The 144,179-nt window shown below is 40.3% G+C and overlaps 3 protein-coding genes and 1 long non-coding RNA gene across 8 annotated transcripts in view; 2 read left to right on the plus strand and 2 right to left on the minus strand.

Moving 5' to 3' along the window:
• The window catches only part of LAMB4 (laminin subunit beta 4), a 43,924-nt gene extending 34,600 nt beyond the window's left edge, over positions 1–9,324 (minus strand). The window contains exons 1-7 of the mRNA XM_042872432.1: positions 9,282–9,324; positions 7,863–8,020; positions 4,498–4,633; positions 3,500–3,573; positions 2,293–2,481; positions 1,743–1,806; positions 1,021–1,235 (exon numbers count right to left, since the gene is read on the minus strand). Of these exons, the coding sequence (XP_042728366.1) occupies positions 1,021–1,235; positions 1,743–1,806; positions 2,293–2,481; positions 3,500–3,573; positions 4,498–4,633; positions 7,863–8,020; positions 9,282–9,324 (879 nt within the window). The remainder of the gene's footprint in view (positions 1–1,020; positions 1,236–1,742; positions 1,807–2,292; positions 2,482–3,499; positions 3,574–4,497; positions 4,634–7,862; positions 8,021–9,281) is intronic.
• A 9,608-nt stretch (positions 9,325–18,932) lies between these two features.
• On the plus strand, positions 18,933–41,919 carry ERGIC2 (ERGIC and golgi 2). 4 transcript variants are annotated; one of them, XM_042872435.1, is made up of 14 exons: positions 18,933–19,038; positions 22,787–22,932; positions 25,654–25,762; positions 27,529–27,575; positions 28,837–28,907; positions 30,427–30,467; positions 31,568–31,669; positions 32,612–32,707; positions 34,123–34,178; positions 35,142–35,240; positions 36,445–36,542; positions 38,733–38,895; positions 39,784–39,863; positions 40,465–41,919. In XM_042872435.1, exons 2-14 carry the CDS (start codon positions 22,827–22,829, stop codon positions 40,528–40,530), a joined length of 1,134 nt encoding a protein of 377 aa, XP_042728369.1. In that variant the 5' UTR covers positions 18,933–19,038; positions 22,787–22,826; the 3' UTR covers positions 40,531–41,919. The 4 variants fall into 4 exon arrangements, with proteins under 4 accessions (XP_042728369.1, XP_042728367.1, XP_042728368.1 ...); XM_042872433.1 differs by lacking the exon at positions 18,933–19,038 and adding an exon at positions 21,151–21,207; XM_042872434.1 differs by lacking the exon at positions 18,933–19,038 and adding an exon at positions 21,214–21,320.
• A 7,261-nt stretch (positions 41,920–49,180) lies between these two features.
• LRRK2 (leucine rich repeat kinase 2) lies at positions 49,181–112,912 on the minus strand. 2 transcript variants are annotated; one of them, XM_042872429.1, is made up of 50 exons: positions 112,589–112,912; positions 107,426–107,532; positions 103,964–104,052; positions 102,460–102,594; positions 101,840–101,974; positions 98,784–98,915; positions 96,403–96,522; positions 95,119–95,243; positions 94,447–94,526; positions 93,749–93,855; positions 91,713–91,842; positions 90,608–90,732; positions 88,866–88,996; positions 87,498–87,642; positions 87,053–87,192; positions 85,613–85,741; positions 85,357–85,527; positions 83,529–83,784; positions 83,125–83,313; positions 81,406–81,527; positions 80,950–81,019; positions 80,293–80,513; positions 79,546–79,796; positions 78,183–78,331; positions 77,110–77,203; positions 75,883–76,069; positions 75,300–75,481; positions 74,565–74,794; positions 73,656–73,783; positions 72,329–72,547; positions 70,155–70,356; positions 69,449–69,537; positions 68,268–68,455; positions 67,400–67,554; positions 66,328–66,474; positions 65,982–66,173; positions 65,711–65,857; positions 65,285–65,385; positions 64,943–65,133; positions 64,104–64,264; positions 63,161–63,331; positions 61,439–61,539; positions 60,575–60,769; positions 59,269–59,462; positions 58,901–58,973; positions 57,892–58,076; positions 56,378–56,530; positions 55,405–55,613; positions 52,520–52,594; positions 49,181–50,903 (listed from the first exon to the last, which is right to left on the minus strand). In XM_042872429.1, exons 1-50 carry the CDS (start codon positions 112,910–112,912, stop codon positions 50,782–50,784), a joined length of 7,674 nt encoding a protein of 2,557 aa, XP_042728363.1. In that variant the 3' UTR covers positions 49,181–50,781. The 2 variants fall into 2 exon arrangements, with proteins under 2 accessions (XP_042728363.1, XP_042728364.1); XM_042872430.1 differs by lacking the exons at positions 102,460–102,594; positions 103,964–104,052; positions 107,426–107,532; positions 112,589–112,912 and having other exon boundaries at positions 101,886–101,945.
• A 3,133-nt stretch (positions 112,913–116,045) lies between these two features.
• Positions 116,046–121,405, plus strand: LOC122180794. The gene is made up of 3 exons (XR_006179228.1): positions 116,046–116,121; positions 117,353–117,968; positions 121,189–121,405. It is a non-coding gene; the product is annotated as an uncharacterized LOC122180794 (long non-coding RNA).
• Positions 121,406–144,179: the final 22,774 nt, after the last annotated feature.

Here is a 144,179-nt window from a genome sequence, read left to right on the forward strand (position 1 = left end):
GTTTTCTGTATGTCTGCTGGTGTAATCTGTTCCTGATGGCTCCGTTGCCTCCATTAAGATTTAAAGTGATTTTTTCTTCCACTACTACTATAAGTCTCAATGCTACAGAACAGCCACTAGATTTCATTAGGACTCCTAAATCAAGTTATATCCTTTCAGGTACTACATCTGTATTCATAAGAAGAGCTATAACCCCTACGGAGTTGCTTATGCTATTATAAAATGTCTCATCTGCAAATATAGTCAATAGTAATCTGCTTGAGGTACACCAGCAAGATTGGCGAAATTCAAAGCTCTTTGGCTCCCTCAGCTGACAAAATGCTCATTTATTTGAAAAAAGTTTGGAGAATGCCTACAAACTTTAACCCAATAGTTTTAAAGCTGCTGGGCAACATTTAGGAAAAAAAAGTACTTCTAGAGACACCAGTGGAGACTTCAACATTTTTTATTTCTAGCTCTCTCTCCCTACATGTGTCAATTCTGAGAAACATATTTCCCAAAGAAAAAAATCTGATCTCTTTATCCTACAAGTAAAGAATTTGAAATAATCTCTCTGAATTTTTTTAGTAATCAATTTTTCATGGGTTAGCCTTGCATTATTGGCCATTCTTTTTGCCAATGTCTTTGTCCCTGCTGCAGAGCCCCTGAGCCCAGCTGGAGCATGGAATTCACCCAACAAGCAGCCAGTCAAGTCTGCACACAGCACAGGCTGCTTACTGCATTATATTTGCACCATTACAGCTCTGGTATTTTGCTGCTGCTATCAACATGTCACGTCCCAGTTGCTTGTGAAATACCACACTGATGCCAACAAAGACAAAGCTTCTGAGAAATCTGGCCCAGAGTTTGAAGGAAGAAGTTGTATCAAAACACTTGGGTTGCAAATGGTTAATCCAAATGTCATCAGAGACCTTCCTTCCCCTCCCTCCCTCTATCTTTCCATCCCTTCCTCTCTCCTTTCCTCCATTCCTTCCTTCCAACAAAACACCAGGCAAGGACTTAATAGCATTAATGACGCACCATGCCAGGCTGATGAAAGACGTCACCCCGCAGATTCTGTATGGGGTCACAGTGGCTGGCATGGCCATTGCAAAAGCAGTTGCCCCGCACAACCATCTCGTAGACAGCATAGTAGTACTTCTCAAGGGGATCACCGTGCCTTCTTCCAAGGAGAGCATCCCCGAGGGTATGGAGTTTGGTAAAATTGATCCTTAGGTTTGTCATTGTAATGAGCTCTGGAAAGAAAGAAAAGAAATCAGGAGCCCAAGATGACGTGAAAATGAAGAGGGTCAAATTTACAGATTGCATGAAACATTCAGTAAATCCCCCACACTGAAGAAATCGTTAAAATAGTCTGATATGGGCCTGGACAAATGACTTGCTCCTGGCAGACAGCTTCCTGGTACAGCCCTGATCTGGCTAAGCAATGCTTCCTCAGCCAGTGCCTCATGAGCCCATGAGAGACACCCAAGTAAGTGGCAGGGAGGATTAAGCCATCTGGTCCTAGAAGGAAAAATAGTTTAGCTACATGGATGGGCTGTACAGAGCTGGGTCATTTGTTTGTAGGATTCGGGGACAGGATTGGCCCTTTTAAAATTTATTAGTACAGATGTCTTCCTATGATCCTTTGGTACATATTTTTGAACATCATTATTAACACCAGTCGAGCTTTTGCTCCTCTCAGTGTGCAAAGTAAGCAACATCCGCAAAGTATCACTGGTGAAAACTTGCATTGTTCTTACCTTGGATATATGGCACATATGGGTTTTCTATTTCAAAGCTAGGATCCAAAGCTTTTAAGACAACCTGCAAGTTAGATTAAAACAGCTCTGTAAGTCATGGAAGATATTCTTTTTGCATATAAATTCTACTACCTGAGATCTATTAGTTATTGATGTCACTTTACTGATCCCATCAAATTAAAACCAAAGTCTTGGCCCCAGTTCAGCAAGTTCTCTCCCATTTTCAGCCTGGCTTTGGCTGGCAAAAAGCCCTTCAGTGGCAGAGGTTGACAGGGAATCAAGAGCTGTTATAAGGAATGGCTTTCATGTGAACATGTTTTCATGGGAAAACAGGAAAGAGCACTAGAAGGCTTTTTGCCTGTTGTTTTATGAGTTCATTTGGATATGGAACTGAGGGTAAAATGCTGTGATTTTCCCTCTTACGCCTGAAAAGTCAACAGCACTTCATAACTCAGGATCTCTGTAAGTAAATATGACGGACGTAAAAGCAAGACCCTCAGCTCCTGAATGCTAGCCATGCATGATCTCAGTCACTGACTCTTGGCAGTACCTCGCCTTCAGTGGAGGGCTCAATGTCTGAATATCTTGAATCACAAATGACGTCTCCCACACTCTTTGATGGACCAGAAGAGATGTTGGGAAAAGAAGCTGCACAGTCCTGTGCAAAATATCTAAACGCTTTCCAGGTCTGACCAAAGTCGATGGAGCGCTCAACCAGCATTGCTGCGGGCCGAAATGTCTGCAAGAAACATTATTTCAAGAATTCATTAATGAGGGAGGGGAGATTTAGGTTGGATGTCAGGGGGAAATTCTTTACAGAGAGGGTGGTGAGGGGCTGGAACGGACTGCCCAGAGAGGTTGTGGATGCTCCGTCCCTGGAGATGTTCAAGGCCAGGTTGGATGGGGCCCTGGGCAGCCTGGTCTAGTATTGAATGTGGAGGTTGGTGGCCCTGCATGTGGCAGGGGGGTTGGAGATTCATGATCCTTGAGATCCCTTCCAACCCTAGCCATTCTGTGATTCTGTGAGGCACTGATTAGATATCTTGGGGATAGTTGTGTTGACAGTCCTGTTTGGGGATGCCAACAGCTGCCAACTATATTTCTATGTTTGAGAGCCTGCAGACACACTGTACTATTTGCATGAGACTGAAGAAGCCATTTGCCTCATCTCAGCCCCCTCAGGAGAAGAGAAGGGCAATCTTCCATATGGAATCATAGCATCATAGAATGGCTTAGCTTGGAGGGGACCTGATCTAGTTCCAACCCCTTGCTGTAGGCAGAATTACCACCTACCAGATCAGGCTGCGCAGGAGATTATTTTATAAGTAGATTATTTTTAAGTAAGGAAATCCACTATAACAATACAGGAATTTTGTTAAAAAAAAATAAAAATAAAAAAATTGTAGTCATCTTAGTGGATCACAATGGGTATGCTCAAGAAGACAGAATTAAACTTGAAAGAACCATCTCACATAGAAATGTCAAAAGTATTTGGACTTAATTTCATAGTTTATTTTTCAGATTTAATTATCAGATTTATAGAAAATAGGACAGGAATGCACATGAATGAGAAGCTACTCAGCCTACTACTTTCCCTAAGGCAGGATCATCTACAACTTAACCATACTTGACAGGTGTTTATCTAACCAGTTCTTACAATCCTCTGAGGATGGTGCTTTCACTGCTTCCCTAAGCAATTTATTCCTGTGGTTAAAGAATTAGTGTATAAAATTACAAAAAAGATGTGCATATAATACCTTAAAGGTCAGGATGAGATGGCTGAACTGGAATAAAGTTTCTAGGTCCAGTCTAATACTGACATGGTCAACGCCTGAAAAAGAATGAAAATGAAGTGAAGAGCACAAATCACACACTGTAGGGGCTGCTAAGGCAGTCTTCCTTGGGGAATTCACAGATGCCTTTTCCAGCCAAAGCAACCAGGCTCCCTAAGGCATCCTGGGAGATCAAGTCAGCTCTCTCTGGGACTGTGCGTGCAGTGAGACTTGGAGTGCTGGAAGTTGGAGCTGTGTGAAATAGCTGAAGGTCATTCAGCATTCAGATGGCAAGAGATGGTGATGGCAAGGTTCTGGGTGTATGTCTTCCTGTAACCACGTGAATTTTTTAAAAGTCATCCAATGAGTTTCTTTGTTTCTGACAGAAACACAAACTTATAAAAATATGGGGTATTCACACAAAATAGATCTGTTAAATCCTTATATACCGACAGAGTTGAAATTCATCATGAGCAGAATTATCAGATCAGGAGACCTCATCTCAAAGGAAAGGTGGGGAGAGCTAGAAGGGATCCTCTCACAACTGGCCCACTGCTCTACTGACAGTGGGGCCCCAAACTGGTGACAGTACCTTGCTATATGCCAGGAAACAATAGGGCTTAGGAATTTCTAGTTGGGTACTACTCTGTCCTTACACATCTGGAGGCAAACATACCTTGTGCAACAAACTACATCTCCGTGAAAAGCAGGTACCCTTGAATAATGTACACCCACTGCATATCACAAAACAGTGCTGCAGGTCTTCCACTCAGCTCTTGGAAGACACTGTGCTTAAAATTTGTCTGCAGAAAAACAGAATTTCTAAAGTCCAATATTTTTACAGAGGAATAGGTTAAAGTCCTGTAGTATTGCTAACTCAAGGAGTATGTGAGGCTTTGTTCATTCGTTATGAAGGCCAAGTAGTGAATAATTACAGAAGTAAATCTAACCACAAGCAGCAACATTCTGTCAAGGAAACTTACCGTTTTCTGACTGCCACCACTTTTTTTTCCTATCTGGCTCAAAAGTTGTGATAACGTTTTCAATCATGTGGCTGTTGCGTTGTGTATAGGGATTATATGGATACCTAGAATCACAGACAAAGCACTTCTGGTCAGCCTAGAAAACAAAAAGAGCAGAATAAAAGATGAGTTTGGTCTCTTTTCAAAAGATTTGGTAGATGTGTATTTGTGTGTGTGCAGGCTCTGGCCTGGAGTCAGGCAGCAGAGGCATTGCAGGGGAAGACTGGCTCCTTAAGGCCTAAGGGGGCCTTCAAGGGGAACATTCCCTACATCATTTGTCTGTATTTTTCTCTCTCTTTTGCACATTGGCCAGGAGCAGCAGACAGATGCTGTTGTACAGGTGGAAGGGAAGGGTGGGTCCAGACAAAATGTGAAAGATCTGGGTTGATACCACCAACACAACCAGTGCCTTCTGTGGGCGGAGTGGAGAACTGGGATGTCAGCAGCACCCAAAGTGGGGAATCAGGAGGTACCAGTCCAGCACTTTGTCCAAAGCTGATGGGTTGGCTGAAAACAGAAGGCAGTTCTGTCAGCAGAACTGGAGCAGGGGAGAGGATTGTTTGTGATTTGGCCACAACAACCCCATACAGTGTTATAGGCTTGGGGATGAGTGGCTGGATGATTGTGAAGAGGAAAGGGACCTGGGGGTGTTGGTTGATGCTCGGCTGAACATGAGCCGACAGTGTGCCCAGGTGGCCAAGAGGGCCAACGGCATCCCGGCCTGCATTAGAAATAGTGTGGCCAGCAGGAGCAGGGAGGTGATCGTCCCCCTGTACTCAGCACTGTACTCAGTACCTTGAGTACTGTGTTCAGTATTGGGCCCCTCACTACAGGAAAGACATTGAGGCCCTGGAACGTGTCCAGAGAAGGGCAATGAAACTGGTGAGGGGTCTGGAGCACAAGTCTTATGAGGAGCGGCTGAGGGAGCTGGGATTGTTCAGTCTGGAGAAGAGGAGGCTCAGGGGAGACCTCATTGCACTCTACAACTTCCTGAAGGGAGGCTGTGGTGAGGAGGGGTTTGGCCTCTTCTCCCAGGCAACAGACAGGACCCGAGGAAATGGCCGCAAGTTGTACCAGAGGAGTTTAGGTTGGACATGAGGAAAAACTTTTTTTCTCAGAGAGTGGTCAGGCACTGGAATGGCTGCCCAGGGAGGTGGTGGAGTCGCCGTCCCTGGCAGTGTTCAAGAGGCACCTGGATGAGGAGCTGCGAGATGTGGTTTAGTGCTTGTGGTAGCAGTGGTGATGAGAAGACGGTTGGACTAGATGGTCTTACAGGTCGTTTCCAACCTTGTGGTTCTATGATTCTATAAATGATGAAGTTACAACTTGTAAGACAAGGCAGAAGCACAAAAACCACTCATCTCACTTCACCAAGCTTCAATAAGGAGCGCTCCGGTTATCTCAGCATTTGGTACTGTGTACACTCATGCTCTGGTGTATACAGACACACTATGTGACACTCGTTCCATTTATGTTTAAGGTTGCACCATGAAAATCTCTTTGTGCCCCAAATGACAAGCACATGCATGTCCTTATAGGCACATCTGCCAAATCCCATCTGCCCTTGAAGCACACTCTGCGGCATGAAGTACTTTTCCTTTCCAAACACATGTAAGTAGTAAGCCCAATTACAGGGCTAAAACCCATTTAACCTTTGCTTAGAAACAAGTAGAGGCATTATTCTAAATAAGGCACAGTTCTCAAAAGTGCTTCTTTTCAAATGCACAGAAGTTGAACTCTGATTTTTTCAATCTGAATTTTCATTAAAGCATTCCAACCAAGTCTTTGCTTCTGGCAGTTTGCCACATTGACTGGCAAACCTTCATACACCAGGTTTGTTCCTGCCACGGTTCCCTTGTCATGACACAGGTCATCAGAAGGGGAATGTGGGGAGGAAGAATGCAAAGCTTCCTGGCTTGCCTCCAGGAGTACTGGTGGGAAGTACTGATTTCAGTGGAATTTTGTAACATACTTCAGGTAGCAGATACATAGAAGGAGAGCTGGTACAACAAGTCACACTGCCAGAGCATAATTCAGCTTTGGGAAGCAGCAGGGCGCGTAACTTGCATCACCTTCAGAAGGCAGTCACCGGGGGTCAAGATATGTTGAGGCAGCAGTAAATCACAGGGATTATTGCAGGAACAGCTGTTCTTTTTCTTGAGTCTGTATTTACATAATTCAAAGGATAAGTACAGGCAAGTGAAAAGATCAATTTTTTATCACTCTTTGATCTCATCTTAAAAAGAAAAAGAAAGAAGTCCTCCAGCCAAGAGCCAGAAGTGAGATGACTCTTTGTGCTGGGCTACCAAGCTGAGCCAAGGCTCAGAGCACAGCCACAGAGTGCCCAGAATTCCTTTGTTCAAACAACCTGGGGAAAAGCTGCAAAAGGTGAAGAGAAGCTCAAAAGAGCTTTCAGAAGTGGAAAGAACTGTTTACATTTTGCAGAAAAATGCAGTTGCAGTAACTGGGAGCAGTGTTCAGTGTCATCTCAGTATGGCAGAGCTTTACTTTGTAAATATTTCACAGCATTTTGCCAGAAGGTAATAAAATAAATATTTTTGATTGCTTATAAACGAAATGATACTTTATTAACTTCCTCTTCACCTTGCAGATGGTAGTTAGTAAAAATATTCCTGCTTGAGAGGATATGTTAGTTCAGCAGGGCCAAGTCTTGGATGTGTAGCAGAGGAAGTCCATTTCTGCTGGCCACTGGTTCCAACCACCTGATGGACACATAGGTTCCCCACAGGTGCTTCCCCAGGAGGGATCTGTTTGATTGCCCATATTTCGTGTCTGCCTATCCACCTAGATGGCCAAAGACTGTGTTTTCTCCTTCAGATGTGGCTTTTCTGCTTTCATCAGCACTGGTTTTATTTCACATCAAGTGACATGTGAGGACATGGCACGAATCTCTTAACAGGCTGCTTTAAGTCTCAGCACTGTATGGCACATGTCCCCCAGCAAAGGCATGTCAAAGACTGTGCCCATCCTGCTAAGCGCACACAACGCGCCAGCTGTGGTCTTCATCTCTGAGCGGGGAAAGACTGGCAAAGTAAAGCTCCCTTAGATATCATTGTGCTCATTTGCATCTCATGGATGTTTCTCACTCTGGAGAAGCTGTGCATCACTGAAGGCTGTTTGCTGTTTTTGCCAAATCCTCCTTATGTGCTGCAACGAGGTGCAGCCTTCCACCAGCCTTCTTTCATGCTATCTGATAATTATTCAGACAAGACCAGAAGTTTCCCAGTCTGGGCAGCTTCCTTTTACAGAAAAGAACATTGCTAGTCTGGAGAGTTCCGTTTATTACGAATAAAAAGCAAACCAACCTCAAGGTAGCCTATAATGCAGTACTTCTGGGGGCTGTTCATTCCACAGGTTGAAGAGGCCACTAGTTGCTTGCTGCGACCCAGGAGGAGGTCCCCAACGGCCGGGTGGCAGGACCCAGCCCTGCAGTCATCCTGTGCCTGCTGGAGTCCCACCAGCACTGCGTGCAGAAGATCAGCGAAAGATTAAACTGGTTCACATATTCAGCAATGCTCTCCACAGAAAATCAGCGATGTTCTAACATCAGCAGAAAAGTAAATTGTCCTCTGTCTGTTCTCCTGTCCTTAATCATATCACCTGATAGAATCTGGAAGAGCTTGGCTCATGAACACACCTGCTGCTAAATCATTAAAAAAACAGAGCTAGCATATTGCAAATGTACTCTAAATCATATTCTCAGCATTTTGCTATCCATCAAAGATGCCAATCTGCTAGCAGCAATAATGTACTAAGCATCCCATCCCATACCCAGAGTCAGCGCTGCTGCAGCAGAATCACAGGCATTACAACTGACTGTGAGCAGAGCCAGATTCTAATTCATTCTGCTGGTTTGTGCTGAGTTCTCAAAGTTGTACTGATGAAACCAAGGCCAGGAATAAAGTCAGAGGTGCCTATGATTTTCTGATGATTTGCAATGAACATCCTGCTCTGGTCCCAGCACCTTCAATTCAAAACATGGAATGGTCATTAATAATTGAACAGAATAATTTGAACTTCTGTACATAATTGTGTGATTTTTTTGGTTTATTTTGCCTGAAACTACTTTAACTATTTCTTTCCAATATGTCAAGAGTTCCCTTACAGGGTTTGTCCTTTTAAACAAGTTCTATCCTGAAACCCTTAACAGGAATGGGTACCTCGGAGGCTTCATCTAACTCAGTTTTACTTGGCTCAACTTGTTATAAAAAGTACAGTTAAAAAAAAAAAAACGATCAATAATGAAGAACCCATAGGAGCACAAAAAGCAGTAATGCAAATACAGCACTAAATAAATTTACTTTTTTTTCTTTTTTTTTTTACTGTGAATATTTCTACAAAGTACTGCAATGGACAGTTTGAGTTCATAGCTCAGGCTATACTTCAAGCACTGAATGAAACTTGACTTCTAAATATAAAGCAACACATACGTTTGGTTAATCTGCCCTTATTTATTTATCCAGGTTCACCACGTATTAGCAATCAGCAGATACTGGATGCCCCTTTCAGGAGCTGATTCAGGCTTAATCACAACACACACTTTTTGTTTGTATTTAAAGATTGCACATCACTCAGAACTCCTAAGCAGGAGCGTAAGGAACAAGGACTCAAAGTCTCATGCATTTTAATTGTGTAGACAAATGAAGCACCCTGGAAGTCTTGGAGAAACATATAAATGACATGATAGTATTTCAAAATTGGCCCAAATAACTGTATATACTTACTGAGGTGCAACAGAAGGGCCAGCCAAGCCTCATGTCTCTGCATGGAGTCAGGCTGATCTGGCTGGAAGAGAAGAGCCAATGTGTCACACAAGGCTCATTTGCCCCAGGGCACACCTTGTGCGTGGGTTTTCATGGAGTTGTCTTTCAGCAAAGGGATGGAACCACAGTAAAAACACCAAGATTAAAAACAAATACTGGTCTTGACTTTGTTCTGGTGGAAAATTCTCGTGACGGTTTTTTTTCAGAATGGGATCAAAGCAGAGGGATACCTCACATGTACTTTTGCAAAAGACCATAAAACATATATATACAGTTTAAAATGGAAATTAAATGTTATCATCAAAACTTCTGTGGTATTCAAATATAAACTATTTAATCCTAAGTAGATTCAACAGAGCTATTTGCAGAGATCTAACTCCTTCTCTTGTTTCTTTGCATTGACTTCAAACAAAGCCAGAAATCCTAACATAGATGCTACTGAATAATGCCTAAAGTCTCATTAGAGATACAAGTATAACCAAATATTTAAATGCAGTGACGAAGAACAGATAAAGTTATTATCAGCACAAAAGACTTGTTTGGAGGAGACCTCAGAACCCATGGTAGGATTGCTGTGGCTTTTACTTCGCATCCTTCCTACTAACATTCTTGCAGAGGAAGGTGTGATTTGCTAACACAAGAACTCTATTGGAAAAAAAAAGGCAGAAATGGATGGAAAATATGGCCCAGCATCCTTCCACCATATAGAGCTTCCAAACCACAGCCTGACTTCACTTTTGTGTCTCCCACCTCTTTCTCCATCTGTAGGCACTGATGGAATCAACATGTTCTGATGCCACTCTGGCTGCTGGCATCCCCATGTGTCACCCCAAATTGTCTTAGACAAAATACCCCACTGTGTCAGAACAGAGCAACTGTTCACATAAGCAAAGGCATTCCAAGTATTTCAGATTTTACAGGCTCCACATAGGCTTGGTTCACACAACTTCAATCGGTACATGAGAGAATAGACATGCCTATGTGGCTGTTTCAGCAATCAGGAGTGATCTACATATCTTTGTAATTATATGTCCCATTCACACTCCATACCAATGATATTCTTTAAACGTGACTCACTTTAGCAGACAAAGACCAGCAAAACTCCAACACACTTCAGTTTTACACTTAGCAGGAAAATTAAATACTGGAGATGTCTTACCTGTATTTCAAGCAGCCGAGTGCTTCAGCTGGAAGTGAACTGCACAGAATGCAAGAAGCAAGTAAAGGCATACCTGTGCACTTCAGCTGAACAAGATCGCGTGTCCCCTGAGGCACCAAGGTGTAGGTGAGAATGAGACTTGGCCTGCAACCTGCCAAGGGGGTGATTTGTGAAGTCACTCTGATGGGGCTTCTGGCATTAGCAAGTATGTGCAGTGAAAGAATATTGTGACAGGCAGAAAAGGTTCTTACAACTTCAGTGAGAAGATAAGGATTCTTAAAAAACAACTCTAATGGTTGTTAGCCACATCTTGGAGCCTTCACCACTACTTAGCATCAGAAGTCCAGTGGTACTGGTTGAACTGAGTGCAGAATGAAAACAAGTCCTCCTCACAGCAGGGGTGCAAAGTGACAAAAGTGCAGGGTTTGGGCTTTGGGGTGGCTGCAAATACGCCTGTTCAAAAGCTGTGACTAAAGCCCATGTGGATGTAACAAGTCAGCTTCAAGTTAACTCAAACTCTGGGTCAATGCATGAACATTACTTCCCTTTTTTTTCCTGACCAAAAGCTAAAGACACCACGACAACTTGAGTACAGCCTCAGTGCTGCCTTTCAGCAGATGTTTTTGCCTGTACCCTCACCTGCAAGCACCTGCAGCATGGTGCAGGGCCTACACCGCCATCTTGAGAAGCACTGCGAGGGAGCAGCTCCAAGATGGCGCACACCCACCCGTGCTCAAGCAGCGGCCATTTGTGGATGGCTCTGTCAAACCCGTAGCACTTTGATTTCAATTTTCAGAACAGTATATCACCTTGGAGACATATTTTTGATTTTGATCTACTTGTTATTAGTCCTTCTCTGTCTGCCTGCAAAGCCTAGTTCATGGCTGTCTGTAAAGCATCACAACCTCAAACAGAAAGTTTTCTACATGTGCAAAATACGTCATAAACTAAATGCTGCTTTTCTTTTGATAGCTCCTATCCTTTTAGAAAAACAAACAAGCAAACAATAAACAGATGGATGATCATAATGTAGTGTTCAGTGCTGTGTCCTCTGCTATTACTTTGAGAACTCACTCTAGCAGAAATAATGCATACACTTACATTTTTGGAAATTATCTTCTACAAGTGCACGTGGAAATTAGTTGTGGGAGACTTTTTTCAGGCCAATTTAATCTGAATTTTGTTTGTATTCATACCTGACCAACTATTTATTTAAATTTGTCCGTATTATAATGATTATTATTTATTTTTTGAAAATTAAAAAAAAAAAGACTAAGTGATAAATTAAGATATTAATTCTACTTTTTATCTGTAAGCAGTATCTCAAATGCATTCTGAAAGAATGACACATAACTGAAAAAAGCATTATTATTGTGATGCTACTAAATTATAGAATGGTTGACATTTTATCAGCACATTTGGTAGGGAATTCAGATTTTGTTGCAGAGAAGTTATGTGAGAAGTAAATACGAAGGAAGATTTATTTCCAGAATATTGCTGGTCCTGTGTTTTGATTTATGTCGGACCCTGAACAAGAAAGAGGTTTTAAAATGCTTGAGGCAGGGATTAAGGAACTTCTATCTCACTTCTTTAATCTCTCCCATGGTAAAGGATCTGGATTTATAATGCTCACTTGTCCCATGCTGGCTGGAGGGTAGACAGCGTTGGTGCATGATTTTTCAAGTCATCACAAGTCTTAAAGTTATAATTTCTAAGGTCTTAGGAATATCCTTAACACACAAAGGAAAAGAACTGCAAGCACTTGGACATATTTTCATTTCACAGACACCAACCACCAGTGAGGAAATGGAATGGGCAGAGGCTGCAGCCTTGGTGCCCCAGTCACACTTCAGCATGTGGCACCAGTCCGTGTAGGTGTACACTGCCCTCCCATTAATATGTTGAATAAACACCTCTATGGGTATATGATTTTTTTCTCTTCAATGAAAATGACAAAATTATCAGAAAATGTATATAAATAATTATGCTTTTCTTTGAAGTTAGGATATGAAATAAAATAATTCGAGCCTGGGATTTTTCTTGCCAATAGAAAAATAAACCTCCTCTAAACAAGTTACCTGGGCTTCCTGGAGCCAGGGAAGAAAGACAGGGACTCCTACAGGGTCCATCCTACCACATCTTTTAGATACTTACCTAGAAGCATATGTCACCCTCTGGAGGTATCTCCTGCTTTCCTCTAGGCAAGTGCAGCCCCATTCACAGGCAGTGTTCCTGTGTTTTAAATTGATTCACTGAGATGAATCCAATCCATAAAGAACTAAGCCAGAATCACAAATGAAATGGTCTGAAAAACAAAAGCATTTTGCTACATTTCTATCTTTCCCCTGCTTTGATTTCTTTCAGCATTCCTTTTGTTTAAAGTGTCATTTCTCAAGGCAAGGAGCGCGTATTTTTTGGTATTCCACATACTGACAGAATGTAGCATTGGATAATAAAACCAGAATAAAGCATAAGCTCACGAGAAGGTAAGAGATGTATTTTATTTGACATATTTGATCAAGAGAGCGTTACGGAAAGCATAAGAACATGCTTTTTTGTTTGCTCTGAAAAGGAAAGAAGTGATGTTTGTGAAAGAGCCCGAGGCACAGGCAGAAATAACGTTATGACCAAGCGTATGGCACAGCAAACGATCAAACAATTTACCAAGAGGCAAAATTCAGCCATTTATGCTCTGCCCCACTATGAGGCAAGCTTTGCATCCTGGAGCAAATTCCTACAGTTAAAATTTTCTTTAATCATCATCTAGAACAGCTTTTCCACCTTTCAAAAGGATGTAAAGCATACTTGTAAGTCATGAGACACTTCTTCACTTTCTAAAAGGCACAACATGCATGGTGCCCTGCACTTTTTGCGTGCAAGTCTGGTATTTGAAGTTTGCTTTTTTTCTCCACTACAAACAAGAAATCCAGTTTCAACTTGAATGTTATCTCCCTGGCAGGCACAGTGTTGCTGATGGCAGTAATCAACACTGAAGAGAAAAAAGACAGAGAGGGTGATGAACTGTTCTGCTTTAAAGTACCACTGTAATTTTTAAAGTGCAGTTCAAGATATATAAATTCAATATAGAATGTTTCATGATATCTCCTGAGGTCTTGACATTTCCAAGCTGGCAGCAGGACTGGCAGGATGAGAAGTGCAGCACAAACCTTGATTGCTATTTGTTTATTCATAACTGGAGGGGTCACGCAGTACAACTGGACAATTCTATTTCTAAGGAACTTGGACCATCGATAAACAAATGTACTTGGCCTATTAACCTGAAACAATGATTCCCCCTAAATCCAATAGGAACATGGATAATTTTATTCATATTTATAACTGTAGCAATGTTCTGTTTTAAATACCTATGATTAGATCTTCTGAACCTGTCAGCCTAAATTATTTTCCCTTGGTAAAACAAACTCTTCTGCAAACGTTAAATGACTATGCTGTTTAGAAATGACCCTGATCTTAGAGAATCTCACTGGCCCCTGAGTAATATCTGTGACCTAGAGGCTTAGAAAATAACAGAAATTTACCATACTGTCATCTGCTTGCAAGTGAAGGCATATGGGAGGGAGCAGAGGGAATTAAATTCAAAACCTAGCGGAGCACAATCAGGAGAAGGAGTACAGGGAAAACAGTCAGTTCCCTAAGCTTCCAACAAAAATAACCCACGAGATGTACAGTACTGGGAGGAGAACCTGACAGATAGGAAGGATGATGACATGAACTTGAGGAGAGAAAATAATGGAGAGAAAAATGTGTCCACAGCAGCAGCAGCAAGATCACCCAGTGCAGAACCATCATGAGCCAGAGGCTGGAGAGCATCCCTGGTTGTGCTGGAACCAACCATGCAGCCACAAGCAACAAGGGAAGCTGGCTCTTCCAAAGTCCTGGGAGCATCTAAAGTAAGGGCTTCTGAAATGAAAAAAGGCAGCCCTCATAGCCTGTCTTTATTTATTTTTTTTTTTTACAAGAACTTAAACATGAAGTATTTTGGATTAGACTACCCTAGAATAAATTGTCCATTTTGCTTAGTAAAAATGAGAAGGAATGAAAATGAAAGTGACTTCTTTCTCAGACAACAAACAACAGAACAAAACAGAACAAAAATACACCGTTTAGATCTGTTTAGGTCTGTGTAGATTGAAATAAATAAAGCTGGATAACAGGTGTCCATCAGGAAGCTGTGGAAGTAGGATGGTCTGCCTTGTAAAATAATTGTGAAATCTGATGTTTTCCACCCATACTCACCAGCATCCGTGACAAGTACGGTACCTGGCATGTTCTATAACCATGCTCTCACAAAAGCCTCAACTGGTATATATACCTTCTTTTGCCTAACTTAGCAATACTTACGGATAAACTGACATTTTGGGGATTTTCCATTCCTCAGTTCCAAGTTAAACTTAATACAAAGGCTTCCAGGGAGTATTTAAATCTATCAATACACACATGCTAATTACCCAAAAGTATGATAGAATGATGGCTGGTTGACTCTCAGGTGTTCAGTTGTATCTGTGTCTGTTCTGCAGCATCTGGAATCTGTACAAATACAGGAAGTATCACACATAAGTCATGCACAAAATAAATAAGTAAAATGATAAGATTTTGTCATGGACTCCAGGGATATAAATGATGCAACAGTAGCACAGCAATAACACAGCGTGCTCAAAAGCTGGGAACAGGTGCATGTAATTATATGATTTGTCCACAATCAAGAATATATAACCTCTGCTTTATCCTTCTGTTGAGGACTTAATTATACCAGATGGAGAAAGAGAAAAATTTGCATCTCCCCTCACCTTCCTGTTCTCTCCTTGTCACACAGAAGTGAAGTGTTGTCACTGCCAGGCAGTCAGAAAACCAGCCAAGTTCAGCAAGTGTCAGCAGCAAATCTGGAGAGTAGGAAAGACCTCTTGCTTTCAAACACTGTCATCGAGTCAGCTTCTTTCTAGCAGAAGGCGGCAGAAGCAAACCCTGCCTTGCTGGCCATCTGTGAGGAGCACATTTCAACAGCAATTGCTCAGCTTCTGTGTTGTCAGTCCTTTCCCACCAGGCTGCCTGTGAATGCTGTCACAAGCCCCTTGCTGCAAAGTCAAGGGAATGGGTGTTTACAACTGGTGGCACTTCGGTTTACTCTATCATGAAAGACAAGCAGCCTGCAACAGAAAACTAGGTAGAAAAGGCCCAGAGGTGTGGGGAATATTGTTGTCCAGGAATGGAGGCTGAAAGAACACAGGGCTACCCGGAAGCATGGCTACAGGCTCCCTACTCTCTGCCTGCACAGGTCCGGGCAGAAATGCTACGTCTTTTCAGAGCTGGGCTCTTTAGACATCCTGGGTACGTTGCAGTGCTCCCATAAGGGTACTGTGACCCCTTCAGACTGCCTTGCAGAAGTGCTCTGCAAATTAACTAAAACAGTGATTTTGCTGATTGCCAGACAACACGTAGGGTAGATAAAGCTTAACTAAAAGTTGTTATCTCTGCTAGGTTCATATCTCATCAACCATACTGTTAGAGAAAACAAAGAAACAACAACAAAAAACATGGAGTTAATGTTCTTTATTATTAAAATCAAAGCAATTTTTTCTTCTTATAAAGTAAAACCTTTACAGTGATTTGTCTAGATTTTCTTACAACCTGTTTGACTTGGCAGAACAACAAAGGAATAATTTTCAAGAAACTTCTATAGATGTATTTCTTGCAGAGCCCAAGCAATTAAATGTGCATACTTAACTACACGCAATACATCTGGAGAAACTCATTCTACCGACTAAGCGTCAATTTTACCAACATTTATGCTACCTGTATACTGGTAACACCACATGGATACAAAAACTTGAGCTGTTTTGATGAGTATTCAGAAGATTATAGCAAAACTACTAGTATTTATTAGTAGTCCTTGTCAACATAAACTCACATTTGCTTATCCTGACCTTCTCCTGATCCTTGAAACAGATTTAGTGCTTTTTATGCAATTAACAAACAGAAATGCCCTCTTCTCCATCAATGGCTAATAATTCTATCCCTCACCTCACCAGAGAACATTTTTTGAGACTATGGTTTTGTGCTGGGACACAGCAAAGTAAAAAAAGCCACTGCTTATGATGATTTGTGAATAAAACTTCAGAGAAACTTTGGGAAACCTGTTTGTTAATGGCAATATGGTTTTGTTTGTTTGTTTTCAGGAAAACTGTATTACAGAGAAGGGAAAACAGAACATTAAAACCAAAGAAATACTGAAGGTCATAATTTACTGTGGTGTGTCTCTGTGTCCTGATACTTGCAGGCCCTGTGCTGAGTAAACACAGACAATTCAAGAAGCTTTATGCCAAAGGATTCATGTCTTTATGTAACTTTATCAATTATCAAAATATTTCTGTTTTGTAATCATGATCTAATTACTAAAAATAGCCAGGTGATGATAGATCAGGATTTATTACTAACCAGATGATCATCTTCTCACAAACTGACATTTGTAATCTAGGCAGGAATTCAGCTCAGTGACTTATGTTCCCTTCCTCCCTGCCTCTCTCCAATCTATCAACAACGTATAGCAAATCTCTGCTGAATGAAAGACACAACTTCACGTTAGTTATCTGTCTACACCAAACAATTTAAATTCTTGGGAAAGGAGAAAAACAACATCACGCTGTAACGTCTTTAACTGCAGCTTTCAAAGTACTCAACTGCAATACTTACCCTAGATTTTGTGGAATGGTATGAGCTTCATTAGCAGCTGAATTAAATTACATTTAAAATGTCACCAAAATATTCAAAGAAGAATTAGGATTATTTTCCTCTAAATAGGTTTGTAGTGATAAGTAATTTTAGATTCCATAAAACAGACTTACTCTATTTCACTGATTAATTCACTTTAACTGGGACTTTTTCAGATTGAATATCTATAGCACATTTTTTCTTTTCCTTGGACTCATGTATTTGCATCTCTGTAAAAAGCCATATTCATAATGATCAAGTAAAAAAGGATCTCTCAAAAAAAAAAACCAAAAAAACCCACAACCAGAAGTGGGACGGAACAGGAAAAAGGATTTAAAAGAGAAGACATTGAGGTCTTCTTTAATTGCCACTTTGTTTTTATTTACTTTTAAATTAGCTGCATATGCACCAAAAATGGAAGACATAGAAGACTATACGTAAACAAGACCACATCACTGATGACTATTTATGTTGTGTATTGCAGCATTTGCGATTCCTCTTTATGGAGGGATGGGGATTTCCATTCACCTTTTAGGCCTAAAACAGAGCTTTTTGCCACATAACATCTGAATGCACACTCTATGAACTCGCTCCAGTGATTTAAATGATGATATTATAGAATTGTAGATTCCTGCACCCAAAAGGAAGAACACCCAGAAATCTCTCCTGATCCTCATGTTTTTAGGAAAAGGCGGGCCCAACCCTTGGCGCTGGGCTGGCAGTTAGGGCCTAGCAGGAACACATGCCAGCCTTTAACACATACATGCTCAAGTGTCATTCTGAGGTGACCCTTCACTGAGGGTGGCTTCAATTCAAATTACTGACAGACTTCTGAGCAGGAGACTATCAAAATACCATCAGGTGTAACTGCTAGCTTGTTACTACAGAACCATGGGAGTTTTTAGGTCTGAATTCATACAAGCTCACGCTCTGGTGAGTGTGGTGAGTGTGGTTATAGAGTTATAATATATGGTGTATATAGAGTTATATATATGTGGTTATAGAGACACCACGCTTTGGGAATGATTTCAACTTGTCTCCTCAACCACTTACAAATTTCTGGTGTGGGGTTGTATTACAGGAACGTACTTTGGAAGGCTGCTGTTGACAACCTGGAGTACACTGACTTACGCTGGCACCCGCATGCCTCAGAGAAAGGTTTGCTCACTGCCCAAACACAACAGTAAACTGCTGGGTGGTGTAAGCTACACCAACACTCTGACTTGAGAAAAACCTACTTGTGAGTGGAGTAATAGGATTGCTGTTCCATCCCAGGGTAAGAGAACAAGCACTGCCGTAAATAGCAGGGATGAACCAATCGCTACGTATGCTTATTAAAAAACGGACGGAACGCTACTAAAAACAAGTCACCAGAAAAAGAAAGGCGGACCCCGGACACAAGGAAGCACACTTCTGACTCCTCGTGCTGCAGAGGCGTCCGGAAGGAAAGCACGAAGGCCCACCTCAGCCCAGCGGGAGGAAGTGCCGAGCACGGCACTAAGGCAGCCCTCCTAGCCGCCTCCTCTCGCTGGTTCCTGCGACTCTGACTCCTTCTGATTGGCTGAGATGAGGCTCCGCCCACGCGCCAGCGCCGCTCTATGCCACCCGGCGGCCGCACCTCGCTGTTCTCAGAACAGCTCCTTATCGCTGGCCTTTGCGCTCTGTTTCCCCGCCCTTCCCGGCGCAACCCTACGACCTCCTTTGTTCCCCGTCCACCCTTTCTAGCCACTCCCACCCCCTTATCTCCATATTCGCCCTCTTGCACCTGCGTTTTCTCCTTCTCCAATGCCACCTCGGGGTTACCACGTTGCAGTACATTGGCTGCCGGAGGAGGTAAATCCTCCACCTTGCTCCTCTCTTGTGTTATCCTGCCGGCTTCTCTGCTCCTGCCTTTGCTATTAAATGTGTTTCAGAGCGTGACATCCCAGGGAGTGGTGCTTTTTTGTTTGTTTGTTTGTCCTGCTTCATTTGTGGTGTGCTAAATTGTATGGATGTGAGACTTATCCCTTCTTTGTCATTTTCCCCTCTTCCCACACATCAAGATTGTTTGTAAATCCACAGCATTAAGTGTATTAGATGGCACTGGTACAATGCTATCTTTATTTTTCTTAAATTCTGAAAAATGCTTAAAACTGCTTTTTCCCCCATAAAATCCCATATAAATATCTGTAGGTACAAATGTGACTGTAATATGCAAAGCTGTGAGCAGTTTTTTACCTGTACTGCTCTGTAAAAGACATCTCAGTTAGGCAGTAATGCCAAACCCATGAGCAGATTGGATTGCTTTATCTCATAGCCGCTGGGAACATCTGTTGAGCATCTCTGAGGCACGGCTAATAACAGATCCATCCGATGCTCTTTCCAGTCCTCAATGTTGAGGGCATTTCAAGGGAAAGCGGAGCTTAGTAAGTAAAATCCCTGGCTGCTGAATTATACTCTGGCACATCAGTATGAGAGCTGAAAGCGCTGCAGCTAAAGCTGCCTGCTGATTTGTCTGAGATGGGAGAACACGCGTACGGATAAGCTTGGCTTTGGCCCTGTCGTCTGCCTCTTGAACTGTATTCTTCCAGCTTTTCTCTCTGGCTCTCTGATCCAGTTGTACAGTTTGTATTTACAGCTTCCAAAGTTATCGTAACAGATCAGAATTCAGTGAGAACAGAGGCACGTTGCTGTACCTTTTTTCCTTCTTCAAAGCTCAGAGTCCTCCTACCCCTGAAAAGCAAAGAAATACTCTTTGGATTTGTTCATGCTCCCTTGTCATTTTTAAGTTCTTTTCCTTCTTGAACATTGTTGTTGTCAAGAGAAACTCAGTTGCCTTCAGATTGCATGCACTTTGGCAGGCTAGGTGAGATTATTTTGTCATGGATCTGATCTCCTTCTAAACAGTGAAGAAGAGCAAACCTGCACTCATGCTCTCTACTACTGCCTGTAAGGAGGCTGTGCTGAGGTGGGGGTCTGCCTCTTCACTGGGTATCAGCAATAGGACTGGATGTGAAGCTGCCTTAAGAGGCTTAAGTTGCACCAGGAGAGGTTCAGGTTGGATATTAGGAATAATTTCTTTGAAAGAGTGGTGAGGCAGTGGCACAGCCTGCCCAGGGAGGTGTTGAAGAACCATTTGGCTGTGGCACTGAGGGGTGTGGGTGAGCAGGCAGTATTGGTGAGAATAGCCTGAAGGCAGGACTAGATGATCCTAGAGGTCTTTCCAACCTTAATGATTCTATGTTGTGAAGCTTGTTGCTTTCTGTGTGCTTCTGGGTTCATTTGCTTACCTCATCAAAAAATATTTTATCCTTCAGTCTTATTTCTGATCTGTCAATACAAATATTTAACATAAAGGTTTTTAATTTGTTAAAAAGAGCAACGAAACTGGAGAGGGGTCTGGAGCACAAGTCTTATGAGGAGCGGCTGAGGGAGCTGGGATTGTTCAGTCTGGAGAAGAGGAGGCTCAGGGGAGACCTCATTGCACTCTACAACGTCCTGAAGGGAGGCTGTGGTGAGGAGGGGTTTGGCCTCTTCTCCCAGGCAACAAACAGGACCCAAGCAAATGGCTGCAAGTTGTACCAGAGGAGTTTAGGTTGGACATGAGGAAAAACTTTTTCTCTCAGAGAGTGGTCAGGCACTGGAATGGCTGCCCAGGGAGGTGGTGGAGTCACCGTCCCTGGCAGTGTTCAAGAGGCACCTGGATGAGGAGCTGCGAGATGTGGTTTAGTGCTTGTGGTAGCTGTGGTATGGGAGGACGGTTGGACTAGATGGTCTTGCAGGTCAACCTTGTGATTCTATGTTCTAAATATTATAAACCACGCTCTTCCTTTAAGCACTGTTGTTACTGAGCGAGATCATAGAATATCCCAGCTTGGAAAGGACCCCCAAGGCGCACGGCGCCACTCAACTCCACACGCTGGCGCTGCCCAGGCGGCGCCGCTCCACGCATGCCCGTGAGGGCGCTGAGCATGCGCGCGGGGCGGGCGCCTCCCGCCGGCAGCGGAGCGGAGCGGGGCCATGGTGAGCGCGGCGGGCGGTGGGCAGCGCTTCGCGGCTCCCTTCTCTTCCTCCTCCCTCCTCCTCCTCCTCGCGGCCTCGCCCGCCGCGCCGGGCAGCGCCGAGAGACGCCTGAGGTAGCGCGGGGCTGCGCAGGGCGGGCCGGAGGGCTGGCGGGGCGTGAGGGCTTCGTTTGCGGTGCTAGGGCCTGCGTGGGGCGGGACGGAGCCGCTCTTGGGCTGGCTGTGGGACGCGGTGCCCGCAGCTTCCTGCAGCCCGCCCGAGCTGCCCGAGTTTTCAGTAAACCACGTGGGAGTTGCGGCGATCTTTTCAGCCACAGCCACGAGGGAGTGGTGAGGACAGGGCATCGTTTCCCAAATGTTTGTATTTCTTTTTTCCATGCCGGATAACAGAAATTCCGTTCCAGCACCGATCTTTGCCCGCGTTCCCTCTGAGCCCCTTCCAGCACAGCGCTGCGTTGCTGGTCCCGGCAGGCTGCCCGGTCCATGTGTCCGCACTGAGATCTGAAGCGGATCTGTGTAGTAAGGAGAGGGCAGACACCAGTGGCGATTCCTGGTGTTTGCATTTCCATCTCCAGGAAAGCGTCTTCCTTCGTTATTTCTCAATAGCGAAGCTAGAGTAGCAGCAGGGAGGGGCAGAGCAGGGAATAGCCCTGCAGAAATGTCAGCAGGCCTCGCTGGGGCTTGGCACGCTCTTGGGATGGGGGCAAGTAACACGTTTTTCCATAAGGCAGTGATGAGGAATGGCTCCCATACGGGTTCGCTTGGCTGCCTTGAATAGAGTATGATGATGTGATGATGGTTTTCTTAGCTTCAGAATTCTGGTCAAAGGGCAGCGTTTCCTTTGGAGGAAAGCAGTGGTGCCAGCTTGTTAAAACACATCGTGTGTTGGCAGGACGGGGCTGTGAGGGTGTTTGCACAGTTGGGAAATGGTTTAAGACTGTTTCCTGGGCAGGCTGTTGCTCTCAGCATCGTACTGCTTTACATTTCATTGGCTGCAAGCAGAACAGAGCTTGTGGCAAGGACAAAAAGGATTCTGAAGGCTAAATCTATGCTTTGGTATTTCATTTGCTTTGGGGGGTCTTTTTATAGAAAAATCTTATTAGGATCGTAAAATTCTAAAGCTGTGAAAGTAAAAATGCAAAATGAACGTTTCTTTTCTTTCAGCATATAATGTGCCCATGTTGCCTCAAAGCAGGGGCCGAGAGCAGTTTGAAATCTTCCTGATTTAGGCAACCAGTTAGATACTCTTTGCTAAGTCAGTGACTTCCATGCATTGTCAGGTCAGTTTACTACAGGTCCTACTTCAGAATGGGGTTTGTTTTTTTAATTGAAATCCTATGTATCCGAGATGAAGAAGGGTTACATTGGGAAAGAAATGAGTCAGTAATTGAATGCTGTAGATGTGGCTGGAATGTATGCAGTGATGTATGTACTGGTTTCAGTGGTTTTCTTGAAGCAAAAGTGAGTATCCAGTTGTCTACATGTGTTTCTTAGGTTTTAATTGCCTTATTAATGTCAGCTAGTTTTGAGGATGAACAGTATTGGTTGTGTCTTCTAATCACAACTTACTGTCAAATCAGAGGGATTATATGAAGGAGGAAGTGGAGGAGTGTGCTGAAGATGAGGCGACTGAATCGGAAGAAGACCTTGAATTTGATGAAAGAGTTGGATGCCTTCCCGAAGGTTCCTGAAAGCTATGTGGAGACCTCAGCAAGCGGGGGAACAGGTAGGCCTTACTGATATGTTCACATGATGGAGACTGCCTGTCAGCTCAGTCTGGTGAACCCTTAGGCTCCTATTGAAGCTTCTAGCTTCAGTAGAAGGAAAGCAGTCATCTGTGTTCATTTAAAACTAGCCAAAAGTGGTATCTTAATCTCTTAATTTACTTCATTTAAACACATACTATATTCTCCTGATAGATGTGGTCTTTGCTCATCTTGAGCAAGATTTTTTTGTGCAAAACTGATGAGAGAATTGAATGTATGTGTTCACTGTAAGCTCTTTGAAATGACTACAACTGGAAATGCGCTGTGTCAAGGATATAGTAAAACTTCTTAATTTATGGAGTCTCTCTAAGCTGTTTCCTTCAATTCTGTATAAAGTTTTGGGGTAAGACAGTGTCAGTATGGTGTGAAATGCAAGTTGGATTCAGTGCTATGATTTCATAAATAAGAAAAATTGTCCAGGGATGTCTGAACCAGCTGAGTTGAACAGCAGAGTGAAGACCACCTTCTAACGCTTCTTGTCTTGGAGATACAGTTGATTTTAAAAGTAAGGGAAGCCTTTTGAGGAATAAAACACTTTGTTTCAGGGCGTGTGCTTGTACTATCACTGGAGCTTCTCTCTGAGGACTGTAGCTGTAAGAACTGTCTTTCCTGTTTGTATCTGACCAGAAAATGTTGCCTCTCGTTTGGTTTGAGGTAGCCTGATAAAGAAATGACTTCACCTGTTGGACTATAGGAAGGCAACTGCTATCATTTTGAAATAGAAAGCAAAAATCTTGTGTGTAATATCTGAAGCTCAGTTGAACAAAGAGTAAAAGAAGCAATTGCAATCTACAGATAAGCCCTTAAAGTCATTACACAGTTTGTGCTGTAGAAATAAATATCACAAAGATCTGTTTTACCTTGCTGCTTCCTGAATTGTTCTGTTAATAATTGAAGCGTTATTTTATGTAAAATAACCTCTAAGAGGTCATGAAATAACTCATTATTTTAAAAAGCCCATTTCCTGATGAAGCAAGTGAAGTGTTTTTTTGTTGCTGTTGTTTCTTTGTTTTTCTTCTGCAAATTACAACTGACAGTTAAAAATTCCTCTGTTCTGGTGCAGCACCATGCTATGTGAGAAATTCACTTTGGTCAGAGGTGCCTTAAAGATTTCTCAGCACCAGAAGTTACTTCAGCATTGTTCATATGATTTATTCCAAAAGCCTTATCAAAGACAGTGTGATTGTCTTACTGAATTTTATAGCGGCATAGAAAATAGTGTCTCTGTTTCATTCAGAATTGGAGATCAGGCTCACATTCACAGAATCACAGAATGGCCAGGGTTGGAAGGGACCTCAAGGATCATGAATCTCCAACCACCCTGCCACATGTGGGGCCACCAACCTGTACGTTTAATACAAGACTAGGCTGCCCAGCCTGGTCACTTTCTGATATTATGAGGATACAGAACCTATCAGAACTCTCTTCACAGCCTTTAAGTATCTTAAAACCCATTATGGGAAAAAGGACCAATCTCTCAGGTTGATTTTTGATTCCAGCTCTGGCTGGGAGAGCCTTCAGAAAAGAGGATCTATTCTCAAAGACTTCCTTCTCCTGCTCAATTCTGCCAATTCCTTTGCTCAGAATTGCACAAAAAAAAAGCAGATGTTTTGGCTCCAGCCTTTGTGACGTGTGCTGATGTCAAGGTTTTCATATATATGATAAATGAACAGCTTCTTGTGAAGACTCGATCCTGAAATGTTTGTGAAATGACAAATGATTTCTTTTCTGATTCTATAGCACTGTGACTTTATTTCCCTGCTCTCATCTCTGGGCCATAGGCCACAATATAGTGAACTGAAGCTTATGAAAAGCAGTCTTGTTTTTCTCCAGTTGCCACAGAAATACTCTACAGAATGCAGATAGAAAACGTACCCTATAAAGGAGCTGTGCAAAACACTACCATGCCACTTAACTGAGGGTTTTCCAACTTAACAAAAGCCTTAATTTAATAGAAGGGTGCATAGCAAGTGCTTCTGTACACACTGGCAGTGTTTCTATATGCAGAAGGGCTATGTTCCCCCAGTGTTGCACAACTGCTGGTGTGATAAGTGGAGATAAGCAGGGCACATACGCTATTAAATGTACGCTGTAGTTTTCTTTCATAAAAATATCAGTTCTGCACTTAATTAGCTGTTGGGAGAATGAGTTGCTTATCATCAGTCGGAACTGTTCAAAGTAATGGGGTTGGCAGACCTGACTGTGGCTGTCCACAGGCAGTACAAGGGGACCTTCTGTTTGCTGGACAGCATATACAATGTGTATTGTTTCAACATAGTGTTTTCTTGGCTCTAAAATGAAATATAAAAGTTACATAAGCTGTAGACAAGTGAAGGTTTGAAGGGACTTGGAAGTTTACCTTCTCCTTCCTTCATGCCTGAAGTTAGGATTGTTTGCCCAGATCGACTCTGATACGCTCATGAATATTTAACCTGTTAGTGAATCCTCCAGGGAGTTCATAACCATCCCCATTCATCTTTCTTGATGCAAAGATAGGGCTTCTCTTCCTCTCCTATGCAAAAGGAAGTACTGGAGGGCATAAGGGCAGCTTATGGATGTATGAATCAGTCAAAGATATTAGGATTGTACTGGTAATACTCAGATTCTAGAATGTTAGAATTTTGTCCTGTTTGTTCCTGAATATTTCTCATGATGGTAATTTTTTTTTCATTATCTTTCAGTTTCTCTGATAGCATTTACAACAATAGCTTTCCTGACTATAATGGAATTTACGGTGTATCGGGACACGTGGATGAAGTATGAATATGAAGTAGACAAGGATTTTACAAGGTAATTTTTATTCCTTCTAATTTCTTTTCAAATTTAAGTTGTCTGCCTTTCAGGAAAGAATAGATGTGAGATATGCTTGTGACTTGAAAGCAATTTGTGGTTGAAATATAAGTAAAATACTAAGGGGACTCAACAGATCAGCAGGTTTTTTTTTTTCTCCTGGAATATGTGGAGAAGAAAAACTATGATTAGTTCAGTGAAGGAGTCAAAATAATGTAGGTGTGCTGGTGCTATAGGCCTACGAGGATCTAACAGTTCAGAAGGTGTTGTGATGCGTAACTCTTCCTGAGCTGTGCCAACCCTCCGTGTTTGCATGATGCTGATTTACAGTTAATATATTAATTGTCAATATATTTCATTGCGTTGGAGATGAAGCTTAAGGGTTATCAAGAGGTTACTTCTGCTCTTGGCTCCTGGTGTGGTCCCCGAGATCACTGAAGATTCATTTGCCATCAGCTTCATGCCTTTCCTCCTTAGGTGATGCCACACACACTTGATTGTGTGTGAAGTTAAAGGAGATTTCATATACTGAGCACCTGTAAATATCACAGGTTTAGAATTTAAATAACTTTAAAAGCTGTTTGACTTAGTTGCTGTGGTAACAAGCTAAATATACGTATATTAATTTGGTGTCTTGTGCTTCAGAAATATGAAAGGGTTCTGTAAGGAAAAAAATAGCGAATGCGAGAAATGTAAGGGAGAGTTTCATTTTCGTTCAAACAGATGTGAGGGGTTTCTAAAAGAGGTTCTTTCCCCACTGAAACTGTCATAGAAGACAAGTATAGCCTGGTGCTTAAGAGGCTGTCACAGGACTTCCTGCTGCAGGCTGCCCCCTTAGGCTGGGCTAATCACTGGGCCTGCGGTCCTGCAACAATTTAAACTGCTCTGAACTTGTATCTGTGTAATTGCTGTTTCTCCTATCTGCTGCCCTTCTCAGAAGGAGATCCCCGGAGGTGACAGAACCATGTGACTGTAATGAGGGCACTTAATCATCACAAATTAAAACTTTTTTTAAGCTGTTGTGAAAACCAATAGAGAATGCCCTCATTACTGGTTAATGCCAGTGAATCAAACTTGGTGCCTCTTGGTGTCTATTTTGTGTTCTGCTTGCCTGCTTTCATTCTAACAAAATTCAAGATAAAGACATAAATGTGCAAGGCATTTTGCTGTTAAAACATGGGAGTCCTGTTGTGAAAAGAGCTATTTTACCCTGAAGTAGTGCTAGCAAAACCAGCATTCCTTTTTAGACGACAGTTTTTTCTGGGAACTGACTTTAGCAATTCCTCAGCCTGATCCTCAGCGTCCTGAGGAAAATCAGTGGCCTGTCTTGAGGACAAAACAGCAGGAAGATGGCCAAGTATTTGCTCAGTGTTGGATTTGCAGCTCTTACATGATTGGATCTGCTAAATTGTGTAACTCATTGCACTGGTTATGAATTAAAAATGTGTCACGTACTGAAAATGGTGTGTTCTTCTTAGAAGCCTGGCAGTCTTTTAGACTGATGATATTTCAGGAAAATCTCATAGTCGCAGTATTGAAGCTCCTAACAGAGAGATCTGATGCTTTTATATCTTAAATAATGAGTGGTCATCAGTGCTTTAATAGTCAAAACTGTCTTGGTTCATTCATATTTCAAACAGCTTGTATTTATTGGTGTGAATTCTGTCAGCTGACTATTTTTGCAAGGAACCCAAGAATTCCATTAATATTTCTCTTGGTATTTTTATTCACTGTAAATTTCCTTTTTGTCTTTTCTTTCTCTGCAGTAAACTTAGAATCAATATTGACATTACAGTTGCCATGAGGTGTCAGTGTAAGTATCCAGTGGTGAAAACTCAGCACTTTAAGGACCCCTCGTTGTGTGTGTTTGCTCTCAGTATGACAGAATGTTATTCAAAGTATTTAGCTGACTACTTTTGATCTTGATGACGTGTAGTGTACTGGTGTAACTCACTGAAAGAATTGGTATAAGATAAAGCATCATAGGACAAGGGGGAATGGTTTTAAACTGTGAGAAGAGAGGCTTAGGTTGGATGTTAGGAGGAAATTTTTCACATGGAAGGTGGTGATGCACTGGAACAGGTTGCCCAAGGAGGCTGTGGATGCCCCATCCCTGGAGGCATTCAAGGCCAGGCTGGATGTGGCTCTGGGCAGCCTGGTCTGCTGGTTGGTGACCTGCACACAGCAGGGGGTTGAAACTGGATGATCATTGTGGTTCTTTTCAACCCAGGCCATTCTATGATCCTGTGATCTATGCCAAGTCATTCACATCTTGCAGAACATTGGCATGGTTGGAAGGAAGATGACTGGCTGCACCAGTCTTTGGCTAGCTAGAATAAAAACTCACTGTGAGCCACAATTCAGCAGCAGGAACTTGGTAGTGACCTTTGCAGATATTGACCTGGTCTGTCTATTGTTCAACAATATTGGGATCTTGTACTGCCTCACAAGTATTAATTCATTAATTCCTTACTCTAAAAATTTATTTTAATCTCTTAAAAATTATTTTCCAGTTAGCGCCAAAAGTTTGAAAGTTCTGATTTTTTTAAAGTTTAGTTTTATTTTTGAAATGTGGGAAATGAACAAAACTTTGTCTTCAACTTGCATCGGTATGAATTCAGTGCCTGTTAAACAAACTAATACTGACTTATATATAAGCAGTCCTAGAAAGCCTGTGTGTGTGTGTGTGTGTGTGATCCAGCATTTCTGAAAGTGTTACATCAGTGAGAAAATAGCACAGTGTGCCTTTGGTCACTGAACATCATTGCTTCATGATACATAGAGGTTTGATAGGTTGAAAAGTAGGATTCTGTGGTGTCCCACCCCCACCACTTCCCTGGTATTAAGCTACTTGACAGCTTTGGTTCTCTTTTTGTTTGCACTTTCTTAGCAAGAAATACAGTGTTGGGTTGTTGGTTTATGTTGTTTGTTTGTTCTTACCCCAATTTCTCCCGTTACTTATGCTGAAGGTGACCACTGTCCTGTGAAAACTCAGTCTCAACTTGAACACCTCTAAGTTTTTTTTGTTTCTGATCACCTGTGTGCCTCAATATTTGTCTCCCTGTTCAAAACAGATGTGGGGGCTGATGTTCTGGATTTAGCAGAAACAATGGTTGCCTCTGCAGATGGCCTCATCTACGAACCAGTAAGTTTAGTCAAACCTTTTTACTTAGAAACGAAATAGTTCTTTACTCAGTGTGAAGCACTGCTGGGTTGGTTTGCTGGCTTGGATTTTATTTGCCATAGTTGGGCTGCACAGAATGTCTCCAAGTATTGTGTGATCTTTGAGGGTGATCTGCAGTGCTCACTGCAGGAATCTGCTATGGTAATAGGCTGTGCACTGTGATTTCTGCATACTCATTCTCTGCAAATACAGCGGGTTTGATCATAGCAGATTCTCAGGTCAGTGCTTTTTAACCAGCTGATTGCTACAGCTAGTTATTTTTATATTCCTCAGTTCCTCAGGTGAATGCTGAAAGTATTTGATGTGGAAGGGAAACAAACATAAAAAAGAGTTGATGTGACTGCTTTTTCACTGGAAGAATCCTGTGACTGATAAAAATGGAAAACCACCACCTCATAGTATGAGATGACAAGTTTAAATTAAATTTGTCCATTTAATTTCTATATTGCAAACTGAAAGCACTGAAAATTCACGAATCTGTGCTCTTAAAGTGCTTTTGCTTGCATAATACAATAAGCTTTGAAATAATTCTACTATATGAAAGTAATTTATCATTTAATGAAAATATATCAGAGGACGTAACTTCCTGCTGCAGTTATGACATGGTGTATTCTGCATGTAAGTTTTGTCCTGTAAGGAAGAAAATTCTTTCTCAAATTGCTACTTGGTGTGTGTGTGTGTGTGTGTGTGTGTGTGTGTGTGTGTGTGAATGACTGGGGCTAGCTGAGGGGAGGTGGTATTTGGAAAGGAGCTTGGTTTGTTTTTTCTCATACCATATATCCTCTTTATCTGGACATTTATCTCTACACTGCTGTTGCTGCTGCATGCTAGCAGTGGCCCCAGTGATTATGTTTAAGAGAAGCAGTTCCCTGTAGCTGATCTCTTGGCCATAGCTCTGGTAGGGTTGAACATTTACTACAATTGAATTAAATGTGTTGAGCACATCAGTGTTAACTGATACATAGAATTGATTTCAGCACACGGATATTAATCTTGTGCTGACTGAAGTTGAGCAAGTTTGGTGGCTCGTCTTAAAGGCATCCCCAGTGGGGGATCACCCTAGAAACAGATATTGTCTTCCAAAGACTGCTGCTTTGCCCAATTTGTTGCTGTTTGCATCAAAACACGTGTCAATTCTATCACTTTGAAATAAACTGCTGCATATTGCTTCTGGCCTCTATTAGTCAAAGGCTAGAAGGGCAGGGTCAGCTAACTTAGGTTACCAGAGGAGGAAGAGATATTGAAGTTATACGTTAAAACAAAAGAGTATTTTTTTCAGGGAAAGGAACAGAAATTTCTGTGCTTGAACAGTAAATATATTATTTAAAGAGAAAATCCTTTTCTAGACTCCAGTGGTACCACATGTGGCCTTCTAGTCTCCCACAACTTCACATCCCTCCAGTTCTCTTCTGGGTTTCAGGGATGGAACTTCAGTGCTTCCTGTGTGTTTTATTGGATGTGGGTTTTTTTTTTGTTTCAGGTAGTATTTGATCTCAGCCCACAACAAAAGGAATGGCAAAGGTAACTGAAGTACTGAGATGCTTGTTTATGTTATATGTATCGGAAGTGACCTCAAGGTATATCTGAGTGGGTAACAGAGCTGTATTTTGGGTCTCACAGCTCCTGCTTGTAATTTCGGAGTGATAAGCCTGTAAAAAGAAGTGAATTTATTTCATTTCTGTCATCAATTGGGATGTCTGCCTATAACAAGAATTGGCATGCTGTTTCTCAATGAGGTGCTGTTGTTTCATGTGTTTGTAATAAACTTGTAGAAGCATTCTTGGGGTTTGGTTTATTTTTGTGTGTAGTAATCTGAGATTATTTTTCTTTGTATGGAACTATTTTCTTGCTTTCTTGAGAAGAACTAAGAATTATTTGCCATAGTGGCTCAGCTTCTACTGATTGAAGTACAGCTAATTGAGCTGTACTGCTCCAAAAGATCATTGAGATACCTGGAAAAGGAATGGAGGAAGTGTTGAATTTTACTGTTTTACACAAGACTTAGCATACAGTGCACATGTGCTTTTTGTGAGGCCTGAAGGCTGCTCCAATAGCTGACTGATAGAATTCCTACACTGCGTTTGGACTGATCTGTGGGATTGGGCTGTGCCATTGCAAGCCAAGAAACATAAATGTTTCACTCACATTACCTTAGAAAACAAATACTTGATAGCACAAGTTTTAATTATGAGTTGAGAGATAGCTTGACATCCAAATGTCAGCGCTGAGCTACAATAACGAATGGCCACATTCAGGCAAAAGCAAATGAGTTTGGATCTTTCATATGCCTTAGTTGATACACTGTTTTTATTTAAACTGGAATAGCTTGATTATGTGTGATGATTATGCTGATATCCCTGTAACAGAAACTCAAGCTTATTAGGGAGTCTGAGCTTTGGTATTGTGAAAACATACTACTGTTAACACCAGGACCTTTAAGCTATATTTACTTTTTTTTTGTGTGTATAAACTATTATTCTCAAATTTTAATGCAACATTTTGATATTTACATGAGATCTTGCTGACTCTCCTATTTATAAACTGCACCGGAAGCTGATGGTTAATTGTGAACTTATTTTCTGATTTAATGTTGGATACTTTCACATTTGTGTAATCTTCAGGATGCTGCAGCTCATTCAGAGCAGGCTGCAGGAAGAACACTCTCTTCAAGATGTGATATTCAAAAGTGCTTTTAAAAGTGCTTCTACAGCACTGCCACCACGGTAAGAAAGAGTTGGGTTATTCCTTCCTCTTCTCACTCCCCTCTCAATTTAAGTGGACTTCATATTTTTTTTGTTTCACTTACACAGAAAGCTTGGCCTGCCTGAGTCTAAAGGCTGCAGAATTTTTAAGGGAAAAAATGCATTCTGCACATAAGCTGAAATTTCTTTCTCTGTAAAATATAAACAGACCTTAAATAAAACAAAGCAAACACCAAAAACGCTCTATGTACATGATGTATTTTAATCTGATTGAGGACTAAATGCATCTTATCTTTCTGAGGCAAGGCTGAGAAATGCTCAGAAATCCTATTTTCCATTTAGTTGATATCTTCAGTTTCATTAAGTCCTTCTGTCTCCACAACATTTGCTAGTGCAGTGTTTGAGACCCTATTTGTATATAAAGTGTGTTTAAGAAGCTTCTTCCTCTCCCTCTGAGAAGCAGGTTTGGAGATATGTTCTGAGTTGTGGACATCTCAGCAAGTATGGGAAGAGAAAAGCTTTATAAAAAATAAATGGGGAAAGCTATTTTTGCTGCAGTGTTACGTGTCATGCATTTTGTTCTGTACAATGCAACAACAAAAATCTCTGAACAAACATTCTCGTTTAGTAATGGAATTCGGAACAATGGAATCCAAAGGGCAGTGAGGTATTTGTAAGGTCTCACTGTGTTTTCTGTTCAGTTGTTCAGGAGTTGCAAGTTAGTTTTGTAGACCAGATCTCTGAATACAAGTATAAACAAAAGCTTACTGGTTTCTGCAGGCTGATGTGTGTTCATTTCCCTCCTTCCTACCATCCCTCTTGTGATTCCAGAAAAATATGATGAAGTGGTAGGCGATAATGCTATGCCTTTGTTCCAGGGAAAAGAAATCTAAGTATACTATGTTGGTTTTACTAAACAGTGAATATCCTCAAGTACCTCTTTTGTTGTTTTTGTTTAAACAGGGAAGATAATTCATTAGAGTCTCCAGATGCATGCAGAATTCATGGTCATCTGTATGTCAATAAAGTGGCAGGGAATTTTCACATAACTGTGGGCAAGTATGTTCTGTTCAATTCCTGAAAATAAAAGATCTTTAAAAAATGACTTCTACATTGTATATAGTATGTGCACGTATATATGTCTGTATGCTTTTAACTTTTAATTTAATGACCTTGTTTTACATTTGTCCCGTACACATGCTTTTTCCATTTGGTGTCTTGTCTGAGCTGTTACAGTAAGCTCTTTCCTCTTGCATGCGGTGTAGGGTTTAATGCCAGTGTCACAGAATCACAGAATTGTAGGGGTTGGAAGGGACCTCCTGAGATCATCGAGTCCAACCCCCCTGCCAAAGCAGGTTCCCTACAGCAGGTCGCACAGGTAGGCATCCAGGCAGGTCTTGAACATCTCCAGAGAAGGAGACTCCACCACCTCCCTGGGCAGCCTGTTCCAGTGCTCCGTCACCTCACTGTAAAGAAGTTCTTGCGCACATTTGTGCAGAACTTCCTATGCTGCAGTTTCCAGCTGTTTCCCCTTGTCCTGTCTCCACTCACCACTGAAAAGAGTCCGGCCTCGCCATTCTGTCCCCCACACCTTAGATACTTATAGACCTGGATCAGGTCCCCTCTCAGTCTTCTTTTCTCAAAGCTGAACAGACCCAGTGTCCTAAAGGATGTCTGTAGACATACGATATGGAATGGACTGATTGTAGCTGCCTCCATCCTTTGGGCCTGTCCCAACCTCCTTCTGTTACTGCACAGTTAACAAACATGACTAGCATGTAGATGTGTGTCTTTTCAGTCCCAAGAGAGTGTAGGTACAGAAGCGTAGTGAGGAAGCAAAATTCCCATTCCTCTTGATTTGAGGAGAGACTTTCTGATATGTTTCTGTAATGGTAATAGCTTAGGTACATCTCAGGAAAATTTATGATAAGTTTTTCTCTGCTCTCTGGTTTGGCTGTCCTCTCTTTCTGCTGCCTCTCTCAGCAGAGGTCTTAGCATTCAGTCTGTATTCTAATTTATCTGCATGGAATTCCAGCTGATGTCTTTGTGTGGATATTTCTCCAAGTGTCTCTTCTGACTGGTCTTGAACCACCTCTGTCATAGATGTCAAAGTTCTTAGGCCCTTTACAGAACCAATTGTTTTGGTATTTCATATGGTCTGTCGTATCTATCCTTCCTGCCTGAAGTTTGCTTTCCCTTGCTTCCTTTTGCTCACTGCTGCATCTGTATCTCTGTTTTTTTTTTTTTTCTTCCCTTGGGAGCTTTGTTAACTGGTCTTCATTCCTCATTATTAGGGTGGTTACCTGGTTATTGGTTGTAGTTCTAACATATAAATAAATGAGCGCTCTCTCTCTGGTGTTACTGAACTGGAGCGGGAGAGATAATTTGCCTACATAGTCCAGTTTGGGAAACCGTGTCTTTCTGCATGGGTTCATTAAACAAGTTTTCCATAAAATGTATTTTGCTTTCTTTAGGGCTATACCACACCCTCGAGGCCATGCTCACTTGGCAGCCCTTGTAAGCCATGAGTGTAAGTGCTTTCTGTTATCTCCATATGAATGAGCATCATTTCTTTCAGAACAAACTCTTCCGACTGTTGATGTATGCTGTTGTAGTGGTGTCCAGCTGGGCAGTGGCACTGCAGAAGGACATGAATAAGATTCTTTGAAATATTATTACTCAGTAGTAATATAGCCTTCCCCCGTCCCCCCAGTTGGTTCAACATTATTAGTGTTATCTTAGGCTCCTTCTATAGTATGATAACATAACAGAAATGTCAGATATGTTGTAACACAGATAGCATATGAAGTTGCTGTATTTCAGTCCAAAGTACCAATTGCTTGTAAAATCTGCTTTTCAAGAGGTTAAGAATTTTTAACATCTTTCTCTAGAAGGTTTGCTTTTGGTTTATGAATCTACATACTAAATGTCTGTTGCTGTGGTACTTAATGAGAGGCAAGGGTGACTTGCTGTGAAAAATGGACTCAGTGTTTAAATAGCTGAACCCCCAAATGTCTGGCCGTGAGCACAGACGAATACTGTAAAAGTTACATATCTTAGCAAAATCAAGCAGTTAGTCACTTGATAGTTGTCTGGTGCTTCCTCTGTATGATTAATTCATGAAATTTTAGTCTTTTTAATACTACTACAGTACTATTGTAGAATTTCAGTATTTGGCTAACAAGTAATTTCCCATCACTAAACTTTAACTCTTCAGCTCCTAGGTTGATTACAAATATAATTTGTGTTAGAATTTCTTTTCTGCAGCAATTAAACTTCTTTTTAAATATTTTGAATTTGAGTTGTTTGAAATACGCATGTGGATTTATTGATGCAGTCACCTGCACAAATCCACTGGCATGCACTCTGGTGTGGTAAGTATTGTAATTAAAGTGTTCTGTACTGTGAGAAATAGGGGAGTCTTTTTCTCTGAGAAAGGCACAGAAATTTCATAGTTTTAAAATGTTGTTTCATTCCTCTTATTGTTTTTCAGCTTATAACTTCTCACATAGAATAGATCATCTGTCATTTGGAGAGCTTATTCCAGGAATTATCAATCCCTTGGATGGAACAGAAAAAATAGCATCAGATCGTAAGTCTTTTTTTTTAAAGAAAAAAAAAAGCCTCTTGCTTTAATATTTATATTGATTCAATAATTGCATATAAATTACATATAAAACATTATCATGTTTCATGAGTGCTCTGACTTAGAACCAGTATGCCTTATTAACTTTGGCAGTGAACACGGCACTGTTGAGTTGTTGACATGGCATTTTAAATGGTCGGTTTCTTTTCAATGTCAGTATTGATGGACTTCACTGTTCTGCTGAAGCTCATTTAGAGTTTTGTCCAGAAGTTGTGTTGAAGTTAGTGTATGCCTGAACAAGCTGTGAAGAATTTTGCAGCTGTGCTGTAGGCAGGAAGGTCATAGAACCCTCCTCTGAAGAGGAAGTAAAGAACAAACCAGAAGACCCAAACCTACCAGCAGCAAAACAAACATGAGTATTAAATTCTCTTCCTGTGTTTGATTTGTCACTTCTGTGATACATGTTGCAAGGCAGCTACAAGAAGGGTTTGTATCTCACTGTTTTCCCAGGTATAAATAAAGGAAGATAGGAACCTGCTTTACAGTGATGCCTAATTTGTATCCTCTGACTTCCATTCCCACATGCAGGTGATTGCTACAACCTTCTAAAGCTGGTGTTGTCTCTCAGTGTGCTCCCTTGGCTCTTTCAGCCAGTTTTGTGCAATTCAAGTAGATTGCTTCAGCTTTGCAATGTTTGTTTTCTTAGGGATTTGAATGAAGACAGAAGTCATAAATGTTGAAGTCTACTGATTGCTTTAGAAGAATTCTCTAGAAGACTGTGTAATCGAGAGAGAAACCATAACCACTTTAGAAAGGCTCTTGTTTTTACATAGACAACTAAGTACCTAAAACCTACTTGAACCACTGTCAAGATAGATGATGCCTATTGCAGTATGTGTTGTGTAAGAAGTGACTGTAAAACTTGCTCATTCTGCTGCCCTGGAAAACGCAAGTGGCCCTTTTTTAATGAGTGTTTTCATGAATTGGAGTACAAATTTGCTGTTGGCCTTCCCCATGGAAACTAACTTTGTTCACACAGGTGGTGCTGAAGTAGGCTTGGCAGTGCTGGGACACCTTGAAGGATATCTTGAGTGTAAACGGCTTAGTTGGTTAACTGTTTTAATAATTGCAGTTTGAGTTCTTTGTGACTGTGTCTCAAATGGTCTTTTAGTCTGTACTTAATTCAACACTGACATTTGTTTTCTTTTAGACAACCAGATGTTCCAGTATTTTATCACAGTTGTGCCAACCAAACTCCATACATACAAAATTTCAGCAGAAACTCATCAATTTTCAGTGACAGAAAGGGTAAGTGGAAATAAGAGAACCATGTGGGGGAAAATCTAGCAGCAGTTGGCCTTAAATGTGAGAACTGAGGCTTAATTGTACTCCGTTTTTTTTGAAAACTCCTCTACTAAGAGCTAGTTTAATGCTGAATCTACAAAGAACATCAGTATTGCAGTGTGGTACCAGGGGCAAATCATGAGACAGCAATTTAAAAGGCTGCTGCCGGTAAGAAAAAAGGCCTTACGTGTGCCAGCTGTGCGCCTCGTTTTCACACTGAACTCAGTTCTGATCCTTTATTCTCAAGTCAAGAAGAAAATACTCTTTGAAAAGCTTAATTAAAAATGGAAGCTGAGGACAAAGCCTTGGGTTGATAGGAAGTTCAGAAATTACTTTTATTTTAGTAGTTCTGTTTTGTAGGGATGGTGCAGTGCTGTCTGAGTAGGGGAAGAGCTTGTGAATAGAGGTGAAGTGGCTTTACATACCTTGCTCCCTCTCAATAGGTAGCTCTGTTGTGTTTGCCTTTGGAAACCAAGCACCCCTAGCAGATGAGCTGGGAAAGGCTCCTGGCAGTTATTCATTGAGCAAATTAATGTCTTTGTTGTATAAGAACACGAAGACCCAGAGAAAGACAGTTGGCCAGCTGTGGCTAAAACAGGGGTGCAGTAAGGTTCAGTCGCCAGTGGTGAGTAAATACGCTTTGCAAGGCATAGGCAAAGTCCTCTGTGCTGTTGTTGAATTGTGAGATACTATGTTTATGTGTTAGAAAGGTTTAATCCTAGAACTTCACTGATAGCCAAGGTATCTGATACAAGCTTAGTTATTTACAGCAGCTTTTAGCAAGCAGCAATTAAATCTGCAGCAGTAGAAGCTAGAAGCAGACCAAAATGGTCTGAAGAAAAGAAATACTGTTTTTTTTGATGGTAGAATTCTGAGTGTTCTGTTTAACTTGATTTTTTTTTTTTCACCTCTTGACCTCAGAAGACCATTAAGGCTTAGGGAAACAATTAGAGGATGGGGAGCAAGCAAACAAAAATTTGAGCCTTAGTGTGTGGCAAGGTTTAGTCGAAATACCTTCAGTTGTCTTCTCCTTGTTGTTGTGCCTGGTCAACCGTCTTCTAACACTGAATGTTGTCATGCTCTTGATATACAGAAAACATTTTATGCCCTGTTTTTAACTGCTGTAAAATTTCTGTGAACTTGTATCAATAATCAGTAAATTATTTTGTCATCCTTTAACCTGGTTTTGGTAGCAAAAGCAGCGGTACAACGTACATCAACATCGAGTACAAAAAAGGCAGCTTGTCAAGCAGCAGTGTGCTTGGATTTTGTACTGTGGCTTTGCGTATTTTTTGAGCACAGACTATGCTAAATGTAGGTGAAAAGGAGCTGTGATGTATTGCTGTTCTGTTCAGTTTTGCTTGTCTGTCATCTTTTTCTGGCCGAGACATGGCTGAGCTTGTCTGCCATCAGTTAGGTTCTTTTCTGCTGCTCTTGTTTATTTTCAGCCAGACTTGCTGGCAGTGCATTTATCAGCACTTCCTTAACAGCAGATTGATGGTAAATGCTCTCTCCTCTTTCGTTTGTTGTTGGTTTTTCTTTTTTGCTTAAGAATCTGAGCAAATAAGAAAAAATTGTAAAAATGGGGATGGAAGGGTTTCAGTGAACACATTAGAACTAAGGTGTGTGATCCACTTAGAGTAGTCATGGTGAGTTGGTTACTATTTTTATTTATTTTTGTCTGTGATTATTTTCAGTCAGGTCACTTCAAACAAACATTATGAAGAGGCCTAGATTTGGGTTTTCAGATCCCAGAAACTTGACTTAAGAACCTGATCTTTAATTTTTTTTGTGCGTGGAAGTAATGGATTTTGGCATATAAATTCACAATGGGCAAAAAAAGAAATCAAATGGCATTGGCCTAATTTGACTTAAGCTCCCGAATTTCTGTGATGGTGTGTTCTAGTTTGGGATCTTCTCTGGTGCTTTTTAAGAACCAGGGATTAAATCCTCTGGGATGTGTAAATGTAGCTCCAAGGAAGCAGTGCAGAACATAGGGGTTGGGGCACTGTGTTGGAGCACACCAATACTCTACTGGAATTCACCACCACAGTGACTCTTAGACTCTTAGATGGAGGAGTTTTGTCGTCACCTGTGTTATTTTCCTCCTGACTGATAAGATGCAGCTAATTTGCCTTTCTCTTTATCTCTCAGGAAAGAGTAATTAACCATGCAGCTGGCAGTCATGGAGTGTCAGGAATATTCATGAAATATGATATCAGTTCCCTGATGGTAACAGTGACAGAGGAACACATGCCTTTTTGGCAGTTCTTAGTACGGCTCTGTGGCATTATTGGGGGAATTTTTTCAACTACAGGTAACTATCAGTGCTTTCCCTCTTATGTCCTATTACTTTGTGGGGTGTGTTTTGTTTGGTTGGTTTTTTAGGTCACTGTGTGGCTAAATTACAGTGAGACCTGATCTTCCAGCAGGCTTAGGGTTAAAAGTGCATTTCTTTGTGCTGAAATTTGCAGTACAGTACACTCATTTTTAGTGTCCCAGTGCTGTGTCTGGAGAGTACCTGCTGTTTCCTTCCGTTATTCTTTGTATTTTCTGTAGTTGGGATCCAGTGATAAATCAGTGCTGAAAGCTGAGATAACATTTCCATCTGAAGTCATTGGCAAGATATTCCTCATGTAACTTGTCAATGTACTGCAGGGTTTGGTCTTCAAGGAATCATAGAATCATAGGATGGCCTGGGTTGAAAAGGAACTCAAAGACCATCTCCTTGCAACCCCCTGCTGTGTAAGGGTTGCCAACTACTGCAGCAGGCTGCCCAGAGCCACATCCAGCCTGGCCTTGAGTAATAATGAAGTCAAAAAGATACAATTAACTTTGTTAGTCGAGGCATAATAGGGTATCTTGCTTGAAAGTTACTTGTTCTCTTGACTGATTTGAAGGGGCCTTAAGCTAAGAGCTGTCTTTCAGAGTAGATGGTTCTATTTCAAAGAATAGAACCCTTAAAGCAGAGGGAATTACATTTGTTTGGGTAGCCTTGCTCTTGTTTTTGTTGATGCATTTCAGAAAATTACAATTCTGTTTCCCTCCTTGATGCTTTCTTTTTCCTGTTGATTTCTTAGCATTTTACATACTGCTTTATTGCAACGTGTCGTGTTTAATCATTGTGTAGAATTTTGTTGTAGTATTTCCATAAATACTTTGGTTTTACTACTGCTGACAATTTAAATCATATTTGTCATGGCAGGAATTTTACATGGCTTTGGAAGATTTGTAGCAGAAGTTATTTTTTGCCGTTTCAGACTGGGCTCCTACAGATCTACAATGGTAAGAAAAACTGCTTGCTTTGATAGGTGTTACAGCTACGTGAAGGTGGGCGATAAGAATTCGGAGTTGTGACAAAGTAAGACAGCTTTGGGCCTTGGAACCAGGGGAGCTTAAGGTGCTCCCAGTAAGCCTCCCATTGATGCACATCTTAGGAAAGGTTCTGTAACTTTTAGAATTGGAAAACTGAACAGATAAGGAAGCAGGGTGTTTTCTAAGGAGCTGATTTAGTTAAACCAGGTCTCTTGATCTTTCCAAGAGCTGAGCAGTCTTTACATTTCCCTTCTCAAGGCATCAATAGTAATGTTCCTCTAGCAACTACTTGATTTTACTTCACTCTTATTTTTTCAGCTTGGTCTCTAGGTAGCCTTTATGACTTCTGTCTTTCTCTTGACATTTTGTTGAAGTTTGCTAGCTGGTAAAGTTACCTGAGTGGAAGAAGAGGAGGGAAGGTGAATAGATTTGAATGATGAAGTTTATTCAATTTTTGGAGGCCAGGTGAAAGTCATACTGAAATTACTTGAGAATGAAGAAATGTGTGTTTGGGGCAAGGGGGAGGTAATGTTCCTGGACAAGCCATTAATAGCTGTTTTTGTTTGACCAGGACCCACTTCCCGATGGCCACACAAGCAACCACTTACCTCTAACTACGGACAACAGCACGCATTAGCGCCTCCTGGCAGAGTTCTCTTTCTTCCTGCCTGATACAGAAGACATTTTTTATAATAACGAGAACATTGTGCAATATGCAGAGACCGTGCTGATGGGCAGTGGAAAGTGAAGCTTCTACAAAAACAAATGGCAATTTATGTAACTCTTTGTCTTTTTAAGTGCATATGGAGTCATGGGAGGTTGTGAGACCGGTGCCGTGGACCATCTTCTGCAGTTTAAAGGAGCGTTCCTGCCAGAACAGTATTTGTGGTCAAGCTGAATGGTTTTGACTGTCGTCAGCCACTGGAGGGTGTGCTTAGTGATCTCAGTTCTGTGCCTGGGAGGCTGGCGGCTCCAGTGAGAGAACAACTGGGATGTGTGGAGGGCTGGGCAGCAAGCAAAGAGGGACAGTAGTAAAGCTGGAGTTTTCTCTTAGGTTTGCAGACTGAGTTTGTGTTTTCTTGTTCTTTTTTAATGGCTGAGGGTGGGAGGGGCTGAGATACAAGTGGGGAGCAAATATAGAAAATCCTGAAGGCAGCTCTGGAGTAAGATGGAGCCCAAGCCATACTGTTGGTCATAGCCTCTGCCTGTCTGTAGTCTCACATTCCTTAGAGGAAGAAACACAATGCAGAGCAGGACAGTTCCTCTGTCTTCATACAGCTGCTTAGCGAGCACTTCTGGTGTTTGTTGTGAAAGTGGCCAAGGCCTCTGAAAATGGGTTCCAGTGTGCCTGGCACTGTTTTTGAGTTGGAATGAGAAGCCTTTTAAATGAGGCATCTGAGCGTAGTTTTGACTCCTTTAGAAAAGATGAGGTAACTCTCTATATGCTCCTTTCTTAGTTAAGAAGTTGCTTTAATGCAACTTTCCTTGTACCGTTGCTGCTAGCATGCAAGCCATGGTATGTAAATCCAGAGTATGGAGGGCAAAAGAGCCAGGGACTGCCTTGCTTTGGTTCAGTTACACATCACAGGAACATGGAACTGGTGGGGAAGCCTGCTAGTCCAGATGGAGTGGGGTTGGTTTGGTCTCCAGGCAGGAGGTGGCTTCAGGGAATTGGAATCATTTTGCTGCAAACAAATGGGGAGAAGGGATATGCAGAGTCCATCCTTACTGTTCATGAAGGTTTTTGTAAAATAAACAAAAAGCAATATCAGTTTATATTGTTAATATGCTATTGAGAGTGAGTGTTATTAATGCAGCTGGTGGTGCTTTGAGAAACTGAAGACCCTCCTCTTACAGCTGAACTATGGGCATACACCTGTGCTTAAACAGTTATTTTCCCCAGGATAAAAAATAACATTAGTGTGATTCCTTCTCAGCAAAACTGATCTAATAGCATATTATGAGATTATGCTGACCTTGGCATTGCCAGGGACAAAGGAAAATAAAAGGCTTTGTGACATTGTCAGGTTTTGCTGACTTCTGTTAATGTGATTTACCAGAAGCTTGGATCCTGGTGATGAACGCAGTGCAAATAATTTAGCTGATCTTCTATGCAGAGCCAAGAGCTTCCTAAACTGAGAAACTGCATGAAGTACCAAATAAAGTGTGGGAAACAAGGAAGGGCCTTTGCTCAGTTTGACTGTTGAGAAAGACAGAAGTTCAGGGAAGCCAGGTCTGTGAGGTAACGGCTGCTATTTTGGTGCTTTTCTGTTTTTGGGAGTTTATGGGTTTTGTTTGTTTTTAACACTGATTAAAGCTCAGCAGCTTGAAAAGCAAACTCTTGCCCTCAGTGAGAATGGAGATCAGAAGCTGTAAGTTCTGGGTTCCCGTTTCCCTTTGGCATTTCCCTCTGAGGTTTCTTCCCTCCCTCTCAGACTGGTTCTTTGGGCTCTGCCCCAACACCTGTTTCTGAGCTGTACAAACTGTACTGGTGGGGGATCTTCTCCTCAGTTGGCTTTCTGTACCAGAACTTAATGTTATTTTCTACTGTTACATAAAAGAGCCAAATGGCTTGTTATATCTTAAATCCTTGTATGATATACCTGTATTTCTGTCTAGAACAAAGCTTGTGTGACAGTGGAGGAGAATTTAGGGTTGAACTCCATATCTGAGGCTCTGCTTTGCAGACTGAATCATCTGAACTTCTGTGTTTGTGGTGCTGTTTGCCTCCTCCCTACAGAGGTTTGGTTGTTACAGCTGGTGCTGCTTAGCTGTGTGCCATGTGCTGTAATTTGGGTAAGCCAGAATGCACAAGGCTGTTCCAGAGAAAACAGTAGTTTATTGAAATGGTTGGTTTGGTTTATCTGCAGTGTGGGCAAAAAGTGAAGAGCATAGTACGAAAAAAAATGAAAAGAATGGGCTCCCCAGGGGAAATAAATCCCAATGTTGTTGTGATGTGTATGCCCAGAAAGAGGCAATGGATGGAAAATGGTCATTTTCTGGGTCAGGAAAGATGGTCAAAATTGTGTTTTTATCTTTGGTTCTAGTATGGTGACAAGAAAATGCAGGAAGAAGCTTTTAACCTTTGTAAGGTGTGTTCACAGCATGTCAATTATAGATTACTTAGCTGCCTAGTCCCTCTCTGCTGTGTTTCTGGCCCTGCTTCCAGTTGGAATGGTTTGGGATTTGTCCTGCTGCTGTAGTTGTGTCCTGGGGTTGTGGGCTGTGCCAGTGGGAGCGCTCATCTGAGCTCTGAGTGGCTGAGTGTTGTGTTTGGATGTGGGGTGCCCCCCAGGTGCACCAAGCTGCCCCCAGGAATTGGTTGTCCCAGCATCCCTTTGAGCTGAGAGGGGGGAAGACAGCAGGGAGCTGCCAGCCTGGTGCAGGTGGTAAACCCTGTCCCTTCATGCAGGATGCATTACTTACTACAGGCCTGGGAGAAGTGGGTGCTGCCAAAAAGTCGTAAGTGAAATTAAGGCCTTATTTTTCCACACATAGTTACACAAGAGGGGGTGAGGAGGCATTGTAAGCAGACAGGTCTCATGTAACCCTGTTGTTTGAGGGCACAAAGTGACACAGTAAGCTGCTGCTGTGTGTGTTTTAGCAGGATGGAGTACCCTCCAGACTCATCACCTGAGAGCCAGAATTGCAGTGCACTGAAAAATCACTCTAAAATCTCTGAATCGGGATGTCACACCTCTGTGCTACTTGATACATTTTGCAAAAGATCTCTAAGCAGAGAAGGAAAAAGGTGAGGATGCAGCCAGACCTGTTGCCCACAGGAGCTCAATGGGGGCTTGCCTTCGTTGTGGTTCAGCAGGAGGTGCAGTGGCAAGGTGCATCAGTGGGCAGGAGAAAGCCAGGTGTGACAGAGGTACTGTTGTGCTGAGTGCTGCAGAAGGAAGCTAGCAAGGTGCTGGGCTCTGTGTAGGGCCCCACGCACCCTGGCTGCTGTGCCAGCCCTTGCACTGCCCGGGAGGCAGCTTGCAGTCGTGTTGGTTGGAGCTGTTGTGTTGGGTTTGGCTGTGCCCAGGGCTGGGAACATCACCCCACTCACCGCTGCCCTGTGGAGATCCTTGCCAGCCCTTCAGGAGCTGCTGTGTGGAGCCGAGCTCCATGTAGCCAGCACAGTTGCTTAGGAACTGTCAGAGGTGGGTGTGTGTTCAGCTGTGATTAACTGTACAGACAGAGGCGAGGTCGGGGAGTCAGCTTTTGCCTTGTTTGTGTAGTTCTGTGTGAGGATATGGCACCGTGTCCTGTACAACATAGTGCCAGCACTCTTTGAAGCAGCAATAATGTAATTGCAGTGGTCACACTGATGCACAGGTGATGCTGGCTTCCTACTTTGCTCGGTATTTTTGAGCTTGCAATTTGCAGTTGTTTTACACCAAGCAGCTGATGTTAGAATTCATTTGTTACTGGTTGTTAAGCTCCCCAGAGGGTTATGTTTTAATCTTGTGCCTCCTCCTTGGAGCTCTTTGCATTCCGATTCCACCACACAGTCCCTGTACACAAAGTAACTTTCCCCCCCAGCTGTCCTTTTGACCCTTGCTTGTGGATCCTATCACCACACATGGACGAAACCCAGGTGGTGGTCGGCTCACTAACAGGGTGCATCAGGAGCCATGAAGACTTCTCCTGTTGCCTGTGTGCACACCCAGTAGGTAACAGGTGATGCTTCAAGTAATGGTGCTGTGCACAGTCTGTTGCTGTCTGATGCCTGCAGTCAAACCTTGGAGCTGCGTGAGCATTGGTTACTTGCAAAACTGGGACTCAGTTGGGTTTCCTTTTTGTGCAGAGATCTGGAACGGAGTATCGCCTCTCAACCTTTCCTGATGTCTCTGTTGGGACTGATGGCACAGAGGCTGCCCAAGCTCCACAGGGTTGGAGCTGAGGCACGTGGCAGGACTTCCAGCCTCTTGTCAGTATTTCCACTACAATTCCTGCTCCTGCCTTAAACCCTCAGGGAAATTTCTATTTTTGTAATCCTCAATAGCACTGTACTGGAGTTTTTGGTGTCACTTCAGGGAAGTAAAGCTAGCGCATCACCCTCCATAGAAGCGCTTAAAAGCAGAGATTAAATAGCATTGCTCCTGGTCCCACCTCAGGTTTCCTTGCTGGTATGGAAGTCAAAATTATGTGAAAGTAGGAAGCAGATGAAAGGCAGGGCCAGCAGAGTGTGTGGCTGCGCTCTGCCAGAGCCCTTCCAGCAGCGATGAGAGCAGTTGAGCTGTGTTCAGGGATGATGCTGACTTAGCCCAGGTGTGTGGAACGTGGTACTTCTGTGTTTCCAAGGCTCGAGCCACGGCTGCTCTTGTGCCTACGGCTGCTGCAGTCTGCTTTGGTGGTTCAGTCTGGGGTCACTGGGGTCATTAAATTAGAAATCTACCTTGGGTGGTAGTTTGCCTTCTGTGGGACAGAGCTGCAGGCAAATGCCTTCCCTTAGCAGGATTTCAGCAAAATCTGGTATTTTTTAGAAGCATAGAATGGCTTGGGTTAGAGAGGACCTTTAAGTTCATTCTGTTCCAAGCCCCTGCTGCGTGCAGGACTGCCTGACTACAGCTCAGGGCCTCATCCAACCTCATCCTAAGTGCCTCCAGGGCTGGGGTACCGATAGCTTCTCTGGGCAGCTGTGCCAGGGCCTCACTGATCCTTGAGTAAATAATTTCTTCCTAACATTGACCTAAATCTCTCGTGTTCTATTTTAAAACCATTCCCCCTTGTTCTATCACTATCGGACCATGTAAAAGGTTTGCTTGTAAGTTCCCCACAAGTACTGGAAGGCTGCAGTGAGGTCTTCCCCACAGTTTTTGTCAAGCTGAACAAGCCCAATTCCTTCAGTCTGTCTTTATTCTGCTGCTCCAGTCCTTTATCATCTTCATGGCCCTTGACCTGCTCCAAGAGCTCCGTATCTTATGCTGGGGAACCCAGGCCTGGATGCAGTGCTCCAGATGGAGCCTCACGAGTGCAGAGCAGAAGGGGACAATCACCTCTCTCTCGCTGCTGGCCACCCCAGCATTTACAGATGTTCCCACATCTGTATTCCCAGGACCCGTGCCCCTCTTGGTGTGAGTACCACCAAGGAGTGATGAGGCTTGCAAAGCCCCCCACCCTGGGCAAGCTGCCCCTGGGAGCTGGCAGAAGCTGGATGTCAGCTGCAGCCATGGGGATTTCAGGCTTTTCCAGCAGGACTCAGCTCTGTGCAGTCGCAATGCCGGGCTGGGGATAGCTGCGGGGTTGGGTGGGGGTAATAGATGGAATTGAGAACTACTGTTTACTGCAGCTTAATTACCTGGCTAGCAGTTGTTAATAAGAGTGATGAGATGTATATGGTAAGCTGTTAATGAGAGTGAACAACTGGCTTTTCAACAGGCCTGCTGCCCGCTCCCAGGTGGGGATGCTGTTGCTCTCTGAGCTGCAGCCAGAGAAGGGATTTTAAGTTTGGAAATTCACCTTTCAAAGCTGAACTTTTTTTTTTTGAAGCGATGTGGAACTCACTGAGCCTTTACTCGTGCAATGCAACGTGACAGCATCCTTTGAGCTGCCACCAGCTGCTGACAGAGCTGCAGTCACAGTATTCAGGTGGGGAAGGAACAGTGCTGTTTGCCAGTCCAACAGTACTGCAGGGAGTGGGTGGATTTCTGGTCCTCCTCCAAAGGCCCTTCCTATGAGGTCTGGTCAGGATGGGATGGAAAAACGTCTGCCCTGCTCTGAGTTTTGAGGCAGTGGGCTTAGGAAGGCAGTCTGTGTGGGCTTTGTGGGTGTTCAGCGAAATGCTCAGAGAGCTGGGCTGCTGTGTCAAATGGGCTTCCCCATGACTTCATGTCAAGTCTCAGTGAACCTCAGGGAGCATTTTCCTAATTCTGGACCCAGGTTTTGCCACTGCTGCCTGCAGAGTGGTCCCATCCCAGGGAGCTGCAGGTCAGAGTGGGGTGGCTGGAAGAGCTGAGGAGGCCGAGGCTTTAGGGTGGCCGTGGGGAAACCTCTGTATGTCTGCCAGGAGCTGAGCCATCTCCCGTGTGCTGTCACCTGTGAGGAATACGGCACCCAGCCCACACTGCTCTGAGCGCTGCCCTTAGCTCCTCTGCTGTATTGTTATGGCTGGGAGTGCTGCGGAAGCCGGGGGTGTTGGGGAGGAATGGATGCCTACCACGTGACTGCTGAGATGCCAAGGTAAAGGAAAGCAGCAGGGCCGGCATTCACGTAACAAGGTTCGCTGTGTGCAGCTCGGTGGCTCTGTGCCATGGCTGTGTGGGCAGGGCTGGAGCTGTGAGCGCAGTCACTGCGCCCCGTCACTGGGCAGGGTGACCCAGGGCCCGTCTGTGGCCACGGGGAAACATGGGCTGTACCAGTTTTATAGGTACATTGATAGGATCATTTTTAAGAACTTTTATGAAACGCTTCCAGTTCAGTGCTCAGTTCAGATCAGTGAAGCAGCCTGCAGGCACTGTCCTGGCACTGAGGTGTGTGTTGTAGGCACACGCTGTTCTTGCAGTTGCTTGATCAATGGGACCCAGGGCAGGAGTTGAACTCATTAGACAGGCATTGAGTGTTGGTTTTAAAATTAATTTTTATGTTTATTCTAAGGCCCAGAAATGAGTTGTTGTTGAAACTGTGCATTGTAGTAGGCGTGGGATGGGTTCCCAGTGGGGCTGAGAACCTATTCTGACAGAAGAACAAGCACCTGCCAGTTCTGATCAGAAAAACTGGTCCTCTGAAGACAAGTCATGGGAATTGGTGTCAGATTTTTGATGACTGACAGACAAGCCAGAAAAAGCGATGAGCAATTGTTTGTGCAGTTCTCTGCATGGCAGACTGAGAGCAAAATGCCATCTTTTGCTAATTTGCTGAACCCTTTTGTGTTTATTTGGCCACAAAGTTTGTTTGGCTGTTACAAAGCATTCCCACTGCCCAGCCCTCCCCAGCGCTCTGCTGCCTCTCCTGTCCATCAGACAGGTTTCCATAACATTGATTATCAGCCTTCCTTCTCCAGGTAGGTTGGCATGGTTATTAAGTGGCAGCAATGACAAACGACCTTTGTCCATAAGGAAGTACTGGATTCACAGAGTCACAGGCCTCCACCTGTATGGCCGTTGACCACAACTCTGGCTGTGACCATCCAACCAGTTCCTTATTCACTGAGCAGTCCAGCCTTCAAATCCATCTCTCTCCAATTTAGAGAGAAGGATGTGGTGTTGGGAGCACGTCAGCGGCCTTGCACAAGTCCATGTAGTTGACACCAGTTGCCCTTTGTCCACTGCTGCCATTGCTTCATCACAGAAGGCCACCAGATGGGTCAGGCACCAGCTGCCCTTGATGAAGCCGTGCTGGCTGTCTCAGATCACCTCTGCTTCTCCCATGTGTGGCTTCTGGGAGGATCTCAGTGATCAGGATCCTGACAGGACAGGGTATGAGGGACACGAGCAAGCATGACAGTTCAGACTAAAAGGAATGATGGGATATTAACCGGAGGGGGCATCAAACCAGCCTATCAAACCTGTTACAGTATCATCAACCTGGGCTGCTTGTAAATAAGGTAAAATTATCGTGTGGCTGAATCTGCTCTGTGTAATTTGCCAGAGCAAGCAACCAGTAAGAAGAATGAGATGAATTTAACAATCCTGAGGCAGAAAATACCAAAATCAATATTGAAGTATTTGGCTCCCTCTGCACAGTTTGCTGCCGTAGCAGATGTAGAGCTGAACATCCTTCAGCTGCATGGTTCTGAGCAGCTGAGCAACATGGGGTAAATTAAATGTTGAGTTCAGGTGTTAACTTCCAGCCCAGCCGCGCAGCTTGTTTCCCATGGGCAAAGAGGCTTTTCTTGAAGTAAAGATTATCTTCAGTTTTCAGATGCTGGATGTTATCCTGATGCAGGCAGCATCACATCTGATAGAGCTTGTGCTGTGCTGAGCACATTGCAGCTGGGAGGGGAGGCCAGTCCCCAGCAGTGGCCAGCTTAGCTGTGTTTGTAATGGCCTCCTGCCTTTTGGTTGGCTGCTGTTGGCTCTGTGGCTCTGTTACCCCTGTAATGCTCACCCCCTAGGCCAGGTTCAGTCTGTGGGTTGTTCTTGCTCAGTGATCTTCTGATGGGTGAGTAGTGACTGCAGAGGAGCAGCACTGCCTGGGGTCACCTCCTCATGTGGACCAGTCTAACAGGTCCTCTCAGGACAGTGCTTCTCCTCCCCAGGGACACAAATACAAGTGTAGACATAAGGGATCAAGTGCAACAAAAGCTGTCTAGAAGCTTCTCCTTGGAAATGGAGCAATGAGCAAGGAGGCTGTCATTAACAAAGCACAACTTTAATAAAAAGGTAGAAAGCTTACATCTCAAAATATCTCATAAATAAACATAATTGCATCACATACAATCTTTTTTTAAAATGTATTCATTATAATATATATTTTCTGAGTTATAAAATCCCATATAAATAGCACATTATCTTCTGTGTGCAGAATACAAGAATGCATAAAAAACTGGGGTACAGATCTGAAAGGCATCCTGAGTCTGCACACCACAAGTGGCAGCAAATAGGACAGTGCTACAGCTGGACGTGGCAACTGCTGCTGTCCAGGTATAGAAGTTCTTCAAAACTGGGAAATGGAACTGAGAGCCTGCAGGGTGCTGACCCTTCTGCTCCAGAGAATAAACTCAGGAGTAGCTCAGAGTTCTCTGCTCTGTGGGATTTCAGGAGCACCCTATGGATTCTTTTGATATCACAACAAGAAAATGAGCTCTGTCGTCTGATGGATGGAATGGAGGGACTTAATGAGGTGAAGGCTGTAAGAAGCAGCTTGGACCGATGGGCAGAAAGCAATGGAGGTGTGTGGCAACAAGTTCTGGTGGGAGTTACGCGTGGGAGATGGCCAACTCCTGCACTCCTTGAGGTTTCACTGCCTACCCCCAAATAACTGCATCAATTAGAACAAGCCTAAGTGAAAACTCCGCCCTATATATTGAAGTGCCTTCCCCCTGCCCCCCCAGTCTGAGGCAAGCAAGCAAGCTGCACTAAGAACCTGAGCGTGCTTCCTTCTTTGTGGTATGAGCCATAGCAGCATTTCCATCAGGAGTTCTCTCTCTCTTTCTTCCCGTGGCCTCCAAAAGTGAGCTGTGCAATAGATGTGCATGGATGCAAACTACCTAACTCTGTGACTCTGTTGCTCAGAACAGGGCAGACCACACTACTGCAAGAGGGCACCAAGGTGCAGAGCTGGTCAGTGCATTTCAATTCTGAATTCAGAGGAACTGTATTATTTTAGCACAGTTTGGTTTTCTGATCGCAATGGAAAATGTCAATTACTGATGAAAGAAGCAAAGACTGTAATCTGCTCATTGCACGGCTCCTCGTGAAAACAGTCATTACATGCTCCTTAAATTCAGTTATTTATATGAAATACAATGTTTTCCTTTGTTTGGCCAAGGTCAAGAGCTCTGACACGAATAAAATGTGAATCATCAGTGACAACTTACACATACAAGACTGCAATAAGCAAACAGAGCCTTCAGTTTTGCTTCTTACTATGGTGTCAACTCAGTAGAGATAATGAAGACACTCAGAGCCATTTTCAGTCTTCTGGCTTATTCCCAATTGAAGAGGGATTAAAAACTGGATGAACAAACTTATCCCAAAGCTGAGCCACGGTTGCTTGGCACAGAACTTCACGAGTAAACAGACACGTGATAATCTTTACATTATGAAATTCTTAATGATTTTCTGTCCTTTTGAACATTATAAATAACTCCCTTCTTTCTTCTTAGTCACACAATGACTTGGGAAGATTTCTTTCCTGGTTTGGGTTAAGGAGCCCAGCAGCAGGAGGCTGTGAATATTGCACAGTGAGTTAGGATAGAGGTCTAGGAAAGAGAATGGCACTTGCAGGGCTTTTTTCAGTCTAAAGTGAAGCTCTTCATTTTTTCAGCTAGTTCCTGTCTCACTTCTATATGCTTCTTCAGGTTTTGCACTTCATGGGGGAGGTTAATGTCCCACACTGACACACAGGATTGTAATTCTGGGGAAAAAAAAAAAAGAAAATAGCAATAGAACAAATGTGTAGATAGAAGTGATTTTGCTTGTCTGCTCATCTTTTAATTGCTCATTAATTGCCAGTCTGAGGTATAATATTTAGGACCTGGAAGCTAAGCTGTATAACACCTTCAGTGTGTAGTAATTAAGTTACAGGCCACAGCCATTTGTACTTGCACAATGGTTTGGATTCCAGCTCTTAAACCACTTTAAAGTGCTTCAGAAACCATTTCTGGTGCCTGTGGGACAGAAGGTGTTGACCTGAGCTATGGTCAATGCTAATATTGAGGTGGCAGCATAACATTTCATCTTTGTTTCTGAGCAGATACACCCAGAATGCATAAAAAGTTCAAAATCCATTCACTGACAACTGATTTCAGAAGGTAGTGAAAATACTGAAACAGGGCCGCTTCTTCAGTCTTTAGTTTGACTGTTATTCTGCTGCAGTCAGCTCATCTACGCTTGCCATCTTTAACTGTACACTGTCTTGTTATCAAGAGTGTCAGAAACAGCGATGGGAGAAAGCTGAAGAAGGGCATCAGAGAGAGCATCAATTGTAACTGTTCTTAATTTTATCTTCCTATTCTAGTACTCGCTATCCTAATTGTCAGGAAGCTCTTCCTGATGCATGACCTAAATCTCCCTTGCTGTAATAGAAACTGCTTAGCCTTTATCCTACCCACAGGGAATAGTATGTTGAAGTTATTCCCCTCCTCTTTATTTACACACTTGAAGCCTATTATCGTATCTTTTGAATGCTTTCTTTATGTTAAGAATCTATCTTCAATATTTCCCGGAGGTTGCATTTCTCTCCTCTGGACAATTCCTAACAGTTCAGATCGTTCAGCACTGTCCCAGATGGATGCACTCCTCCAGCCGAGGCCTTATCAGAGCTCAGCAGAGCACAGGAATTAGTTCCCACGTCTTGGAGAAGCCATTTTTCTATTGGCACAAGAACGGTTTTGGCCCCTTCTGCAGGAACATGACACTGTTGACTCATGTTTCATTTGTGATCAAAATAAGCCTTTTTTCAGCATCTCTGCTTAAGCTGACCATTTCCTCATGTTGGTACAGCAGATCTGCAGATCTCCCCTCATTACATTTGAGGGCTCGCATCTGTCCTTACTGAACTGTATCCAATTCCTTCCAGACCATTTGTTCAATCTGTCAAGGTTGCTGTGAATTCCAATCCTGTCCTCCCCTGTGCTCATGGCTTCTCTGAGCTAAGTGTTGTCTGCCAAAATGAAAAGCAGATACATTATTCCTTCATCCGCACTGTTCACAAGAACACTGAATATTCCTGGAGGCCCCTCTGGAAATCCATTTGACACACTCTCCAATTAGACATGGGCAATTACTCTCCAGAAAATAGTTTTCCAGAAAATTATATGCCCTTCAAAGAGTAGCTTCATCTGATCAGTTCAGGTAGCTACTGTTTGTAAGGAGCCAAGAAATGCAGCAGATGGCAAAAACTAATAATGATTTTAATAAGAGTGTATCAAATGTTGATCATCGGCTCTCCAAATATATCTCAGAGGGTGGCCAAGCATCAAAGTTTCTGCGCCACCAATAATATAAACTAATAAAACACAGTTCAGATACCTTTGTGGTATTTGTCATCTTCGGTGTCACCCTTGTAGCAGTATCCCAAAACCAACACCACGTTCTTCAGACTCCCTTTTTCAAAGAAATGAAAGTTCAGATTTTAATTTTAATGGGAACTTTGTAATTTAAGGACAGAAAGAGTAGCTTACAAATGCTGCTAAGATGACAGAAATCAGAATTTTTCTTTGGGCCCTTTATTCATAGTCATCCACCATGAGAAAATGCAACATGAAAACAAACAATACAGTTAATGTCTCTATTTAACGTAGGGGTTGACCAGAGTTCAAAGCCTAGATCAGCTGTTCAGCCTGTTGAACTAGCCTGAGAACAAAGTACTCTGCTATTCACCATGTGCAGACGTAGCAGTCGCAGAAAACAGATGTCACAGTGAAGGCACAGGCTGCAAAGCTCCAATGCCCAGCAGAAAGTGCCAGCAATCAGTTTGGTTGTAAACAAGTGAAACAGTCAAATACGATACAAACTCATTGAAAGAGTTCAGAACTAAGTAGAAATAGGGGATGGATCACAATGAAGTACCTCTGGAATAATGTGGGAAACAACTGGGGAGGCCAGAGTGGTTGGATTGCAGAGGGCTGAAGGGAGATTTGTGCATCTCCCACGACAAGAGGTTTCACAACAGGCCTTATTTGCACCTAGCTCTGTCCATACTTCGTACTAAACAGATGGGAACATAAGTGCAAGATTTCTTACTCAGACTAGAGGCCTGGCTTACTGTAGAGAAGTCTACACTGTCACTTGCAAAATGAACTAAAACACAGATTTACACATAAACCATCCCCTAAAGACGATGGCTTGTGTATTATTTGTGAATTGTCAAGTGACAGAATTAGAAAAAGACATGTTCACTTATTCATACGTAAACGAAAGATAAAATTGATGTATCAGCATCTGACAATCCTTTTTTTCTGAAAATAGTTACATTGCCATTATGTATTTTAATGTTAAAATGAAGAACAGTTCAGCAGCCATGGTGCCATTTCCAGGGCTTCTGTGAATACACCAGTGGAACCAAAGTCTTTGAATGTAGGAGAAAAGCCCAGCTTCTATAAATAATTGCTGGGAGAAAATGATCAAAAGGAAAAAGTACACATCAAATGGCATGAATCAGTCTCTTGCCATTCTCGAGTTGTGTGCAAATGCAACCAATCCATTTCTCATGAAGTATTAACTTCTCTCTCTATAAAATTTTGATTAAAAATACTGTATAGTCTGGAAACCAAGTGTATGAGACTCAAGGCTTGTGAAGTCTCACAGCATTACTTCATACAATATAATTTTCCTGCCAATGGCAATAACGTGAGGCAGAAACCTTACTTTTATGGTAACTATTCTATTTGTACAAAACACTAAAAATAGAAGGGTCCCTTAACAGCACTAATATTGTAGCTATCAAGACCAGAAGGACTCATAATGCTGTGTTAGTGGGTCTGGACTCAGAAGCTGGCACACTTAGAGCTGAGGAACAGAATATGAACTTGCTGTCCCAGGCAAAAGCAAGCCAGAGGAAGATGGAGGTTTTTTTGACTCATACAACACTGAGAGCACTATGAGATCACTGCATCACAGCAGCCTGATGAGGTGGTGGGAACAGCACATACGTATTCATCTGAGTCCAAGCCTGGGACACTCTTCCAGCTTTGCTGCTATCTGCCTGTGACCCAAGCCTGAAAAAAGCATCTGAATGATATTCAACAAGGCTAAGTGCTGGGTGCTGCTCTGAGCTTTAAACTACCCCATGAGGCAGTACAGGCTCAGCAAAGAGTGGCTGGAAAGCTGTCCAGCAGAACAGGATCCAGAGGCAGCTGGCTGAAGGAAAGTCACCAGTGTGTACTGGTGGTCAAGAAGATCAATGTGCCCTGGCCTGCATCAGAAGCAGCGTGGCAGCAGGACTGGGTGTATCCTTGTATGTGGCACCAGTGAAACCACACCTCGAGTGCTGGGCTGGGCTCTGTGCCCCTCACTACAGGAGGACACTGAGTTGCTCGAGCGCGAGTGAAGAGCATTGAAGCTGGTGAAGAAACAGGTGTCCTGAGGAGCAACTGAAGGAATTGGGGATGTTTAGTCTGGAGAAAAGGGGGCTGAGGAGACCTCATTGCACTCTACAACCACCTGGAAGGAAGATGCAGCGAGAAAAATGTCAGTCCTTGTTCTTGAGTGACAAGTGATAGGATGTGAGGAAATGGGCACAAGCTGCAGCAGAGGAGGTTCAGATGGGGCAGTGGGAAGAACTTCCTCATGGGGGAAGTTGGATCAAGCTTTGGAATGGGCTGCTCAGGGAGGTGATGGAGTCCCCATCCCTGGCAGTATTTAAGAGAGATGGATATGGCAATAAGGGACACAGTTTAATGATGGGATTTGGTAGGTCAGGTTGATGGCTGGATTTGATGATCTTAAAGGTCTTTTCCAACCTAAGTGACTTTGTAATTCTTGAATAAGTATGGTAGAAGAAAAGCAGGAAATTAGCAATTAAGGAAAATAATAAAACACAACGAGCTCCACAGGGAGAGAAACCAGAAGCATAAAACTTAAGATGAAGAATCAACACAGGCAGACAGAGATTAAGACAATGCCTTTAGGACAGAGGACAGTGAGAGCTGTGCTGAAGCACAGCACAAAGGATACAGTGAAGGTGGGGGTGTTCACATGATAAGCCAGGGGAAAGCTGCTGTTTTCTGTGAGCACAGCTATGGCAGCCTGTAGGTCTGTCTGACACTGAGTGAAGATGACAGCAGCAGAATAGCATGAATGAACAGAACATGGAAAATGCTGATCTGTACCTGGAACACCGCATCAGACAGAAGCCAGTGAGCCTAATCTTGGCACTGATTTCAAAGTGCTTGTCATTTGATGGCTTTACTTACCTAGCTGAGCTGTTAGCATGACTCGAATAGAGTCACAAAAGTTATCTATTACTCGTACAGGACGACGTGTTGATAAATCAAGTAGCAGGATATGTCCTCCTCCTGTCCCTACCCACAATGCAGTATTTTTCTGCAAGCAAATTGTCTTCACTCTTCCAGAATAAGCAACTTTATGTTTTGATTCTTGGTTTAGTTTTTCCACTTCATCCCTAAAAGTGTGGAGAGAATTTGTATTAAATTTTGGTGGCATGCCATCCCATAGCTGCTAGAACATCTCCCTCAGTACCAGCCTTTCAAATGATCATTCATCAAGACAAACTGCAAATACCTCATGCTAATCAGTTCATTTAATTTAAACAGTCTGAGATGAAAACTACTGGACTTCTAAGAACCAGCCAGTGTCCTGGAAAAGATCTTTAAATAGGAGGCAGGTACACTTCTGTTTTTCCTCAGTTTGCAGGAGAATAGGGTTTCTGCAGAGGGGGAGGAGCACATCTAAAGCTGCTCCTAGCCTTCATAAAAAATGAAATGGATGTGGAACGCTAAGGAAGAGGCAGGAACAATTTAAATGCAAATGTAAATTGCTGTCACTGCTATTAAAACTCTGATGTAGAGAGAAGACATTTTTTATTAGGGGATGCAGGCAGTAAAACTGAACACAAATCATGATTATCTTACCCAATCAGTTGAGGACAGCAAAAGACTTTCTTCTTCAATAGAGTTAAATTAATCTTCTTGAAATCACAGGTTGTGAAATATAATAAAGGTCTTAGAGATCTGAGATTCCATATGGAATATTTTGATTTTCTGGGCCAGAAGAGAGGAAAGAAATCCCCCTAAGGAACTGGGCAAGCCCCTTATCAGCAGAAATGTGAGGTATGTATATCTAGCACATCGTACAGATACGCTGGAGAAGGCAACCTTCAGTCAGCTTTCTATGCAACAGGCCATCAGTTTAAAATAAAGTACTTACTTAAGAAAATGCGCACAGTCAATTAGTTCAGAAAGCTTTTCTGTCTTCTTGTCCCAGATTTCCACAAAATGGCTATTTTTCTTTGCCAAGTAGATGGATTTGTCTACTGCTATTGAAATAATGTTTGCATCGCTGTAAGCGTTGTGGCAGAACCTAGAAGAGAGAAAAACTCCAGTCAGAATCACAGAAAACATCCAGCAGAAAAAAAAAAAATCTGAATATAATCAAGTTGTCTGTAACTCTGAAGAGATTTATTCAGCCTTACAACCCCAGTGGGCTAAGATACAATTGCAAGGGCTTGCTGTAACCCTCCTACACTTTAGTGTGAATTCTCACAGTGGTGAGGTTGCACTGGTGATATCCCTGGAGATATATTCCAAATCTTTCCTGCCTGTCTGCTCAAATCACAAATGCTCACATCACAGCAGGGCAAACTCCACCTTTTTTTTTTAACCACTCTTTCAATATTTGGAGCTACCCGACAGCTGCTGCAAGGCCCACAAGACCATAAGGGTCACTTACCAAGGATGACTAAGCCTAAAAAGCAGCAGTGAGATTGAGTTCACTTTGCTCTGCTCATCTCAATGCAGCCAACCGCCTTTTGTCTGCTTTTCTCTACAAATGACTTTGGCTGTCATCCAGATCTACACATTGAATTATTACTGGCCCTGCAGTTAATCAGAGTTATCTTATTCCACTGCCTCTTCAATGTATCTTGAAGAGCAGCTCCAAATCACAGACACTGACAACAGACTCAGCAACACTGCTGCTTTCCCTACTGCTACTTGTTTCTGACAATTTCATTTGCTAAACTGCACAGTTAGTTCCTTCAAAGCTTGAAGCACTCCTGTGACACACTTTCCATCTTGCCATTGAACTGAATTCTACCAAAGCTTTAGTTTCTTCCTTTATGTTAACATTATTTTCCAAAGCAAATTCATTTCCTAGAATAATTCTCTCTATTAGTATCAAATCAAACCCTGTATTACAAGCTCAGGAAAAATGCCCATAACTTCAGAGCAGGATTTAGCCAGATCAGAATCGCAGCTCCAAAAACTACCTAAATAGTGAGAGGTCAGCAGTCACACACGATTCCCCTATGCAGGACAAAAAGATAGATGCACGTGCAATACCAACACATAAGGAGAAATGCTGCTCAAAATATGGAGTGTAGCCTCTGACTAAAGCAATCAAAGCTTACACAAATGCCATCAGGGGAGGAAAGTGTTCATTAGCATTTATAGAGTTTTCAAGTACATATTGACATCATAAACCCTTCATGTAGTAACAATGCATTTCCCTTGCTTAAAAGCAGCAATGAATACTTTACACATCACTCGGTGATCTTGATTTAATGCACACTGTATTTCATTGATATTATGGAAGGAAAATAATGGAAAGATGAACTTAAAAAACCCAAACAGATCCAGAACAAGACATCATACCAAAGTACCATCAGAAATCTTTGACACAAACAAGAAAAGAGCCAAGTGACATTACATTAAAAAACTTACAGTTGGCTTGACTTTGTTTCAATCAGCTTTTGGACAGAGAAATCACTAGATAAAGCTATGAGCTTTGTTCCACAGCTTCCCCAGATTGTATTTTTTTCAGATAAATACGTGGATTCATTTAAGCACATCAGTGGTGTGCTAACATTTCCTATGGTTAATATCTTCAAAGGTGTTGCACCCTTACACTGCGGGAAGAAATATGCTCTCCATTAGAAACAAGGAGCACACAGACACACAAAGTAGGAGCTGTTAAAGCAACACCACACAACCCACAGGATATTCACAGCTGGATCTTTTGAAACATTCTCCCTACAGGATGGCAGGGATTGCAAGTCCCTTATGAATGCCCAAAGAATACAGTCTGTGTGGACAGAAATAGGACAGAGCTGCGACTCGTAACTTCTACAACTGCTGGCCCAGTCCAAGAAAGCCACACTCATATCCTAGTGGAAATCCAGACCAGGCCATATTCTAGCTCTGAAGTGCACTGCAACTCCACAACTGCCCTAAGTTGCCTAAGGGCAGAAGCTAACCCTCAGGAACCAGCCAACAGGAATGGCTACTGGCATCTCTTTATATGTTCTGTGAACAGAGCTCTGACCTCTAGGGAGTCTAAACAATACTGTCTTCTTGAAGTATCTGTTTTACAGAGGGAAAATGTGGTGTAGATTGAAAAGAAAAAAAGGAACTGTAGGAGCAATAGCTAAAGGAGATGGTCTCAGAATATTCTGAATAGTAACTATTAATGCCCCTCTCTAGTCAGGCCTTCAGAGTCACAGAATCATAGAACTGCTAAGTCCTAGAACACCAAATAATTTTCCCCTCTTAACTACTGGTTAAAACATTTATTGTAAAATATGTGCAGCTCCCCTCAGACTGTACAGAAAAATGATTTTTAATTTTAGAAAAGCAATTTAAAGATAAGCTGCAAGAAATAAAGCCACTATCAGTAAGTGCTTTACATATTACTGGCAGCGTTTTTAGAACAGACTAGAAAGAATAAATCTACCTTTACTGCTCTGTCTTCAAACACTGCCAGTGTACCATCAGCTGTGCCTACCAGAAAGAAATTCTTCTGCTTGCTGAAATAAAACAAAACAAAATAAAACAATGATTTCAAAAAAATGCACGAATCAGGTAAGACAAAATTAAATTAGTAACCACTGGTGCTTCAAGAGTTTCACTGAACCCTATCAGCAAATACAACCACCTGTGATCAGGAATATAGTTTCCAGTTACACTGGATACAAAAGGAAGTGAAAACATGGACAAAATAGAACAAAAGCATCTCATGAATGTAGAACTGTCACTTTCTGAACATCTCTGTTCTGTGGCACTTTTGAAGCGTAACACAAAATATTTAAAAGCCATACACACCTTTGCTTGGAAAGTGAATTACAGTATAAGCAGGTGATAGAATCAGACATCTTCTGCAGACGGTGCCGTCTTGTTTCATCTTCTGTGTTCACTGCCCACAGAGAACCAGAATGGGTTCCTGCCACAATCCAGTTTTCTTTCTCAGTAGGAAGGGTCACCAACGCCAAACTTAAAATTTTACTATCTGCAATATCCTGAGTCAGAAAAAAAACAATAAAACACTCAGCAAACCGGTTGTGTTCTTAATGCAGGTAAACAGTAGTAAATTGCTGGTAGCAAAAATAAGGTACAAACTTCCTGGGCATTGAGTCTTCCCATGAAGGTGTTCTCCATGACATCTAATTCCTGATAAGCAGAACAATCTTCACCTGTACATCTATCTTCATAGCGCTGGGAAGGCCGCCTCAAGCGGCACATAGGAAAATCTCTAAGATGAACACTGGGAAAAATACTTTCTCTCCCTATTCTAATGAAGGTTTCAAAAGCCATCAGAGCATTAAGCAAACGGAGCTACACAATATTGGTTCAGTTTAGTTGCTAACAGTAAAGCTAGAGGTCTAACTTTTTTTTTTTCCCATTTCAGTTTTAGAAAAATAAGGCATACAATTTATACCAAGTCTACTAATTCAAATGTATCACACTCAACAGATGGCAGTCACTTTATGGAAATTCAATTTAAAAAGCTTTGATGATGAGTCATACTCAGTTCTGGAAGATGAAGAGAAACACATGGATATCACAGCTCATCAAGCCTGGGTAAAACTTTCCTATTGGCACACGACAGGCACGAACAAAAAGCAAATCAAGAGAGCTGAAGGTTATCACCCAAAGTGTCAGAAGGAGGTGACACGCCTGGGAAGAGAGGAATTGTTAAGAGACTAGCTGGACTATTAGGGGACGTGGAGGCACAAAGGGTATGTAATAGCTGTACTGTTATTACTTCTCGTCCTGGCCTCCATGCTAGAAATAAATAGCTTCCATAGAATCATAGAATGGCTTGGGTTGGAAGGGATCCCACGGATCATCATGTTCCAATCCCCATCTCAGTGTAAGAAAGAAACATGGTGTTGAAAAGAGAATTAGTCAAAAGTTCAAGCAGGATGGCAGGAAGAGAGGATAAGAGAGTGTTTCTGTTACGTTTCATGGATGCAAGGATGATTCATTTACAAGAAATCTTTTTTCTTGCCAAGATCTCTCAAAGCTGAACTGTCCAGAAGCAATATCCTACTGTTCAAATGCAGTTAACTCTTCTGAAACACATCTGGGTGCCAATGAAGTTATAATAAATGACAACTTTCACACATACCTCACAAGTATGTCCATCTGTATTTAGGTTAACAAATGAAAGCTGTGCTTTTTCTGTGTTCCCATTGCCTATCCAGACTCCTGCCTTCTTGCAGCTTTGATTGGCAGCTACCATGCACTCTGCTGTGGAAGTGCTGGGTATTGAAACATACCTCATCAAACAGATAAGCTCTGCAGAATTCAAAATCTCATACACCTACAAAGAAAGCCACAGCATGCACATGGTAATAACAAGGGCTTGTACAGGGCTAAATAAATAACAAGGGATGGATAACAATGTTTTATGGAATACAGACATGCTATCTCAGCAAGTCTGCTAATTTGTATATTGTTAGCTAATTTGTATATTGTTACTAATGAGCAATGTTCAACGAGCAACTTTACCTTCATTTTCTTATTTTTCAGGACATCAGTGGGATTAAGGCATGCTTCAAAATTTCACATCAAAGAGCACTGTGATGTGTGATAACAGACAGTAGATTTCAGATCCACGTCACTGTTCCTCCTCTCACATGCATGGAACAGTGTGAGGAATCTGTGCTGATATTATACAACAAAGTCCTTTTTGCATAATTCTAGTAAAAACTATGAAGTAATCTGCACTCTGTTGCACTATCATCATTACAGAGCAAAACAAGGAAAAACAGAAGGCTGCAATAAATGGTTGGTAGATCTGAATGGAACAGTTTATCCTGGGTAATAAGGGCAGGCAGTATTCCATGGTTGTTTTCTTTCCAGAGAAGGAGAACAACACTGAAAACACTGTGCCTCTTACTAATGAAAACCTGCTATTTCTTTTTAGATAGCACAATTACCTCACGGTGTCATCTATCACAGAAATACTAATAAACACACTAAGTAATACCTGGGAAGATGTTGGCCGTTCCTGAGGATTTTCCTTCAAACATTTTTTAATTAAATGTTCCACTTTAGGCCAGGGGGCGCACCCATATTCTTTGACAGGATCTTAAATGAAAAATAAGATAACTTCTTAGGCAGCCTCTCACAGCAGAACTACAAGTTCTGAATAACTTTCTCCTTAATTTAAGAATCCATCTAACTTCTTACAAAACTGCTCTAAGTAATACCACGCTCTGAGGCAAAATGTCAGAACAAACAGCTTGGAATTGCTCATCTGCTATCACAGAAAAATGAGAGTCATGGAGTTAGAGTCCTTCTCATTAAAAGCAGTTAAAGTAAATGGATTCAGTCCCTTTTCATGAGGACTGAATCAGATATGTGTGAGTTATGTTAAGATTCACGCTGACCACTCCAGGGCATGTAATTTCTGTCTGTAGTCTTCAATTCCTATCGACAATTTTTTCTTTTCCCCAGATTTATTCTCCTGTGTTCAATAAATGCTATAGCAGTTCAGATAAGCAACTCCAAATAGTATTTATGAGATATGGAAGTTTAAATCCCCACTCAGTGCTTTGAATGTGCATCTTATCACTAAAGGTGCTGACCACTGGAGGAACAAATCACTCATGAGTACCAGTGCTTGTACTGCTTTTCCTCTTGACTCATCAACATGTACAGCAGATACTCCAGTCCTCCATTAGGCAGAGGTAACATGAATTAGTAAGTTAATGAGTAAAACCTACAAATGAACATATTCTGTTTAGCAAACAATGGGCTCTGTTTACTTGTGAACTCAGCCAGTCCTTTTTGTGGTGGAAATATATGAAAGATGACCATGTATACAGATGGAGCTGTATTATCCCCAGTAATTAATGCTTCTGATCATTATTATGAACTGGACTATTCTCTTTACAGAGTTGAAAATGTGTGAACTCTATCTCTCAAATAGAGAAGTCATATAACCGCCCTTTCTTAGATGGAGTGACTTTTCAGCCTTAAAGAACATTTCTTATCCTCTATTGCAGGGCAATAAATGAGAACACCGAGTTACACTGTCCAGCTGACTACATCATGTTCACCCTGCTTAGCCTTTCTTCAGCTACCAGCAGCCACATATTGCACTGCATCTGGTATTTGAAGAATGCTACATAGCTAGGCAGGGACTCCCAGTGCCTGACACATTCAAGGGGATTACTATTTAAAACCTTCACGGGCAGTGGCTGCTCTTAAAGGCAGTGCATTTATAAGATTTTTCAAAAGATTGTGAGATAAGCAGCTCCTCAATAATGTATCAGCTCCTCAATAATGTATCATGTAAAATCAGTAATGTATCATGATCAAAGAAGAGAAGTAGATTTATTTTAATGATACATTGCATGATATACATTAAAAAGTAGTAGGCAAGGGTCAAGTCCAGACATGACTTTAGAAGATACCTCAAGCAATGCTCATCTAAGTTAGGTCTGGGCAAAATTGTAAGTATGGAAAATCTCTATCTCTTTCTAAAATGAACTTGATGCCTTGAAATTACAACCAACGTACGTTGAATAGATGCTTATTTCTCACTATTTAAGACTGTGTGGAAATAGAAGTTTCTAAAAAGTGTTATTGTTTGGACTCTACTTCGATCAACATCAGATACAACGTAAAACAAGAGCTGTTATTTTTAGAGGAAATGAAGCAAATGGCCTGGTTTCATGTTAGATCTGGAAGAAACAAGGCATACCTGGTAACTTTCCTTGTATTGCTAACTCATCAAATTCATTTGGAAACTTCACACCTTCCATTATTCTACCTCCTCCTGTTAAAATGTCATAGAGAAGCAAGCCAAATGAATACACATCAGCTTGCTGATTGTAAATAACATTTCCTCTGGCAACCTCTGGTGCTCGAAATCCTGCAAATAAATCATTAATATTTATGATTCATACCAAGTTGAAGCCATCTTTGTTCTTGTAAGAGTAAACACTTACTGATGAAAATATCAGAGGCAGTAAACAAAAAATGTCACACTGTTTCTGGGCTGGAATAGTTTGCATGTGGCAGACTAACCAAAACATCAGTAATCAATGTAAAGGAAGGAGATGGTACATAAATTACAGACCTCCTGCACCAGTAGGTATAAAATAATTTATTTATCATAAAAATTAAAATGAAAAACAAGTCTGCAGTCTTTTTGAAGAGCTAACACTTGAGGCCATATGTCATAAACAATTTCAAAGACCTAAAGGAACCATTCAGAGTTCTTCAAGTGCTCAGTGCTTTAGGACTGATGCTAAATAGTTCTCTTGCAAGTGAGAGAACAGTGCAGGTATTCATTGCCTTAAAAAACAAACAAACAAAAGACCTATCCATGCATTACTGAAAATTCAAACAACAAACACTTTTAGAAGTATAATTTCAGTACCTCAAAATCTATACTAAAAGAAGACTTCTGCCTTTCAACTCTAAGGATTCTATGATTCTATGATTTGTAATTCTCTAAGAGGGGTTACAGCACAAAAGGAATAAATGCTGAGGGGTACAAATCCGATACCACAATGTAGAATATGAGCATGACCACAGTCGGAGATTTCAACTACAGTGTAGACAGGAGGCTTCTTACAAACTTAAACAAAAAAGTATTACTATTTTTTTGAATTGATGTAAGCCAAAGCATTTTTCCAGACCTGGTGTGCCTTCGGAGGTTTTAATTCCCATTCGGCAGCAATACTGGGCAATGCCATAGTCAGCTATCTTTGCAATGACAGCAGCATTGGGATACAGGGTAAAGAGCAACACGTTGTGAGGCTTTAGATCACGGTAAATGATCATTGCTGAATGCAGGTACCTGTTAACCAAAGAAGTATTTATTAGAAGCATTCATAATTCAGGGATACGTGTACACAAACACTACATGCATCGTTCCCACAACAGTAAATTGTGGTTTCAGATGTGAAATATTGTGTAACACAAAAGTGAAGAATCACCAACACGGCCCTGCCTTACTAAATAATAGCTTCAGAATTGTTCTGATACAGTATTTACTGCCACACAAACACTGTAGAACTTTAGTGCCGAGTCTTATCTGCAGTGTCAGTGGCTGTTTGACAACAATCTCACAAGCTGAACTTTCTGTGCAAATTTTGCAGATTTTGTGGTTTCATGGTCACACTTCCAGAGCTTCTGAAGACATTTGTGGACTTTCAGAAACGTAAAAATGTAACTGAATTCATTTCTGTGATACTTTAATATAGAATCCATGGCCACATAGCAAATTCCAATCAATGCTTTTGCCATATCTCTGCTTCTGTGAGCACCATTTATTACCACAAAAAAGAAAAAAAACCCACAACATAAAAACAGATAAAAAAAATTTGTGCTCTGTATCAGATAATCATCAGAAAAATACAGGTATTTGTCTGCCCAATAAGTGTTCTGCTGAAGATGTAAGAAAAGATTAGCTTTTCATTTTCAGTATGTCCAAACTGCAGTTGTATTTTTACAGCAGCACAGAAGTCACCTTTACCTTAAGCCGTCAGCTACATGTAGAGCTATCCTGTGCTGAAGTGTTCTAGTTAAGTTTGCTTTGTCTTGTTGAAGCAAACGATCAAGAGATCCTTTAAGGGCTAATTCCATCACCAGCATCCGGGGACGGACAGCAGCAGCCAGCAAAGACACTAAGCTGGGATGATGGAGGTGACAAAGCACTGCAAGCTCCTGAAAATTGTAAAATCAGATGAAATACTGTGGGCAGCATAGCTCTGAAATGTTTTGAAATAGTCTTGCACAGTACTTGAGTGTTTTAAGCTCTTTACCAGGGTTGGTATTCCACAAGCAGCACTACAGAAAACAGAGCATCACTTCTTACTTGTCTTAGGAGCCTGAGGGAAGTATGTTTATTGAAAATCTTTACAGCAACTTCTTCTCCAGCATAGGAGGCACGGTACACTGATCCAAACCCACCATCACCTTTTCAAAAACAACATTGAAAAGAATATTAAAAACAAAGGTATATCAGTCATACATCAAAAATAGCCAAAAGGATCCTATTTTAAAATGTGTGGATCATCCACTGGTAAACATCATGATCAATAATCAAAACATATTAAAAACAGAGTCCCTGTATAAGTTATTGGAAAATTCAGAACTGAATAGCCTGAAATTCTGTGCATCTTAAAAAAAAGCATTTCTGCTGAGGAGAAATCTCTCAATTGTCTTTCATACATTGCAGAACTGATTTCAACAGATTTGCCAATGTAAGCTCTCCTAAAAAGAGCTTCAAAATAATGCTTACCCAAGAGAAATTCAGGAGCTTTGTCAAATTCCAGCTCATCAGTGTTCAACATAATGTTTCTAGGCAAATCAGCCAGGATCAGATCGGGAGCAATCTGAGCGATGGGAATGGTATGTCTTGGCTGCTCTGGGTTTACTAAAAGATCTCCTGAGAAAAATACATTAGAATTTAAAGAAAGCACAGTCAGCAATCAAAAGGCACTGGAAGATGCACGGACTCTAAAAGTGCACATGACAAACATAGCTATAATGAAATTCAGATATATGCGTACCTTCTTCAGCTTTTTTAAGTAAGTCATCAAGTAGTATTTTTTGGTGTTCTTCACCGTCCTCAAAACTGTACAGAGCCCATTTCTTCAACAGTGTTTCCCCTTCACCACATACATCTATATCCAGCAAACCTGGAAACCATTCTTCCATAAGAGAATCAATGTGATCCACAACTTGTCCCAAAAGGATGCAACCTTCAACAAACCAAAACAGGGAAATTACAGCCTCTATCTGGTAAACATACAATTATAAAGCTGAATTTTGCATTCCAAAAGGCAAAAGCACAAGAAAGCAAAATGCCAAGCTGCAATCAAACTCGAGCACAAATCAATCTCAGGAATAATTAACCTTTTCTGCAAGAAGGTGCTGTAATTTTCAAAAAACTGTCTGGGTTGTTGTCAAATACAGCTGATTCCACCAGACAATAGGCTTCAGGAGACCAATTCAAGTAGATGCCTTGTCTCCAATACATTCTGTTAGGACGAAGAGCTCGTGCTAGAAAATATAAAAATTGATTAAAAATCTGATCTCTAATATGAAAGTCATTTTTTTAAATATTCAGAATAAGTAATGATATTTGTTTAATTATCATTGTACACTTAGGCCAAAGAAACAAAATGGAGGATACAACTTTGCAGTCAGAACAGCCCCACAAATGCTGAATATGTGTCAACAGCTCTATAAGGCAAAGCTACAAGCTAAATATTTAATGAGATGGTAAAAAATGCAGGGATTAAACAAATGCCTAAGTACATTCAGCTTTAAATGTACGTTATCTTAGGCCATGTGTGAAAAAAATCAGTGATTTAAATTGTTCCTCCATCACACATACATGGTATATCAAGATGCAACTGGAATTCTATGCTCAGGTGATGGTTATAAGTAGCATTTGTACACTTTTCTTATCCCTAGTTTTAATAAATCACATATAAAAAACCAAAGATGAATGAAATTACAAAGCTCAGGAGCTAAATCTCAAGTCAAAACACTGAAAAAGTAGAGAAAAATTCCAAGAAAATCAACAGTTCTGACCAAAGCAGAGCTTTTGGACATTCATATAGGGAGAACAGATTAACTCATCCTTCTGTGAAGGAAACCTCTTCTTTCCTATATTCCTTGTGGAATCAAACAACAGTATTGCACACGTATGAAGAGTCACTCTATTTCTAGCACTTGAAGGAGAGAAATAGGCCTCTAACACCTTCACTTTCTTTTGCACAGCACTGTGAAGATCTCATGCAGTAATTGCTCCTGGATACTTCTAAATTACAAAAATTAACACTGCCATTTTGCTTACATTTCTGAATGGCCCAGAAAATAACTAGATCAAAATAGAACTGGGGATTAGAGCTTTGGAATGTACATGCTCATGTTTAGAGGAAATATGCTCACTATTGCATATGAAACAAAAGATTTGTACCTCTTCCTGACAGCATATAAGGTGATATTTCAAGCAATCTGTTGATCAGCCTGGACCAAAATCCCATAGGAAAGTATGGCATCTCATAAAGTCTGATGATAATTTCTGAATTTTCACAGTGAGGAAGCTCTATAACAGGTCTGTGATCAGACAAACTGAAAGAACAAAAATATTATACTGTGTTTAATGATGTACTTTATCCAAACTGATGGCATACATTACTTACAATGCAAAATGTATTCATTAATGAATGAATAATACAAACAATCCAGCAACAGACAGTGCATTTGCCTACTCTGTTTGTGATAAAGTAAATTTCTGCTATAATTCAAACTCATCACAACCTCACAAAAAATTTCTTCATTAAGAAAAATAAGCACTGTTTAACACACAATCTGTACCTAAGGCAGAGAAACCATTACTTGCTTCAGACAGAGAAAAAAGCCCACATTCACAACATCTTTTTGGTTGCATTTAATCACTGCTCTGTTTTGAAGAGATTCTGCCTCTGAGTAACTTGATTGGTTCTGACTTCAAGCAAATAAGTCACAAGAATTCACGGTAAAAATTTACTTTGCAATAAATATCTGTAACGTCAGCAGACCATGATGTAAGGCTAAATTATAATCTTCTTGTTGTGGAGCATGAAAACTATTAAAGAAGTACTTTACTCATAAAGCATTTTATTTTTCAAAGATGGAAGCTTATCTGCCAGAGGATGAGTTTAACATGTCTCCGAAAGCATTTACTAATAAGTATGTAATATGCTTTCAAATGCCAAATTGCTCTGCTGATGAGTTAAGCTAGCAAGCCCTTTGGGAGGTTTTTATTATGATAACTTTCTATGGGTTTATGGGTCTTTGCTTACCTGCTTGGGATTAGTAGTTGGTCCTCTCCTAAAGGCAAAGCAATCTGAAACTTTTCCAGAAGTTTGAAGTATTGTGACATGTAGATCTTAGGAAACTTGCTCTTCTTTAAAAGGAATTTTTCCACATCTGAGCGTTTCACAATTCCCTTAGGATATTTAGAAAAGCCTTCCACTTTCACAGTCAAAATCTTTCCAAAAAAGTAAAACAATTTGAGGTGTACAGTCATCATTAGATTGTACTTTCCTTACTAATGTTGTTCCCTGAAATATTTGGTAGTCTATTATTTAGGGGAAAAACTGGACTCTATGTCACAGTGAAACCAATGACTTCCATAATGTTAACCAGCAAGGAGACAGCAGTGATGAAATTTAACCTGTCCAAGCCATTAATATGCTACCATTCTTCAGTAGCTCTCACTATTTATAAGAATATTATAAGAAAGATATTCTATAATCTAATTTATGGAAGTGTAGCCTAAAAGGAACATACACATAGTGATCCTTCATACCAGCACTTCACACAAGCAGAGCAGTGCAGACTACACCATGTCCCCAGTCTTCTCTCACTCTTACTCCCACTTTGAGCTTTTACTTTTACTTGAGCTCTGTAGGCTCAAACTTACATTTATGTTCTCCTGTTTCCTCCGCTGAATGAAAGGTAAAGTTTCAGAGGTTAGGTTATATGAATATTTATCAAAAAGCTTGAGAGTGGTGTTTCTAAATCAAAATATCATTATGGATTCACTTAAGCAGACAGCCTGTTACTCTTCTGTCCTATTACATGATTCTGCATCATCCACTTTCCTACATCACCAGTACAAGCATACAGTGGCCCTTCCTCACCCATTATTACTACTTTAATCCAGAGTTTCTGCTTTCTCCTCCACCTATTGCAATATCCTGTGGGATTACTGTGCACCTCTGAGGTTTTTTTACTCCATGGGTCTTCCTGCATCCAGTGCAGCTGAAATTATGTTGGGCATTATGTAAGAAATGGAACAACTGAGATGGGCAGTTGTTTAGAATGCAAACAAGACAGAAAGAGACAGGTAATTTGGGCCATGAAGAAATACTAAATAATGTACAGAAATAGTGAAAAAGAAACATTTATAAGTTACAGTGGTTTGGTACAGGGGAAAAAGTTTCATGAATGTAGACATAGAAAGTAATCAGAGACTGACCTGTGCCATGATTTTACACAGCCACTTAGGATCTACGAAGTACAGGTCTCTTAGCTGCAGTGCTGGGTCCTGAAAATGAAGCAGTACGCCTGCACAAAACACACTGTAATTAGCAACACATTCCTCATGCTCCATATTAAGCAGCATAACTGCCCCACTCTGGGCTGTCTTCCTTATGCAACTTGATACAATCAATTTGAACATTAAATTCAGTTATTGCATCTATGTCAGTATCTTGGAAGAGTAGAATGAAATCATGGTTTGTTCAGCTTTACCTTTATTTTCAGATGTTTTGTTAGGTTTCTATCTGACTTGGGCATTTTTGGTGAAGCTATGCTCTATGTTGTTAATTATTTAATGTTACGAATTCTGTATGGTGCTGATACAAGCTGTTACCTGCCATTCTGTTCAAGCTGTTACAACAATTGTACCTTTCTTCAGGCACTGTGCAGCCTAACAGGCAATTAGATATTTGCAGGGAGTGACAAAACACATAAGTTGTTACAAGAGTGACGCTTTTTATCATGGGATTCCTTTACGACATAATGATGTGGATTTTCAAACTGCAGTATTTTACCCATGGGCAGCATTTCAGTTTAACACACTGAGCCGACCTTGAGTGAAATCTAAAAATCCATACAAGTCTCATCTGCTGCAGATTTACAACAAATTGCTAACAAAACATACACTGAAGATCATGTTTTACCTGACTCGTTCAGAAAGTGAATTGCATGAGGGAGTTCATTTTCATCCAGCTGTAACTTGTTTTCTTGTACCATTTCTAGTAATCGTTTCTGATCAATCACAGGAAATTCAACCGGGACATTTTTTCTTTCCAGCAAAATTCTCTTCTCCAGCTCCAGATAGCTGTCAGGAATCAGCTGACCAACCACTGGCTGATCTCTTATCTGTACAATTAGGAATAATAATATCAAATGTATTTATTTATTCACATAAAGTGTAAACAATATTGCAACTCAGATGCAAGCTATGGATATTAGCCTAACCGTAACAGCAGCAAGGAATAAGAACATCTACTGACTAATGTGGCTTCTGAAAAATAGATGGGACTAATTCTTTGAGAAGTAATGTATGCATGTCTTTCTAGAAAAGAAAAAGCATAGAAGAAAATACTGCTCTATTACATGTACTTAGGAAAATAAAAAAATCTAGCATGACATCTAAGAGATACTAAGAGAAGCTTTGATTTGAAGTAAAAGGACAACATTCGCTGTATGAACAGATAATGCCATGCATCTCATGTTAACAGAGGACAACAGATAAACAGAATAATTTTGAAAATCACAATCTTTGTAATCTGCAGTGTCTCCATAAAAGTGAGGGGGAAAAGGGTAGTCGCTTAAGTAAGAGTGTCCACAGTCAACTAATGGTGATGGTCAGCGGAAAACAGAAGAGAATAAATCTAGCAAGATGAGCAACACAGCCAAGGATTTTGTTCCTGTTTCCTGTAGTCTGAGTTCCTTCCTGGACACATGCTTTGACCTTTGGTATTAGCTAGCCATTAGTCAGGTTTTTTATTCTCCAGAGGTGCTGAATAAGTTGTTTTCTGGGGGGAAATGGGAAACAATTGTCTTAACATTTCCCAATTGGCTTCTTAGTCTGCCAAAGAAACTAAATATCAATGCACTGTGGCATTTCTGTGTCAGAAATGTAATTACTTTCTTGTGGAAGTTCAAAGACTCAAAGCATTCGAGGGCCATGTTTAGTGCTTAATTCAGTGCTTAATTCATAGGCAGGTACCTTGTAACTCCTTTCACAAAGTGTCTACATTATTTATGGGAAACATCTCCTTTCTTTTAGACTACTTTACTTTCATATGGAAGTTTAAACATCAGTTTAAACCACAGTCAGAATGCACATGTGTGTTACAGAAATGATTTTTACTGCACTGGTTAATTACCCCTTGAACAGTGGAATGAAGATGGGCAGTTTAAGGATGTGGCTCAGCTGATGGTTCCTCAGAGAGGAAAATGAGGAGTGTCCACGCTTCCCCTCCTTTGTAACACAACAGTGTGAGGCTAGCCATAAAAAGAGAATTTGCTCATTAAAATCATCAGAGCAATAATTTAGAAGTAATCTGGGTTATGCTGTGATTTACGAAGTTCTGCCTGTGACTTTCGAAGCACAAGACATCAGTTTCTCTCTTGAACATTTTATGAAACTGTATATATGATCAATATTGCATAAGCAGAAAAATAAAAACACCCACATTCTTTAAGTTATAGACTGGATCCTGTCTTTCTACCAACTCTGTGCCTGGACTGCAACAAGTGCCTGGACTAGGCAACAAGTGGGTGGGTGGCAGGGATGACTTTAGGGACAACAGAACTACGAGCAGACTTGCCAGTTTAGGAGGATCACTCAAACCAGGAGGCCTTTTCCTGCTTTCATTTACTTTTCTCCTCCTAAGAACTCCATCACATAGTGTAATATCAAATCAGTAAATAAAGAATTAGTTGGCTTTCAGAAATCACAGAATCTTCTGTCCTGATCCCCTGAAACCTTGCAATATTTATTATTGCAATAAGATATTGCTAACCAACAAAAATGGGTAGTTTTTGATCAGATTTATTCACAAGAAGAAGATGGACAATTTTAAATTAAATATTCTATTTTCTGTCTTAGTGTTTGAGAAAGAAACTTAGCTGAGATCTTTGTTAAATAGATTTGTTGGTAGAAAAATAAATAAAGTAAAAACTGGGAATTTTCCATCATTATTTTGCTGTGTCTGCATTTTATACAAGGCAAGGTTACCACACCAAAAAATGTATTTAATTATGTGTTTAATGAATGCCTTAAAATATATGTACTTAACTAGAACTAGGATGTTTTCAATGTTACAAACAGTATGCAGCTTACTTTGAAATGAAGACTCTCCTTTATTATGATTTTCCGAAGTCTCATAATGGAATCTGATTCTTCTCTAGCATTCACAAAGTGAGAATCCTGGATTGCTGGGAAGCCTCGCTTATTCAACAGCTCTCTAGTAATTTTACTCATGCAGTCCTTATGTTGCTTTTCATCAGAAACATCTAAGTGGGTGCCAACAAGAATGACGGGGGATGTTGAAGCTCGTGCCTGTAGCAATACCCATGCAGTCCATTAACTCCATGTATATGCATGTAAACAGTGAACAATTTGGTCAAAATAATCAATACAGTGATAAAAGAAACGGTTTCTTCCTTTTTCTTTTTAAATATATCTCTTCTAAGTTTGAGCAATGGGTAAATCTAAATCTGAAATACTACTTTATGCCTTTATTCAAAATACATGTAAACTTCAAAACCAGAAATCTACAGAATAAACTTTTTAAAGGAAGTGGTTTAGATCTGGATTTCATTCTTGGTAGATTAATAGTATTGGCAGTAACACAGGCAATTGTATTTTTCATTGGAAGAGACTAATACAGTGGAAAAGCACAGGGTACTATGCCAGCTGTCAGAGGAACAGTGCAACAACAAAACACCATCAAGCACTGCACAGCAAGGAACAACACATCAGAAGTGCTCTTCATCAGTGCTTATTTGACTGTACCACTGCTCAAGGTGAAAAGAACAAAAAAGCTTAACAAACAGGACCCAGGTACAAAATCCTGACGTAATTGCATTGCCCAGCTATGGCTAACTATCAGACTGAAAGCAAAAGACAAGTAATGTTCACTATGGGATGATTCCACCAAAAGCAAAAGAAAAACCTCGTACAGCAAAAGAAAAATACATAGGCAGATTCTAAGATCAATTTCCCTATTATAGTCCTGGGATCATTCCTTTTAACAACAGGATGCTAAGCATAAACTTAACAACATGATTTCAAATAACCATCTAGACAGTTTTACACGAATGAAATTCCATTTTTCCCAGAAGTTACAACAGTGTAGAAGAAAAAGCATGCTGAACTCGTTATCCTTTTAATACAATCCCTTTTTTATATTTATCACTCAATCCAAAATACTGCCAGAACACACAAACTGTTCTGCACATCACTCTGCCATCTCAAGTACAAAATGGTGTCAGTCTTTCACATCCAATTCATAATACATTTCAGCACTTGCTTCATCTTACTAGTTTTATTTACTGAAGAGCTTCTTTGCTATTCTCCTCTCCAAATGTATTTGTGGTTAATCTGCACTCATTAGCAGCTCCCTAGAATGTGGCACTCCATTCTGTACATATATATGGCTTAATACCTTGATGTTAAAAAGCCATGGCTTCATAGCATCCACCTCTGCTTGTCCTTTGCTGAGATCATAAACAGCAAGATACAAAGCTCTTTGGGTCATGAAGTGAGGGTGGGTACTGTAGAACTCCTCTTGTCCTAATGATAAAAAAATCCCACTGTTTAGAACCTCATTCACTGAGCATCTGCAGATCATAAAAAGTAGTATAACACTTGCTCTCAGATCACGACTTCATAAATGAAATAAATGCTTGCATAAAATAATCAAAACTGATAGGAAACCTGCAATAACTACGAATTTTAGGTAGGTATTCTGTGGTATCTCGTTGGCTGAAATGCAGTGTTGAAATATGTAAGCTGGTTTTCAATCAAGAAGCATAAGGTTCAACAGCTGGATAGACATTCTTGCTGCATTCCATGCTTCTTTCAAAAACCCAGTACTAAATTTCTAATCACCAAAATATAAACTGCTTTCTTCCTTGCTCCTTCCCTTCTTTTTCCCTTTCCTTTCTTTTACTTGTTATTTAACCAACTTCAAAATAAGAGTCTTATTCACAGGCTCAGCAACTGAAATCACAAGGTGTCACAACTGAAGCTAGCCATTTAACATGCATGCATATACATTGTGATATAGGCTGTATTAAGCTGCTCACAGACCAATGTTTAAGAAAAACTTTTCTAAAGGTTGAAACACCCCTACATCTTAGAAGTGCTTCTAGAATCCCCCAGACTTAGAAAGGTTTACCAAAACCCCTATTAGGGAATCAGCAGAATTCCCTAATGAATATGTGGTCACCTGATTCTTGATGCAAATTTGCATAATTTTACTGTCTACAATTTGAAATTTCACTTTAAGAATAAGCAATGCATTCATGTGTTAAAGAAGTCAATAATAAAGGATAATAAGCTCTCAACATACCTCCAAAATCCCAGACATTTAATATAAGCTCTTTTTTCATTTTGCCTTTCCCTTGAATGATCCAGTCTTTTACATCAATGCCTACTGTAGCTTTTGGACAGCCCAGCTCAGTTCGTTTGCATTTCATTAGCTGTTGTAACAGTGTAGTTTTTCCACTACCAGTGTTTCCAACAATCATTAGCTTCATTCTGTTATAAGGTACAGCCTTCTTCAGTCGTTGTTGAAGAAATCTAGCATGAAAGAAGTTGGCAGAACTCACAGAAATGTGTAATAAAGAAAAACAACAGACCTTGAGACCAAGCAAAAATCAAAAAACGTACAATTTCCTTCAAATTTTCAGCATCGATTTGGTGCTACTGGATTCTAATCTTTATTCTAATTTCAAAGTTAAAGCTTAATTCATTAAGTGAAGTCTTTTTTGCTTTTGTTATTAACTAAAAATGTACTCTATGCAATGCACTTGGGAAACCAAGGAATGCAAGAAATAACCTGTAAACACCATCTATTACTTGGTTTATAGAATTATGAAATTAAAAAAGCAATGAAGCCATGTTTTCAAAATGACTATAATCAGTTTTGTGTGTGTGTGTGTGTGTGCGTGCAGAGTAGCAGCTGTACTGGAAATCATATGATGAACCAGCACTTCTCTTCAAATGAATATGTTGCTCTCTTACTGCTCACCACATACCCCAAGAAAACAAAACAAGAATATTAGAGAGCTATAGGGAAACAAACCTGATGATATCTCTGGCTTTGCATCCCACATGTTTGAAGTCCAAATTAAGATGGAGTCCTTCCAAAGGAAGATCCCAGATTTTGGACAGCCTTCCCATTTCATCCGGAAAGAATCTCAAATCGGGATTATGACTTACATCCAGAGAAGTCAAGTTTTCTAGGAAGCCAATCTGAGGAGGTATCTAAATAAAAGAACATTTAATAGACACCTAAATGTTAAAAAACAATATATTTTTGTATGAGCATGACTACTATAAACATTTAACAAAACTGGGTATTTTTACAGCTGTAGTTTAGTTCTTGTGGTTTTATTTTTAAAATAAACAGACCAAATGCTCCTCACTAATATACAAAGAACTTCATAATTAATCCATTATGAAAACTGATTATATCACACATTCCAGAAAGAAAGCTTAATAGAATATAGGGACTTTCCTGCACAGGAAAAATTATTCCCAGTAACACACCATTTCACTACTAGAACATTCAGTGATGTGAGGTGGTGACAGGAAAACTGTATGAACATTGACAATCGAAACTGAAAAGTGAGTTGATTTTCTCTAGGTAGAATTTTACGCTTTACCTCCTTTAACTTGTTGTTGGACAGGTGTAGCTTTTCTAGCCTAGACCATGCACATGCCTTTTCACTCAAGTCCAAGACTCCTATTTGATTATGATTAAATAACAGCTCCCTTAAGTTCAGTGATTTCCAGTGCACCGGCCCAGGCAGGCTTATGATCTTGTTTTGGCTTAAATCTACTGATCGCAAACTGAAAACATGAAAATACAGAAGAGAAAAGTTAGTGAACAAAATAAATCCAACTGAGATCAATTGGAACTGTACTGGTTTTCAATAAACGAATGGATTAGATATCAGAACAGACAGTTTTCTGTCAGGAATGTAGATGGGAAGATGGGAATTACTACTGTGAGCAGAAGTAATTAAGATGATATTATAAGCAGGTCTTCACTACCTTGGAAAAAAATAACAAGAAAATACATGTTAAAAATACAGTGTAATATGTTCTCATTGTGTTTGCTACTGATGTCATGAAAAAAATATTCACTTATATTTTGTACATATTTCAGATAGCAAATTACAGTCAATGTAAGGAAGTACACATTGAGATAACAGCAGGGCTCTTTCCTCTTCCTGTGATTACTGACTGCTCCCCCACCAGCACTCACATCCACACAATCTACCAGGCACCTGACTTGACATCTCCTCCAGTGCTACTCCCACCATCTCGTTCTGGTGACCATAGAAAAAGCTTAAGTCCTGATTTTCACATGAGTAATGTTCTGAAGGTACAGCAAAACAAATGTCACATGCATCATTATCACAGTTCCATACAGAGGAAGTGTCATTCTTTGAGAAAAAATATCTTGTGATATTTGGGAAGTGAAAAAAATAATTTCAGTGGACACGTGCAAAAATCTGAAGCTGCAGAACTTCTTGAAAGGGAAAAATTGCCAGTATTTTTTAATTAATTTCTTAATTAAATCAATTCTGGTTTTCTTAGAACAATGGTCTGCTTCAACAATCAAGTAACATATAAAACATAAACATAACTATTTGAATCTATTTGAGTCTAAACATAACTATTTGAGTCTAAACATAACTATTTGAATCTGAGGAATTATACTTCCCAAAATAATGAAGAAATTGGATTCATTTGGCTTCAGTTAAAAGATACTACTCAGCAATTAAACTACTTGGACAGAGAATTTTCTAAAAATCAGGGAAATATGCTGAATTTTCTTCACCAAGAACTGGATATTAACCTCAATAAGTAAAAGAACAACTTACTGTGGTAGAAGAAGAATTGTTTCTGGAACATTAATAAAGCAATTTTGGGATAATTTTAAGGTTGTTATGCTAGATGACAAGTCAGGTATTATCTCTAGAACAGAAAAAGAAGTTAATACCATTATTTTTCAGAACTATTTAAAGTATTTTTCATACTGTAGTTTTCTAAAATCACAGACAGATTAAAAGGTCAGGCAATCATATTCTGTACATAAGTCCTTATATAAACTGCCTAAGACAGAAACTGAAATGTATTTTAAAGCTCATTTACTGAATTTCCCAAAAATCAGAAAAACATATAATGGAGTTTATATATTTGCTTTTATCACATTACATCCTTTTATATTCCATCTCATATTGGCCTTAAATACTAAAATGATCTTTATTTACACATTCCTATAATTCACAAAATAACTTTGAAACCTTTGCAGAAAGTATTCTAAGCCATGAAATACATTTGAGACTGAATTAAGTTGCTTAAACAGAAGAGTCTAATGAAGGCGAGCTTCTCTGTGGTACCTGAGCTATCTGCACATGCCTTGATGACACAACACACCTGCTATGGAAGACCTGCTTTTTCTGAATCAGAAGCTGTAGACCAAGTGCCATACTTCAGTGCATGTCAAATGACACCTATGTTTAGGCAAGTGAATCAATCATCCTACATTATTCAGAAAGCTATGCTGAATATAGTGTAGTTATACTTGATGTATATCTCAGTACATTATTAGACCTGTATTAGTAATAGATTTTCAAGCTAACCTTGAGCAATTTCCTCTGCTTGGAACCTTCCCCAGCAGTATGCAACATCTCAGCTACACTCAACCGTTTTTACAGCTTACACTACAAATATAAGAACAAGATCAGTTCCATCCATCAAGCTTCAAGCATATTGCTTCCAGCAGCGAACAAAAGCTGAAGCAGTATAGACAAGGACAAGCATATGTGCTATTCTCCTTCAAGTGTACATTTTGCATACATGCTGTTCTCCTTCACTCTTCTCCCAAGACTCCAAATTCTGGTGAGTAGGAATTAAGTGAATGGTTTCCAGAAGGTGGGTCATAGATACTTACCAAGAGCATTCATCCTGGCATTGAACAGCTCCAGCTTTGCACAGCCCTTTAACACATTCTCAGCAAGGGATGAAATATTGTTCTTACTGATATTTAAAATTTTCAGCTCTTTCAAGGACATGGGTGAAGATAGGCATGAAATTTTGTTTCTGGTATAAGAAGAAAAGTGCATGTTTTATTCAGAAACTATTAGCTAAAAAAAGTGAAAGTATATTAATGCGACATTCTTACACAGGTAAACCAAAAAACACATTTACCTAAATAAAGACTGACTAGTCAGTGAAAACACTGGTGCTTGTGGTAGCACAGAAAAACAAGATTGATATTAAGATTGTTTAATTACTGTGGAGAACATATGTCTGAGTGTACTATAAGGTGTCATTTCCTGATTATGTACTGTAGTTCAATCCCACACAAAGAGAACTATTGCATTTGTGTGCAGTTCTGTTTACTAAAGAAGTACATTTTCAGGATTATAACCACAGAATGACTGTCAATCTAAAAAAATATATATATTCCAAATAGGGGACACAATTTAGGATTGGCATATGATGTTAGAAGCAAAACACCAGAGACAAAGATACTGAAAATACATTGATGAAAGAATCATGCAGCAATGTGCTGCAAGCAATGCTGCTAATACAGATAATAATAATGCTTATGAAGAAATGCAACTGGATTTTAAATTTCAAACAGTACTTTTGTGAATTTGATTCACATATTAAATACCACTTGGTTTAGTTAAGTATCTTGCTATTTTTACTCCATGAATTTCTGTGCAAGACATATGACATCCTTACAGTGAAATTATAGTTGCATTTGAGACAACCTCTACATTGTACAGAACTAACAACTTCATCAGTTGTATGAATTCCCAAGAGGTATGAATTAATTCACTCACTAACAAATATGATAAAAACTGCTGGTAATAAAAAAACCCACAACATATTTTCTTTGCTTCTGTCATTTAAAACATATTCATAACACGAATCAGACTTCCAAAAGCCTTTGGTTAATACGAAATACAGTGGACGCTGTATTCTGCATAAAGCAAATCTAGCTAAATGTAGATGACATGGACAATCTTGGGGATGAGCAGAGTGGCAGTAGAAAAATGCTGAACTACAACATTTTTAGTACAAAAATGTAAAGTTATTAGATTCAACCAAGACTCACAGATGTTCTAATGTACTTTATCATACAACGCAGAACTGAAAGGATTTATACACTCAGAAAGTAACATCATTGTTTCACTGCTGATTAAATGATCCTTTCCATACTACAGCAGAGACCATTCTGGATAACAAAAACATTATCTCTGCTGTCTGTTATGCTATAGTCCATTTATGAATGCTACTCTCACCCTTCCAGCAATAGCTGTTCAAGGTTTTCAGCAACATTTGCAAGAAACTCAGGAATGCCCATCAGCTGATTGTATGAAAGATTCAGTTGCTTTAGGGTTGGACATCTGAAATGTGGATCCAAAGCAAAGGAAGGTCCAATGTCATTTCGAGAGATATCAAGATATGCAATACAGTTCATTTTCAGCAAGTAAGTAGGAAAAAAAGTAAATCGGTTGCTGTGCAAATCCAAATAAGTCAAGCATTTCAAGTTCTGAAAGTAAAAAAGAGATGTTAAAAAAAATGAAATGAAAACACGAATTTATAGGTTTTAAACTGATTTACGCTTTACATAGTTTATTACTTGACATTTGTCTGACTAGGAAAAACAGCAGAAAATATCAATAATACTAATGTAACCAGTAGTATTTATATTAAGGAACAAAATATAAGCATTATTTAAAATCATTTAGCTCAGTTTCATAAAATTTAACAATCATCAACTGCCTGCAGGTCTCAGTTTCATTTATGTTACTCAGTGTAACATCCTAAAGCTGTTCTCTGATGTAAACACTTTAAAACAGCTCCATGAAAATGCTTCCATTTCCAGCTGCACTTAAATCCTGAATGAAAGCAAGAAATGTATGAAGCATGCGAAAAAAAATATACACCCATACTCAAGAGTGGTATTGTTTTGAGTAGGTAGTTAAAGACAAACTATTTACTGTAACTAATCTTAATTTGTATTACATAAAATTATGCAGCACTACCTCACACAGTTGTTCCGGAATGTTTGTAAGAGCATTTTGGTGGAGCTCCAGTTTATCAAGATGTTCCAAGTGACTCGTTAAGCTGCTGTTCTGGCTGATGGCATCAATGTTCTCCAGCTCATTTGATGAAAGATCTAGTGATTTAATACATTCTTTCTCTGAGATCAATGAGGAAAGACTGTCCGAAGGTCTTAAATGCAGTGAGCTTTTTGAGATTCCTTCTATAAAGACAAAGACATGGGAAAAATAGCGTGATTTCACTTAATACAAAACTAAAATTCAGATGAATCAGACTAGGATCTAAATACACAGAAGACAGAGAATGTTTGTATATTAGTCAAGCTCAAATCCATAAAGATTTTTGAGGAGACAGAAATTTAAGAGACAGCAGGGAAGAGACAAAGGCTTAGGCACTGCACAACAGGGACAGTTTTTGAAAACTAAGGGCACTCACAAAATTACACTGTCTGTACAATTCTACTTCATTATTTGAGAAGTCCAGGAAAAGATTTTGCACTACGTAGGCACTATTTGTACTCCATGATAGCATTAAATACGTACCCTCCTTTTCGTAAACAAATATATAATCTAACTATGCTTGTGAAAGCATTAAAGATTAAACAGCCCTACATGTGCTCAACTGTATAGTTTACTTACTGGGAGGTTCATCTGAAAGCAATAATTTTCTTCTTTGTTTCACTAATGGCTCATAATCTGAGCCAGGTCCCTGGAAAATTCCAAAACAGAATGAAAACAAACAATAGGTATAGAAGTATGCAGATACATAAAATAATTTGAATTCAGGAAATTTCTTTTAATGTTTCTTTTAATCAGAACTTTCAGGTGGAAAACATAGAGACTGAGCTTTTTAACACTAAAAATAACAAGTCACAGATTTATAAAACTTACTGATTCATGCACTATGAAACAACAGTAGATGTTAGAGTGCAAAGAATACAGTGCATTTTTAACAACCTAACATGATTTTCACTGGGGTGGGGCAATAGGGTGAAGAACAGAACCTTTCCTTACACTTGATTATTAACAGTTTTACGCTGGGCAACATAGATGCTTTTTCAGAAGGAACCTGGAATGAATACAAACGTGGCTTACCACAGAGTAGGAATGTCGTGGTAAAGTAGGAGAACCTCTTTGAAAAGCAAGTTCTCTACAATGTAAATCAGCAACTGCAATGGAATTGGACTTCTTTTTTCTAAAAAGTGAACCTTCACTTCCTAGGACAAAGAAATAACGCAGGAAGATAGGTAAATAAGATGTACTCAAATCTGAGGCTCAGAATTCAACTGTAAGATACATGCTGACAAAGGAGAGACATATTTCAAAAGATCAATAACAGCAGGAACTCACTGGTTAACTGTGTGTGCAACCAGCCTAGAATATTAACATGTTTTAGAGCACAGGGGCCGTGCCTACCTGACATACTCAGAATACAAACTGCAGCTTTTTACACTGGTGATTTATCACTTAAAATTTCCAGCAAGTTTACATTTTTATACACTTTGTAACACACCTTGGTGCTACTGCAGTGTCAATATCTTTTTAATATGGAAAAGGTCTGTATTTAAATTGACGCTTTTGCGCTTCCATATTTACTGAGAATGAAACACCAAATAACTCTTTGGCATCTTTTGGTAATGATTTGGGGTCATCTGTGTTCCTCCTCTCAAGGGTAGTTTTTTAACTCCTAAAAGCCCTCTTGTTGGCAAAACCTGTATTCTTTGTTTATCATAGTTTACGTAAGACTTCAAAACTTTCTGTGTGGAAATAATGCCACACGCTATCAGTAACATCTGTCTGTGATACACAGTCCTACAGAAATGAAAAATGGTGCTGAATGATGTCAAGGAAAAGAACAGAAGAGAATAAAAAAAATCCTTAGGATTCTCTGATCACAAAATTCAAATTCTTCATCTGCGATGACTTTAACACTTCTAAAACATGACAGTGTCTTCTGAATCAGTAAAAAACTTTTATAAGGCTCCTTACTGTTGTTATTAAGTAATACGGATAGAAATGCTGTCTTTTCTAAGTCAAAGGCACATCATGTTCATGACATGGATATCAAGAACAACGTTGGACTCATCATAGGTCTGTCATTTACACTTTCTGATCAGCTGGATACCTCTGGGATAGGACTTATTCCACCTCATTTAATTGTTAACAATATAATTCTTTATACTGAACTTAGCTGTGCTCTTTTCATTTATAGATAAGCCAGGGAACAGAGCATTTCTGAATCAGTTACCTGACTTCATGGTGAGACAAAATGTGCTCCTGAAGCACTTGTTGCCTCTGCTGTTGTCTATAGAGGAAGCATATAAGAATTGCTCAGAAACAGACATCAAAACAGCTGATGTAAGCTGACCTCAGAAGCAGGCATTAGCTAAAAATGGCTGGATGAATCCCATCCTTTCTACAAGAAAGCAACTGAATGTATTGCAGTTCAGAAAGAACTGATTTTGAATGGATAATTGAACAAAATACTTTAAAACACTACTTTTGCAGGCAAAGCATATACTTATTGACCATAAACTATTTTCCAGAGATACCACAAGCAAAATTTTAGATGGAAGTATGTGTATGTGTGTGTGTGTATATATATATATATATATACATATATATATATATATTCCATGAGAAGTGTTTTGTGTTTTATACCAAATACAAACAAACAACTGACAAATAATTTTTTTAAATTATATTTTCCTCAGCTGGTAGTCTTACAGTTGCCTAACTAATTTGAAGGGATTCATACTTACGGCCTCACTTCAGTATATTAGACTTGGACAATTCAAAAACAAACACAATTACCTTCACTATCAATATCATCACTTGAAGGAAAAACAGTGTCCACTAATGGGTCAGAAATGAAATTCCAATCGTAGTTTTTATCCACTCCATCTTCAGAGAAGTTCAAATCAGAACAAGTTACTGATCTATCCTCAGAAACATTCTTCATCTGGTATTTAAGCACCATTCTTGCCAGTGCAGAGCCTGCATCTGTATGCATCAGAAACCAAGAAGGTAACACTTTCTCTGAAAAATGCATATAGCTCAAAAAATAACAGAAATACTTGATTTATTTTCATGGTTTTGCAGACTTTCTGCAACCAGCTAAGCACTATAGAGTCTCAACCAAAGGTCTCGATCTAAAGTAATTAATATTACCAAGAGATATTAACACATATACTGTAGTACATTCTGTGTACACTCACTTTGTTTTCTTGGTGGAGTAAGCTTATCTGGGAACAAAGGAATGAGCCAGGAAGGCTCAAGTCTCCCAATACCAAATCCTCCAAGACATATACTGCTGTTGGTGACATCAAGACTAAGCTTCTTTAAGAGCAAGCTGATGATTTGGCTATCTCCTCTCTTTATACTGATGGTTAAAGCACTCCGAACATCCTGCTCTCGAACACCGTTGGCTAATAGCAATTCCACCAGTTTAGGATTATTTCCCTTTTCACAAACCTAAAGCAAGAAAACAATTAACAAGTTTATGTGAGGGACTCAGACAACAACTGAGTTTGCAGTAAGAGACATTCTCAAATTTAGATTCATTCTGTTTTTAGGACTGGGCTCCCTTTTCAATTACACAATTCCCTGCACCTCAGGGCTTAGTGAATTGCACTTAAGCACCAACTCCCATTTTCATGAAGTCTTAACCGAAATACAGCAAATGCCTGAGCTCTCATTGCAATTTCTGCCATAAGCTCACAGAATTTTCAGGCAAAAATTAATAATGATTTACATTGCTTTGTTATTGAATGTAGCTTAATGAAAAAAAAACAAAACACTCTTAGTGTCAGCAGGATATCAGATGAAAGGGCAACAATGCTAGACTTGCCTAGAGCTAGGGACTCAAGCCTACTGGCTTCAGCTCAGCTCCTTTCAGTCACTCAGCCTGCACTGCTACACGGAGCAGTGTTGATTATGAATGTTACAAATATTTTTAGAATTAATGCCAGTTACTTCAGTATTTTCCATTATGGCTGACCAACACTAATTTGCCTGCTTCAGACTCCATGGATGGATGGTCTGCTGAAAATCCGTCTGTGCTAGATGACAACCCAGACAGCTCTGCTGGCAGAAGGCTTCAAAGGAACACTTCCTGATTTACTTCAGGCAGTACTTGGTTTGACACTAAAGCAACACATACAGTTTCTCCAAATTTTTTTTTAAAGACAGTCACAATTAGCAGGGAATACTTACATGCAGATGGGAACAGCCAATGCTAAGGCCAATAGTTAAGACACCAGTGTGTTTCAGCTAGTTCAGTTTCTGTATGTGAACCCTGGATAAAGCACTTTGCAGCTAGTGTATGTGCAGTCATTCTAAGATACTACATTACTGTAGCTATGTTGATAGAAAGCCTTTAAATCAGCAAAAGAACTGATGACTGTAATGATCTGTAAGTACAACACAAAGTAAGAAATCACCATCAGGCATTTTAGAAAAAATCTTCACTGCAGATCTAGTGGAGTGGAACTTTACTGTGGCACACTGAAACCTATTTATGCATAGCGTGGGCTGCTGGGCTGTCTGCATTTTGGCTTCAGAGTGCTTAGAATGAGCTGAATTTGGAAGATAAGGTCATGAACTGGGCTCTAATGGGCTTGATACCATTGATGCATAATCAGTTCAGAAAAAAACACCTGGGAGTTTGAAAAGCTTGAACTTGTCTCAGCTGAAGTCTTCTTCCTCAAAAATACTCCAAAGCTAAGTCAGTACTTGCGTGAACCTCGGTTTGCATGTGAGCGGGGTAAAGAAGCAGAAAGCATGACTTTAAAGTGAACTTGCACCAGAACTGAGTCAGCAGTGTGGACATGTTCAAGGTGACAGTAAACATGAGCCTTAGAGAAGTGAAAAGTGTTTGAGTATCAAACCAGGTGTGGTCACCAGGAATAGCAATAGCTGTCAACACCTAGGTCACAGTCAGACTGCCTTAGAGAGTGCCACTGTATATATAGAGAAAGGAACCCAAAAGGAACCCAAAAGCAGAAATTTTAAAACAACGAATCTACATATATTTTCACATATTACCTGATAGATCAAAGAGCTTGTCTTTGTCTTCTTGTTAATATCAGCTCCCAGTAGAAGTAAACATTCAGCCATAATACTGTTGTATTCAACACATGCTTTTTCAAGCATCATATTTTTTAAATCATCATTTTCAGCTATCTTGGCAAAGCATTTACAACACAGGCTTTGAAACTGAATGGGAACACAATCAAAGTTAGGGCAAGAAAAGCACCAACATTTTTCAAGATGTGGAGCAGTCAAAAGAGAAGACACATACCTGTCGATCTCGCTGGTTAGTGAAGCACATAGACATTTGGTAGAAGATTACTGTGTCAAATGATTCATTTATCAGCAGCTTGGCAAAACAAGGTGAAAAACCAAGAATTGACAAGATTGCATGAAATCCCTATGAGCACAATTAAAAGACTGTAAGTATACTGTTTAAAATGTGTAATTTTCAAACAAAATTAAATTGTGACCTAAAGATACAGACTTTATTTTTTATGTTATGCAGTTAAACATGCAATAACTCATAAACTGAGAGAAGGCAGAAAGACCTGGTGTTTCTGTGTTTTTAGAGCTGTAGTGTCACTCCTGCTTAGCTGACCCACTTGAGCAGATATTAACTGACATTTTGAAAAGCCCAATTATGCACAGCAATATCTGACAACATCCTGCCTGACACATGTACTCGTGATTTCCTGAAAATTGTATAGAGGAAACAATCTGCTTTCAAGAAGATGCATCACGTATCCTAATGTGTCGCTCCAGAATCCTTGACTTTGAAAAAAACACATAGAAAAATTGAAAAAATGTAGCTAGAAATTAAAAAGAAAGACAAGATTATAGACAAGCTTGATTCTGTAAGTAAAGTTCACCTAGGAGGATGAAGTGGGTAAACAACAAACTCTAACTCAAACCTCATTGAAAATAAATGACTTTATTTAACTTCCTTATTTACCCACATTATTTTGATGTCTCTCTATACTGCTTCCTAAGCAAAACTTAGAAGCTGTGGGGGAAAAAAAAAAAAAGAAGTAAAAAAAAGGGGGCTGCACTTGTGATATTTCCAGATTGATTTGAAACAGAAGTGTAGAGACTTTCGTAAGCTGATCTCATAGGGAAATTTCATTCCACCAGTAAAATTAAGCTGGCAACAAACAGGGAAAGTTTCCAAGGTAGAGGAAACAGAACTTTCCCACAAGGGGACTGAATGTGTATTCTCAGGACAGAATAAGGAGAATTCTGTTTCCATACTCAGAAGTAAATCCAAAATCTGTCACTCTGACTTAGAATTCCGGTAAAATCCTTTTTTATTCAAAATTCTTAAACTAAGCTTATTGACAGTGACAAGGCTATGAACCAAAATGCGTTCATTGCTTTTCAAAAAAGAGTGATGAATACAATAATGGTGGTTACTCTACTAAATGACTATTGATCAACAAATGATGGATAGTGACTGAAAAATCTGTTCTAGTTTGCCAGATAAACACCCAAACTTAAGCTTATATGTTCTGGAGTTAATATGTGCCTCCACAGAACCCATCTCTATGACAATCATATTGACTTAAAGGCTTATACTAATCTAATAATTGCAGTAAAATTAAAAAGAACTAAACAAATAATTTTGCCTCAACTGTATAACTACATCAAAATAATTTTATAAAGTGTTTTTTTTTTTTTTTTTTTAATCTTTGTAGGTAGAAATAACACATACATGCATCTGGATTTCAGTGACGTCTTTAAATCGTCGCAGAGTAGAAACCAGAACAGTTGCCAGGACATGCATAGTTGCAATACACAAACTCTTTCTTGTAATCAAAAAGAGCAGAAGACTCAAACCCAAACTCTGTATGTCTTTAAGAAAAAAGAAAAATTAATAAAGTTGACTGTTCAGACATTCTGAGTGGAATAAACCTGTGGCCTCAGTAGAGTATCATTGTTAATATTCTAGACAGTTATTTGCATTACCTATTACAGGGATAAGCATTACAAGGGTGGCTGAACCTGGAGACCATACAGTCCTGCTGCCTTTTCCTGCCATGTAACACCTACTTCATATCCAGTACTAAATGGTGTAATAATCAGGTAAAAGACTGTATGGTTCATCAAACCCCTCCTACAACATCATTCACATTCAACTAACAAAATATCTTCCATACCTTGTTCATCTGGATACATCTGCAGGGTGTGAAGCACAGTGTCAGTGGCTCCTTGCTGTGTTAAAATTTCTAAAGCACCAGTGCACTCAGCTACAGAAGTAAGTAGTTTTAATCCACACCTCTGAATGCTAGGATTTCCAATAAACTAACAGAGAAATGAATAGAAATTCAGATCAACAGTCTGCTTTGCTACAATAGCAATAGAAGAGTTGCTAGTGATTATTGTTCTTAAAGTATGCAAAATTACTACTGATATGACAATAAATAACACGAATTACAATTACAAATTGTTTGAATTTAATTTTCTTTTCAATTACTTTTTCAGCTCCTTATTATAACCTCCTTAGATTTCTACCAGAGATAGGGATGTTTTTTTCCTCAGTTTCATTACAACCACTCACACGTTGGCATCGTTTTCGCAGGAAAAGGAGAGTGGAAAAATGTACTTTATTTATGGTTAAACTGGAACAAAAATGGGGTTCTGTGAAAACAAGGGACAAGTGACAAATATGAACCTTTTATAAAGTTACAAAAAGAAGTTATGAAGCAATGTTTTGTTTTCCATTATAAAGCAACTCAATGGTTTATTTGTGATTATTTATCACAATTTTTCCTCACTCTTAGATGGAGAAAACCTAGATAAAGCCTAGGTCTGAAGGCGTGTGTGGATGTCATAGTGACTTGCAATGTTGCAAAATTATTTCAGTGAGCTCATGCCCATCTCCTTCCTTATTCCTTCTCTACTATTTCATAAAAATACAAAAATTTCTAGCCCTTCTGCTTGATAATGTAGTAACCAAAATTGCAAACCAGCAGGGTAAAAAAAAGCAGGTAAGATGGTCACAAAGCACTGAAAACTAAAACAATCTGAAGTAAAAATTTAATTCCTTTTAACTCCTGTTTCCTATTATCTTCAGGTCAAGAAATGTCAGGAGAAAATTATGGAATTGAACAGTGCAAAGAATGGATATAATTGAGAATCACTGCTCAGTTAAAAGTAAAGGAGTATGTATAACAGAAGCCATATTGAAGAGCCTCTCATTTCTGTGTGTAGTTGAGGCAAAGATATGAGAACACCTTTTGTGTATAAAGTAGTCCATTAATAAAATTACAAACTGCCCACTTGAAAAAAAAAAAACAGCAATGTTTTTATAAATACAAATTAGAATTAGTGTATAAAGAAGATGATCTAATGTACTCTAGAACAAAAAGTAAGAAAAAGAACTCCTAACGATAAACGAAACGGAAGGTTGGGACTCATTTGATCAAATCAATTGTAAAATGACTGTGGAACTAAAACTATAAATGATTCATCACTGCACATGCAAAACAGGGATAAAATGCATTAGGATGAAGCTTTAACTATACCCTGTTCAATGCACCAAGCACCAACGAATGAGTTCCCTCCAGCAGACATTGGCTTTTAATGACTTTTACTGTAAGTGTGAAAGCAGCATCTCCCATATTTCTGGAAGAACTGTTCTGATCGTTCTTTATATCTGAAACAACAGAAAGTAGGCTTCATCAGATGAACAGATTTAATATTCTCCCCAATATTAACCCAATATTACTAACCCAGTACTACAACTAAACTGAAACAAACAGCCTAAATGACTCAGCAGATATATTTTTTATTTTTTATGATGTTTTCAGAACGTTGTATTCACAGAAACGGGAGCCTCTCTGGATTTACACTGTAGTATTGATTACACCGTTGTTTGAAATGACAGTTTCACCATATGTTTGTTCAGCACTTACTGTGAAAATGTAAAATCATGCCAAAGAATTTTGCCCAGGGTACACTGCAATACGTTACTACTTCCTTGAGCTACATGATTTCTTCTCCTGATTACTTCAGAACGCCTCTTCCTTCTTGGAAGGAGACATGATAAAGAAGCCACAAACTCATCACGTTTTTTCACTTGGCAGCACATCTGAGGGCAATTTTTACCCACAGATGACATCAGTGGGATGTGAAAGCAAATTAAAGAACACAGAATGGTCTATGAGATTTACTTTTCTTGTAGCCATCAGTACTTGGAGTAAAATGGCAGTACAGAAAGTCCTGAGATTTCCTTTAAAAGTCACTTCAGCATTCATATTCATTCTGATTACCCCAAATGACTTTTAACACTCCAATTAATGTGCAAATGCCAAAGCCCACTTTGTACTCTCTGTTTCGTTACACTTTAGGGTGGTCTCACTTGAAGGGTTCTCACAAAAAAATACCCTGGCCTACATGATAGAATAGATGTACAAGGTCTTAATCCTCCTGTTTACAGAAAAAGTTTGGCAGTACTAGGATTACAACTCAATGAATAGAAAGAAACTGAAAACCTGTAATCAATCTGCAGGTTAGTGGAGCTGCTAGTTTCAAAATTATTGGCTTTGCAAATATTCAACTAAAACTGCTGAAAGATAACTGCATAACACTGTTTGGGAAAAAAAAAATCAGTACCACATGTCTACACTCACACCTAACATCAGGGGAAAAACTGGGATACGGAACAGTAAACAGGATAGATGAGTTAAAAATTTCCCCAAACTCTATTAAAGGTAAAGAACAACACATTTTTCCATTTGTAGATTGTCCTTAAAGAGTTTTTTGGGGGGAGAGAAAGGAATTCAATTCATTCTCATCAATTTATTTTTTTCTTTGCTGTTAAAAATGGTGTATAGTAGTATATTTCATGTTTCTGAATCACTGTCTTGGTGTCAGAGATCCAATTTTGCTGTTCCTCTCAAGATATACTACCAAAAAAACCTATGTTGATATCATTATCACTGCTTGCTCTCACTAAAAGATTGTCTTTGATGAGAGTATTCAACCAAAGCAATGGCTCCACAGTCATTCCCTTCATTCTTTACAGCAGAGCTAAACCATCACTGATGAAATCAAAGAGATATCAGCAGTGATAATTTTGGCCTGTTGCTTTCTATGATTTTATCTTGAAAAATAAAGATTTAGAGCTGCTCTGTTAAACATGCAACTTTGGTGGTTTTTTGGTAAAGGCTGTCACATAAGATGAGAAAGATTAAAACCCAGCTATCTAGTTACATTGTCCAATGTGGTGTATGATGCCACACTGATTATGTTTTAGACAACTTACCAGGCATCATAAAGTGTAAAAGGACTCGAAGTGCTTCCAGTTGTACAGAGAGTGATTTCTCATGTTTTCTCATGGCTTTTACAACTTCAGATGCAGCTACTGTCATTATATCCAAATGAGGGAAACTGAAAATGTTATTTTTAACATGAATAAGAATACTGCATTTCTAAGTTGTACATACATTTGCTTCTTTCTCTTAACTGTTAATCACTGTGTGATATTCCTTTTGAACACTGTATGTTTCAGCTGCATAATTAATACGCTATTTTCATGCCATTACATGAATGCAGAGTATGTAATTAATTCAGTTTGAGACAACTGAGAGGTAATTTTCAATTCAGTCCAGAATATTGATACACAGAGAGTATAGTACTTCATTCAGGGTGAATGGTGGATTTACATATTTCACTTGGATTCTATGTGAGAAGATGCATCTTCCCTAACTTACTCCAGTTGCCATAAAATACTGATGATTTGCCAGATATGTGCAGAATAAACAGAAAAATATCAATCATTTAGGCTCAAATTTTGAAGAAAAAAAACCTTTGTGGCCCAAAGCCAATAATTCACTTCTAAGGTAATTTTTCTTCCTTTACTTTACAAAGCATTTTATTCCTACAGGCATGATTATGGAAGTTTTGAAATTTTCTTCCTTATAAAATCAAATTATTTGTAAAAAGCTCTATGAATATATATCGAGTCTGTCATTTTTTCACTGACAGCTTAGCATATATATAGTTTTTGGAGAAGGCTGGAAAAACTTGGCAAGACACTTGGAATGGAATCACGTTTCCACCCTACACTAATATTTCTGAGTCACAGGTTTGTTTGGCACTCATGTTCTAGAGCATTTGCAAAAGCCAATACAAAAGAAACATTATCACAGTTTTTTTTATTAAATGGAGTTAATATTATGGAAATGTTCTTAGCTATCAAGGGAATTTAGTGTGGCTAACAAGAGAGGCTGGATGCGATTCAGTGTCAGCCTAGTCAATTCTAACATCTACGAAACAGGCGATAAATTAAATGTAATCAATTGCAGCAGTGCATCTGTTTGGAGCAGACCTTCACTTTGGAAGCGTCGTGTTATTTCTCAGTACATTACCTTCCTTCAAAAACGTGATTCAGAATTCTGCAGGCGCTTTCAGCCACTTCGGGAGCATGTGGGTGTTTCCTCATTATCTCCAGAACATTCATGTGTATTCCTTTGGCCAAAAGTGTCTTCCTAATATTTACTACAACACAAAACAGCAAGCCTCACATGAGCAAGTATCTCACTCTCTCTCGGTAGAGATCTTAAAAACAACAGAACTCCTAACTTTTTTCCTTTTTGATTTTCTTCCTCAAAATCATACATGCTATAGAACTGTCAGTCACAATGGGAAATGATTCAAGCTGAAGCCAAATTCAATTTGCATATCTTAATCAAAAACATTACAAGCCCTGAGGTGACTAATCAGTTTAAATACATCTGCTATCTTTACTTCCATAACGTTAACTTAAAGGAAGGAGAATATATTGCTTTACTTCTATTTACTTTCTACTTTTATTTCTAAGATGTTTATTCTTAAAGAATTCTTCCTCTGAACTGTACTCTGTGATCCAGCAGGAAATCTAGAAGTAAAACTTCCAAAAAAGCTTCTAACTTTCAAGGTAATACTTAAAAAATTCCAATTACTTAAAACTCCAATTACTTTTTTAACACATCATTTATTATCCAAATACCCAAGCACAAGCTGTAGCTATAACTGTAGCAACTACAGATGGGAATATTATAAAAACTTTCCTTATTATCATGGCAATTATCACCAATTCTTGTCATTCCCAGATCCATGCATCCATTTCAGATGGCTAGTTAATGCAATATTACATTGTATCATAGGGTTTTACTACGCTTCTTTATGTCTATCTTTTCTGGTGCAAACACCTTAATTTGGGGTGGGGAAAAAGGAAGGAAAAAAAAAGACAACATGAAAACTGGCTGTGGATTTCTAATTGGAAACAGGAACCAGAGGCCTACTTTTAAGTAACCCATTATGAAAGTACCTGAACTAATACATAACAGTATGTTACATTTATGAGATTTCTCCCTGTAGATACATACTTTTGTAACAAATAACAAAAACTCTTACTGTTACATTGATATATTGGGTGGCTCAGAAACCCAGCGATAAAACAATGCTTTCTCACCTAAAGAATGCAATTAACTGTTAATGTTTATCTTCCTATCTAGTCAGTGGTTATCAATGTGCAGTCTACAAACCACTTGAGGTCCATAACCATGTCAATGGATTCTGGGAAAGGTATCTAACAAAAGAAGGCCAACTGTCAGTAGGCTTAAATATTCTACCCAGAGGTCCACATCTCCACTGAAAAATTTTGAGGGGGTCTGCAAATTGAAAAAAGTTAGGAAACCAAGTTAGGGGACATAATCAGGACTAAAACAATCTTGAAAACTGTTATGTATATGCTTAGGTTTCTACACATGATTCGATTCCCTGCAGTCAACAGGACTGCTCAAATCCCCTGTATTAAGCAAGAAAACAGAATTTGTCAGTAATTGTTGCTGGTGTGAGTTTCAACAAGTACTGCTCTTGGTGAAATTCAAACACGATAGAGACTTAAACAAGCATATAAAGAGGTGAGCCTCTCCATATCTTCTGCAATGGCAACACAATTGCTGCTTGGGGTGGCACAGAACTCCCCAGTGCAGATAACCCACCCAAAGAAAAAAGACAGAGCTTTTTGGTCATTTACTGAGACTTGACAGCTCATTTCAAATCCCCAAGTGTTCATGGTGAACACGTGTAAAGCAGCATGAGATCTACGTTTTTTTTTCCCCCTTCAGGCCTCTCTTCCCTACTGATACAATGCCAAGAATTAAAGAGACCTCTTTACTTCCACATAGACTCCTCAATACTAGCTAAGAGCAACTTTTCCAAAACAAGAAATAAATTCCCTACTGAACACAAGAAGTTACACAAAAAGACAAAATAATATTCTAATCAATTTGAACACTGTATTCAAACAATAGCACACTTTAAACACTCTTCAGTACTATAATAATAGTGTAATTATTATTAAAATAAAAGTAATGCTTTCTTGTGGAATTAGGAAGTAAAGATAGTTAAATTCTCTTACCATTCTGTTGCGACAAAATTGCCAAGGTACTAGCTGCTGCCTGAAACACTTCTTTGGAAGAGGAGTGCATCAGCATGGACAGCATCACCGCTCTATCTATGGGGAACCTTTCACAGAAAAATAAATCAACATACATTGACCATATTACAGCAGTTACTTCCAAGCGATTTCAGGTGCAAAAAGGAGTGAAAAAACAGGCTAATCAAATTTGGAATGATTGATAATAGCAGAAACTCTGAGAAAAAGTATAAGTGAAATGAAAGTTTGTCTTCTGCATGCCTAGATTCTCCCTGATGAGCAGCACTCTCCCTACCATGCCCTTTCATCTAACTTGTGGGAGAACACACACTGCTTTTCCATACTCACATCCTAATTTTCTCTATTTTTCCCACTCCTACATTTTTAATACTCCCTATTTTTGTTGCACTGAAGAAGTTTCTTGTGAACTGTACAAATCAGTTCTACTAGACTGTGTTCTGATCCTTTATTAAAACACTAGCAATTTGGCTTGAGTAGAGGTTATCATACTTTATGATAAATAAATTTTCCATGTTGATTGCCATGCATTTTGTCATGCACTATAAAACAAGTAGGAAAAATAAAAATAATTAGAAACATGAGACATAATTAGAAACATTTAGACAACATTAGAAACATTTCTTCATAAAAGAAATAAAATTAAAGGTATTAACACTGACTGATTATCTCCATCTCCAATCTTCTCATGAAGACTGCGTTGATATAGAAACAGATTTTTCAAAGCCCAGCATGCAGCCTCCTAAATAAAACAAGAGGAGACAAAAAGATTAAAGAGATACATCTTAAGAATAACAAAATAAAACCTAAAAATCTCCAAATAGGTGGAGTGTTTTTCATTCTACGCCTACAGCAGGGGTGCTGGAAGTAGATGATCCCATACCATTCTATGATTCTGTGAAAAGATACAAGTGGCTTTATGTGGAAACACAATGAAGTACTGACTGGCACATTCCTTGCCAGTTGGCGTAGGCCGGAGTTACAAGCATGTGCCACACTCTCACTATTTGATTTTTATTTTGAGATTCATTTTAGACCAGCATTAAGTCTTCTTTCGATGGGTCTGTGTTTTGCTGCCAACAAGTTTTTGTATGACCAAGGTTCCAGGTGGTAATTCTTAACCATCTAACTACATTTGATCCAAAGACTGAATGAAACTGGTTCAAGTGAACAAAGGAAAGAATGGCAAAAACAGAAAGATTTTTTCCTATAAGCTGATCCAGTCTCTGAGGCCTTGTTTGTTTGAGGACATAGGGGAGATAATTTTGTTCCTAAACATTTCATTTAATGAGTAATGCAGTCTTTCCACAGCCTTGCTGTTCAGAAGTTCTCACCAGTACATCTGTATTTTTCCGGTGCAGTTCTAATGCTCTGTAACATGCTTCCAACCAGCATAATTTTTCTTCCTCCTCCTCTTCTTTTCTTTCCTCTAAGTCTCGGTTTAAGAATATTGTTTCAGCTTGAAATACAAGATATTTGCAATCAGTTCTTAATGTAAAGACAAAACATTTATGTCTTAACCTTCCTGTAGTTATAGAGCTACTCACATTATCTATGTGGGAAAGTCAGGTGGAGGATTAATGTTTCCTAGGGAAGGGGAAATCTTTTGACACAAGTTCTGTGACAGAATTGAAAAATATCTAATTGAAAAAGGGCTATAATGGGAATCAAACGTTTTCTTACATAGTACTTTAGTGTATCTGTAAGTAGGTAATTACATATCAGTCAAGGCTGAGGTTCTGAAAAGACCTGCACATACATGCTATGCTATATTATGTATTTACATACAGAACAACACACACATAATGTAATTGTGGTTCATCTGCACGTAACCACCTATCAGAACCATCTTCACTCTGAAGAGTGAAACCATTTAAAAACACAAATTTAAGTTGCTCAGGGAAATATTTGGTCCCACAAAGTGCAAATTAATGTAAAATAAATCATCTTATGCCTGTGATTTTCAGCATTTAAGAAAAAACTGTATCAATGCTGACTATATTATTTGAAGCTTACTGGAGTGTGTGATGATTTCTCCCATTTGCTTTTTTGAGGACTGCTACACAGCATTTCTAGTGACTTCTGTATATCTCAAAGAGTAAGAGGATCAGCTTTTTGCCACTGGCTGACTAACTTCTGTTTAAAAATAGCAACTGAGGTGTACCCAAGGAAAAGGTTAAGCATTTTAATTGATTTCAGAACTCAAGTACAAGCTCTGATCTAGTGCTGCAGTCAACTGGCACAATGTGAGCACTGCTGTACATGGCAAACATGGCATCAAATTAGCATTGTTGTTTCCAGAACGTTTTTATTAAGGAGGAATTATCCAACATTTGCCTGTGAAAACAAGTAGGTTGCCCTGTTAGGATCTGTCAGCATGACTTTCCAGCTCTGAACATTCAGCAATATGGCATGAACACAAGAATGTCATACTATCATATTAACAAAACAAACCTTAACTAAGCATGCAGAAAATCAAAGCTATCTTATTTGAGGCTTTCACATTAAAGAAATGGAACTAAGAACAACAGGAAATTAAATATTAAATATTAAAACACTGATCTCCCAATTTCCTAATTAAGTAACATATTGATGTATTTAGAAATGAATTTACTCACTGAGAAGAGCTAAACAACTGAGAGCTGCAGCCTGTAACTTTGCATTTTCAGAATATGTTTTCACAGCCTTCACAATCACTTCTGGAACCTTATGTAACACAAGGATATTGAAAAAGTTTCCTGAAAATAGATTAAGATATTAAGTGAACATAAACACATACCTAGTTTTACACACATTTAGCATAAATTTCTCAACACCTAATGCAAAAACTGCGTGTAGCAAGCATTTGATTTATTTTTAGGGGTATTCACATAACATTATTTTATATGAGGAAAGAACAAGAGAAAGAAAAAGACAACAACTGGAATCCAAGTTCTTTGCGATGTTTTTTGTTTTTTTTTTTTTTTAATAAAAAGAATGAGGTTTAATGCAAAATGAAATATATGCTGTCAGCAAAATAAGAAGGATACAGTCTGTGTATCATTTGCAGACTTCCTGCCAGGAAGCAAAAGCAATAGTGGTGTTGAATTCCTACAACGATTTCATTTATCCTGCCAAGGGACTGTTTTAACCCTGTTTCGCCTTCTGATTTTGTCCTCATAAAATAGATCAAAAGTACCTTTGTAAATCCAGAACACATACATTGTGGAACAGTAGAAAGAAGTAGCTTTTAATGATTAATGCATTTAAAGCACAGATTTTATCATAAGCTGTACGGCACATATTGTATGTTGAATATAAGGAATTGCACAAACAAAAGCAAGAAAAATAAAATAACTTCTCAATTTACTGTGAAAACAAATATCACGCATAATACAGCAACACTCACGTGGTAAAACACAGCTCAATAGCTACAGTTTCTATTTTGACATTTAATTTTAACTATAGTTCATATCAATGAGAATCACATTAGCAGCATGAAAGGTGAAATTCAAATCTGTATCAATGTTTCTCAAGTACTTGAAATACCTGTATTTGAGCTTCAGAGATGGAATTACACACAAGAAAACCTAAAAACCTAACCCCACCTCTTTACCAGTCTCATGTGCTTGGCAGGAAGGACAACCTAGAAACTTCATATTTGTTTCCCTCACTGTCTGCTGCTGTGGACACCTCTTCCCATATCCCTCCCAAAGTGGCACTTTATCAAGAGGAAAGGCATCTGTTAAGCTGAAAGAAGAAGTAACTTATCTCGTGGCTGTTTAACTGTCACTATTACTTGATAGTCAATAAACACTCGTGACAAATGCATGTTCCTGCCTGAGAGAGACCATGAAATCAGGTTGGTTGCACATAGGGCAGGATCACAGCATGTCAACAGAGTTGCTGTGTCCTCACAAATGTTACCATTCAGTTGGCCTTGCACAGGAAGCTGCTCAAGGGTAACATCACCTCTTGCCCAAGAGCTGCAAATACCACCTCAGAAGCCACCACACTTTCTTTAAATGTTTATTTGGCTTTCTGGAGGGGAAGTGCAAGTTGCTCTGGTTTGCAGTCAAGTTTGATCTGTATTCTGTACAGTATCTGCATGAAGGAGAGGAAACAGATGGTGACAGGATGAGATTGATTTGATTACGGGATTTGTGCAGTGGTACCGGCTTCAGGCCACCACCTGCAAGAAATGGGAAGTCTAACTCATGAGAAAGACCTTGGCTGAGTGATGAGGAACCTGCCATGCAGCATAGGCTACTCCAGCTGCTACTCACAGTCTTTTTTAAAACAGTAGAGAGAAAAATATATTTATTTTCATTTGAACTTCCTATTACATAATCCTTAGCAACTGCTCAGATCAGCTTACTACAACAGCAAGAGATAGCACAGAGCTGAAAAGAGGTATACCAAATCTCTTATAGACATTACTATTATTTTGCTTGATGTGACACCAGCCCTTGTCAGCTGAGATGAACAAAGCCAAGAGAAGCCCAGCAAACTGCCTGTCCCATGGCTGCAGGCAGGGGGCCCTGAGGCAGGCACCACAACCGAGCAGGAATGAATGCAGCAGAAGTGTTTGAATGCAGCAGGAAAAACACAGCCTTGGGGATCGCTTCTCATATCATTCCATACCAGCACCAAGTTCTCACACATCCAGCACTACCACTTCAAAAAATACTTTTAGATGGACTTTTCTTCCATTCTATAATAATGTTACAAAGAATGGGAGATCTATTGATCTGCTAACTCTTTTCTCCAGGCTTTTCCGGCAGCTTCTGTCATTGTTACTAACATTTATCACCGAAGATTCCATACTGACTGTTACTTTGTTACCTCAACACCTTCACGATGTTAGAAATACAGAGCAATATACACCCCTGAAGACTAACTGGCATCGTAGCCCTAGCTGGCTTTAACACTAGACGTCAGTAACTCTGATTCTTACACAGTTAGACTTAAACTGACAAAAAAAAAAAAAAAAAAAAAAAAAAAGAGATTGTGAACTTACCCAAAGTAAGCTTGTGCAACAAGCAGCAACACACTTCCTGAACAGTTTCGCTATTGGGGAAACTTTTCATCATTTCTACAATAACATTGTAGCAGCGAACATTTCCAGACATGAGCACTTCAACATTGCTGGCTAAAGAAACAGAAACAAAAATTACTTCTCAAGAGAAAAAAAACAGTAATTAGGTTGTAATAGCGACTTTAATTAAATAGAGTTAGAAAATGGATTCCATGTTTCAACTTTTGCTTAGAATTTGAGAAGAGGGTGGCATTTTTTTTCTTAGTCTTGCCATAGAAAGCATTAATTAATGACTACCAACACTTGGAAATAATTCATTAAGTTCAGAGTCCGCATTAATTTCTATGGATTAGTTCCATTTCACACCATGCCATGTATCATCCTCAGTAACTACCAGTATGTAAATACTTTCTTAAAGATGAACAGATTTTAAAATATTAGTTCACTACTATATTTTACAGCATTATGATAGATATTGCCAGGCGCATGCAGCCTGAAAACAATTTAGATTTCTCACTTCTAATAGATGTCATTTATTTGTTCTAACCATGTCGTTCCTCTTTTGTTTTCTTTCATTTTTAGAATGAAAGTCGCCAAGTCTAAATTTGGTTCAAATCACTTCTACCATATAACTATTACATACTGAGGGCATAGAAATATTCATCTAATGTTCCTATGGTATTTTGAAAGTCAGTTCAAATTCTGTATTTCACAGAATCAAATAATGGTTGAGATTGAACAGGACCTCTGAGGTCAACTGGAACAACCCCTCTGATCCAGCAGGATCCGCCTGAGCCAGAACCATGACCAAATGGCTTCTGAGTATCTCCAAGGACAGAGATTTCACAGCCTCTATGGACAGCATGTGCCAGGGCTCAGTCACCTATTTACAGTTTACACCTTATTTACACCCTATTTACAGTTTATTATGCAGGTCAGATACAGAAATCAGTGGGACAAATTATCCAGTAAAGTGATGGAATGCATCCTTTTCTAGAGAGGACAGCAATCTTGCATTTAGTAATTATAAACAGAATAGAATAACATTAATTAAAAACAGTAATTAAAAAATTGAAAGCATCCTTGCGCTAGACAATGTTGGACAAAATCCTGGCCCCAACAAATGAAAGAGAATCCTGTCACTGACTCCAAGACAGTTCAGATCTGCCCTACAGAAGTCCACAAACTTTCTTAATATTCTTTTCAACAGCTTGGCATTCCTGTATATAATGATTTTCTGCAAATCAAAACAGGAAGTTCTGGTGAGAAGCATTTCTGAATCACTCTGTTAGTGAAGGAAGGTACTTTTCACAATGCTTTTAATATAATGGTGGTTTAGTAATATCATTCTTAACTGGAAAATACCTTTTAAAGTTTTGCACACTTCACAAGTCATCAATTCACAGGTGATAATAAATATATTACAGTATTCATAAGATTCTAAAATTGCTGACTAATAAGCATAATTAAGCATAATTAAGCACATATTTACATCCTGCAACATCAAAGCTTTGCTACATACACAGTGAGCCCCCATTTCCCAGCACCAGCTAGAGAAAAGGAGATGAGATGTGTAACATCTAACCTTAACCACCAAAACTTGAACATCAAGAATCTCACAGAAACTGATGAGGAGATCTGAGCAGTCCATAATTCAGGGCATAACAGGCACATCTGTTAGCCTGAGGTAAAATTTCTGCTGGAGGTGCCTGTTTCTCCTCATTAAATATAGAAGCCTGGACAGATGTATCAATGAGTAACATTTAAATGGCAAAACTCATGTGATACATCACTTCCCTACAGACTTTGGTGGACAGCTGGCAGCAAAGCATTTACTCATTCAGTCAAGATGACTGAAATTAGAAAGAGTTCTTGTACAGCACTGGGATAAACTTCTACCCTTCCATTTTTTATGAAATATGAGATGGAACAAAGCCTATGTGCGTGCTGAATGATTTTCTCCAAGGTGGCTTCTCCAAGGTGCATGTAATGTGGGATGTACAGAGTATGAATGCTGGCCTAAGTAGCCTTGCTTTGCATATTCATGCACATCCCTATTTTCAGTCCTTCACATCAAAAATTGAACGTGCTAACTCTAAAATGAACACCTACCTTGAACAAAATCTTTGTCACGGTCTCCTCTTGGAACTATTACACTTTGTCTAAGTAATTATTTCTTTTAAAAGTCCTTAGAATTTGGCACCCTCTTCCTTAGGAAACAGAAATAACTTCTGGGTTAAGGTACAACTATTTTTGGCTTAAGGAAGGCTTAATTTTTAAATACAAACTGGAAAAGCTAAAAGCTTGTAAATGAGAAACTAAACAGCTCAGAGCCTGATGAAATGTGGGAAACTACAGTCTAGTTCCTGTTTTATGGCATTCTCTGGGCCAGCACGCTTCCTATAAAATAGACAGGATGTATGAAGCATCATGAGACTCCATAATGTGTGCAGTGCTACTCGTGTTCCTCATTGCAGATACCACTGAATGATCAGAGAGGGGTGCTTGAGCCAAACTCATTTTCTCAGCCCTGGCCTGCATTGGAGTGCATGGGAAATCTTCCTCCGTGGAATAGCCTCGGCCAGCAATGGTCCTTACAGGCTACATAAACTCACTGAATACATATTTGGTCAGTAAATAGGTCTTATTATTCAATCATTTTTAAAAGGCAGAGAACTTGAAATTTAACCCCTACAACCATGGTAAGTATCTTAGTTACCACTTATTCTGAGCAGAAGAAAGATTCTTTATGGGAGATATAATTACTACAAGAATGGCTGAAAAGGAAGAAGTCTCATTAAAAATTACAAGTCAGTATTTCCCATAGAAAACAGAAATGTGATTTGCCTGACCACTCCCAACCAACTCTCACTGCAATGCTGTACCCTCTGGCAAAATGAGTCACCATTTTTGCAGCATCAGTTTTTCTCTAGAGAGACATGGAAGTTTTATTTTATTCACAGTCCCCAAAAGATTACCACGCACTGAGGCGAGCTGATACAAGATATAGGAAGAATGATTTTCAATAATGCACTTACACGGACCAGCTAAGGAATGTAATGAATAAAGTGCAGGAAGAATCACCTCTTCTTTCCCTGGAAACTCTTTAAATACTTCCAATATGATCATATGATCTTTGCTTTCAACAAATTCAGTCAGCTGCTCTTCTGGAACTAAATTAAAAAGGAAAAGAATGCATGTTTTGAGGAAATAATTCATATTCTGATAAAAGATGAGAAAATGTAATTGTTTTTATAAAGTTTCCTTACAATTATTTTCTGTGGAACATGTGTTCCATAGGTATTCTCCATACCTGTACTTTCCATTTTCCTCAATAAAGATTCCTTTTACAAAAACCGAGCCCCTTTTACCAGCAGTTTTTCCAGACTACATTTTCTGTAACTGAGTTCTGACTTTTAAATGCTTCCCTATGATTTTGCAAAAATGCCAGATCAAAGTTCAGGCATTCCTCACCAAGACATCATGTAAGTAATGGAACACAGTGAAAACGCGTTTTGAGTTAGCCCTTTCAAGGAACACATTTAATACATTTAATCTGAAATGCAAGAATACTTTTTTTTTTCCAGTTAAATAAGTATCTGCCGTCCCTTCCCAACCTGTACATTTCCCAATTTAATAACACACAAAATACAAATACCTTTTTCAAAAAGCTTGCATAATGCTGTACACCCATGTTGCTGGATCTCTTCATTTTTAGGGAAGGTGTGCATGGCATTAAATACCAAGGAAAACACATCCACTTCTTCCTCCAGGAGCAGGAAAGCAATTACATCTAAATAGAAGAGATCATATGTTGAGCTGATGCATTCTCAATGTGTTTACTGAAGAACTGTACTCAACATTAAAATCCCAAAGTCTTTAATTCTGCCCTTAAATTATACTCTGATGGCTCAAATCCAGGTTTTCGTATAACAGAGGAGGCTGTTATTGTTTAAGGCCATATTTTGGAATACAATTGGTATGTTCTAAAACATTACTGGCAAAAAAGATAGTTTCCCCTCTACACTCTTGCTCCCACTTTGCACTGGCACTTGTCAGACCTCTCAGTGAGCCAGTCCAACTTGCTAAACTGGTGGAAAATCAACCAATCCAAAAGGACACTTCTTTCAAGCTGAAGAATTTCACTGACAAATAAAATTGCTGCAATACAGAGGGCTGGAATACATTTACAGAGGAAAGCAAATGGGGTGAACCATGATATTTGTCCATCTGTATCATGAAATCATATTTGCACTCTCTTGGCCATTGTGGCTAATCACTTGCAGCTAGAATGCAATTCAAGTTTTTGGGCTCAGAGACAAAAAGAACATTAGCAGTCTTCTCTGACAAAGTGACAAGGTACAATTTGAAATATTTTTCTGAATTAAGATAGTTGGAATGAGAGTTTAAGTCTGTAATTAAAAAGAAGAGGAAATCAGGTTCATGAGGTAACAATCTTAAAAAATAGATAAATCAATAGCATGCAGCATTTTCTGAATGGGCCTGTCTCATTCTGCTGCTTGTAGCAGAAACCTGGACAGCCATATGAGCTTTAACTACCTAAAATAAAGTCTAAACTTTATTCTGTAAACAAGGCTGATTCTAATGTTTTCTAAAATCAATGGAAACATTCCTATTTGAGCAATAATTCAGTATTATATGCTACCATGAATAAAGCTAGCAGAATACCTCCTTTGCAGTCTCTCTTTAATTTCAACAGTTTAGGACTGAGAAAAAAGGTCTCAGTATCCGGTAAGATTGGGTCTCTGGAGAGCAGAATAATAAATACAGCAGAGATAATTCTACTCCTTTCAAATCTACAAACCAGTACTAAAGAATCAAGTCAGACTGTCTTCAAGTTTACACTTTGCTAAGGAAGAATAAGCTCTTACTTATTTAACTTAATTATACAGTAAGTATTTATGCCTATGCTAATAACAAGCATAGCAAGGCATGTTCTTCATGGCCTTGCAATTAGAAGATTCCTTTCCACCTAGTTCAAAAAAGGTGCAAAACAGTACAGTTATTACTTTGCATATGAGTACAAATGACTTTGGAGAGTAAAACAGACAAGCCAGGGCAAAGCGTACAGTCACACAATTTATATCACAGTTCTGTGTTTTAAAGGCTCAGATAGAGTAGGAAAAATTAACAGACAATACCTGACATCAGGAGTAGATTTAATGTTTTTAGTCCTATTACTGAGAGAACTACATTTCCTCTGTGGACTGTGAGCATTTTAAGAATCTGCCTAAAAATTAAAAAAAAAAAAAAAAAAGAAAAAAGAAAAAAGGAAGAGTTAAAGATAAAGAAATACAAACATACTTTTTTAAAAATCAAAGTTACTTAAAAAAAAAAAAAGAACAAACAAGAACAGAAAATAGCAGCAGTCTTTAAAGCCATTTAATTTTTAACTAAGTGCGTATACTTCTATTAATTCTACAGAAGACAAGTTTTATTCAGAACAGAATTATTCTAATTATTCTACAGAAAGCAGGGCCATGGTGTGCAGCAGGCTGTAGATCATAGAATCATGGAATCACAGAATGGGTTGAAAAGGACCACAGTGCTCATCTAGTTTCAATCCCCTGCTATGTGCTAACCACCAGACCAGGCTGCCCGGAGCCACGTCCAGCCTGGCCTTGAATGCCTCCAGGGATGGGGCATCCACAGCCTCCTTGGGCAACATGTTCCAGTGATGGTATGGCAGTGTTCTGTTTGTTGCAAGGATGAAGTTACAGAGAATTATGAAGGATTTTCTGGAAGAGAAAAAGTAATTACTCAGCTAAAGAATTTGAACAGCATCATGGAGAATTCTACCATAAGGTTCTGTTGAACAGCACTTATGTGATGCTGGACAAATCACTACCAAGTGTTTCACAGACTGACAATTGTACACTCTCTCCTTTCTGGGTGAGTCAACTTCCATGGATACAAAATCCGTGGATATTAACCTCTGAAATGTTGCAAGTAGAGTCAAATGAAGTTGAATTCTTAAACACTAAGAGAGTCAAGCAATGGTAGTTACTCTGAAAAATCCAGAGCATGCATCACATTAGGCACCTAAAAATCAGTTGATGTTTCTAACACCATTTACTAAGATGGTGACCTCAAATCTGTAACAACTCCTCCCAACAAGATTGTAAAGCTCTAGGCAATATTGATGAATGCAAAGAAAAGCCAAGAAGAAATTAATAGGCCAGTTTTCAGATAGGGTATCCAAAACAAGGCAGCGGGCCACACATTGAATAATGATGATGTTGTGTGCTTTGTTAATGCCTGTACTTACAAGCTAGGATGATTATATTTCCTCTTTGTATATATTTCTTAATGTTTAAAATTTATTTTTTATTAAAAGTTTTATTTATTTTCTTGATGTACTATGATGCTGCTAGCATAAATCTCTCCTCTTCTGGAGCACTACTATAACAGCTGTGATGATCACAGTACACAGAAGAGGGCTAGAAAAAATATTGTGTGTGGATTATCTTAAGAATAGAAAATAAAATCCAACTAAATGCAGATGCTTCCCTCCCCCTCCCACCTTCCCCCCCACACGTCAAACTCAGAACAGATTCCTCCCTGAAGTTCCTGTATGCACACTTTGGATACTGGCATTTTAGTCCTGAGGCAAATTCTTGGCCAAGCGTACAGCCCAAGAGGATGGACTGAGTATCTGGGTGATGAATCAACAAAAACAAGGAGCCACCCTAACCAAGCTGGTAGAGTAACTAACACCCATAAATGTGGTTCCCTAACCTGCTGATTAAAATGTTGTAGTCTTAGGCATTCCTAATGCATTTTGTTGTCTATTTGCAGGCGTGAGCATACATGCATACTCATGTAGAAACTGTGGCATGAAGATTTCTTTACCTCCTTGCTCCATAATCAGCTGTGGGCAATACACTGGGAGGAAATGCAGCCACGACAGCTCTCCTGAACTGACCAGAGGGATATTTCACACCATGTAATGTCATGTTCAGCAATAAAACTGGGAGAAGTTTGCCAAGGGTTGCTGTTGCTTGGGGACTGGCTGGACATTGGTGGACCGGTGGCAAATTATTGCTTTTATGCCACTTGCTTTGTTTTATTGATTTTTACTCTTTTACTTATTGCAATGCCTTCATGTCAAATGATGAGTTTTCTCACTTTTGCCCCTCTGATTCTCTTCGCAGTCCCACTGGAGGGAGCAAATGTGTGGCTATGTGTTGCTTATCTCACAACAGGTGTGAGTGTATAACCCGCAACAGGAGACTGCAAAATACCAGCTCAAAAACAGAGTAATTTTCTGGGGACCAAAGAATAAACACTATCTTTAGAGTTACTGTACCTTCCAGAATAAGTTAATTAACAAGCATGCCAAAGAAATCGTAACTAGCTGGTACAGATTCACCTCAGTTATTGTTCATGAAAAGCAACAAAAAATCACTTGTGCTTTCCAACAAAAACAAGGCAGTTCATGCCCCTGCTGACTCTGTACTCTAGCCACCACTAAAAAAAACAAACCACAACAGACATACCACAACTTCATGCAAGTAACGTAACAGTAGCAGCCTTTCTAAGGAAGGGTATGGTGAAGACTGTAAAAGCAGAGAAAGATCTACTAGTGGTGTCATAGGGCTGTAGCTCCTTGCTGTCATTATCTGCCTTGAATGAGGCAACCTGTCAAAGTGAGAGAGCATCAAAGCAAGCCCTTCTCTTCCATTTGTATTATACTTGCATCTGCAACTAGCATTTGTCATGGAACAACTTCAGTTAACCTTTGTCAGTCTTCATCCCATCTAAACACAGCCACTTTTGGTTAGGCTCCCTCAAGAGCCAATGGAGAGATATGGGCATGTTCAAATCCAAGCATGCCTTGCTTCAGCATTACTTACTGCAACGATGGAAAGAATCACCTTCTGAAAGTAGCTGTGTCCTCTGACTACACAGGTAGTTGAGGTGACTACTTTAAATACTTTATTTTCAGACAACTACGATCAGGTGTGAGAAACAACGTCTGGATTTATACCAATTGAGACTTGTGGATAATAACGCATCATATTTGTGAATAACACATACACAGAACAGTCCAGGTGATACTGTCTGTTAAAATAAAACATCTTCACAGCCACAGCATCCCAGAATCACTGTAATTGGCAAGGAGCTCAGAAGATCTCTTATTTCAGCTCCCCTCCCCAGCCCAGGGTCAATTACAGCTGATTGTTCAGAGCTATGGACAGTCGGGTTCTGAATATCTCCAAGGCTTAGGACTTCACAGCCTCTCTAGGCAACCCGTTCCATTCTTTGATCAATCTCAAACTATTAAAATACAACTGATTGTTTTTTTTCATGTTTAAGAGGAATTTTCTCCATTTCAATTTGTGCCTAATGCTTCTTGTCCTATCACTAGGCAATCCCAGAGAGGAGCCTGGCTCAGTTTTCTTTATTCTCCCCATCAGGAATTTATACACACAGATAAGACCTCTGCTTGTGTGAATCTTTTATTGTAAAACCTGAAGAAATCCATAAAAATATTTATGTAGAAGCTGATGTAATAACTTCACATAAATGCATTTTATTGCATATGTATGCTGCCGTGATATAAAACATTTTGAAAGACTCTTTGCATACAACATACTTACTGGTGAACACCCAGTACTTCCCAGTCCTTCCCAACATCCTTAAGAGCTATGTTCTGCAGAGTGCTTGGACAAATTTCAATCAACTTGCAAAGAAGTGACCAACCCATCTGTAAAATAAAAATACAGCTATTGTAGAACAGATAGTCCATTTGGAACCTAAGTGTTATGTTTTAATACCCTGGCTTTCAGAAGATACATGTTCTGAAAAGATACCTAGCTAAATGAGAGTTAATTAATTAACACAAGACAAAGGACATAAAGAGCGAAGAGCTGAAAGTCAAACATATGCTAATGATTCTGAGTGCATCACTAGTAGCAACATACAACCTTCCACTGCTTGAGGCTAGAGAACACACACATAAGGGATTTTGAGAGAGGAAAAAAGAGGTAGGAGATCCACAGTATTCCATCACAGGCCACTGAAGACCACTGGACTATTACAGCTATTCCAACTTCACTGAAGCACAGCACTCATCATAAGAATTTGATGCTTAACTGCAAATGATAAGGAGAAAGGATGTATTTGTTTTTGAAATCTCTATGTCAAGTGCCTTGACTTTCAAATATCTGAAAATAAAGCTGAAAATAAACAAGATAAATAAACTGAAAAAAATGCTCCTCTTTGGTCGTTCACGTTCCCTGTTCCCTGATACTGGAACAATGGTCTTTATCATTATGACAGCATGCTGGGCGTATCGGCCTTCAGGCTGATAAAACCAAACATGTGGATGATGGCACTGAGCAAAACCCATGGAAAAAAAATTAGCTGATGAACAAGAAAACCCCGTTGTACTAAAGAGAGGAAGAGAGCTGGAAAAGGTCAGAAATTCAAGATATAATGGATTTTACAAATAGAAATGAAAACAAAAGCATAAAAGTACCTGAGCATACTAAAAAAAAAAAGGAGAAGAACAAAAAGTGGAAGTAGAACTGTGTGCTGTATCAATAGGGTTAAAACAGAAGATAACCCTCCCTGTGGCAGGGGGGTTGGAACATGATGATCCCTGGGGTCCTTCCCAATCCAAGCCATTCTATGATTCCATAATCTAGGTATAGCTCAAAAACAATAAGCACAATTAAACCAGATTTCAGCAGAAGAGTTATATAAAGCAAAGGGGTCAAGACAAGACAGCTACCAAAACCAGGAAAGTAAGCAGCCTTTTCCATGGAGTGTAACTGCATAACTGCAGAGTTCATTGAGATTCTGTGATCTCTAACCTGCAGCATGAAAGACGAGAGACACGAGCAGCACAGACTAGAAACTTGGCAGCTTTTGTGACAGCTTTGGCAAGTCTATGAAAAAGGTGATGTAGCTCCCGGGGAAAAAGAATTCTGTTCTTACACTTCATAGGGTCACAGGCACTACGTTCACACTGTCTGCAGTAGCTTAGCTTTTGTTGTAGCGTAGATTTGCAGAGCCAAATATTTTAAGCCAATTTAACTCTTCAGCTGAAACTTGCAGTCTGAGCTTAACCATGAGCCAGTTTCCATGCTCTCCCCTTGCTTAGACAGCTAGCTGACTTGCTCCGTGTTAAAGTAGAAACCAATTAATATGGACAGTCAGGACAATTAGTCTAGGCTGTGTGACAGTCTCAATCAAATTTTGAATACATACAGACCAGCAAAGCTCCCCAGTATGGGGTTATATACCATCTAATTTTCCATGTCCAAAGCAACAAATATCAAAGCTGCAAGGCAAATACATTGCAGAGGTGACCATTAATTGATACCCTGTATATTATTTTGAAAAGATTTTGAAGGGCCACTTTCTCCCATAGTAATTGCTAAGTTTAGAACCCAATGAAAATCAGCACAATGACTTTACAGAAGTAATTTTTGTACTAAAATGGGCTCTGATATTGATATTTCTATTGACCATTTTTACTTGGATTATTGTGACTCCAAGTGTGCCAAACATTTGTAAGGACTGTGGAGCCAGGGAAGTCAGAAGCAAACATGTGACCTGCTGATATGAGGTCAGTTTTACAATATTAACATCAGAGCCTGAAATAACAAAGAGCTTATTATCAATTTACAGTTACATAAGCAAGTAAGGATCTTTTAAATAACAGAAACTCTAATGGGAAAGGAAAAAGCACAAAACACAAAGATATTCCTAAAAACATCTGAGCGGCCACGACATGTACAGACAGCTGATGGCAGCAATGAAACTCTGTTATTTTTAAATCAAGTCCTTTTCATTTCTAGCATGCAATGAATTTATATGACATTAGCTCACACCTTTCTATGTGACACAATAAGGCTCTGCTGACTGCTGTTTCCTCAAGTGCACACAAATTTTGCTCCACAGTTTCTAACCCACTCCAGTTAGTGTCAGCCAGTAACTGAACAAAGAATCACAGAATCACAGAATCACAGAATTGTAGGGGTTGGAAGGGACCTCCAGAGATCATTGAGTCCAACCCCCCTGCCAAAGCAGGTTCCCTACACCAGGTCGCACAGGTAGGCATCCAGGCAGGTCTTGAACATCTCCAGAGAAGGAGACTCCACCACCTCCCTGGGCAGCCTGTTCCAGTGCTCCGTCACCTCACTGTAAAGAAGTTCTTGCGCACATTTGTGCAGAACTTCCTATGCTGCAGTTTCCAGCCGTTTCCCCTTGTCCTGTCTCCACTCACCACTGAAAAGAGTCCGTCCTCGCCATTCTGCCCCCCACACCTTAGATATTTATAGACCTGGATCAGGTCCCCTCTCAGTCTCCTTTTCTCAAGGCTGAACAGACCCAGTTCACTCAGCCTTTCTTCATAGGAGAGATGCTCCAGGCCCTTCACCATCTTTGTGGCCCTCCGCTGGACTCTTCCTAAGAGATCCCTGTCTTTTTTGTACTGGGGAGCCCAGAACTAGACGCAGTACTCCAGATGAGGTCTTACCAGGGCAGAGTAGAGGGGGAGGATCACCTCCTTTGACCTGCTGGCCACGCTCTTTTTAATGCAGCCAGGATGCCATTGGCTGCCATTGGATGCCATCACTGCCATGTTCCCTTAGAAGATGTCTACTTTACTTCACAGTGGTATTGACCTTACAGCTCAGTCTTTTTCTATTTATAAAGCAGCCTGTAAGGTTTATGCCCATAGCCTGACTTGCACTGGTACCTGAAATACTGAGCTGTTAAGCAAACTTACTCTGTATAAGCTGGCAGAACAGCAACAGCATACAATGCTTTGCAACTAGGTGAGCACAGGATGGGAAAGAAAATCCTCATTTCAGATATGGCTCTCACTTACTCTATTATGAGAGTCAGTTTTATTATAATGCCAAAAGCAAAAAAAGATTCAATCAACTTATTCAGTGAAAATTCATTAGCAGTATGAAGAGACTACACTGAAATCAGGGCCATGTCATCTCACTGCTGCCATAGGATTTTGTATTCACAAAGGTCGCAATGAGCTGCAATGGATGCAGCAAGGAGGGCAGCACTCTGCTGAGACACTGCAGGTGTTTGCAATACTATAACAGAATGTGAAGGAAGAGCTGCCCACGGCATTTTGTGCAGATTGGAGCTTTGCACTGCCTTTGAGCTTTGTTTTGATGCCTGAGTACAATGTAGTAATGCAAAGAAGTCTCTTCAAAGTTCTGCATTACATCTAATTTAAGTTGAGATTTATACCACTATTAAAATGAAAACTAAGTGATCGCTGCCTTGTAATGGAATTCTTAAGAGCCTCATGCAGCCCTCTCAGACCTGCTTCTGGCTGTGCTTCAATCTCGTGTTTTTCACTTCCTTGCCTGAACTCCTCAGCAGTGGTTTTGTGAATTGTGACATATCTAATATGCTTCATCCTGAAAAAAAATTACTGCTTTATCTTTATTTCCTAGCAATCTGACAATTCTACAGTAAAACAAATTAAAATTTCAGACTCTGCACAAGCACTCAGTCTTTAGAAGAACCTTTCATATTTTAATCTGAATTATATGTTCTGATCACTAGCTAAGGTCTATGAAGTTAAAAAAAAACCTTACACTACAGTATTATTTAAGAGGCATATGCAGCATGATTTGTTTTGTGAATTGGGAACAAGTAGAGGATGCCAGAAATCTTATAACCATACCAATGTACTTAATACACAAAGAGAGTGAGTTGCACACATCTGGAGTTTGTAAACGTTCTTTGGGCACAGCATAGTCAGGAACTCAATACATGCCTGCCAAGAAGGGGCTCTCCATGGCCCAGCAGCAGCACTGTGAGCTCAGCACTGAGCCGGTCAAGTGCTACCCCTTGTTTACATGGGACATTTGTAGGAGCAGCCAAGCAGAACCTTCAGCTGCAAATGCTCCTCCGAGGTACAGGGCATGTTTCCCCTACAAACCAGCTGTATGACTGTCAAAGGATTGGGCCACAGGGGCAGAAATGTACCTTAAGCCATTCTGCTAGAAGTCTCTGTCACTATGGTAAAATATTGACACATCAGAAATACACTGGAAGGCACTTCTGATAGCTCAGAAGACTGTCAGGTGTGCAGAAGAGCATGAAGAGCCCAGAAGCACTTGTGTGCTCTTTCAGTGCAGAAGGTCAACTGTATCCTGAACTGCATCAGAAGAGGGGTAGCCAGCAGGCAGAAGGAGCTGATTTTGTCTCTCTGCTCTGCTCTTCCGAGGCCCCATCTGGAGTTCTGTGTCCAGGCCTGGAACTCCCAGCACAGGAAGGATGTGGAGCTGTTGGAGTTGGTCCAGAAGGCCATGAAAATGATCAGAGCACCCCTCCTATGAAGACTGGCTGACAAAGCTGGGGCTGTTCAACCTGGACATGGCTCTAGGGAGACCTCACTGCAGCCTTCCAGTACTTAAGGGGGGCTTATCAACAGGAAGAGGAGCAACTTTCTACATGAGGGACAAGGAGAAGCGGCTTTAAATTAAACAATGGGAGACGCAAATTAGATGTTAGGAAGAAATATTTTACTCAGAGGGCTGTGAGGCTCTGGCACAACTGCCACAGCTGTGGGTGCCCCATCACTGCAGGCGCTCAGGGCCGGGATGGATGAGGCCCTGGGCAGCCTGAGCTGGTGCAGCCCACGGTAGGGGTTGGGGCTGGTGGGCTTTAAAGTCCCCTCCAAGCCAAACCATTCGCTGACTCCACGATAAGCCCGTAAAGAGCCCACAGACCCGCGGACCGCTCGCGCGCGGTGTCGGGGAGGAGCGTTCCATTACCTGCTGCACGCCGGCCGCTCCCGCGTACAGGTCGAGCACCAGCAGCAGGGGCACGTGGGCGTTGCAGCCGCCGAACAGCCGCGGAGCTGCGGGAACACGGAGAGCTGCGTTAGGGCCCGGCGGAGCGGGGCCGGGAGGGCGGGAGGGCAGCGGCCGCCCCTTACCGCTCTGCCGGGTCGCCAGCTCCAGCATGTCGCTCAGCGTCTGCGCCAGAGTCTCCGGCCGTTTCCTCTCCTGAACGTTGCGGAGCCGGACGAGCAGCTTCCTCAGCGCCTCCTCCTCTCCCGCCGCCGCCGTCCGCTCCCAGGGGCAGCCGCTGGCCATGGCCGCGTCGCTGTCCCCCGCGCCGGGCGCCTCACCCCATCCGACGCGGCCCGTGGGGACGGACAGCGAACGACGCGGACCCGTCCCGGCGCGCACGCAGGGCCACGCAGGGCCGCGCGGCGTCACCCGGCCTCACCCGGCTATTTCAGTTCGCCCCTCCCGCCGCCCGCCCCGCGCTCCGGGTACACGGCCGGGGCCAAACCCCGCGGGCGGGAGGGAGGGAGGGAGGTGAGGAGCGAACGCCGCCGCCACCAGAAGGGGGCTCCCGCGAGGGCTGGCGTGCTGGCGGCCCACTCTTTTGCAGTGATTGACAACACGAGCGTCCAATAGAATGGCAGAGCGGCGGCACCGCCCCGGCTAAAAAGAGAGCCCTGGCGGGTGCGCTGCTGATTAAGGGTGCTGGGGTCGTTTGGTGGTGCTTTTTTTTTTTATTATTTATTTTGGGGGGGGGGGGGGGGCGGGGAGCGTTGTTTTGTTTTTGTGTTTTTCTTCTTTAGCGTGAGGAAGGCAGCATTGCTATGTGGTAGCTTACACAGCAGGGAAGGAGAAGGAGGCAGATGTAGTTAACCTGCTTATTCCCTGGATGAGTGGCAGGTCTTGAGATCACCTGGTGTCTCCTTGTGTGATGCAGCGTTTGGGGATGTCCTTCTCTAGGTCTCTGTGTAGAAGGACTTGGGTGTACTGCTGCACAGCAGGTTGGCCATGAGCCACCAGTATGATGTTGTGGTCAAGAAGACCAATGGTTTCCTGGAGTGCATTAAGGAGAGTGTGGTCAGCAGGTTAAGGGAGGTGACCCCCCCCTCTGCTCTGCCTTGCTGAGGCTGCAGCTGGAGTGCTGTGTCCAGTTCTGGGCTCCCTTGTGCAAGAAAGAGTGTCCAGCAGAGGGTTGCAGAGGTGACTGTGGGCCTGGAGTGTTTCCCTTATGAGGAAAGGCTGTGACCTGGGGCACATCCTGGAGGAGACCAGGAAGGGATCTTATCAACACGTAAAAATATCTGAAGGGCTAGAGTCAAGTGGATGCAGCCGGGCTCTTTTCAGTGGTGTCCAGAGACAGGAGAGTGGGTACAGATTGGGATGTAGGAAGTTTTATGCAAACGTGGAAAAAAACTTCTTTGTTGTGAGGGTGACAGAGCACTTGCACAGACTGCCTGGAGAGATTGTGGAGCATCCTTTTCTGGAGATTTCAAAGGCCATCTGAGCACTTTCCTTATTTTCCTGTGTGGCTCACTGTAGGGAGCTTGCTTCAGCAGGGTTTTGGACTCAATGATCTCTAGAGGTCTGTTACAATTCAATGATTCTTCTTGGTGGAACATGGGGTGGGAGCTGAGGCCTTTCCTCAGCCTCCAAGGTGAGGCTGCTGTGAGGCAGCTGAGATGATGCCGAGGGCCTGGTGGAGCAGGTTAACCTTTGCCAAGGGAGGCAAGTGCTTGCAAGTATTTTGGCCCCATGGGCTTGGTCAGGTCTGTGGGTTTGCTTAAAAGAAACCTTTTGTTGCCTGTAGAAGTAAAATTTCGCTCCAAGCTGTGCAGGGAGAGTTTGCGATTCTGAGATAAGAAAGTTCTCCTGCCCTGAGCATGCATTGCTTCACTTGTGGTTGATGCAATCTTCCTGTAATCTGGCAATGCTTCCGGCACCTCAGCCGCTTTACTGAGGGAGCGGTATGTGGGCAGCAGGCTGCCAAGTAAATAACTAAGAAAAGCATTACGAGTGGTGTAAGTTACATAGAGGAGTTGTATGCTCTTTGAATATTAAGGGAATAAACTTCGCAATTAAATTGGAATTTTCTTAGACCAAAGTCCAGTTTGGCAGTTCGTGGTAGGAGTATGGGTTTACTTGAAGCTTGTGCTCAGATTAGTGTTTGATTGATAGAAATGTGCAATATTGATTGAACAGCTGATTTACAGGTCATTAGTTTTTTCAAAATAAGCTCTAAGCAGCCATGTTTGCGAATGCTTTGAACACTCATGGTGCTGGTGTATTGGTCCTGGAGGGCTCAGACATTGCTGCCCTCATCTGCACAGAGAAACTATTGTCTTGGCATCCCAATTATAGTCTGCTAATTAGGGCTCAGTTTGTTTAGTGATGAGCTGGTAGTATCTCCCTCTCTAAAGCACTGGGAAACAAAATGCGAGGTAGCCTTATGAAATAGTGACTGATAGTTTGAGATGTGTGGAACTCATTGCATCTGGAATAAAACAAAAATAAGATGAGTGAAACCAATCCATTTAATTCAAAAGAAGTTTTTTCTTACTGCAAAACCATTAATTCATGCATAAATAATAACTTTTAAATCAAGAAAAGATATTCTAAGCTTTTTTTTCTTGCAAAACAAATGCAAATCCACTGTCTCTGATTTTATCAGTAATTGGCTTTTTCCAGAACCTGCCAAGCTGTAGCCTCTATCAGACTTCAACAAAAGATTTTTAAAGGTCAATCTTTGGAGTTAATGCTGGTCAGAAATGTCACCTTTAAGTTTTAGAATCTCTGCAGTTACAACTAATGATACTGATAAAGTCATGTTAATACAACTTTCAAATACTGAAAGGGATTTTGTGGCCATTTTGTAAATTCAGCTGAACTTCCTTCTGGCTGTGCTGCTGCTCTGGATTTCTTTACATTGCAGTTCATATAAGGATGCAATGGTATAAGTTACATTCTGGAGTGTCAGTGGATCTAAGTGACATAAATTTGTGGCTTTAAGGAAGTAAGTTCTCGTGTCTTGGTTGCTGTCCACATGTATGTGTTGAGTTTCTGCTCTTCTGCATTTAAGAGCCTTGTGTGCGTCAGCTCTTTTCTGGTCAACTCTACTTCAAACAGCTTTCAGTGGTTTAGCAAACTTCAAGCTTGATTATTCGGTAAATGAAAAGAGAAAGCAGATATTAAAGCTCAAATGTAATCTTGATTCATACTTTAAGAGGTTTTTTTTTCTGTTTCCTAAGGGATCTCAGGTTCAGTTCTTCAACATGTCCTATTTGTGTATGTTTCTGGCACTCCCTAAATTCCAAATGATTTTCACTTCCAAGCACTTGTTTCCTTAAGTGTTTTTTAATGAAACTGGGATTGTTTAGCACCTGGCTCTGTCTTGAGGCTGGGTGCTTTGGGTGTACAAGTTATTTCTCCTTTTTGTTTTTAATGAGACTGACAGCTAACTGCTCTGTCTGTGCTGCTGTGTATTTATCCTCCTGGATGGGACCTCTAATACCCATTCGGTAATGTATTATCTCTGGAGTGTGACCATTTAGACAGATAGAGTGACATAACAATGTATTAATATGGAGATTAATAAATTTTTCTTTCTGGTGATGTGTAGAAGCAGATCTCAACTTCCAGCTTTTGTATCATAATTGGAAAAAAAAAAAGCATGGTGTCAGAGAGCAGTGGAGATTTGATAGTCTTGCTCAAATGAGTCTGGGGATCGTGGTGTAAATGGGATAAGTACAATTTTAGGTTCCCCTACTTTCCTGCTGTAGTTTATGAACACTTGAGAGCAATGCAGAACTATGTGAAATACTATATTGAAGACTGAGATTTGGTTTTCAGGAAAATATAAGGCAATGTGAATGTTTGGGTTTAGTTTGATTATTGTGTTTTTGATTCTTGTACATCAGGAAGTCTTTTTTTCTTATTTGTCACCTGATTTCAGTGGGGAAAATAGGAACCTGATCACACTAATCACAGTACAGCCACTCTCAGTTAATCTAAGACTGTGGGACTGCATTTAACAGCTGGTGTGTTTGAACCCCATTGTTTTTACCCTGACTCACCTTTGTAGTTAGTAACCTCCGTTTCCTTTTTTAAACTTTGTGTCACTGGCCATGAGAGTCTAGAGATAGGGCTTGGAGTAGGCTCTTCGGTAGTGTGTCTGGTGACAGCTCATTCAGATAGAATCCAGGTGTTTGCTGGACAGATTTCACTTTGGGGCAGTGCATGGATGTGGCTGAGAGGCTGGTTGATCCAGGGTTTGATGTGGGACTGTGTAATAGGATGCCTGAGGAGCGGCTGCCACATTGCTGAGAAGAAACTTAACCAGTGAAGATGTAGATTCTTCTGAATATAACACAGAAACATTTATAGCCTGCCCTTTGTCAGAGGCATGATTTCTTGTAAGAAGCAAGTAGTTATTTCCTTATTCTGTTTGTAGGTGAAGCCATCAGTGTGATAGGGAAGGCTGGATTGCTGGAGAGAATCTTCTTGCAGTTGAGCTTAAATCTTAAATCTTAGAAAATGGGCTGTCATGGCTCAAACCCTGACTAACTGTGTGTTGGGGGCATACTCCTGGACCAGCTAAGTCTGTTATGTGTGTAATAGGAAATACTACTCTGGCTTCTTCCTCATTCTGTTTTAGTGGAAAGAAAATCTTGGCCATGAGAGTGCAGCCTTTAAGATAGACTTAAATGTTAGTCCACTTCTCATGTGCTTTTTTTTTCTTTTCCTTTACAGGGGCTGTTCTCTGTTCCCCCGGAGCTGTGGTGGATGTGGCTTCAACCTCCATGTAACACCGTGCCAACTCTTGCCTGTACCTTCTGAAAGCTTGTTGCTGTGTGCTTCCCTTCTCAGCCAGTGCAGCTTGTAACATTTAGCACTGAAGCATTTCTGTCCACCAGGGCCTGTATATAGTCTCCACACATGGATACAGTAGCTGATTTCAGCCACCTTTCTACATATTTGGTTTGGTGACCTCTCTCCTTGTTTCTACCCTTCCTCACTCTTTCTTGATACAGAGAACAGGGAGAAATGGGAGTACCCGGCTTTCGATCTGTTCTGACTTTTCTGCCCCTGTATTTGTAATGGTGTTTGTGACTTGCTGGTTTTGTTGAGGTGTCCCAGAAGCTACGGGCCTGAAGAAGCAGAGTGTTGTGTAATCTGCATGCTTTATATTGGTTTTCACTGTAGCCTGTCAAGTTAATAGACCTCATTGCATCTGCTCACAGACCTTGTGCTTTCCTGGTTCTTATCTCTCCTAGGTGTCAGCAGAAGCAGCAATAGCAGCTGTGTATCCTAAGTCTGGAAAGATGGAGTTGACAGTTCCGTAGTTGAGAGGCAACTTCCAGATACTGTAAGGAGAAGAGCCAGATTATATATAGGAAAAATGTAATGTCCAAGGCAGACAAAAAGAAAATTGTATCACTAAGACCATGCAGACATTTCCCTAAAACTGGAATTGTCTGTCTTGTGTAGAATATAATAGTATTTTTCCCCATCAAGCAGTGCATAATGCCTGGTGGAAATCATATTACTGACATTATAGATTAACTGAGATTAACTGCACTGAGAGTAGCAAGGACCATCTTAGCTGTGGGGAAAAATATTTGACATGGAACTGACTCATTCTAAGTCAGTTATTGGGTGGAAAAGGTTTAGCTTAAGGAAGTTATTTTCCTCCTTCTGGAGGAAATCTGAAGTATGGTAATGAAGATTATTTTTTTTTTCCAGTGAAGTCCAGCTGTAATAATTGAAATTGCATTTTTTGCTTTTGTTCCATTTCATTCGTTATGGTGTTCCCATTGAAGTTGGACTGGATGCCTTCTGGATCCCAGTGTCTCTGGGACTCTGGGAGCATTAACCAAGATTCTAAAAACTCCTTTTTCTTGAATGAATATGTTCAGTGCACCATGATACTTGGCTGTACAACTAGAGGCACCTGCAGGTGTAATGCTTTAACACTTGATGTTTTGGCATTGTATTAGTTTGTGTGAAGCCTACTTGCTTCAACCAGTGTATTTGTTACTGTTAGTGCTTCTGTTCTTGTGTGACCACAATTTTTGTGCAGAGAGTTTAAAACAAACAAACAAAAAAAAACCAACAAACCCACACAGACAGCAAAATCTTCAAGTCTGTTTAAACAACTAGGGTGTATGTGCATGACAAAGTTTCAGCCTCTGCCTTGTTGCTCAAGAAATCTTGATATCCTTAATTCATCTTTTACCAGGAAAACCAAATAACTGGTTTTGAACAGGCACTGAAATAACTCTGAAGAATATTCTGATTTGTATATAAGCTGCAGAGGTCTACATGGGTTACTGTATACACAGGAGGGCACGAAAGTATGGTTCCTGCAGATAATTTCTGGTTGCTGTTTCATCTAGATTGTTACTGATGTTTTGCAGTTATATGGGCAAACGTGTCAAAAACGTGTCAAACGTGCCCCAGTGATGTGTCATGTAGGTGTGGTGAGACTTGAAATAGTCCAGGATCCTTTTGGAGGAACTGCTGGAAGCTGTAGTGTGGCTGCACCTCTGATGTGGTTACATGCAAAGAGCACATCAGGGCTGTGACCTGTGTGCACCATCTCATTATCTCAGAGCTGCCGCCTTTCAAAGGGAGGTGATAAATGTGTTCTTGTTGGATGCCCAGATGCACCCAGGGAAATTGTTGGGTGCACAGCAGTGACCTGGTAGAGGTATACAAGATAGATTGCACTGCAGATCAGTTTATTCCTTCAGGGCAGACTGACACTGGAATAGCAATGTAAACAAATACACTGAAGCTAAACTGGTTGGTGCTTGGAATCATTCGTGAGTTTGGTTCACTGAGTCAGTGTGGGGCTGAGGTGTGGCTTAAGCACTGATGGTGGTGGAGTCATAAGCCGTAACCAGCATCTGCCCTGCCAAAGCACCAAGGAATTATCTTACCATGATGGTGTGTTTCTTGGACAGTAATTTGTGACAGAGCAAAGTCTGGAATGAAGATGTGCAAAAACTCTTGTGGTCAAGCTTGATTCTACCAAACAAAAATGTATATGTTCTTCCAGATTGTATTTGTATTCATTCTTACATGATTCTGAATATTGAACGATCCTTTGCATAAGTCAGTGAACCTCTGTGCACAGTGACTAAGTGCTCTATGATTCCTTCTCTTATCTCCTGTCACTTTTTCTGCCAGTGTAGCATATGCTGTTGTCACACAGTACCTCCTGCCAGACTGTCTCCTATTTCTCTGCATCTCACCTATATTCAGCTGCTTGAGTACAGCCATTACTCAAGGCCTACACTGAGAGGCAGACTATATAATACGAATGGAAGTAAATGATGACTTCACAATGTCCTAGTGGGGCTGTAGGACTTAATGCTTGCTTTACAGTACTAAATTGTAGAGGAGTTCAAGGAACACAAGATATTCCTCTGAATTCTCACAGCTGAGTTGGTTAAGGCTCTTCTGAAACCTGAAGACATGTGCTTTGTGGAATAAATCTTGAGTCAATGTTGCCATAAATCTCACTCAAGGCTTTCTGCTCTTTTCTCTGAAGCAGAATTTCATGTTGATCATAGGCTGTAACTCCCAATTAAACAGTTTTCTCATTTTAATGTTACAATTCCTATGGCCTCATCACCCAGTGTGTAATAAACAGTCATACTTTCTCAGAATTTGTGTAATGTCATGTAGAAATGAATGGTGCATTGAACCATGCAGGGACTTCCTACATGAAAGCAATGATAGGTTTGAGCCTACTGTAACTGATTTATGTTTCAGCTCCTCTCAGTGGTTTATGGGATAGAAGTTCATAAAACTGAGGAGCAGCTGAAGGAACATTGCTGGGATCCTCTGGTTGTGCCCATCCTTAGGGTTTAGGACAAGGAGAGAGACAAAGCCTGGAGTTTCAGCTGGAGTGAGGCTGCAAAGGGGCTTCCAAAGGAAGAGGCAAGCTGGCAGAAGCCTCCTCTCTGGGAAGTTTTGTCTGAATTACAGCTGGCCTCTGAGTCCGAGGTTCAGCCCAGTCTGAGAACTATATTTAGAAGTCAAATTCATTAGAACTTATTGACAATTAAGGTGGCTTGCCTTCTGTTCTCAGTTATCTCCAATGTCTCTTGCAAATGTTTTTGCTGCCTCAGTTCCCTTTTTTCCCCTCTTGGTTACAATTGTCATCTTTGTCATAGAACTTCTCACTTCGAATTCAGCTTGTCCTTGGTATCGCTCATCTCAGACCTGTCTTGCTATCAGCTGTGTAGCATTTCCCTCATTTTGTCATCCTTTCCAACTTTGGTGCTGACACTGACATGGGTGTTTTGTGATTTTTTTTTTTTTAAATAATTTTTTTTAGAGGAAATGCAGACAGGCAGTGGGTCAGCTGTGTAAAAAGGCTGTGTTGCAGTGTGATGTGAGTATGCTCAGAACTGAAGCTTCATTTCTTTGACAGGAGGGGGAGGCTGTGTGCAAGCAAAGATACTAGGCTGTTTTATTCCCTGCTGGAAATGAATATGATCTTCTAAAAGTTGTTCTTCTATTTGGGCTGTTTCTAGTGTTTTTACTTTCCTGCTCTTCTGTTTCCTTATTTGCAGTGCTTTACATTGCTGGTGAGACTTCAGAGGCTTCATTAGCAATTACCTGGGGACTCTCTGCAAGCTCTTTCCGACCCAGACAGTCTTGGATGCATTTTACCACATTCAGTTTCCCCTCATTATGTTTTAGAGATAAATGAAAAATTAATTGTGAGAGACTTCATGACCACATTTTCTGTTTCTGAAGTCTGATTTTTAAAAAGCCCTTTCATATCTATCACTGAAGGCATAATGTTTTGAATAAATACCTTTCCCTGTGTTACATCACTGTTCTGTGTATTAAGTTTTGTGATTGGAAAGGAATGGTCTTAACTTGAAAGACAGAAAGTGCCCAGACGGGGCCTGTTCAGAAATGATATGATAGTTAATTGATTGTCTCCTGGACAAAATGCTGATAAATGATTCATCTGCTCTTATCTCTTAGCCAGCAGGGACTCTGTGGTGTTAATGGAGTTACAGCTTCAGAAAGCAGTAGCGGGGCCAGATATTCTGCCACAACATAAAAGATGTTTTTTTTCAGTTCATTCTTTAGCCATCAAGGGGTTTGAGTTTTCTCAGTGTTCTGTACATGAGGTTTGTCATCTCCACAGCTTCCAAATGTACCTTTGTTGAAGCCCTACTTGAGTTTCGAGAAGGTGCTAGATACTTAATGATACATTTACTGTGCAAATATCATTTGGTTTGTTCCTTAAAGGCAGCTTAAGAGTGCTTCATATGCATGTTTCAGAAGAGACTGTTAGTCATTAAAAACGCTGAATATTTTCATGGTATAGGTTAACTGTAATAAGGTGAGATTTGTGCACGTATATCTGAAATTGGAGTGACACCTAGTGGTGGGTGTACTTAGAGCAGTATGGAACCTGATTGTTTTTTATCTTCATGAAATTGTTCTTTCCTCTGGTCTTTCTTGAGAAAATACAGATTTGCCTGAAATCCCTGTCCTCTGCTTTCCTGAAATCCCAGCCTTTCTCCAAAATACTTTTCCCTTCTGTTGTCCTCTGGGGTGCACTGCTTTGCCATTTATCACTGTGTATCACTTGGTCTTTCTGTTAATAGAACATAGACTAGTGTAGTACTTTATATAATTTTCCTGCTGAACAGCTGATAATGCATTTTGTGTCTCTAAATTAGAAAGTGAAGGAGATGTTCAGGATGTTTTCTGCCAGTATCCAGCTGATTATACAGCCTCTATTAAAGAGGTAAAGCTTTCACTTGGTCAGGCTCTTAAGGAAAAAATGACTGAGGAATTAGTAAGTGGGATTTGTGCCTGGTTTCTAAGGAGATGCAACATGAAGAGTAAATCCCTGGATGGAGATTTCAAGAGTCTCTTGAAGAGGTCTGGGAGGGCCAGTTGATCTGGAGGGAGCAGCTGATTTGGGAGAGGTAACACCGTGTCCTGTTGTACTTGCAAAGGACTGTAGGTTTCAAAAGGAGGTCCCACAGTCAGGAACCAAATGGCAATGACAACAATGAATCTGACAGACTAGGGAGAACAATCAGAGAACAGCTACTTTGCCAAAGGCATGTTGTGCCTCTGGGCACAATATTCAGTACTTGTGTGATTCTGTGAACTGCTTGAAACATCTTCGGATAACTCCAATTACCTGGAGAGGGATTAGCAAAGTGCAATTAGAAAATGAAGTAGGATACTGAGATGACAGGGACAGGTTAGGAAGGCAGTATCACATTATGAGAGCAGGACAAGACCAATGTCAGTGACACCAACAAGGACTTTGAATTTCTGCAATTTTCAGAAGCATAAATTAGCATCTGTCTTTTTCTACAAAGGTGGATGCTGTATGCTCTCCGTGGCTTAAGTTGGATTGTCAGTGTTTTCCAAATTGACTTATTTTAATTACAGGCAAATTCTGAAATTTTAACCTTGAATGCAACTTGTGGATGTGCCAGAGGCTATATAGAGAGATCTAGATATTGAGTTCATCTCAAATTATTGGAATAACAGCACTGTGAAAGTCTTTATATACCAAAAGCAAAAAAGTTACATTTCTGTCACCAGTGAATTGAATATATTCAAAGCCTGTGAAATCTGTCATGTATCATATTGGGGTGACTTCAAGGTGAGCTGATGCTCCGTACACTACAAAAGTTGTTGGAGATAAATAGTGGTTATGCTGTGACCTTGCCAGCAGAGGCCAACCCTGCACACTGTTGCATAGTTTGGGTTAGAGCAGAAGTCTGATGGTACAATGGGAAACTTGATTTTTATTCCTTAGTCTTGCCTTTTGTCCCTCTAAGAAGTCTTCTTACTACTCAAAACATCTCTGGCTTGCATATGACATGCTTGCTTCCTACTGTCCTTCACAGCATGCTCGAGGCACAACTAGTGCCTGCCCAAGACATGACCTCTGCTGGGAGCCTGCGTGGAGAGAAGGTTGAGCCCTGCTGTCACATCCTGCAGTAACACAGTTCCCCTCCCTCAGTCAGCCTGGTCAGGTGCCTGCCATCCCACTGCTGCTCCCAGTAGTGATGGGTGATGATAGATTTGACTGCTCCACAGTACTGATACAACTTTCTGATAATGGTGCTGTCCAATACTGTGATAGAGCATTAAACTGTCTTCAAGTATTTTAGGCCAGTGGGATGCTTCCAGTTAGTGTACGTGACAGATGATCATGTTGAAATTATATTGTGCTTAGCAGAAAACAACAGTTTAAATCAATTTAGTCGATGCACTGCTGTGTGAGCAGTATAATGTGATGCTCAATGAGCTGTTGTCAATACTGAGTCCACAAACACAGCACACCTATGTAGTTCTATACTATTTGTTGTGGTGCTACATTGCATTAGCTTTAAGATCACAGCCACGAGCCACAAGAGGGTCAGTCAAACAGCTATCGTTCCCCTTGTTCACCATCTCCTCCATGATTTTGCCTCTTTCCAAAATATATTGAAGTGCTTATGGGGAAGGTAAGTTTTTGGCTCAGGGTACAGCACTGAGTGCTTCCAGTACGCAGCCGCTTGCTGTAATGCTGGGCATTTATCAGTGTTCTCAAAGCTAGCAGTGGTCAGCTTTCTGGAAGTCTTCCTACCATATCAGCAGACAGTGTTTCAACTCTGGAAATGAAGCAGTACAATTTTACTTAGTGCTCTTTTAACAAGAGTGTAAGGAAGATGTCTACAGTGTCCTTTTTGTTTTACTCAGTGCTGTCAGAGTAACAAAACCTATCTCAGAACTGATGTGTCATTCACTTCAATCACTCAACATTTGCCATCTTATTAGGGATCAGTTGAGTGGAGCTGGTCTTTGTACTTTAATCATTCGGTTCTGGTTTTTGCCCCTAAAAGACTCAAAACTCAAGCTCTGGCTTGAGTTTGGCATGCTTGCTTCCTGTGATCCTTCACAGACACCAAGCTCAGTGATATTTAAGGTCCCTCCCGACCCATTCTATGATGTAGCTGCCCCTAAAGAGTGGGAGAATGTAGAGATTTGCCAGCACTTATGCCTGCTTTAGAAAAAGAAAGACTAGCTTTTGTCTTTAGCTTTGTGCACTGGAAAATGCCTGAAAATTGTGAAAACCACTTTAGGCTGAGATATTACTTTCAACTTACAGAAATTAGTCCTCACTTTTGATGCTGTCAATGTCTTCAGACAGTGGGGGTTATGAAAGGCATCTGTGTTTAAAAACAAAACAACCAAACCAAACAAACCAACAAAAAACTTCAGTGATGTTCTTGTCTCTTGGGTAGTCAGACAGTAGTCCCATACAACATAAACTATAGCGTTTCATTTCACAGTTACAGCTTCTGTGTTTAACAGTGTTGTATCTCAGCTGATTTTGTCTGCTGTGCAGCTGTAAGGAAGTCTAATGTGAAAGACTCATGGGCTTCAGTAATTCTTCAAAGCTTGGTGATTTCCCTGAAGGGTTTATAGTGGTTAAATGCGAGGTATCAATTACCCATTTTCAGCAGCTCCAAGGTTCTTCTTCCTCCACAGAAATTGAGGTTTGGATCCTGGAAGCATACTTTACAAGAAGACTTTAATTCCTTAAGGTCTTTGTGAAGCACTGCCCGTTCTTGTTGGTATATGGCAACAACCTGCTGATTAATGCTGTCCCCAAGGTAAATTATCCCATGTTTAGATGCGTGATTTGGATAACAGTGATAGAAAGGACTAAGAAATACTTGGGAACTGCAGGACTATTCCAGAAGTCTCTGTTGTAGCAGAACTGCTAAGTCATGGCCTGAAACAGTGATAGAGCACCTGGTGGGAAGGCAGGGCCAAGCCATGGGAGCTCTGGTGTATGCAATGCACCTGAGTGACCAGAATGGGTGAGACCAGGATCCATCCCTTCACAGACCTCATTTAAAGGTTGGCAGTGGAGATGAGGATATCATGCTGGAGATCCCTGCCTACTAGAGGCCTTCTAAAGGTAAGCAGTTTTTTTTTCTTTGCTTTTGTATCTACAACTGCAGCATTTGGGCTTGTTCTCATTTGCTGCAGCCTAGGATTGTGCTACTCTGCTATTATTGCTGTACTTTCCATCATGTTATAGCATTACAGCACTGCACTGTGTAGTCAGTGTTGCTGAGACGCTGTACTTTTTGTAGGATAAACCTTCATAAGTACTCTCAGATAGCACCTCTTTTTTTGATTCCCAGAATAAATGTAGTCCAATACTGGAGATACAGGAGAGCATGCTGCATGTAGTAGCTGCTTCACCATGTTCTTTCACAACAATGTTTCTGTTCCTCTGCTAAGATTCATTTGCTAAAACCAAATTGCATACATATACGGTCTTGTAAAGGAATTCATTCCTATTCTCACAGTAGGATAATCTTGCTCCTTAATTGTAGATTAAAAGTTCTTGGTCCTTCATTAGTTATTTGCATTTCATTTCTCGACTCACAGCATTCATGCACAGTAGAACATCTGCCCAATCCATGTGCTTTTGGGTGCTCTTTGTTTCATGACTAAAACTGGATCAAAATAACACAAAGATTTTGAACCTAGAAGATAAGTATAAATTATACACAATTCTTGAAGGTATCAGTGAAGTAGGAAACACTTCACTTTTTATAAGCTATTAAAATATTGATGAAAGTTGTTGAACAAAAGAGCATTCGGTCTTCACACTGATGCATCAGCTACTAGCACTCTTAAATCCACATGTTATACTCAAAAGTTTTTGTGTGCCTTCTCAATTCTGTATAGTTTTGTACTCATCATCTGAGTTTCAGGGTCAGCAGCCAAGCAACCATTTTCTTATTCCCATCTTGCTAAATGGCATTTCTTATCAATCTGTCATAGCTTTCCAGATAATATTTGGTGCCCTGTTTAAGTTGGTCATTCTTAATAGAAAGGCTGATACTTTTGGCTTTGTGGATCAAATTAAAAGCTTATCCTGTTTTTGTACAACTTCTTGCCATTGTAATTCACTGATCTTTCCTATAAAACAGTGGATTGAACATGACATGTCTCCGGATTGACCATGATTAAGGAATCTTTAAAGCTGAGAATTAATTTCAATACTCACCAGTTGAAATGATTTTACCCCTGTTTATTGGAAGGTTATTTCTTTATGTAACAGTATTGCTTGCTGCTGTTGAGATGAAGTTAAAATTCCCTTTATTGTTGTGATAGCTTTCCTTTTCTGCTTCTAATCATGTTGGTCAGAAATGGCTGTATGTGTCTTGTTCTTATTTGATCAATTATGTTCTGATTTGATCATTTTAGAGGTTAAAAAAAATAATAATTGTGCTTTGAGCTATTTTGAAATGTGTGTGCTGGAAGGTTTTGGATTTGACCAATTTTGGCATATTCTATTTTCTCTTTCTGTCTGGATATTGTTCAAGGTTTTTACTGTGCAATTACATTTCATTTTTGGCTTTGAACATAGTCATAAAATGAGACTGAGGCATTTTGTAGCAAGGCTAGCTTCTCCAAAGTATCTGTTAAAAACTTGTTTAATTTAAGAAGCTGTAATTAGTTTTTTCATCATTCTAGTGCAAATGGAAAACTTTGAATATTAAGTATAAAAAGCAGAATACTTGTAGAGCATGGAAGACAGATCCAGATTTGGATCATGGCATATGTAAATATTGTCCATTTTCCTGTTAATCTTTGGTAGCTTCTTAGAATTCAGCTTGACTTTTATGACCTACCACAGATGAAGTATTTTTTTTTTTTTACCTGGCAGTGTTAAGTAGATACAGGTACATCGTTATCCAAATCAAGCTGCAGGCAGTAATTTGCTCTGATGCTGGCAAAAGATGACAAAATATACTGAAGCCGTTGGATCTGAATAGCAGGTTATGACCTTCATTTGTAATTATATGAAGATTTATGGCAACATTATATGCACACATCTTCACATCCTGAGATGAATTTTGTCCCACTGTGGATAACATGGCTTCTGACCTGTGTCCCGTGTGGTAGAGGTCCCAAACCTATTTGGTCATTAAGGGACCCCTTCAGTGAGTGGAAGGTGAGTTTCTCTTGCAGGATGTGAGTTCACCTCTCTTTGTCCTACAGTTTTCAAAGGCTAGCCTAGATGTAGCTGGGACGTAGCTCAAGGGTCGGTTGTTATTAGACTTTTTGCTCTGAGGACAACACTTCTACACTGCCGCTGTGTATGATATGCACAGCACAGTTTCCCTTCCATGTATCTGTGCTTGACCACCCCATGGCTGAGTGAAGGTCAAGAAGCGACCTTCTGACAGATGCACAGCCCTTAGAAGAATCACACCCCTTCAGTTGCTTTCTCTTGTGCCAGTGTATTAGTGTCAACACTTGTAAATGTTCTTGCTGTTTTGAAATTATTCCCTGGCTGATTTGATGCTGTATTTTGTTTGTATGGCATAGCTTCACTCTTTCAATACAAGAAACCAGCCCATTTTTTTGTTGTTATTATAGGTATGATGTTGGGTGGTCCTCTCATGTTCTGCCAGGCCCTTGGCTGTATACCTACATATCTTGGCTAATACCTGTCTATCTGTCTATCATTGTAGTGCTCTCTTATGACCTCAGCTCATCACCAGGTAATGGTGTAGAACTTTTTTCTATACTGACCCTACTTATTTTTGGAATGTAGGCAAAAGAAAGTAGTCAACATTAAACCCTGGGCATCGATTTTGATTTTTTTTCTTCTTCTCCCCACCCCCTTCCCCCCTCCCCCCACCAAATGTGATTTAGAAATGCAACCTGTGTTGAGATAATTTCTTAATTGCTCTTGAGACATGTGGGGTGTTCTATCCTGCAAAGTGGGCTATTCCTGAGGGCTCTCAACTTCGACATGGCAGATTTCACTTATAGGGATCTTGCCCATTTTCTTTTGCACAGCTCATACAAGTGTAAGACAATGAATGGAAAGGATGGTGGCTTTAGTCCCACAGCCAGAAAGCAGATTCTGCAGCAATGAGATGTTTGTTGCCTCACTGAAATATCTCCTTGTTCTAGTTCCCCAATATTCACTTCTGTTTTAAACTTGGAAAACATGTCCCTTGACTTTTTAAAGCTAAATCAGTGTCTAACAGATGTCTTTGCTGTAAGTGAAACCTACTTAGAGCAATAATTGTGTGTGTAAATTCTGAACCAGCAGTCTAGATTATTCAAATAATATATGATAATAATATTAACAAGTATATAAACCATATATTCACTAAATTGTCTCAAATGTATACAGAGAATAAGCACAGAATTCAAGTATGAAGTTTTAAAAGTGGTTTCAGAGTGGTTTAATGAAGTGCTGATTGATGATGCTGGTTTGCCATTATTGTTTCTGTCAGATTGCTTCTCTCCAGGGATTTAGAGAAATATCTAAATGAAGTTTGATTTGATGACAAAATTAACACTGTTGCTTTTTAATTTTCTAACTGAAAATTTCACGGGTGGGTCTTAAAATATTTTAGATGAGTATATCCACATTATCTTGTTAGAGCAGAGAAGGCCAACAAGAAAGCTGATGCAATTCATCCTCGTTCCTTAGCTTTACTGTGCTCTCTGCAATGATCCTTGTATTTATTGTTCAGTCTTGCATTGTTTTTTCACTTCCTCTGTAAATGTCACAGAGGTTAACCTGAGGTTTTGTTTTAAGCATAGCTCAGTTTGAAGAGCTACCTTTTTGTATTCCACTACTTGGTTTAGACATGAAAGTGTTACTAAGGCAAAAATGCTAAGTGTGTGCCTTGCTTAGATGTTGCTGGAAATAATGTATTGCTTCCTGATATTGCTGTAACATGTGGAGCTATCGTTAGCAAATTAAAATCATTATTTATTTCAAAGTGTTCTATGCACCATGTATTTGCTGTCAGGTCTGCGTTTCTTGCTGGTGAATTTACCTTTTGAGTTATATGCAGTTCTTTTGGAGATAGCATGAAAATCCCTGCTGCTGTTGCTGCTCTGTGCTGACATGCTGATTTTCAGGCTTCAATTTCTTTGGCAAATGGTGAAAACATAGAACTGATGAAGGTAGCAGTCTGAAAACATAATGAAGGTGGAATTGTTATACAAACAAAGCATTTCTCCTCATAGTCATGTTAAACACATTTTAAGCAGTTGCTATGTTTTGAATAGCAAATATACTGTGACAAGAGTAGCCAGCATTTCAATATATAATGCATGGCTGTGAGCTGTGATATAGTCAAGGAGATTTTATGGATGTACTCCTAAAAATCTGGAGGTGTTTTTGCCTTCCTGTTTGTGAAAATGATAAGTAATTGCTAATAAAACTACTTGGTCCTTGTTTGATGCTTCTGTGTTGATGAGAAAGGACTATAATACATTTTTCTTCTGCATAGGGGAGCAAAAATTCCCTCAGTCTTCATATGTTCATAGAATCATAGAAATATTCACACTTTCTTGTATGCATATTGGAAAAGCCACTGAATATTGTAGCTGTAATTTTTGTTTCCATGGTCTTGCACATCAGCCCTGTGGCAGTGAAGTATCTCATGAATGGTTAAAGCACATTCTGTAGATGCTGCTTCTTCCTCTCTCTGCAGCTGTTTCTGTCACAAGAGTCCTTTTCACTGCCTCGTGGAGAATGTTGCTTTTCCCAGGCTTATTCATAGTTCTAAAGTCATCATGCTCAATTGTGAGGCTTAGCAGATGCAATTAGCATTATCCTCTCTCAGCAACATCCTTTACTTGTACTCTTTCCTTGAACTGTTCATCACTAAATGATTATGTTAATGTATAATCTGTGGTACATTGGCATCTTGAACATTTTATAATTGATCCTTCCCTCTCAAGGAGAAAATAATGGTGCTGGAAAAGTTCTAATAGCTGGCTGATTTTCTGATAGAGATCAAAGAATGGAATGAATTGAATGATTCCTGTATGAGGGTTCAATGAACTATTCCTCATCCATACTTTCTGTTCTTGGAAAATAAAAGAATCTGGGTTGTACATGTATAAAATTGTGAGTGGTACAAACTGCAAGGGAACTTCTTTTATCCTTTTTCTGTGTAAGAATTAGTGGATGACAAACAAAACTAGCCAGTAGTAGGTTAAAAAAAAAAAAGTACAAAAGATAATTCTTCATATCGTGCTTGTTTGGCTATAGAACTGCTCATCACAGGACATTGTGGAGGCTAAGGTTTACTCGGTTTCCAAAAATGATTGGATTTATTCATAGAAGCAAAGTATGACTACAGAGTTCAAGATTCACTTTTGCATCAAGAAGTCCCTGAGATGCTGATTCCTGCAAACACTGCTGAAACTTGAACTATCCTACCTTGGTGTCCAGCAGTCTGTTTCTACTCGCTTGTGGATTGCTATACCTGGCACTCAAAGCTTTGATGTCATCTGCTGGGCAAATGCTGGGGAGAAGTTTGTCCTGAAATATCTGTGCAACTGAGGAAATGAAATGTAGCACCAGAATGAGAGACAGTCCTGAGCTCAGTGTGGGAACCAGAGATAGAGGGTATCGTAGAATTGCTGAGGTTGGAAGGGACTCTGGAGGTCACCTGGAATGACCACCTAGCACCTCAAACTGGCTCACTAGGGCCAGGCAGATGTTAGATATATCCAATAAGGGAGACTCCACAAGCTCTCTGGGTGACCTGTGCCAGAGCTGTTACACAGTTTAAAAAAAAAAGTTTCTCAATGTTCAGACAGCACCTCCTGTGTTTGCGTTTGTGCCCATTGCCCCTTGTGCTTTCACTTTGTCCTTTCACTGTCCTGCAGCCTCCCTTCTGGTATTTATAGTCACTGATAAATATCTGAACCTTTTCTCTGGGACATGGGATTCCTGAGGCCAGTCCTGCTAATGAAGACTGAGGCAAAGAAGGCATTCAGCACCTTGGCCTTTTCCCTGTCATTGGTAATGAAGTCCCTGGTTGCTTGGGCTGTGGGCCCACATTTTTCCTAGTCTTCCTTTTGCCACCTCCATCCTTAGAGAAACCCTTTTCATTGTCTTCGGCTAGATTCAATTCCAGCTGGACTTTAGCTTTCCTGACTTCATACCCAGGATTCTCAGATACCACCTCCTTCCTTAAAAGCCTCTATCCCTCTATTGCTGCACTCCAGTTATGGGAGCTGTCCTGCCTTTTCTCTGTAATCCCAACAGGATTCTACAACTGCATATGCATCTCTAACTCATCTTGTTTATTCCCTATCCTGCATGCATCAGTGCAAGACACTTCAGAGAGGCACCCCAGCCTGCAGACTTCTTAGAAAGTGCTAGAGGGATTTTTCCATAATGGTACCTTGTAGGCACTTCCTTGCTTACGTGCAAGTGCGTAAGCCCTGTTTTGTTCATTTTGTGGTCCCTTCTGTCACATAACCCCATGCACTTTGCTCATTGATCCTTTTTGTCACTCTCCATTCTTGTATTCATTTGGAGGGATGAGGAGATACTAATTGCATAGCTGACTAATCCCAGAACACCTTTGTGATCTGAGATGCGAAGAATATCAATGATACTTGTGCTGCAATAGAAATGGGCATAAAAGCCTATGTACAAATCAGTACAAAAAGATGATTTTTTAATTATTATTTTTATTTTTACACAAGCTTCTCTCTCTGGCTGTGTGAAATGTGTCTGCAGCTGAATTCAGAATGAGTGGTTCAGCACTCACAGCCTTTTTCTGATCCTTGCTTCCTGGAGATTCAGTGTTATTTATAGAAAGCATTCAGGATTTATCCTAGCAGGCCTGACTTCCCACCTGTACAAGAATAGTATAGATGACATACAGTAGCTACAGTACTGTTTGTTAACAATTTCATGCGGACATGCTCTGCTTATTGCCCCTTCTCCAGAGCTACTGGCTGGTTAAAAACAGTCAGCTGAACAGATACAATTCCTGGTGCTTGCACAAAGCTAGAAATATACAGCTATTTCCCTTCAATGATTTTATGTATCTTGGACATATTCTTTATTAGAGGTATGTACAGCCTCACTGGAGAGTTTGTAATGCCCAGGTAGGGAGCAGATCCTCCAAGGGCTGATGTCTTACATACTGATGGGTGAGCAATGTCTCTGACTAGGGATGGCATTTCAAAAGGGTTTCTTTTATCTGTCCTCCTTTTCATGTGTACATCATTCAGCTGCATATCTCAGTCTCTACCTGTGTTTTGTTAACTCACTGGTTTCTTATTTTTCAACACAGAAGATATTTGTATCAAAATCAGCATTACACAGATATTGCACCAAGGTAAAATGGAAATAGCCAACAGCTTGGTGACATGGCAGTGAACATCACAGTCTGGAAAAGGAGAGGAAAAAGGTTATAATAAACATGAAAGACAAGTTTGTAATAACTTACAGTGTTCCTTGTCTGCTGTACAAAAAAGAGAAAGTTTGAAGATATCCAGAATCCTAGCAATAGTTGAACAGAATTTGATTATATAATTTTTCAGTGAATATTATTTGAAAGATGTGGGAATTGTGGCTTCTTTGTGTAGGGCAGACTGGCTGTGATGGGTATGATCCAGTCAATGCCAAAATTCAGCAGCTACTTAATAAATAATGTTCCATCTTCAATAAAAAATTATGGCATTATAGAAATTAAACAGTGATTCATGAAATTGCTGATAAAAAGCAACATAGAACAACTGCAAGGCTATGTTGACAACCATGGCTTTGTAGAGAAGTAATTGATACCTCGTGTCTGAGCATGTTTAAAAAGCTTTCAAGGACGTGTTTTAATTTTGAGTCAGCCCCAGATGGTCTGACAGTTGGACTTGATGATTCTTGTGGGACCCTTCCAACTGAAACTATTTATTCTGTTCTATAGTTTCAGTTGTATGAGGTTATTGGTTGTGGCTGAAAATGAGAGGCACATGGCAAGTTGTGCTGGTGCTGAGCAGCTGGAGTGGGTCTGTGTGGTGATAATGCAGAAACTGATGTTGGAGTCAAGAAATAATCGTTGGTGATACAACAGGTAGTGGCCCTGGTTGTTACTTAACACATGCGTAAACAACATGGAGAAGAAATGGTAGCCAGCATAGAAAACTCACACAGCTGGGTCATTTAGTTAAATTTGTATTCAGGAAGGGTGGCACTGCCAGCTGCAGCATGTTGGATTTCAAAGAACAGTGCAGTGACATGCTGGAAGGAAAGGACATCCTTTTCTGCTCATTAACAGACTTCAAGTGCAGCTTTGGGCTCAGAGAAGAGGTTTTGATACAGAGTCCCTGTCTGAGCAATCTGATCTCTATTAGCTGCCAAAACCAGGCTTGGAAACCTGTTCAGACAGATGGACGCAGACTGTCCTTTTACAGTTTTATCCTGTTGATATTCTCAGCGTTATCCTTTGACCTGCCTACAAACAGCTCACTTTATCATTCCTCTCCTTAAATTCAGTTTTGTGTGACAGCACTCAGATCACAGAGTGATTCTAAGTCCCTTCCCACAGCTCTTGTTCACTGTCCTAATCATCTGGTACGTTTGAAATGTTTCTTTAAAGAACTGTGCTTCCTCAGCTCTGCTGCTGCTGCTGCTGCTGCAGGAGAGCTCAGCTGGGAAAACAAACATTTGCACCCTCCACTGGTGTGTATTGACTCCTTCCTGACTTCACAGAAGACGGCCAAATTCTTCCAGATGCTGTACAGCCCAGCCCACCATCAGGAAATCTACCGACTGTAAGAGTTATGGAGGATACCCACTGACTCAGAGGTGTGTGAAGGAGTCACGTCACAGAGGGCTGCCTCCTCTTAGGCAGATGTTTATGGGGCTATTGGAGAAGCGTAGCTGTGAAAGTGTCTCCTGAGTGTAGCTGAGCTTCAGTTTTTATGTTTGTCAAATGAACCAAGAACTCTTAGTAAAGGAGGAAGGTGTTACCTTGATGTATGATAGTTTAAGAGTTATGCAATTCCTGACCGAACTGCACTCTTCAAGCCGCACGTAATAAGCAGTACTTATGAATTCTGTTCTGTATAACATTTTTTTTCGAATCTAGCAATAAATTGCGTGTCTCTTTGGTATGGGTGTATTTCATACCTTTTATGTAAAATGTGCATTAACAAACCCAGTAAACCAGGCATACCTTAACAGTAATTATGTGGCAATTTGTCCCTTTTTGGGAACAATTAGAGCTCCTCCTAGTGCCTTTGAAGTAATACTGTAGGAGGAGCTGTTCTCATTAAGCTCAAAATATCTTGCAATTTTCACAGAAATAAAAAGTAATTAACAACTTGCCTTAATGTTTCTCATTATGTAAGGTAAGACTGTTTCAGGGCTGGGATTTTAATTGGAAAATGATTGGAAAGCTTTCTCTTATGAACCATTCTTTTTTTTCTTTTTATCTTTACAGATGACTCTACAAACAGATTTTAGCATGCTTGTTCTTTATGATCTTACTGCTGGGGAAAACTGTTGCTTGCTTTATTAGACAACTAGGAGGGTTGCAAAAGCCTTCACATTTCCGTGATGAAACTTTAAAATTACACATCAGTGTGTACAATTATTTTCAGTTTACCTTTTCAGAACAAACATGTACTACATGTACTACAAAGGATAGTAGCCAGTTAATTGTAATTAGAGTCTAAGCTTTCTATGATAGTAAAGCCAACTGAGAAGTAGATGTTCGAATCCACTTTATTTTATAGTACTTTTTCTTCTAAGACTCTGAATTGCTTTCTAAAGCAAAATTTTACTATACTGAAGACTTAAAGATGCTGTGGAAGTAAAAGTTTTGTAGTAGCATTAACACTGAGATTTGCTGTAATCTTCATAGATATATTTAAGTTTCATGTGGCATAATCAAGCATAACCACAAATTCAGTTTTGAGAGTTCTACTTTTTCCTTGTGTAAGGAGGGACAAGTCATTAATAACTCCAGTCGCACTAGATTTTTACTCCCACTATAAGGCAGCAGCAATTGCTTTTGTTTTGATGCAAAATAACATTTTGGTGAAATTGCACATGAACTTCAAACTGGTGAAACTCAGTACTTGTCAGCTGAACCATTCTTAAGCTTGATTGAATGATCTGGCATTGTGTTGGGTACTCTGACTGATGGTATGCTACAGATATTCAGCTTTAGGAAACTAGGATGTTTTGGCAATTCAGATCAGCTGAAAAAGGAAAAATATTTGGAAAGATTTAGCTTCTAAAAGTATCGACTGTGGTTATGTCTCCTTGTAGATGCAAACTGGGAACATCTAGGTAGATAAGTGTATTGCTTCAATATTCACTGTGAGTTCCTCACCCTGAGCTACACTATTCTACTTTCTTGTTTTTGTGAGGAGCAGTTTTGTAATGCATGCAATTATTTCAGCCTTGAAAGAACAGAAGATATGGGGCTCTTGATGAGCTAGTTGACTCATTAGTGCAGTAACAAATCATACTATTGAGTACCTGCTGACAAGTGTGATGCAGCACCTGGTGTTGACAGCCCGTTGTGTATGGGATGAAGTTTGGCTTCCATTTCAGCTCATTATAAACTTGGCATCACAGATCACTTGGGCAGTTTGCACATTGAAAGGACTGTGCTTATGGCACTAAGGCAGGCAAATCATTTTTAGAGACTCTTACCTTTTTTCCTGATGAAGAAGCACCAAACCATGTAGGAGCAGGTTGCTGTGATAAAACACTGCTCACCTGGGCAGGTAAAGAATGGGAAATTTTGTCTTGCAACCATTGAGCAGTATCTCCTTTTCTCCCCTCAGCGGTCACTGAATTTTTCCTAACCTTTGGAAAAAGCCCAGACTGACCTGGACTATACAATCCTGGAATCAATCCCAGCAAGAAAAGGAAGCATCTGCTCTGCAAGTTACTGCAGAGATGGTATACTGAAAGCGTTCGCCTTTGAGATGTGTCTGTCTGATGGTACAGTTCATGGCCGTGTGTGTCCAAGCGGGATTCTTTTACCTGCTGAATTAGTCTATAATAAAACAGATCTATCACTGATAAAAGGGCTGACTAATAGGCAAGTGGCTTTGATTTGAAGCTGATTTCACCAGACATTGAAGGAAATTTAAGAGGAAGAAAAAATGCTTCTTAATGGTTTAATTTACAGTATTTTCAGATAATGAACTGTAATTTGTTTTTCTGAGGAAGTGTAGGAGGCTTTCAGTTTTGGAAGTAGTTCTGCATTTTCCAGCCTTTATTTGAAAAAAAGAAAAAGTTACTTTGATTGTTGGAAGAATGGTGTATGAATTTTACTGAGGAAGGTATTGAACCTCACTGAATAGAGAGCTGGAGACTCCCACCAGGTGTGCTCTGAAGTTGTGGGTCCCCTTGCTTGCTGGTAGGGTTAAAAGAACATAAAATCTTCAGCCTTTCTGTTCAAATGCTGATTCAATACTGAGCATGTCAGAATATATTGTCAGCTTCCTTCTTACTGTTCCATTAATGGAAGAAACTCCAGGTTTATAACACAAGTTCTTTAATCTTGTTTGGTCAGAAGCAGACAGGTTGAGTCCTGGTACAAATCTGCACAGTTTGTACCAACACAAAATGAAGAGAATAGCAGGTGATAATTTTTATCTGTTTCCTTAAATGAATTTTTCCTTTGCTGGCTCTGAAATTATCTACCAGCCAAGCCTTATTTGTCCTGCCAGGGCTAAAAGGCAGATTTTAATAAGATGCAGAGCACAGAAAGAATGCTGCCTGAGCAATGAGCTGATGATAGCATCTTCATCATTACCAATTGCACAATTTGTGTAGAAGAGAACAATCAGTTTGGCTGAACGAACTGAGATATTTCGGAACTGAGTTGGAAATCACTTTTGTAAGATGTCAGTTGGGCTGCAATAATTTTATCTGAGACAAAGATCAATCAGAGTTGAAATTGGAACCATACATCTCAAACATGCATTGAATTTCTGGATCTCCTAAGTATGAAGCTGTCACATTTCTGAAAAGTTTGATAAACTTCCTGTTTGAATTGCAGTTTCATGCTGACTGTTTCAAAAGGTACTACTTATAAGTGGATATAATCACAGTGTTCCTAACTTTGGGCATCTTCTTCAAGCACCCCTATTTGCGTTTACATAGGACCTTTCCTATTCCCTCAGAAACCCAAGCCATCGCAGCTTGAAATGTTTCTGATGAATGAATCCATTCACAGGTGTGGCTTTTGATTCAATGAGTGGAAATAAATTAAAAGATCAACCTTCTGTTGTGAAAGACTCCAGCACTTGCAGATGTTACATCCATCATTTTTAGAACGAGGGGTTATTTGGTATTGGTAGGAATGCTGCATCTCCCTTTGAGGTGTTCTGCCATCAGTGTGAAGTCTGATTCAGGGATATGTGAAATATGTACACTGATGGAGTTACAGCTGCACACCATACAAGATCTCTGATAGCGAAGCCCACAGTTCTGCACGTTACTTTGTTGAATGGAGAGCAGCAGGTTATTTATAATAAATTAATTGAATATATTGCATTCTGAAATACAACATTTATTTCATATAAATTTGTAATTGCAAAGTTTCATTAATTATCTTCTGGATGCTGTGTAAATATTATTATCAGGTCCAATTCAAATCATTAATGATCACATAAACCTTTTCTGATTGTTGCAGTTACAATCTCTTGATAACCTCTGATCCCGTCGGCTGCATGCATCATACTGTTAGAGTTAGAGGAATGCTGCATGCATCATACTGTTAGAGTTCAGAGGAAGACATTTGTTATCACTCGGGTTTATCGTGCTTATAGTTGCTGATGCACCAGTACCAGCAATGATGCTCACGTACCAGTAATCGTGAACAATCCAATTAGATATTCAATAATTATCTTGTCACATACTTATTGTAACTTATTTTTAGCATCTTACTCTTGTATGACAAAGAAAAAACAATTACCGAAAACCAAAACACAACTGTAAATGAGAGCATTCAAATTCAGGTTCTAGTTCTTCCCTTCCTTTCTCCCTCCTGTTCCCTTTCATACACAGGCTGTTCCTAGCATATTTGGGTAGGACTTGTACAGTTCATTTCAAGGCCCTGGGAGCTACAGCTATGCAAACATCTCTATTGTCTTTTCTTCCAAATTTAACAGACAGCACCCAGCTCTCCTCTTGATGAATTATATTATTTCTGAATTGTTGTGATAGATGGAGAGCTAGTAGAAAAGTACTTACAACAGTAAGAAAAAGCAGGTAAGTTACCCTGCTGTTATTTGTATTTTATATGCTTTTCTTTCCGATGTTGAGTTGCTTTGCTACTTTGAGTGTTCCTAAACCACTGAAAGGCACAAATGCACAAAAGTAAGGTGTGTGAGTAGACCTGTCTCCATTAACTTGTGGCATAACTTTGTCATATATTTTCTTTGCTGTGGAAAATTTATTTTCTGAATGTATTCTCTGGAGAGATGAAATTGTTCTAAAATGTCTGTCAGTGGCAGAAGAACATTCAACGCCCACAGATGAAAATCTTAAGTGCTGTCTTATGTTAAACATTGCCCATGTGAGCTGGTATACCAGAAGTGTGAAAGTAAGTTATAAATCATCTTGCAGTCTTGATTAGGCAATGATTTTTTACCCACATACTGACCTGTCCTGGATTAAGATGGAAAAGGTTTCTGCTGCATGCAAAATTCCTGTTCCTCAAAAATTAGGCAATGAAAAGTGCTGTTTTTCAGATTTCTTTAGTTTGCCACTTTGGCTTTTGAAAAGCTGGTCATTTTCTCACTGGCAAGCTAGAATTTTTAAGCTGTCTGCTTTTTAGCATGGCCATCTCTGTAGCTTTTAACTCTTAGTTAATTTCTGTTGTTGTTAAATGCTATGCGGATTAAAGCCTTGATGCTTTCTCAAAGGCAGTATCTAGCATGTGATGATACCATAAAATTACGGCATTAACGGAGAATTTTATTACCATGAAACTCTGTGGAAGATGAAACACTTACTGAGTTGCCATCATACTGTCAAGCAAAGTGTATTTGGAAAGCCTGTAGGGCTCCATATTAAATTACTGAGAACTGGACTGTTTGTCACTTCAAGCATTGCTCTGTCAGGACTTGGGTGCACCTCTTGGCTCACTTACTGTGAATTTTTCCTCATGCTCTGTTCAGACAAGTCAGCAATAAAGTGAACCTTTCCATCTGACACTGAGCTTAAGGGAAAACATATTTTATTAACATCCTCACCAAAAGTGAGTTTCCAGTTGTGGCCGCCCTAGTAACAATTGATAATAGAAGTAATTTGAATGGAATCCCTAGGCAGTTTGAAATAATGAGATTGGATTAAAGACCCGAGTTCTGTTACTTAACATTTTATTTTTGAGATCAACTTGGTCTGTCTTTACCTCCACTTTTACTACCTTTTATGTCATGTATGTTTTATGGTATTTATAAAAGTTAGTGATTGGTAAACATTACCAGAGAGTGAAATACAAATTCAGTTCCATATAAAATGTAATATATGTTTATAAACATGTTCTTGCGACTCTAAATTCAGTTTTAAAGCCGTTTAAATGCTAGACAAGTCTGTTTGCAAAGGAGATGCATCAGAAGATGAGCTGGCCTTATAAACTTGCAAATATGGTTGCATTAGGCTGAGCTAATCACTGCTGAGGCAAATGAGCACCAGGCTCAGAATACTAAACATAGCTTCTGGGCGTACTGTATGGTTCAACCACGGGGAAAATGGCAGGATCACATGGAAAGGGAAAGGCAAGGTAGCTTCTTTACATACTGCTTCATTACTTGGGGTTGGCAGACTGGGACATGTGGCTACCAAGGATGAAAAAAAGGAATCAACTACTGAGAATGGGAATTGGAGACAATTTTAAAATAAACAAAACAAAAATCACAGCTAAACAGAATGTGGGAAAATGACTCTTGAGAGGACACTTGTGCATGGGCTTGCATAGATAAACATATGGTTCCACTTGTGTTTAAATTAAATCTTTGCTGGAAACCCAAAATGAGTTCACCTGGTTGAAAGATCATGTCAGCAACATGCTCATACCTAAAAGAGATCAAAGAGAAATGGATACAGAGTAGTGAGGTGGGAGTACAGTGGCTTTCTTTGTTGAGTCCCTGAAGTTGACTGTTTGGTGAAACAGGGATTAGATCCTGGTATGAACATCTCAGTTCCATCCCTGGGCTTTGCACCATCGAAGGCTTTGCCTGTTTATTGGATCCCCCTGCTATGTTCAGGGAGTGGTCTGTAGTTCTTGTGTTGAAGGATTTGGTGGGCAAGTTCTGCATTTGACTTTTTCTCCACTTTCATAGTTTTGTAATCTTTGCTCATCTGCCTCCTCAGCATTTTTGGTTCTTCTTGCAAGGCAGCTGATCTCTCCTTTTCATCATCTTAGTGACCCTTTCATGTTCCTTCCCCGACTCTGCTGATTGCTTCCTGAGGTGTGGGGCTGCAAATGGCTTTTGAGGTGAGGGCTTTGCAAGCTTTTGCACAGAACAGTGCCTTCTCACCTTACTGCCCTTCTCAGTGCAAAGACAAATTTTACCAGCACTGTGAGGTGCAAACCACTTCTTCCCAGTTTCAGCTTCAATTTCAGTTTTTCTGCTGCCTTCCTCCTGAGTAGTGCAGAGAAATGGGAGCTGTGGTCAGTCCATGATTCATCTCTGCCACTCCTCCATTATCACTCTCTGCCCCTGCTCCATGTGAGGTCTCTCCAGTGGGATGCCATCCTTCATAAAATAACCCACATGGGCTTCCCACAGGCTGTAGCTCTTCAAGAACTGCTCTAGCATGGCTCAGTACCACAGGGCCCACCCTTCAGGAACTGCTCCAGCACTGTTCTCACAGGTGGCAACTCCCCCTCTTTGTGCCTGGAGCACCTCCTGCCCTCCTTCTGCACTGACCTTGGTGGCTGCAGGGCTGCTTCTTTCACATTTCCTAACTCCTCTCTCCCAGATGCTGCCTGGCATTTTTTTTGCTTTTCTTAAATCTGCTCTTCCAAAGGCACTACCAGCATTGCTCATGGTGCAGCTCTGGCAGCAGCAGGTCCCTTCGGAACAGATGGAGCTGGCTCTGATCTGGCACGGGGCAGCACTGAGCTCTGCTCACAGAAGCCACCGCTGCTGCCCACACCCTGCCTTGATGCTGGCTAATAAAACCTTCTCATGTAAAATGGTTTTCTTGTCTCACTCTTTGGGGAATAAGTCTCCCCAAAATCCTGTTTGTGACAGCTCTTGCCCAGCAGCTGCTCACACTGCTGATAAGGAGGGAAATTTCCCATTTCTAGCAATGAAGATTTGAGTGTACATTGACTCCCACCATTTATTTTGATCTTCACATTTCCTTTCATGAAATGTTTAATTCCTGTGCCTCACAGGCTGTTTTCCACATTAGCAATTCACTTTTAATACTGGTTTCTTTTGAAACTGTCAGGTTGAAATAGTTTCCGTGACCAGAAACTGAAACCTACTCAGTCATTTCTGCAAGATTTTTATTAACTTTACCCACAAAGAAAAGCATCTCATTTAGAAAAATGTCTTATTCCCAAAGCTGCCGAATCATGGAATGGTTTGGGTTGGATTTTAGAGATCATCTAGTTCCAGCCCCATATTACTGCCAAGCTAGACATACTTCTTAGTGGAGCAGATAAGGAGTTCCCCGAGATTCTTTTTCCCCAAGGGTCTTCAGTTTTCTTTTATGGTCCAGTTCTTTTTTTGTCAGAAGAGTAACACAATCCAGCTATTGGCCAGGATATCATTCATAATCCCAGCTGCATCTGAAATGCTACTGCAGATTGCTTGGAAAAGAGACCCTCCCACCCCCCATACCAACCTCTTTTCAGAAAAAAATAGTTCAAGCTGCCAGAAAAGTTGCCTGGGCCCATCTTTGCCATCTCTAATAGAAATGTGCTGAAATAAGGGCTGCTACCAGGCGCTGCTGTTGGCTTCATTTTATTCCTTCCTAAGAAGCAGTGGTCATACTAGTGCTAAAGAAGCTGCTGGCTCCATGGCTTTTCAGTATGTTAATACAGAATTAATTGCAAGTTCACAGAATCACAGAATTGTAGGGGTTGGAAGGGACCTCCAGAGATCATCGAGTCCAACCCCCCTGCCAAAGCAGATTCCCTACAGTAGGTCACACAGGTAGGCATCCAGGCAGGTCTTGAACATCTCCAGAGAAGGAGACTCCACCACCTCCCTGGGCAGCCTGTTCCAGTGCTCCGTCACCTCACTGTAAAGAAGTTCTTGTGCACATTTGTGCAGAACTTCCTATGCTGCAGTTTCCAGCCGTTTCCCCTTGTCCTGTCTCCACTCACCACTGAAAAGAGTCCGGCCTCGCCATTCTGCCCCCCAACACCTTAGATATTTATAGACCTGGATCAGGTCCCCTCTCAGTCTTTTTTCCTCAAGGCTAAACAGACCCAGTGCTATTATGCTATGTGCTATGAATGAGCTATTAGACCCAACGGCCCATGTCTCTTTTACATCCTACACTCCAAAAAATCTGGAAGGGTTCCATTTTCAGTCTCTAGCTCAGCATTGCACAGGGACAGGAAAGTCTGACCACTGTCTTCCAGGTACTGGCAAGCTGGGAGCTTTCTCTGTGGCCCTTTGTATGGCTATGAAGTCCCTTGAGGCAGAAGTACTGCAAAGGAAAGGCATGAGGCTGCATTTGGATCCATGGAAGGTGTTGGGTCTACAGCAGGATGCTGACAAGGACTAATTGTCACTAGTAACTCTCTGTGAATCACAGAATCACAGAATCACAGAATTGTAGGGGTTGGAAGGGACCTCCAGAGATCATCGAGTCCAACCCCCCTGCCAAAGCAGGTTCCCTACACCAGAGAAGCAGAGCAAGATTAAAAAAAGGAAGCCTGTGTACTGTAAGTTCAGCAAAGTGCTTGCTCCAAGTAGCTGAAAAGAACGTGAATCAGACAGAAGGAGTTTGTGAAATCACCTTGCTTGAGATATTTGATAAACAGACCATGCAAGTAGGGAGTTAGAAATTACCTGGCCATATTATAGAAATGAGTCTTAGGATTTGAAACATATTCCTCAGCTTGTCTGCAAGATCTAGATTTCTCTATCTTCTGAACGCACTGTAAAACCTGCCTTAGGAGGTTAGAAATTGGGTTTAGGTACCACAAAGATCCTTTTCTTTGTATTCTGTGGGCAGAGTTCTCTGAAGTCTGAATACTTGCTATGTGCTGGGGAGTCTTTGTGTACTGGCTGGATGGACGAGCACCCTCCTGACTTCATGTAAGTGTAATGCCTTGTATAGCACTACACTTCAAAGTGGTTTAGATCATTTAATAAGAAAGAGAGAGGAAGAGAGTGAAGATGGGGAAGACTGAAATCAACAAAAGATCTAAGTACTAAGGACTAACATTGCCTTTTCCTTAAGAAGCTCTCACAACTCCTCAGTTTATAACAGGTGTTTGATGTCCACCAGGGGAGATGCATTGGATTTCAGAAGTGTCTTTTCTGCATCGCACAGAATTCTGATCAGCATTTGTGCAACTATAAGCTGTTAATTGCTATTTTCTTTCAGTCCTCAAGGTAATTTTAGCAACTACACAGGAATGTTCTATTTTGTGCAAGCATGCAGTAACCCTTGTCCCAAGCCCAGCAGCCACAGCAGCTGCACTGAATGAGTTGAAGGATAAGGGATAATGTGTAATGTGGGTCTCCTTTAAGGTAGAGAGTAGGGAAAATT

This window comes from Lagopus leucura, unplaced genomic scaffold (assembly GCF_019238085.1).
Source record: "Lagopus leucura isolate 7727_CA_CO unplaced genomic scaffold, USGS_WTPT01 Super-Scaffold_100008, whole genome shotgun sequence".
Taxonomy (NCBI): domain Eukaryota; kingdom Metazoa; phylum Chordata; class Aves; order Galliformes; family Phasianidae; genus Lagopus; species Lagopus leucura.

Coding starts and splice junctions, on each gene's coding strand:
- ERGIC2 (XM_042872435.1), top strand. CDS start 22,827: ATGAGGCGACTGAATCGGAAGAAGACCTTGAATTTGATGAAAGAGTTG. Junction 32,708..34,122: donor TTTCACATAACTGTGGGCAA/GTATGTTCTGTT, acceptor TGCTTTCTTTAG/GGCTATACCACACCCTCGAG. Junction 39,864..40,464: donor GCTCCTACAGATCTACAATG/GTAAGAAAAACT, acceptor TTGTTTGACCAG/GACCCACTTCCCGATGGCCA.
- LRRK2 (XM_042872429.1), bottom strand. CDS start 112,912: ATGGCCAGCGGCTGCCCCTGGGAGCGGACGGCGGCGGCGGGAGAGGAG. Junction 83,314..83,528: donor TACTCCACCAAGAAAACAAA/GTGAGTGTACAC, acceptor TGATGCATACAG/ATGCAGGCTCTGCACTGGCA. Junction 69,538..70,154: donor TCACTTTCTGAACGAGTCAG/GTAAAACATGAT, acceptor TGTTTTGTGCAG/GCGTACTGCTTCATTTTCAG.